The sequence below is a fragment of the Sipha flava genome, unplaced genomic scaffold, assembly GCF_003268045.1.
Source record: "Sipha flava isolate LNK unplaced genomic scaffold, YSA_version1 80_pilon_pilon, whole genome shotgun sequence".
Taxonomy (NCBI): Eukaryota; Metazoa; Arthropoda; class Insecta; order Hemiptera; family Aphididae; genus Sipha; species Sipha flava.
Window position 1 is genome coordinate 1,532,190 of NW_020273622.1, and position 144,179 is coordinate 1,676,368.

The window sequence follows — 144,179 nt, forward strand, 5'->3', positions numbered from 1 at the left end:
TTTTAAGTCATCTACGATTTTTAACTTCATTATTCTCGTATCAACGATAGTCGTTTATCAACGAAAGTCGTTTATCAACGACTTCTTTATACAATATGATTGATACGAATTTATATCAGTATATTGGCATTCAATTTCTATTATATATGAATACTAATCATTCTGCTGCTATGTAACAAGAAATTTATTTATTTTCTTTAAAAAAAAAAAAAATAAAATAAATTATTTTAAATTAAAAAATAATTATGAATTATATCAAAAACGTGCAACATAAGCCTTTTCTAAAACTACTTTGTTTATTTTATAAAATATATAACTTCACATACCTTCTTCATAAGAAAATATTTTTGTGATTTACAATAAATTTTATTTTTTTTAAAAAAATGAATAATCTCGATTATCTGGGAGAAATTGAAGCACCTTGTGAAAAAATCAAATGTCAAATTATGATAAATATAATGGAAGGAAAACAATTCTATAAAAGTAATATTAATACATATGTTGTTGTCGAAATTCCGTCTTATTTCCATAAGAAAACTGCAATCAGAAAAACAACAACTACACCATCTTATTTTAAAGTAACAATGAATTGCAATACATTATTTTACCCATTGTGTAATAACTGAACTTATAAATTATTGTAGAAATTTATAATTGATCTTCCACCATTATTATTGAATGATTTACTGTACTTGCAAATAATTATCACTGTAAGTAATTTTATTATATTTATATATACATGATTGTCTCTTTTTAACACTTTATGCACTTTTGAAGGTATATGAAACACATAATTTACTATTATTATCAAAAACTATTCTCGGTAGTACTAGTATAGGAATTTCTACAATTTGGTCAGAACCAGGTATTCGATAATTTATTTCCTATTATCCTCGTTATAATTATTTATTACAGATGTAACATATATGTTATTATAGATATTTATGTTATTTATTATTAATATTTTTTTGTTTTTATTTATTAGACAATTATATAATTTATGACTTTAAAAATTAAACTTTTAATAAAATAGTGTTCATCAAATCTTTTGATTTTAATGGACCATATTTAGATAACTTAAAAATATAAATTTATTTTTAACAGACCAATTGTTTCACAATAAATGGTTGATTTTGGTTAATCGTGAAAAAAATGACTTACGCATTAAAGGATATTTGAAATGTGATTTATTTATATTTCATGAAAGAAAATCCTTTGATAATCTAAGCCTGTTAAAATCATTGGACTCCATAGTTGAAGACAAGAGCATCGATAAAATGTTTGTAAATTATTATCAAATGAATAGTATGATATTGATGATCAATTTGTTCTGATAATTAGTTTGTTCAGTTGAGAAATATAAAAAAAAAAAAATTACAAAACGTTTTATTTAGGAATAATAAATTCTTCAATTATTATATTTTAAACTATGTATAAGTAATTAAAATATTTTTATTTTTCTTGAGCAAATTCTATTTTTTATTTTTAAGAAAAAATTAACAATACATTTGCATTGTATACATTTGCATACGAGTATATTATCATTGTACCATGTTTTATAGCTAAAATTTAAATAATTAATATTAAATTATAGCGATTAATCACAATTCTTTACAATAATTATTTTCTATAATAATTGATGAATGATGAGTAATAACATGATACTTTAACCTAAAATATTAGGTACTCTTTTGATTTTGTTCATTCTTCATACATTATCTTATATACAAAAATACTAGAATTCTGTTAGCAATGAATGGTTTTAAAAATACAAAGATAGATATTATTTATGTAATGAATCTATGATTTTTGCAAACGATTTCCGATAATTTTTATGAATTCTCAAACTAATTTAATTTATAAAACAAATTTAAATGCCCGTACGTTTACTATGATAACCAATTTTTTATCACTCAGTATTTTTTTAAAAAAAAGTTTTTAATAAAATATTTTTTTATAAATATTTAATTTATAATAGTTTGTTTAAATAAAATAAAAATTAAAAATATCTTTTTCCTATCTTGATATTAATTTTTTATTTAATAATTACTGATATTATCTATGCAGTAGGTACATATTTGCATTCATGTTATTTATTTTTATTCTATCTACGTATTAGAATTTAAAGACCATTCACTCACTTACTAATCACTACATCTTAAAAACGATAAAACTGAATATTTAACACAATAGTTCCTCTATTACCATTGATATGCTATAAGAAAGGATTTTTTGAAAATCATATTCTTAAAGGTCGAAAAAGTTTTTGGCTAGATATATTCTCACTTTTGTATAGGTTAGAAATATATTATTTAAGTAAAAATACTTTCCGAGCGAATTCTAATAATTAATTTAGTATAATACAAAATAAATAATATACTATGAAAATAATATATTTTAGTGATTTATTGATTCCAATTGGATACAAAAAGCCAACAAGTTATTTAGCGAAATACTCTATTAAAGTTTACAAAGGTGAAATGATACGTTACTTTGATGATGGTCCTAAATGGTTATCAATTTATTTTGGAATGTCACCCGAAGTATCTATAGTATCTTATTATTTATGGAACAATTGAATTGATTATATTTTAAACAGACAAGTATTTTACTGGACATGAACAGAAAAGAGTTAAATTGGAATAAGGAATTTTCAACAATAAATATATATCCTCCACTCAATCCTGTAATATTAATTACATTTGTTTTATCTGGAAAAATTGTGGCTAGCAGGATATTATCCATGCATAATTTGATCGGAAAAGGTGTGAAAAGACATTTTATTAATTTTCAAATTATAAAAATGAATATTTTCAATTAATATAATTTCAGATGGTATCCCAAGTTTTGGTCCAGCATTTTTACATTTTACGTTATTGGAAACTCAACAATATTTTGGCAGGATATTATTATCTGTACAAACAGAATTAGTACCACCCGAAACTGAAAATATTACAACATTGCATATTGAGAATATAGTTCCAATTCTTTATGAAGTAATAAGTTTACAAAATAAATTTGAACTAGGGTCACAATAAAACAGATTATTAGGATTATAATTATTTAATTTATTTGTTTAACTTTTTATGTATTACTATTTTGGTTTTAAATAACTAATCTAGAGTTAATAAATAATATAATAAATTAAGGACAGAAAAATAAAGCAAGAAAGAAGTACTACATTTATTTCATATCTTAGTAGTGAAAATATAAATTCAATTATCAGTAGTGACTTGACTTAGAAGGAGTGAAAGAGTATTTTTATAAATAATTATTTGAAAAACAAAAAAGGTGCTGGTTCTAAAAACACCGACCTAAAATATTTACGCAATTTTTTATACATATACAATTTACATCAAAATTAGTAACATATTTACAGGAAATTTATATAAAACTATGAAATAATAAAATTATCTTAGTATTTCTCAGTTATTATTTAGATTATAAAGAAATATTTTTAAATTACTTTTAGAAACAAATGTACCATAAAATAATAATAATTGGTTTAATTAGTCGTGTTAACCATATACACAAAAAACAAATTAAATTAAATGGCTTGACAATATCAATGGATTATGGTGAATATAATTTTTTATCGGAACATGAAAATAAAAGTGAGTAATTCGACTGATCTAGTGTTCATTTCACATAGGAAGGTAATACGGATTGTATAATATATGCATAAATGTAATTAGAAAAAATGTAAAATAGTCCAAAACAATTTAAATTTATTTAAAGCATAATTCTTTTAACGTGATATTTGTTATTTATTTTATTTTACAATATTAATAATATTACAATAATATTTTTTAAAAATAAATTACTTACAAATTAAAAAAAAGTATTAGGAATATCATTTTTTTTTAATTTGAACGATATTGTCAACTTGAATATTTTTCAAATGACTGATACTCTAAATCAGTGGTTCTCAAACTGTGGTACACGTACCCCTTGGGGGTACTCGAGATTTTTTAAGGGGTATGAATCTGGCCAACAAACATTAAAAATTAAATTATTTAAGTGGAAAAGGTGATTCAAGTTTGAAAGTTAATATAGAAACAAGTTAAATGTTGACAATGATTTAAAATTTTACTAAACTAAATTAGAACCCAATACTGATCAACTGTGCCAACAAAAACAAGCTAACCCTTTTCACTAATTTTTTTTGAAATAAACCTATTTTTGTTTCTGACATTTTTTGTGTATTAGTTTTTAATGAAATAAAAATGTAATTTTATAAATTTTTAATTTTTTTTATATTAATTTTAGTTTTTCTAACTAAGAAAGGGTATCCAAAAAAGTTTATTGACAGAAAGGGGTACAGTGTTTATAAAAGTTTGAGAATCTCTGCTCTAAATGTTATATACTATTAATTAACAATTTTCCAATAACTGATTAGAATTTATCAACTTACAAACACCAAATTACAAAGGGGTACACGTTGAAAAAGATTTTTATAAGTTATTAATCGAAGAAAATACAAAACCATGTCTGTTTTTAATTGTAAATTTACCAAGCATTGAATATTATGCAATGTATGCTAGTAATTTATTATCAACAACAATTAAAAATATGGTAATATATCTTATAAATGGTTAATGTAATATTTTGATGGATGGGCAATTGATAATTTTTTGTTCATACAGGAAACATGTATTTTTAAAAATACAAAGTATCTCAACTCTCAAAATTCTAATATTAATAAGATGAAAAATTTTCATAAAATGCTTATTACCTTATCCGCATACTGTCAACGATTTAAAAAATTATATGATGAAAATAAATCTATACAAAAACACATTCATTCTTCATGTGTTAATTATATGGTATTTTAAACATGTTTTTTAATGTTTATTGTATTTATTAATGTAGGTAGCTGTTTCTTATTATTTTACGATAATATTTTTTAAACATACTATTATATAAATTATTTGATCGTAATAACATTGTATGATTATGTTTGCAGAGATTATTTCAAAAAATGTGTTTAAATGAAATTAAAAAAATTAAAACCCTTAAGAATAATGATTCAGATGTTTTAAGTTTAATGAAAAAAATCAAACAAAAAATCAAAAGGCTATTATTTATGTTCCAAAATAATAAAGTAAATTTTTAAATTTACCCTGTTGCAATATATTAAAAAGACCTTTAATATTTGTTAGTATATTAATAAATTCTTATACTAAAACAAACGAATAGGTATATAAAACGGACTTTTTATAAATGTAGTAGGTACACTGTTATTAGCTATAGATAATGGTAATTAATGAAACTAACTGAATCAGTTCATCTATTAATTAAAAATAAAATGTATTGCAAGTCATTTGGGTTTAATTTAGATATTAAAAATTTAAAATTATTTTTATGGTAGTAGATGTTAATAAATCATTTGATCTTCGATTTTAAATTATAATTTTAGATGTTATATCAAAAATAAATAATCATTTTGATTAAGAATTTTTATTTTATATGCATTTTATTTTTTTAACGTGATATTTATGAAAATCATGTAATAAATATTAAGTTTTGATAATTATCTTTAAATTGTAAAAAAAATTATCTATTTTAGATACAATTTTGTATGAAAATATTTAACAATCGTTATTATATTTTCAAATGTAGTACCTGATAAAAAAATTGTTGTTGTGCACCTAAAAAATTTTACTTTATCTATTTTAGACCGAGTAAAGCTAGACTTCTAAATCTTAATATAAGTACCTCAATAACAATGTTGTAGGTTAAATGATCTAAGTAATATTGGTTTAAATGAAAATACTTTATTTATTTTATCATTAATATTGATAAATTAAAATGCGTTAAGCATCATATTTTATTAAATGGGCTTGACTCTTTTAATATAAAAATTCCAGTAACAGATAAAGAAAAATAATAAATAATTATTCTTCTTCTTCTTCTTCTTTTTGAGCTTTTACGGTTCTCGAAGGACTTTCGTTGCCTCTACTACATTCCTTTATTCCTACATTCCAATAAATAAAAGTTAATAAAAATAAATAAATAAATAAATATAAAAAATAGAAATTAATTAACATTATATTTTATAATACATTTTAAATATATATATTTCAGTCGTATTATGGTCCACCTAATCTTTTCTTAAATTTATGTGATGGTAAAAAAATTATATCAAAATGTCAAATTCAAACAAGACACTTTTTATATTCGATTATTCCAGAGTTTGAAGGAAAATATTGTGGACAGATTCAACCTTGGTTTTTGGTTAGTAAACTGAACTAACCTAACTCTGATATAGTTTATAATACAAATACACAATGCGTTAATATTTAATTATATGAAAAAGTTTACATTTATTTATAAATACCTGTATGTTTTATGAAATCATCATTACACAATTTAACTATATTACAGCGATCAACTGACAAAAACGATAATTTATTTGATGAAATTACGGAAACTATATTTTGGATAGGTCCATACAAGGATTTTAATTTAGGACTAATGAAAATGCCTGAACTTCTGATAAGTGAATGTAATGATCAACCTTGCTTGCAGTATAAATTTAAACAATACGACGAAACAGTATAATGTATTATTTATCGGTTTATTTATGTTTATTTACAATTTTGTTTCCGAATATATATTTAGTTGTTACAAATCAAAGCACATATAAGTCATGCGGCACTTTCTGAAAAGTATTATAAAAAATATGGCTGGGCAAATTTGATGGTACGAGTTATATTTGAAGGCCATTCATTGAATACAGAAGTATGGAAATACCTATAGTTTAATTTTATAATTTTTAACCGTTTCATGTCTTAAAGGTTAATATTATAACTAGAGATAAGATTTTGATGTAAATACATCTTTTTTTCTAATAACCCAATACATAGGTCCAAAAGAGAAAATGTGATTCAAGTAATACTGATTAATTTAATGTAGTTTTTATTTTATATATTTTTGCATTATGTGACAAATTTATCTTTATATGCATTTTTAGGGTATATGTTGCTGTTTTAAGGGAATTTTCAAGTTTTTAGAGCATTTTTCATAATTTATCTATAAATTCTAAAATATGAGAGTGGTATTTGATTATGTGTTTCGGCATTTGTTCGCTCAAAATTTGCATTTACTATATAATAAACTAATAAATACAAGCATATCAATCCATATACCTATTTTATCAAAAATAGAACAAAATTAATAAAGTCGAAGAAATTTTTTTATTTATAAGAGTCCAACAGCGATCGTAACAGCAAGTTATGAAATAAATTAATTTTTTTTTTTTTTTAACCACTTTTTTTTATATATTTAAGTAATTTACAATCTATACAACATTATGTACAATGGGTAAATTTGATAGTTAATATAATGTGAAATAAAAGAATTTAACATTTAAGGGCAGGCACTCAGCAGCACCACTCGACCGAGAACATTTTGATGTCGTGTTTTTTTTTTTTTTTAATTTTTTATTTTAATAGGTCTCTAGGCTACTGTCTTTTGAGTCTTCTATGTACATTGCCAGGAAGTGAGGTGGAAGAAAGTTGCTTTATTAATGGATTACTGTGAGAGTTTAAGTTGGAGTGAAATTTAGAGTAAAGTGCTTTTGCTAATTGATTAAGTGTAGGAATTTTTAGGTCTTTGTGAAGATTATTGTTTGTGAAATACCAAGGAGAAGATGTTATTAATCGTAGGCAGATAGATTGAAAAGCTTGAAGCGTGTTGGTGTTAGAGGGCTTTGCAGAGCCCCATAACTGTTTACCATATGTCCAAGCTGGTCGAATTATTGATTTGTATATAGTAAGTTTATTGGAAAGGGAAAGTTTGGATTTTAAGAGTGGTCTAAGGATATGAAGTCTAGAGTTAACAGTTTTGCATTTAAGTTTAATGTATGGACTCCAGGTTAAGGGTTTGTCGAGAGATAAATTAAATTAAAATAAGATGTCCCATAACCCAAGTCGAAAGTGTCATCAGTGGGTGGCTTCTTTCCCAAATTATGTAATTTCAAGTTATTTCTTCTCTCTTATCTTATTTATTATGTCTAGATATAAATTGTACATTTTCTTCGAAAAAAAAAATCAGAATAAATAAAATATAAAAAAAAATAAAAAAATGTAAATATTAAATAAATATAAGTATGTTTGGTAACATGATTATATAAATATATGATATACTCGTAATATAATTTTTAAACTACAATAAATACATTTTTTTACATATTTTTATAATTTTTAAAGCATTAATGTCCGAACTCTAATTATAACATTATAACTTACTGAAACATACGCGTATGTGTGAACATTGTTATGCATTATTTATTTATTAATTTTAAAATCACAATTATTTAGGTGATTAACTCAAATTTATCACCATCATGGAATGTATCAATTTCGTCCGAACCAATTAAATTTACTCAATATGGAGATGTTATTGAAAAATCTCCAATGTATGCAGTTATCCAACTATGTCACGTTAAAATAAAAACAGACGGATTGATTGAAGTAAGTTTAATATGAAATTAAATACTATTATCTTTTACTATTAATTATGTTTTTTGTTTTTATAGGATGTAATCGCCTTTGCTGTTATTAATTTGAAGGGAATAGAAATTACAACACGTTCAACATTAGATTGGATTGATATTGTTGACAGCTCGGAAGAAATTGCTAAAATATGTGTGGCTGTTGAAATTATTAAAGGATCAAATGAATTGACAAAAACCGTCAACGGTTTGAACGTTCCCCTATTGAATCATATCCAACCAAAGCTCCATAATTATCGGTTAGTTTTTAGTTTAAAAATCGAACACAAAATAATATATATTTATTACAAAAATGCTTTACAGACTAATTGTTTTGTTTTGGGGATTACGTGAATTCGAATTAGATCTATGTGAACCATATGTTCGAATGTTTTACTCCGGTACATTTATTGATTCCGATGTGATTAAAAATATAAGCTCCTTTCCGAATTTCCCGGATATAACGAATAAAAAATATGTTCTTAGCGTAGTAAGTTAAATGTAAGATAATTCATTTGACAGCATATAAACACATACTATTTAATAGGAATTACCTGATGATCCCAATCTTTTACCTTCAATATGTTTTCAACTTTATTCTAAAATAAAAAAAGAACACGTTCCACTTGGAATATGTGCTTCTCAAACCATGGATAACTTTTTTGTTCCTGAGATTTCAGAAACTGATCGAAATCTATTAAAAGGCGAATATCCTGTTCATTCTGGTAAAAAATAAATACTATTATACAATGTATTATTTCATTCTTTGGTTATATACTCGTTTTATATGTATCCATATCTTCACTAGTTTTCTAAAATTTCGAAACAAGTGATTGTTCTATTCTCATATTCACAACGTAAATATTTAAATATTAAAAATGTAAATTCACAACGTCGCTGTTATAAATATTTGAAAATTGATTCTTTTACTTGATTCCATCGTTTCCCCCTATGCTTATACTTATTGGCTTCACCCATATTATAATTTGGTAGTGGGCGTGGTGACCATGATGCACTTCTCTTTCATATTTCAATTCACTACTTAAGTCTGAAGACTTTAGAATGTACCCGAAAAATGAAATAATATTATATCGATCGATGAAAATTTTAAACGATCAATACCAATTCATTATTAGTTATTGTCATTATATAAATTATTGACATATGAAGATGAAGTCTTCTAAATTAAAGTGTGATTAACCTAATCTTTTTGGAAGAAAAGCGCAAATATGTATATTTTTTAATATTTATGGTTTCATTTATTTTAATACTTATTTTATTTTTATTTGTCTGCAAATAGTTTTGGATGTAGAAGAAGAAGATGATAGTAAAAAAAATGAAAAAATAAATAAAAAAATAACTAAAAAAATCACGTCTACCGTAATTAATGCATTTAAACTATTTTTATTTAACAATTATTAAATTTATTTTGTACAATTTTATTATTTTAGATGAAGTTTAAATTGAGCTATGATTTTTTAAGAAAAATAATTGAATTCATAACTCCATCAACTTTAAAAAAACTTTTATTATGGTTTTTTAAAAACTTAAAACTAGTTTTAACTGTATTGTACAACATAATAGTTTGGTTATGTCCATGTATCGATACAATTACTGTTTGGGCTTCAAACCAGTTTATACATTTCATTAGATATTTTGAAAAAAAGTATAATACACTACCAGATGACAACTTTGAAGAAGATGAAAATGATTTTAACTGGTGGACAAAATATTATGGATTTAAATACCAAAAGGTTCATTTTTCAATACACATTGTATTTTACTGTACTTTGTATTTTCTATTTAGTACTTAGTAATAATCTATAATTGAGTATTTATTCAATAATTTTACTAAACAAATAAAAATTTTTTAATATATTTCGATAATAAAAAGTTGATTAAGTCAGTAAAATTAAAACCAAATTTCACTCTTTGAAATTGAAAAATTTGAGAAACTAATAATGGTTATACAGCCTACCATCTACCGAAGAGTGGATTTAATTAGTACTTTTATCAAAATATATCTATGTGTCTATGATGTGTTATATATCTTATACCTACAAAGAATATTAAAACCCTATATTTGAAAATAACACATTACATAAAAAATGCCATATTTCTAAACAAATTTGTACCTAATATATATCAAGCTATAATTAGTTTTATAATTTTTTCTGTTAATATTAATTTATTTGAATATTTTAAATTTTATAATTTTTAATTTATACAATAAAAAACCAACTATTTTTAATAAAAGAAAAATAATATTATTTAATAACTATTTATTTGTAATTCTGTTGAAATTTTAATAAGTTTTAAATTATACATATATTTGTATATATTTTTAATTTTATGTATCCAACTTTTTTAATATTCAAAATATTTTATTAATTGATATTTTTGACTAAATTTCTGTTAATTTAATACAAATTAGATAAATCAACATTTTATTATTTTATTTAGGATTAGTATTTAAAAATAATGGTATCAACAGCTTTCATTTTTGTTTAAGATTTAAGTTGCTATAATTTAGTTTATTTCTACATAATTGTATTCAATAAATTATATTTGCGTTACAAATCTAAAAGTAATTAAGTGTAGGTCTAAAATACTAATTTTATAAATATTATGATTACAGAATAACATGCAGAAGAATAAACATAATATTATTAGTGCATTTTCGAAAATTCCATGTAAATTTCTTCCATTTTGTACGTGCTGCAGAGATCAATCTAATAAGATCTATCTTGCCAAACGTTATTCAAAAATAAAACCTTTAACAGTATAAATATTTTTGAAGTATATTATAAAAATGTATTTTAAAATTTTGTTATAATCTTTTTAGATCTATGATAAAGAATTAGAATTTATTCCTGAATTTGGTAAATTTGAAGACAATATAAGAAAATTCAAATTCTACGGCCTTAAAGGAGATCATAAAAAACCAAAAACTATTGCTATTTTAAAAGTAATGATTATCAATTTCAAAATTATTTTATTTTTCTTCGCAAAACTTTTATGAAATAGTAAACCGATTTAAATTGTCTATTAAATAAATTTGCATCAAATTTTGACTAGTTTATTTAAAACTTTCACTTACTTAATAATAAATTGATAGTTAAATAATATGATTTTGTCAATATTTATTTACTCGCAGGGGAATATACACTTATATCGCAACTCAGTTAGTAATGATGAACAAAGTGTTTCGAGATCAAAAGAATTTTACTTCTCCGGTAAAGAATCTCAATTTTGGCCACGATTAAAATTGAATGCCAAATGCAATATTATTGTACGCGTATACATCTTGAGAGCACATAATTTACATCCTAAAGACATAAATGGATTGTCAGACCCATACATAAAAATCTTATTTGGAGAGTGCTATAACATTTCGGATCAGAAGAATCGCATACCAAAATCATTAAATCCTTTATTTGGCAGGTAGGTAGATAAATTATATAAAATGTTTATCCAATAATATATTAAAACTGCCCACAAATTTACAATTGTAAATTATATTTTTATTCTTTGAATGATATTATAATTCAGAATCATAAGATAATTTATACAAATAGCATAGCTGCAACAGGATTATGCAACTTTTCCTTTTTTGACCCGACTAATTACAAGACGATTGCGCACCAAATTATATGTGTATATACTATGTATAGTAAGTATTATAATGTTACTTACAATAATGTACAATAATGTACAACATAAAATAATGTATGCAATACATATTTTCTATAATTTTCATATACATTCACTCTAACTTATTACCTATTAATTCACAATTTTCCGTCCCAATTATTACAGGCTTAGAATTGTCAACAAATTATTTTGTTGGCTTGGTTAAAAATTATTCTTTTTTTTTAAATTTGTGCTAAATGTATTTACAGAAATAGTCAATATTTGATTTTTTTATAAAGATTTTTTTTCTATACTACCATAGTAATTAATCGATTTTTTTTTTTTTTTTGTTAACATATAAATTGAATGTTGTTTTCTTACTATTTTCGTAAATTAATTTAATTAATTAAATATTCTATGTTGTACATACATTATTATACATAGCATATACACATATCATTTGATGCGCAATCCTATTCTGATTTTAACAGGTAAAAAGGGATCCGGGCATAATCGTGTTGAACATTTTTTGCGCAATCCTGGGTAATTAGTCATGTCAAAAAAGGAAAAAATACACAATCACACTGTAGCCAAATAGTATTGATAAAAATTCATACATTTTTAATACTAAAATTTTTTTACATTTTGTTAACAAAACAAAAGATGTTATGAAAAAGAAGTTTCCTTACCAGAATGTTCAATTTTAAAAATTAAAGTTATGGATTATGATAGATTTAAAAAAGATGAACTGATCGGAGAAACGATAATAGATATTGAAGCAAGATATTTTAGCAAACACAGAGCTCACTGCGGTCTACCAAAGCAATATAACAAGTAATTCTGAGATATATGTATAGTAATTTAACATTCCTATAGTAACCATATGTAAATTATAATGTAAAGTAAGTTTTAAAAAACATATAACAATTATAAAACAGTAAACACAATACATATTTATATATTAATCTATATATCTTATCATAATTATATTTATATAATTATGCTTAACAATAAATTCGTTATTTAAACTAACAAGAAGTTGATTATTGTATGATTAACGGTACAATATTCGTTAAAGAACGATTGAGCATATACCTGTTCCGACAACACTATTGAGCATAGAATATTTTACGTGACATTGTCACATTCGCAATCTCAAAATATTGTAACTTATATTCTTCACGTATTATTACATCAATTATTAAGATCCTAATGCCACACATAGTACGTTGTGTAATGTTATATATTTGTATATTGTACTTTATATTTTCTTAACGTGAATATAACAATAATTATTTTCTCGGAAAGAGGCAATGAATTAATCATAGTGAATTTTTACAAACATAAATTAATTGGAGAACCAAAAAAAAGATAATCTTTTGAGATGAAAGTATACCAATAATAAATGTTCAGCAATAATTTTCTCTGGGGTAGTTAAACGTAATGTGATTAAAGTTTCTGGGCAACACAATCACATTCAAATTTCAACTGAGAAAATAGAAACACAAATTTTGAGAGAAAATTAGTATTTATTTAGTTTAAAATTGAAATTGACAACATCGCAGAGTTTTTTATGCTTTTATGTGTAGGTTTCTTTTGGATTTTTATACCCTTTGATATGCCGACAAATTTGCTCAATCGTGTCGTAAAAAAGGCGTTTTATGTTCAATCGTTTTACAGCTACATTATTAGTGCCTAACAGTTTTTAAAAATAAAATGAGTAGTTTTCAAAATTGTATGAACCTATGAAGTTAATATAAATAGTTTTGTTTTGAATATTTAAATTATTAAAATTATTAATAATGTATCGGTGCATTAATAATTAATAATATAAAAAATTTATTTGTTTACATTAGAGATGGATATAACCGTTGGAGAGATTGTGAAAGCCCGTCACAAATTTTACATAAGCTTTGTTTGTTCCATACATTAAAACCTCCAATATACACCGAAAATAGCGTGATAATTGGTACTAAAATATTTAATAATGGCGGAAAAAATATAAAAGCTGATAGACAATCGTTGGCATTGAATGTATTAAACCATTGGCAAGATATGCCAGTTATTGGATATCATTTAGTGCCTGAACATGTAGAAACAAGAACATTATTTAATCCAAAAATACCTAATATACATCAAGTATAAAAAAAAAGTGAATGTTATAGTTTTTAATAATTTAATTTGTTTTTTTTTTTTTTTTTTTTGTAGGGTACATTAGAAATGTGGGTCGATATGTTTTCTAAAAATGATAATTTACCTGAAATAGTAGATGTGAAACCGCCGATTGTTGAAAATTATGAGCTTCGTGTAATAATTTGGTCGGTCACGGATGTAAAATTAATTGATGACGATTATTTTACAGGAGAAAAACATAGTGATATCTATATTAAAGGGTTAAATGTGTTTTAATAATTTATGTACACTGTACTATAATGTAATTAAATATTACAGATGGTTACCTAGTACAGAAAAACAATCGACAGATATTCATTATCGATCGTTAAACGGAGAGGGACTCTTCAATTGGCGATTTAAATTCTTATTTCTTTACAATAAAATAGAAAATATTATAGTTCAAAAGATAAAAAATATTTTTTCTATAGACGGTGAAGAACAAAAATTTTTACCTAGGCTCCATCTTCAAATTTGGGATAACGACCATTTATCTCCCGATTCTTACATAGGTAAAGTATATTATTTTCAATGTGAACCATGCTTCAATTTTTCAGTTTAAGGTTTTTTAACATTGGATTTGTGGAATATGCCTCGTGGCACAAAATCCTCATGGCGATGTACTACATCCGAGAAAGTACCACGAATAAATTTGTTTAAAGTAAAAAAAACACGTGGCTGGTGGCCGTTCATTTCCACGGAAAATAATATAAATTCAATTGTAGTTAGTATTCTGATAATTTTAGTCTATAATTTTTGTATAATTGTATTTTTTGTATCTCATATTAACTGTGTCATATACATAGGGTAAAGTAGATGCAGAAATACAAATAATGACGAAGTTAGAAGCAGATAAATCACCAGTAGGGTTCGGTAGAGATAAACCACAACCACTCTCAGTGCCAAAGTAATTTTCTCTAGATTCGTAGAATTATATAATATATAATTATTAATTAATAAATCTCCAATTAAATATTAATAGGAGACCTTCGATCAAATATTTAAAGTCCATTATGGAACCATTTAAATTTATGATTAGCAATGTATTTGTAGCCAACAAAACAAAATGTATATATATTGTGATTATTTTTTCCATATTATTATTTTTTATGTTATTTATTTATTCCATTCCCGGATACTTGGTAAAAAAATTAATGAACACGTGATAATAATTTTGTAAAAAAATATATATATATATTTATTTCTAAAAAGATAACAAACATGTGTTTTAATTGAATTCTTAAACATAATTAGCATTACACGGTTGTTGAATATAGTTAAGACAAAAACCACGATTACCCATGTCATTTGGCATTTCCACTGAGTTAGTATGGAAAGATAACCGAAATGGTCGTACACTACCTGTATAAAAAAATTATAGTTAAATAATAAACACAAATTTATATAATTTTACTAATTAAAATAATTTGTTATTAAAACCATATAATTTTCATAGAGTAGTCAATGTAGTTTTATTAAAAAACTTTTAAATACCTAGGTACTAAAATCAAAATTTTATATAAATTACTTTAATTCATACAAATTAAGATCAATAAAAATTTCGACACAACTTCAAAGAATTAACATGGATGCCATACCCCCCCCCCCCCAAGATAAACAGTAAAAAGTAAAACTTTCTCTGAGTTAAGCTCTAAAACCATGGTAATACCATAATATAAATTATTGTTATTTTAATATGAATTCCAAAATGTAATAAAATATAACATATTTAGTAATATTATTGGGAAAGAAAATGATCAATGAAAAATAATCCAAGACAATAATATAAGTATTATAATTTAAAAAAATTATATCTAAATGCTTCATGTACCTTATCATAGCTCAATAATTGAGCAAATTATTTTTAAAAACAAAGTCGCTTAACAAATTTATTCGTAAGTTATATATATATATATATATATATATTTATTTTGAAAATATTAATATCATAATAATTATATAAATATAATGTCTTACTAATTAACGTATTTGGAATCGTAGTATAATCTGTGTTTAAAGTACCACCACATAGTCTATCCACACATGTATTCGTGACTGATGTAACAGGTCCTTGCTTACTCGAAACACAAGGAATAATGAGGTAGTCAGAATTACAAGGACTCGACCCAACGCTACCAACGTTTGCTTGTACGGGGTTTTGACCCAATGTATTTCCAGTTAATGTGAACGCGTGACTTCTATTGTTCACTATATGCATTTCATGAAATTTAATTTTTATACCATTCATATTAATTAAACTAGTATAGTTACACTATTTGTATCTTAATTCTATAACTACTCACTTTGATCATCACAAGCTGAATATTGTACAGAGCAGAAATTACGCTCGGTCCTCAAGCATATTGTGTAATCCTGATTTGATAAATGAAGACCAGAAAATGATTCATAATTAAACGACTTCACCGTACCCGATATTCCAGTGTAATATTGTAAGCAACCAGTTTCAGCTAAGTAGAATACATTTAAAATTATACATTATTTAAATAAAATTAATATTGTTCGGTTTTTAAAAATAACCTTTTGTTGTAGAGTCACAAGGTATCTGACTAACTTTAATTTTCCAATTTCTTCTAAAAATTATACCACTCGTAACCATTGTCAATATAATTGGACTTGTACCCGTGCCAGCATCTACGTACACTAAATAATACATTTTTATGTACAATATTGAACACAAAATACATTTTATTAATATTAATTAAATCATAATTATTTTAGAGAGTAAAATAAACTGGAATAATTTGATAAGCTAATAATTTGCTTATTTTTTAAATGATTTATTATAACAGGTAACAAGAAGTAAAATTACTTCAATAATATTATCATATTGTAGGAAAAAATGTTCTTTATTAACTTAGATACATACTGTGACTACCCGTATTTAATCCACAAATTACTGGTACGGGATTTGAACCAGAAACAATAAATTGATCATTGTCACATTGGTGATTAACAGGTTCGGGACCCGTAATAGAAAAACGTTCAAAATCTAATCTAATAAAATATATTACAATAGATTAAACCATTTTTAAAAATGTTCTTGTCTTATTTCCATAATAGGTATACTCGTACTTGAATTGACAAATGTGAGGGGATGTTTTATGTATGGTCACTTGACATGTTCCGGTAGCATTTAGGCCGTCTGGATATCCTGCGTTTACAAAATAAGTACCATTTTCGCGGATAGTCTGGCCACATGTTGACAATGCTAATCATAATAAATAAATAATAATAGTTAAAAGTTTTAATAGTGATGATAAAAAATAATTCTTCTTACACAAACAGCAAACGCCATAAGAATTAGCACATGATCCAATAGGTACTCCTCGATTTTGATAGCACTCTGCAGATGTCATGCAGATTCCACTGTCTCCAGATGACGAGTAACAAGGTTCATTATCGAATTTGACGATTGTAAATAACGAAAGCACTGAATTCAACAAAATCATAAACTGAAATTTAATTACAGTTTTTAACTATAGAATTTTAACTTACATCGATTTTGCTTTTTTGAAGTAGACTGCAGCTTTGATCTTCTATATCGACTTTTAAAGTTTTCTATCTCCCTATTATCTACTGTCTGTAATATAATACAGATATTAAATATTTCAGTAGTAACCAAAAAAACAATTTAAAAATTGAAATCTACATAACTGAAATTTAATTTTATTATTTTTCAAAATATTTTACTTATTAATTTTAGAAAAAATACACATATAATCATATATGTTTATTAATTATACAACTATTGTATAGTTAACATCATTAAAATATAAAATATTTTATTAAGGAATTAATTTAAAAGATATTTATTTTTTTAATAAACTATAAAACAATACTATTTTGGAATTTTACTAAAAGGCTATATTTTGTAAAGATACACACAACAGTTACATAATTATATTCTTTCAAAATTCCCCCAACACTGATTATATGTATAATAATATTTTTGGCGGAGAATTCTACTTACAGTATTTGAAATTGGAGCATCAATCGAGATATCTAATAATGATGTGACAATTGATATAGCTAAAGTCATAAAGATGACTAAATTTAGTGTTGAATTCATAACGTCTTAAATTCACTGTAAAATTAAATTGTCCAAAAAAGTTGAGTAAATAAAAATGTGTAGAAATATTTTCTGTATTTTGAACACATTTTATCATACCTATTAACTACAAATGTTGAGTTCAAACTGGAGTTTGTCAATTTTATACGAAAAAAATAATTCTATAACGCTATTGTTTTATTTTGAATAACAACAATTTTAATTTTCTCTTCATAGAGACAATGTAAATGGATGAAATCGTCATGCATACATTAACATTATAAATCATTTTTGTTACGTTCTTATGATTTCTACTTTTATTTTGAAAACAATTTTCCGCTAAATGTTTTACGGATGTAGTTATGTAATCATTAACTTGTTTAATTGATGTTATTTGTTATTTTTTAAAACACATTAAAATTATTTTTATGTTTATCAGTAAGTAGATCTCCGACTCTGAGTTAGTATTGTTGTATAATTAAATTGGTTCATTTTTTATCTATTCATAAAAATGTATACTACTACTTGCATAGGGCATTATTTCATTAGCAAAAACAATATGCAATATATTTATAAGGAAAATAATAAACAATAAAACATAATTTAAACAATACATAATAAACAGATAACTTATAAATATTTAGACAACACAACAACAATAACAATTACACTATCCACTAACCATGAGTTTTCACAATTTTATTTCTATTTTCTTCAGCTAGTTGATACCGTCCGATTCTACAACATGTAATTTTCCTTGTACTTCTTCAAAACGTGTTCTGGGGCAATCTTCGACGATATGACTTATAGTTTATGCCTTGAAATTTTGTGCTTTACTTAAACCCAATTTATGTAGTAAGTATTGACATATACCTTTCTTCAGTCTAATCCGATTCAACATAATCCACAGAGATCTTGGGAGATCAAAAACTGGGTCTCTGGAGTAAGGGTCATTCACTAGATTAACATTCTTTACCCCTGAGGTACTCCGTCTATTTTTCCAAATATCCTATAATGAACTTACACAGACTGTTCCCGAACAGAATGTCTCGACTTCAGTCTAAAAGTTAAGCTATTCATGATATCGGAGTATATAGGTAGATGGAGATTATTTTTCTCTTTCTATAGTATTTTGTTATACTATAGTATACAAAAAAGTGTATAAAATACCTATAATCTACATAAATTAAACAGACAATTATTGTCCAATAAATCGATTAAAATGTAGTAATTTAGTTATAAATTAATAGAAATAAAATAATTGATATTAGCAAAGCGAAATTTTTTAGCTTTAAATATAATTTTGAATAAAAACATATATTTTAAATTTCGTTGATTTTTCTATGTGTTTTAAATAAATTGCCGACAACACAGTCTTACATGTACATTTACTGAATGTATCCTAAAATCTTAACACTTGGTTCATTAACATTTTTGTGGCACCGTCGAGTAACCGGCGTCACGCTACAGACTGATAAGACTCTGGCTGCAACACGAATGCTCATTTTTTCCTTTTTAACCCGACTAATTGCACCATGATTGCGCCCCGATCCCTTTTTACCTGTTAAAATCACAACACCATTGCGCACCAAATAATATGTGTATATACTATGTATAATAATTTATGTACAACATAAAAAAATGTATACAATAAATACTTTCTACATATAATTTTCATATACATATATATATATATGTACATGCACTCAAATTTATTAGGTACCTATTAATTCACAATTTCCTTTTCCAATTATTATAGACTTAGTACGTCAACAAATTATCATCGTTGGCTTGATTAAAAATTGTTTTTTTTTCTAAATTACATGTAGGTATCCTAAATTTATATACTTACATGGTCATTTGTCGATATTTTTATTATAATTATCATTAGCTCAATCAACATTTCATTTAAATTTTGGAAAAGTGCATTTTGTGAATTAATATTTTGAGTGAATGTATATTCAAATTATAGAAAGTATGTATTGTATTTGTTACCGGCAATATGAATAATTCGGTTTTTTGCAAAATGCCTAAGCATTAAATAAAATGCCAAAAATCACTCGGCAATATACATAATACGAGCTTTACCTAAGTATTATCATTGATTATAGATACTATCTATAATCAATGGTATTATATATAATGCCAAACGTGGAGTAGGAAATATGATAAAAACAAACAAAATTGGTCATCGCTTATTACCAACGACTTTACTTATCGTTTATCATAAATGTGCGTGCACGATTTAACGCAATGAAGATTTTTTTTTTTTTTTTGAAACTTTGCATTGACAATTAGTCTCGACATTTAAATACAGCTCGGGTTTATATAAGTAGCTCGGAATTTAAAATAAAAGAGATTGTTGAAATGATGGCCAGGGGAGATTTAGAAGAAAGTATGTAGTAATAATCGAGGGGAATGTTAAAGGAGTGATGCACGGAAAAAAAAGTAAGCGCTCCGCTGACAAGGTAGAACAGTGGAAGAGGATATGATTAATATTGCAAATGACTGGAGCATGAGCAAAAATACAGAAAGGTGAATCGTTAAGCAATAATTTAAATGCATGTGTAGGGATAAGAATGTGACCGAAGCGAAGGCGTGAAAATTAAACGATTATTTTGCGAGATAATTTTAATTTATAAAACCAAGGCTTGGAAAGAATAATATAATTTAGAGATCTATACCAAGTGGCAAAATGTTGTAGAAGATTATTATAAGAATCGGAACAAAGATGGTGGACACAAGATTTGAGTTTAGGACAAAAGTCAGACCAGGGAATAAGATTGAAGGGTGGAAGTTGGATTAACGATGTATTTTTAGCTAAAGAATTAGCAGTTTCATTATCAATAATACCTATGTGCCCTGGAATCCAGAGAAATTGGATTTCAAATCCCATTTCATTAAGAGAAGATAAATAAATTCTAATTTGAAGGATTAGAGAGTTAGGTACCTAGTGATTTGAATACATTAAACGAGAGAGATTGTAGACAAGTGAGAAAATCAGTAACAATTAGGAACTTGTTGGGTTGTAGGGTGGGGATGAGATTGAGTGATTCAACTATGGCAATACATACTGTTGTATAGGATGATGCTGTTGATGGAAGGTTGTTTGTAAAAGAGATGCGTAAATGTGGAATAATGAAAGAATAACGGGCAGATATCGGTGAAACCGAGACGTCAGTGTATATTAATATGAAAAGTGGAAACGTTTTGTGCATATATTCTTGAAAAATACCATAAACAAAGATAGGGGAAGAGGTTTTAATAAAATCTATTGAATGACTAAGGAAATTATTTTTGTAATGAATTTTAGGGAGGAAAGTTGGCTTCATAGAAGGGAAAACTATTAGAGTTAAGAATGTAATTACGACATGACATTGAGGAATGTGCGACAGAGACAAGGACTGGAACGGATTTGCTTACATAGCACCAAGCAAAAAATACATCTATAAAGTATTATACATATTGGGATAATATTTTGACAAGTCTTTGAGGAAAAACTTGCCAGCTAGCCATTTAGACCTAATATTTAGAGGTTGACAGACCACTTCGACTTCAAGATTAGGAAATGGAGTTGATTTAAGGGCACTGAGGATGGATCTGTTACATGAAATTTGTAATTTATTGAGTTTGGAACGATAAGATAGGGCAGACGAGCTAAAAAAAAAAGCTACCGTAATTTTTGATTTCATTTTTCCAGCTATCAATTGTACGAACTCAAACACAAATATAATTGTATAAACTTACTGAAATTTGTAACAAAAATTAATTTTTTTTAATACGTACACGTGCATATACTGTATATACACGTGCATATACTGTATATACACGTGTTTTTTAATTACACGTGTATATACACGTGTATGTTAATTACACGTACTTCGTGTACACGTGTATTTAAATTACACGTTTAAAATCACAGGCACTAGTACTTACATTTTTTTTCACATTTTAACAGACTTAGGACTGCCTATGATCTATTTAGACCACCGACATTTATATTTGTAAAATTCTAATAATTTATATTTTAATGGAAAACTGTAAAAAACATTTTTAATCATACCTGTAGTCTTAATTGACCATAAACAGTCCTAAGTCTGTTAAAATGGAAAGGAAAATATTAGTATAGTGTAGTACTTACCAAAAAATATTTAGGAACTAGTGTAATACCTAAAATAATTCTGGACCCAACTAATATAGTACCTATAAAAATCCGGGACCCCCAACTATTACACTACCTGCGATTAGCTCCTCATACTCAGAATCTAACTCGGATGCGCCGAAGAAAACAACATTGTACATTGCATTTTTTTGTTATTTAAATAAATTTCTAAGAAATACATACATATTATATACGCGCGGGCGTAATCTAATTAAAAAAATTGTATACCAGCAATTAAGACAATTCCAAGAAAAATAGAAACAGGCAGGTGTTTTGTAAAATATAGTAAAATATAATAAAAGACTCGTAATAGAATAAGGAGCGCATCAAAACGAGGTTATCTATCAACATATAAAAGTACTCTGAATTGGCACTAAATTCAGACATATCCAACCATTCAGTGTGGAAGCTCTGCTTGTTTTAATCATCATCAACTCTGTTGATTTTTATAAGTATTAAATAAATTATCAACTATACCAGAAAAAGTATTTTTTACAAGTATATTCATTGAAAATTGTCCCAGTCTTAACATTTAGTATTTAACATTAAGGTGGTACTGTTGAGTAACCACAGAATAGATACACCTTAATACCAATTAAATAAATGTAATCTCTTCTGTATGAGCCATTATTCATTTTTCCACAATAAGTTATAGATTCCAGATTTCATAAAGATCATCTATTTAACATTTAAAGAAGTAAATAAATATATATAGGTTGAAAAATATTATTCAATTAAATCTGTCATTAGTCAAGCGTTGCCAGGTGAGCAGTTAATTATATAGTCAAATAATTTATAACCGTTCAAAAATAATAAAAATATAGTTTATTTTTTATTTTTAAAATATTTAATACAAGTATTCATTACATAATTATTATTAAATTAATAATAGTTTATTCATTTTGATATTGAAAAAATGCTGTGTCCTCTCATCTTGTTATATGTTGAGCACATTGCTCCAATAGTGTATACAAATCCAATTATCAAACAACTTCCACCATATACTAAAAACTATAAAAAAATAATTGTAAAATAGATAAAAAAAACAACATTTCATTGCCCAAGTTTTAAGCAATAGATATTTTTAAAACAAAATATTCTAACACAATAATACCCCCATAACCTATAATCTTTCTAGGGGTAATACATTGCATGCATTAGTTTCCTTGAGTATAAAAAATTGGCTTTAATAACACATTGATAAAAGGTCAATGATTTGGCAGATGTGTTGTTAACACTAGTTTTATTTTTTGTATACTTAAAATTAAGTTATTTATTTATATTCAAATGCTAGCAATGGTCAAAATATGACTTTTATATTTATTTAATTATTATATATTGTAACTAGCATTGCTAGTTGTCATCTAAAATCAAATATTATTTCATTGTATGGAAGTTGAAGAATTTTAAGTTCAATTTTATAAAATTTCTGGTTCACAAGACTTTATATACATTAGTATTACAAGTATTTGTAATACATAATTAAATGAAAATTTATTTTAGAAATTAAAGGTTAACTTATATGTATTTTAAAAAATCCTATTTGTAAAACAAATTTATTAAAATTATTGGTATATTATAAATTAAAATATAATCTATTACGTAGAAATGAATTAATTTGTATAAGATTCTCCAATAGATATTTTAACTTTATTTTAAAGCAACTAATAATAATAATCTTACTTGTGTTCTAATGTTTAACATAAATCCTACTGGACTATTAACAATCACAGTCAAACACGTTTGTAATACGAGTGTAAAAAATGTGTTAATTCCAAACACTAATGCATAGCTGTCTGCAGGAATATTTTTAGCTACTTCACAACTAAAACAAATAAATACATTTTTATTAAGTTTTAAAATATACTTAAATATGTTCATCACCAAATACTTACTTTGCTACAGTAGCCATAATATGATAGAATGTTCCAAAAATTATATAGCCAACATATGCATGTGACAATAAACTTTCATGAGCCATTATCAACAATAAAATGCCTTGTCCTAAAGTAAGAATACCTACTAACCACCAACTTGACACTGTTATGATACCAATTAAATAAACACCCAATGTACCTAAAATAATTTAATTGATTATCCTTACTATCAATTAAAACTAAAAAATATAATTAAAATAAAACAAATAAGATACAATAATAAAAATTTTATACAACAAAATAATAAAAATAAATTAAAATTAAAAATCAGTACTAGTTAATACTCATAAAACAATATATAAATAACTAAATAGTTTATATATAGAAATAAATAAATAAAAACTTAGTCTGGAGTATTATTATATTTTTAAAGAATAACTGGTTTAAAATTAAAAATGCATTGTCTGGTATGTACACAACTATAAAATCGCGACTGAATATGAAAAAATATAATCGCAACTAATTTATCATAAAATATATACCACTAACAAATGTTTATTAAATTCATATTATATTTTGCACAACTAAAAAATAATTCTTTAAAATGTATTTTTTATTATTATAACTTGTCTGTTTTTACAAGTACAATAAATTAACTAATAATACACGAAAAAAAAAAAAAAGTATTTAATATTAGAATAGTTTTTAAATAAAAAGTAGATGCCATGTGTTTCAACTCTCGATCTAAGTAAATATAAATGTATACATCCTTGTATATTATTATGTTTTTAAATCTTTAAATTTTTATCAATTTGAATATTACTAAATATTTTAAAAATATAAATAATAACCATACATACTTATGATTGTATATGCAGCTTCCACAATTCCATTATCAGTAACTGGTAAATCAGTACCATTTTTATAAATTTCTTGCCATAATGATTGGGCATAAGACATAAACTAAATAAACATTTTTATTTTAAAGTAAAACTATTTAACAAAATAAAATAAATATATAATAATGTAAATTCAATTAATATTCAATAAACAAACTTAAATGTAGATAGATTAAACAATTTTCATATAGTAAAAATATTAGTCCTATTATATAAGCTTTTGTCTTTTAAAGTTAAAATTGTATAATGGTTTAAACTGTTTATTTACTGTATTAAAAACATTCTTACTACTTTTGAGTGAATAATAAACAATAAAATGTAGCAAAATATACTATCATACATTCCTAACCAAAATAAAATGAATAACTAATTAGGTATATTAAAATTAAATGATACAATTTATATGAAACTTTTAAACTAAAATGACAAGAATTTTTCTTTTAATCTTGAAATTCAATACTGAGAGACAAAGGAAGTATAGGAATGGGATATCAGTCAAATACTGGATTTATAATTATAATAGAAGTTTCATATAAATTTTATAGAAATTGTTTGTACTTGATAGTAAGAATTAATCATTGTAATTATGTAACTTTGCATATTTATAATAACAATACTATAAGAGAGACTAAAAAAAAAATTAATTTTGTGTCACTTATTTATTTAGTTAAACTTACTTAAATATGCTTAAATTTAATAATTTTTAATATAGTTTTTGCTAACAATAACTAAACTTTTTTAATTTGTATAGGTAGTAGTTTTATGATATAATAATATTTTAATCTTAAATATTTACTCATCATAATGATTTAGTTAAATATAAATAGTTTAGTTATTATGGATAATTTATTAAATATTGCCAAATAAATAACCAAAATCTATACTGTATATTACAACAAGGAAACAAGTTATATCATTAAACTTTTTTAGTAATTAAAAAACCAATGGTTTATTAAAACACCCAACCATATTTATTTCAAAAATCATAAATAGACATAACATCTAATAAAATTTAAATACATGTAACTCCAAAAACTTTCAGTATTTAAGTATCTTCAGAATATTTAATCAATAAAAGAAAAATTATAGAATGAAATTGAAAATAAAAATAATGGTAAGTAGTGGCAGTCTAAAATAGTACACAAGTCGGATATCTTTAACTTAATTATAAACACCTCATAGATAGTATTACCTAAGCAATTTTGCTTTCTATTATCTTATACAATTGAAATTTTACAATAAAACTTAGGTTTTTGTTACCTAATATTCAATTATAAATAATCAGTGTTTATAAAATAGTCAAACTAGTTTTTTTATAGATCTACCCAGTAAAAAAAAAGAATTAAGAAGAACGTTAGAATCATAGATGCTGTAATTACCATGTATCTGTCCTGCTGAAGATTTTACAAAACAAGTGTTTAACATTTGTATGAAAAGTCATGATGAAACAAACCAAACCTATAGATCATAATCATAAAGTAATACAAAAATTTTTAACTAGTTAAAAATTAATCCCACTGAAATTATGTGTTATTTCTTATAAATTATTCAACATTTGATAATTATAAAATTAATTCGAACCTGATAATAAAAGCATGTGCCTAAAGTCCACCAAATGGACCACTGAAGAACATAGCGATTGGTGAAAGCAGTGATGAAGTCGAACCATAGTCTTTGACACACAGTTTTAGATTTGGATACATTAACATCTACATAAATTATATATATTTATATATATAAAATAATTTTAAAAATGTAAATAATGCATTTAGTACATAGTTATTTGTAAACTACTAAGAAAACATGTATAGTCATTTCACCATGTTAATTTAACTCCGGAAACCATACTGCTGATTTTTATTAATATTAGTATTTCTAAAAATTAATGTGTAAATATATAAATACATACATTATATACATGCGTATCATATTAATTTAGTAAATTATTATATTTTATATATAGCATACTATAGAATGAAATATAACCCAAAATTATCAACATGTTTCTATTTTTATTTTTAATTAAATAATTATGAGGTATATATTATATTGAATGTTTTTAAACAATTTTAGGATAATGAAGGATTTATAAAATAAAGTAAATATTTGAATATATAATTATATAACAATGGTTTTCAAACTTTTATGACCACTGAACTCTTAGGAATTAGTTTGTGTTTTGTGAAACTCCAGTGTCCTTAACATCACCTTAATCCCAATGTTTTAATTATTTATTGAAAATCAATACACCAAAAAATATTTTAAAGATAGTTCAATACTATAGATTATTACAATTACTACTTTCAACACTCACATATATCTTGCGGAACCCTTAAGATTGTCATAAGGAACATATTTTGAGAATAGCTGTTATATAAAACTATAACTTATATTTAACATTTTTAATTACAATATTAAGACTTAATAAATGCTTTAATAATAAACAATCTCTATTAAATATATTAAATATGTTCACACAGTTATACAACATGAGTAACTTTTTAAATCTTTATATTTATTTAAAAATAAAAAGATAATATTTGATTTATATATTTTTAATTTATTAAATTCACTGTTATGCTTTATGATTGTATTTTTCCATTATTTATTGTTATTAATATTGTCAAGTTTTATCAGTTATATTATAATACTATAATTTATCTTAAATATAGATCACAAAAAAATTATAGATTGGCTTTTAAAATAATACATTTAACTACTTTAAATGTAATTCTATAAAATAAGACAAGCACTAAGCAAAATATATTAATAGGGTTATTTTGGTTAAACTAAAACATTTCTTAAATACCTGTATTATCTCGTATATAAGTATGTTCAGGACTTTGATGAAAATATAAACTACTTTTAATTGAAGGTAATCCAAATGCCCAAATTATCGATGTAGCTGCACCTGTAATGAAATATGTTGTCTCATAATTGAATTAATCACTTATATGATTAAATAAAAGTAATAAGACTCACCTACAAGTGTTAAATAATTTAATTGTTGTACTGTTAACACATGGTAGTCAATTAGTACTTGAGCAAGCAAAGCCGATACAAGTCGGCCTAGTAAACATGCCATTTTCATGTGACTAGAAACAATTTTATAATGTTTTTTATCTACTTTTGAGTAAATGTATGTATAATATGCTACTTCGCAAGCTATCATGTTGCCATAAAATACTTCCATTATCTAAACAGAAAAATATTATATATTACTAATGTATAATTAATATAAAATAAATCCCAAAAAATTATAATCAATATTCTACATTAAATAATGTAGTTTAGTAAAATAATCAATCCAAGAATTTAAATTTAAAACTATTATTGACACACTCCAAATCTTACAAATTTACTAATCTTACTAATATTATAAAACCATTGATTATATAAACTGAAACAATATGTAAATATATAAGATTATTTAAGACATTTATACAGAATCTTAATTAAATTAATTGTTATGACTTAAATTTAAGTATACAATAAAATGTCCAATGAATGAGAATATATATAAATTAAAAACTATAATTAATTATTTTTGATGAATAAGGATCCAAATGAAAAACAAATTGGAAAAAAATTACTCAAATTACAATGTAACAAATAATACTACATTGCATTTTAATAATAACAATTTTAGTGCAATAAGGAATCTATAATTTTTTAACTTAGATTGCAATTAATTTTAATAATTATAAGAAAGAATCTAATTAATTAACAATAAATCCTTAAAATCATATATTGAAAAATAAAAATTTAAATGCTATTACATTTATAAATTAAAAATGAATAAAGGGCTAAAGATACAAATAATTTAAAAAATAAAATTATATAATAATAAGAATTTTTGTTTTTAAATCTTATGTTTTATTTTTGTGGATATAATTTAAAGTATTTAATAATTTGTAATAAAAAATTTTAATATTCTGTAAAAATTTATTATTATATTTAATATTTGTAACTTATAAAATTTCCAAATGGATAGTTTATAAAATAATTAAATAACTGTAAAAATACTTTACAATATGTGTAATAACTTACCTACCTTCATCTCAGTCTTGGTTCGACAAAAAATCAACATTATTTGAACTGTGAAGTTTGAAAGAGCATTCAACACAACAATTGGTTTGTAACGTAAATAATCGGTAACCAAAAATATAATAACAGTAAGACCAAGACAAGTGTAAGTTGATACTGGAAATATTTCTTGCATTATCTATAACAATAAAAAATATTAATAAATTATTTTTAAATTAAACAAACTATTCATTATTTGAAATAAAACAAGTTAATTAAAATTGATAGTTTAATTTAAATTAAATGAATATACTTAAAGTAACTAGAAATATTTCTTAAATTATCTATAAACAATTAAGAAATTATAAACTCATAAATAACTAATATGTTGTTAATAAATTATACTTAAATATAATTATTAATAATTAGATATAAAACAAGTTAATAACAGTTAATTATTTCAAATGAATTAATACATTTAATCCAAAATTATTGTAATCTTAAAATTTCTAATCATATACTTACTAGAAATTGAATGTTATAAATAGAATTTTTAATTTATTATATTACAATTTGTTCAGTTAAATTAAGATAACATTACAATTTAAAAATAATTTTCAGTAAATTAAAAATTAATTATATTAATTAATAACATTTAATATTAGTTTTTATCAACTGGCACCTATAAAACAATTCAGGTATTAAAAAAAATTAACAAAAATCTTGGAAATGTATTAAATTTAGTATACTTACTTCTTTATCTGTAAAATTCATTGGTGGATTTGACAAATATTGTGTTATATAAGGATCTTCTGGGCGAAATTCTTTGAGAAATCCAAATACCGCAATCCATATTGACTGAATTAACCATTTTTCCATTTTTAATATTATGTTTGTTTGTTATACATAGGGATTTCCAAATTATCATAAAAACAACATGGATCGTTCAGGGTATAATTTAAATATATGACAATATAATATATAATACAATTTAAAATTATGAAAAAATACAATTTATTGCAGCATATTACAGAACTTGTATTAATAATATACTCAAGTAGGTACTCTTAAAAGATAAGATAAATATAATAAATGCGTAGATATATAATATTAATAATTATTTATTTATTATTTAGGAATAATATATAATATAATAAAAAATTAACACTGATAAGAGGATACTCTTTCAGAAGATCAAACCACTGAGGTTGACCTTAGGTTTTAGGTATTGATATTTTTAATTTTTATGACAACAGTAATTATAATTAGTTAATAATGTTCACCTACATATTTAAATATCATGTTTTTATATTTTAAATGCTCAATAAGTAATAACCATCATGAAATCAATTATAAAATTTGTTATTCTGATTAGAGATGTTAAATTTGTGAACGAATAAATCATTTTAACTATTCACTTTGATGAACTATTCTGAACTGTTTCAGTACCTGTAACTTAACAGTTCACAGTTCGAAAATAATTGGTAGCATTGTATAAATAAATTAGTTCACAAATTTCTTTAAAAATTCTCCGTGGTTCGTTGTTCGAAATCCTGTAAATGGTTGTTTACAATTAGATAAAAAATACTTAATTGCCCATAAGTAATATGAACTACTACTGAACAGTTCAGTTACTGATAGCATGATTAAAGATATAATATCTATATAAGATATCTATAATCGTGACTAATAATGATAAAATTAATAGTTCACTTGAACTATTCACTTGAATGAACTGTGGACTAATGAACTAAACTTTCCATCTCTAATGACTACCCCTCGCTACCCCGTAATGACGCTTATGGTAGTATAGGTACTATTAGCGTCTATTTGATAAGCTCGCAATAGTCATTTTATGTAAGTATATATGTTATACCAGTGTTTAAGTCAAAAAATTTAAATGTCCGAAATAAATTAAGTTTAAACAATTTCGTATAGTTCGTTATAGTATGAAAAACATAGACGGATATCAGGGGGGCTTGAGGGGCTTAGACCCCCCAAATATTTTAATAGCCCCCAAAACCGAAACTGTTAGAAATTTTATTCGTCGTTTTTATAATTTATTTATAATTATCTGTTCATTTTTTTTGAAAATCGTAAAATAAATAATAAAAAATTATTTACAATAGCATGAACAATACCAATTACATAGTTGGCTACTTGCGAAAAAAGTTTCAGTTCAATGAAAAAAATAAAAACTTGGTTAAGGACATTGTTGGTTCAAGATAGGTTCAGCAATCTTTCAACACTATATATAGAAAAAGATATATCGAAAAATATAAAAAGCGATGATATTTTGAGTATCTTTGCTAATACAAATAGTTATTTGTCATTAAAATAAAATATTAATTATTTTTAAATATACGTTATTTAGTGTTTTTTTAGTACAATTCAAACATATCTATATTTTTAATGGTAGTAAGTTTTACTTGTGTATTGGAAGGGGGTGTGGGGACGAAGCCCCTGCGGATTATTTTACATTGAATTATTATAGCCCCCCCAAAAATTCAACCAAATGTCCGCCTATGATGAGAAGTGATATAATAAATACCTTATTATTTTTAACATTTCATTGTATTTTATAATATTTTATGCACTTACAGCATCTTCATTTTAAATACATGATATCCACTTACAAGCATACAAAAACTAGTTAGTAGTTAGTTAGTTAATAATAAATAAAAAAATAGTAATTTTTAAATTTGTATAGTTATACATATTTTTAAAATCTTAGAGTATAATATTAAATAATTTAAAATAATAATTAATAATACAAATTTATTTGAAGTACTAACATTGATTTCGGGCAAAAATTAAAAATGTCAATTGAAAATAACACTGCGGGGTTGCGGTAAAATCGAGCATGTTGTGGTTTTTATAAATATCGTGCTGCGATATTTTACCGTGGCCGAATTACCGCTGTAGTGCGTGAACTCCCGTTACAATATGTATGTACAATTTTATCGTCATCACAATCCCACCACGGTTAGGCTGTGTGTAAGGACCTCAAACACTATATAATACAATATGAGGAATATCCGACGTTTGCCTGTATATTAAATGTTTATTTTATATACTTCCGAGACTAATCACAACATGAAACCAGTGCAGATTTCTTACGAGCAATCCGAATTCTCTCGTTTCTCGCGCACACGCATTAACCGCGTGTATCACCATTATGGTGTATACCAGTGTTTCCCAACCTTATTTTACTCAACGCCCCTTTTGCATTTTAAAAATCTCATACCACTCTCCTCCCAATCAATATTTTCAAAAGATTAACATTTTATTTTTTAATAAGCTATTTAATTAAAAAAAAATATCATTTAACATTTTAACGCTACAATTTAGTTCATTTTATATTTAAATACTTAATAATAATATGAATTATATAATATGATTTTGAAATTGTTAATATAAAATAATAATACAAAAAATACTTATGTGAATAATGACTGCTCTGAGGTTGATGGTTTCCCGCCAACGAAATTATATCTTGCTCAATAGAAGTTAGCATTAGTCTCCTCTTTCACATATGTATTTCTAATTTGTTTCTTAATTTGATTAAAAAATTGTTGAACCGCATTAAAGTTTTTTTCAACCAGGTATGTCGACAGATACAATAAGTACCCATAAGACAATAATAATTTTAAACTATTATTGTCACCTACCCAGGGGTGGATTGGCCTATCAGGAAATCGGGAATCATCTCGATGGGCCGGTCCTTGTTGGGCCGCTCTAGAATATTATATAATTACCAATAAAAAGTTTTATTTTTTAAAATAAATAAAAATCATTTAAAAAATGAATATATATTGAAAGATGCATTATGATCAAACTTCAGTTCAAGTTTTAACTGATTAATTATGTGACTTACCCAAAACTATTATAGCTATAATTATATTAAAGTTATTGTAGAGTTTACTAATTTAGGAGTGAAACTAAACAAAGTTTGAAATTAATGCATAATAAAGCATTTTTTTAGGATGGGGGAGGGGTAAAATAGTTTAATTTACGGTTCATGGGTCGGTTTGTTTCATATTTCCTGGGCCGAAAATAATTGCTAATCCGCCCCTGCACCTACCAAATACTTAAAATCTATAGTCCGATAAGATAATTATATAGATGTTAGATAAACGTCTAAAAATATTATACCTATATAATTCTATATATTACATTTGGTATTTTAAATGGGCATAGCCCATTCGGCTCCCGTTTTTTAAAAAGGTTAATTCCCAAACGGCTCTGGTTTTTTCTAAAGCATCTAAAGCATTTTGCTTTATATTGTTCATGGGAGCCGTTTGGGAAGCGACATTTTAAATTAGTTTTTATTCTACGCAGTTTTACATTTCATCGCAGTTATATACAGTACAAATGTAAATAATAAATGAGCGCCCCCTCAGAAAAACGCCCCCTTCGAAATAAAAAATGTCCACAAAGAGGCAGTATCGCCCACGTTGGGAATCACTGTGATATACACTTCGGGACTATAATTTAATAATTTGCGGTTATACAGCGAAACGATGAGCGAAAAGATACTTTAAGATCTTTAAGATCCAGTTATATATGTATTATAAACATGTAATAATGAATAAAATAATACACCAAAATCACATTTTTTTTAATATTGTGTAGGTTCTTATGTAATTTATTATTTTATAATTTTATCTGTCTATATCTAGATAATTGTTTATTATCAAAGCATATTACTGTCAATAATATAATACAGAAACTTGAGTTTTTTTTTCAGTTTCACATTGTGTGTTGCAACTATTATGAATTAATTCATACGTTCGATTTATGTTTAGCCTGTTCACAGAAGATTCACCATACAGCGAATTGATCACCGGACGTCAGCGAAATGATTTAATTATAATCCTATTTTGCACGTCTATAAATGGAATACAATCATGCATCTTACACCTTTGGAAAATAAAATTAATTATTTTAAAAATCTTACTTCCTGTTGGTGGTGCAGGACTAGTTGCCTATGCATTAGACATTACAGAAAATGTTATGTTGTATTACATTGCTTACACGTTCGAACTTATAATAATAACTTAATTATATATTATACATTATTAATAAGGAATAACCTACCTCTCGCAATAAGGTAATAATTATTTTAGAGATTTTATAAGTTATTTGTTTGTACGCGAAAGTGAAACATACCGGTATTGTGGTGTTTATTGAAAATCAATTCATAACTACCGGCTTATGATGATCGGAATGGAATTGCTCCAAGAAATCGATACTGAAAAAATTATTAAGTCATTTGCAAACAAAAAATGTTGCACAAAAGTTTTGTAGCTATAAAGTTATAATTAAAAAAAATACTGCCACACAATATGTATTTTTTTTTTTCTTAAACGAAGGATAAAGAAATATGAAATGGTATAAAATAAGTTGTTTTTTTTTTTGTGATTTCTGGCAATTTAATTTAAAATATATTTGGAGTAAAATTAATTATTTTTAAGATGTATTACAATTCTTATCAGATATAAAATTATAGTTGTAAAAGTTATAATATATAAGTTAAGATTTGATTTTTATGTTGTAAATATTTTTGTTTTTAAAGGTTTAACACTGAGGTTCAATATTTCTTCTTCTAAACAGAAGGTTTCTATAGAATAAATGTAAATAACTGTAGAGCCATATTAGGCAAATATTTAACAATAAGGACACTGTGCCAAGGGCCTATGATAGTGTAAATCTGGGTTTGATTACAGATAATGTCATTCAAGAGTTAACTCAGAAAATTCTTTAGGTGTTTGGTCACAAACTTTGGTGGGGATAAGGAAGATTAAGTTAGATTTATGAGTTAAATATTTAAATTACAAATTAAATTGTTTAACTTCTATTTTATATTGTGATACCACAAAAAAGTATTATACAATCGACTATCGAGAAATCGTAGTAGCAAGGTTATTGATGTTTTAAAGTTGAATGAAATGTTACAAAACTTCCATATCGTCATATTATTATTGTTATCAATTATAATACAAATAATATTCATATTTCATATCAATCAGCCATTTCGCGTGTTCAAGATAAACAATTTTTTTCCTACATAGAATTTGTAAAAATCTCAGAAAAAGATCAAGGGGGGTTACAACCCCCAAACCTCAGCATTAGTTGCGCCACTGTATTAATAAGTTCCTTAATCAATTCATTGGCAACCATTTTAAAATTATCTTCATTTAGATGTCGCAACTCATCCAAATGTTTTCATAAAATATATTTCAGAAGAGAGTAGGTTTGAATCCCTAAATCCCTTATAAGTTTAAGCCTGAAACTAGTCAAGTCCAATAATATCAATAAATGATCTAACAAAGTCAACAATAATTAAATTTCCACCAATTTCTTTTGCTATTTGTACCTCAAAAATATCATAACATATAATCCATCTATTTCATCTTGTCGATTCAATATCTTAAAAAATATTCAACCTAAAATATCAAAGAAAATCGATGCAACACAATAGTACATAAAAATAATTGTTTTTAAAATCACCTTCTCGAGTTAATTCAATTTAACTATTTTTAAATAAAGATATTTTTGACTACTCTTTTATCAAAGAATACTACAACAGAACAATTATAAATATAATATAATATAATATAATGTTTTTATTTTAAATTGCTTTGATTTAAAATACTCAATATAACATGTAATACATGTGTATAAAATGTATATCTGATCCTATATAAATATATAAATAAATATAATTTTTAATAATAAATTGTCATTGTTATTATAAAAGAATTACATTGCTTACTGTTATTAAATAATTATTAAACACAATTATAATTTAAAAGACTACAAATGAAAAAAATTAAAAAAAAAAACAGTGAAAAAAGTAGATATATTATTTAAAAAATTATTACAGATTTGCTTTTGAACACTTGGCCAGATCTAATTTTTCTCTCAATTTTTTACCTAAGTCACTATCAATTTGAGTAAAATGATAAACAGCTTTTTCCTGGAAACAAAATGTACAATAATGATTAAAAAAAACTAAAATTAAATTAATAATATAATACTTGAAGAAAATCAGCAGCATGTTTTAAGTTGTCAACTATGTTTTCAATCAATCTATTTTGTTCATCTTCAGGTAAAACTTTCCTATAAAGTAAGCCAGCCTGAGAATAATTATCATCATTACCTAAATCGTATCTGTAAAATTAAATTAAAGACATTTAGAAGTGACATTACTTTGTATGCACAATAATTAAAATATTTAAAAATATTATTATAATTTCATACTTTGCAACATCACCAGAAACACTGAATGTTGACATTTTATATTGAGATTGCTGTTCTGGACCAGAAAAACTATTGGGATAGTAGTTTGGTGCAGATCCTTGATTATCATAAGCTTGTGGTCCATCACGTTGATAATTAGTAACTTTTGAACGATATGGACAATTAACTGGCAACTGTAAATAATTTGCACCCAAACGATGACGATGTGTATCGCTATATGAAAACAAGCGTCCCTAAAATGAAAAAATAAAACATTTTTATACATGTTAAAAGCATATCCAAACAATATAATAACCTGAAGGAGTTTATCTGGACTAGGCTCAATACCAGGTACCATATGAGCTGGACTAAAAGCAATTTGTTCAATATCAGCAAAATAATTACTGGGGTTACGATTTAACACTAATTTTCCAACTGGTATTAGTGGAAAGTCAGCATGCGACCAAACTTTTGTAATATCAAAAGGATTGAATTTGTTAGAAGCAGCTTCTTCAAAAGTCATAACTTGTATATATAAAGTCCAACTAGGATGATTGCCATTTGCAATAGCATTAAAAAGATCACGATTCGAATAATCAGGATCATCAGCAGCAAGATCACGTGCTCTTTTAGTATCTAAATTTTTAATTCCTTGGTCAGTCTAAAGAAATTAATAAAGATTAATTATTAATTAAATAAAATATTAATTAAAAATGTTCATACTTTAAAATGAAATTTAACATAAACAGCTTCATTATTTGAATTAACCATTTTAAAAGTATGGGATCCATAACCATTCATATGACGATATCCATCAGGAATTCCACGATCTGAAAATAATATCATCACTTGGTGAAATGACTCGGGACGAAGAGTCAAAAAGTCCCAAAACATATTTGCATCCTAAAAATAAAATCATTGTTATTTAATTATGTCAAATACCAAGCATGTAAGATGCTAAAATTAATAACCTTTAAATGGGTGACTGGATTTCTTTTTTGTGTATGAATAAAACTTGGAAATAACATAGGATCTCTAATAAAAAATACTGGTGTATTATTTCCAACTAAATCCCAAACTCCATTTTCAGTATAAAATTTCACAGCAAAACCTCTTGGGTCTCTAAATAAATATAAAAATAATTAATTAATAATAGTAATTAATAATCAAAATAATTATGAAGATTGAAAAATGAGTAATAACCTTTTACAAAATTCATAAAAATATACTCAAAATAATTAGAATAATTTTCCATTAAAATAAAAAAAATTAGCAACTACCAAAAACATAATTCAAGCATGATCAATTATTTAAACATTTAAAATACCACAAAATAAATTAAATTTAATCTATTTTGTAAAATATTATACTTGTAAATAGTTACTTCACAAATAATAACTTAAGTAATCATACCTAACAGTATCAGCAGATCCACTCTCTCCACCAACAGTTGAAAATCTTAAAGCAACAGGAGTTTGTTTTCCAATACTCGAAAATAAATCAGCTTTACAATATTTTGTAATATCATGAGTTACTTCAAAGTACCCAAATGCACCTAAAATATATTTTAGCTTAAAAATATATAGTTAGAAAATTTATATGCTCCAGTTTAAAGATTTTAAACTAAGATTTTTTCCAGTATCAGTTGCTATTGTTACTAATAAAGTAGCAGTGAAAATTGAGTGATTGCTACTTCATATATTATGTCAATATCATAATTTGAGGATATTAATTATTTAGCAATAAAGTATTATAGCATTGACTGCTATTACAATATCATGTTCACTAACAACCCCATATGCAGGTGTGATAGACAAAAAGTAGCAATCACTGATATTTTAGTATTCGAGTAGCAATTTGAGACTGCTACTTTGAAATCATTGCAAAAAAATCAATGAGACTTCTATTTCATGCCATCACTACTATAGTTAGTTTAAGTAAAAAACACCTCCTCCTTTTGCATGTACAACTCGTTCTGGTATACGTTCTCGGTCAAAATGTGAAATTTCGTCCAAAAAAATATGATCTTGTATCACGAGTGGCCCATTTACTCCAGCTTGAATAGTATTATTATGATCATCTACTGGAGCTCCATTTCCAGTTCTAATGACACCAGTATTCTGAAATTATTGAGAAGAAGATTCATTAATTACTCCTGATTTATGAGTATAAATTAATTCATAAAATGGCATTAAATTAAAAAATTGTAAAACATTATTTTTTTATGTATCAGTAAAATAAATAACTATTGTACTTTTTATTTAAATTTAAATGTAAAATATTATCACCAAATTTAACTAAATCTAGAAGGTATAACATATCATTTTTTAACTACTTAATCTTAGTCTTCACTATATAAACACTTATTCTTATATGAACCACAAATAAGGTTTAGTATTAATATAATAATTTTAGTTTTAATTATAATTAATTATAATAATAATTAAATCTATGCATGGATATATATTACGCTAATTATACATTTGTATCTGTGTAATCTATTGTTTTATTCAATATTCTATATTAAAAACAATCACATATAAATTATAATACTTATAAGTGGTTATTTCTTTAAATAGTTTTTATTTAAATTTATTATTATTGTATAATATCATTAATAATTTTATGATTTCACATTTTCAGTTCTTGACTAATAGCCTGTAACTTGAACAGTTTAGTCAATTAATTGTTTTCAATTACTTGGGATAACAGATACTCAACAAAGTCAGAAATGTATTGAATTTATGTAGAATAATTTTTTTAACTTGAATTGGAAATTTGACAAGTGTATTACCCATGTTTTTTTTGACACAAAGAAAAAACTGAAAAATAACATAGGCTTAAAAATTATTTATTTATTAAAACATAGCAATATAAAATTTATTATTATATTTAATTATAATGTTTACAAGCAATATACACTGGTTTTTTAAAAATGTATATCATAATTTGAGCATTTATCTAAGATTAAAATCAGTTTATTTAAGTTTGAAGTGTGACATTAATGATTTCTTACATCAATGTTAATGAACTTATTAATTTTTTAGGTTTAATTTTTAAAAATAGTTTTAATAATTGTAATTTAAATTTAGTAATAATTACTTGTTTTCCAAGCATATTAAGAATTAATAATAATTTTAATAGAAATATTTATGAAGTAATCACAAAATATATATTTAATCTCTAGGAATTTTGACGTTTTTTAATAACTAAGGTCTGGGTTTATATGCAATAAAAATCTATAAAATATGCAAATTTATATCATATATTTGAAAAAAAAATGTAAATTATAACTTTTTATAAATTAATTAAATAATTTTGAGTAAAAAATATAAAAAAACATTTTTTTATGACATTTTGTCAAAATATATGCAATTAATATGCATTTTCATTAAATTATGCCAAAATATGCAAAAAAAAAATTTAACCCAAGAATCCACACATTTAGAAATCACGAAACGTTGACATTTATAAACAAAATTATTCTAGGAGAAATGTAAAAGAATATGCATTTACATATAAATCTGAGTCCTATTAATTATTAACAAATGTAAATTACATTGGTCATAATTGTCCAACACATAATTTGAAATTATTTAGGTATTTGTAAGCATATATCAAAATTAAAATGTACAATTATTATTTATTATAATTTTAAAACCGATAAGACAATAAAAGGTAAAATTACAATTACTCAAATACTTAAAGTGTTATGAAAGTTTATTATTCTTGTAAACATAAATTAAATAAGGTCTAAGTTAAAAGCTTAATTTTAAAAATATAGACAACTAATTAAAAACTTTTATTAATGCATTATAACTTACGTGATACTGAATTAACATTAAGTTATTAAAAACCAATAATATTAAAAGTTATGGTTCTTTAAAATATTTAAATTTTCAAATAATTCTATCCATGATTTAGCTGTGAGTCGATTATAAACATTGAAAATTAATTTTTATAACTCATAATTGTTATAATTATTTTATTTATACATTAACACAAACGCACTACTTAAAAAAAAAGTCTTTATGAATAAAAAACACGATTAATATACAGTAAAAGCCGCTTATTAGAAACACTTTTAGACCAAGGTAAAATGTGTCAATTAACCAATTGTTTATAATAAACGATTGGTTTTATTTCTTATGAAAAAAATATTTACTATAAAAAAAAATGTATATGCTAAACAAAATTTGAGTTTATCTTTTTCTGTTGTTTTACGTTGAGTAATTGATGATCATGGTTTCGTAAGAATAATGTTACTCAAAGCCTTTTTCATCTACACGGAGCAGGACTAATCTCCTGAGGACGCTTAGAACTTCTACAATTTCTTTACTTCATGGGGATGCCTCACTTTTTTCTTTTTCATCGTCAGTAACAGCATGTTAAATTGTTTGAGGATTCATAATCGCATTACAAATCTCTTCTTCTGTTGGAACCTCAGCAACATTGAGGTGTGAGTCCACATCGATACAATCTTCGTCACTTTTTCTGAATTCGACTGGTTTAGATTGAAACGATATAAGATAAAGTACATTTGTTATCGCCAATAACCGGAATTTTTCGACAAATATTTTTATTTTTATTTTTTTAATTATTAATAAGCCGCAACAACAAAGGTTATTGACTACAAACATTAATATTTTTTAACACAAGTATCGAGCATTAATAATAACATAATAATAGTAAAAAATAATGTATTTCATATATATCTAGATTATATTAGTTGGTATAATTTAGTTAATTTTAAATAATTAATTCAACGAATATTGTTGGCTCTTATTGTTTCAAATAACCGATGTGTTGTTTCAATAATCCGATTGATTTACAATGTTTTAATATACGGCTAATCCGTCTCTAGACATTTTGTTTCAATAACGAGATTGTATCAACTATCCATGTTTCTAATAAGCGGCTTCTACTATACTTTAGCTCATTATTTATAACAACAATTTAGGAGACAAGACTCTATTATTTACAGACTCGGTTCTACTCAACCACACAAAACTGATAAAATTGGACTGAGTTTTTAATGTAGCAGCATTTTTATCAAAGATTATCCTTAAGGTCTTTACTAAAGGCAAAAACAGTAAAAACAGCTATTACTTAATTAAATGTAATATAATAATACATAGTATAACTGTAAATACTTATATTGTATATTGTATGTACATTTATAATTAATTGACTATAATACATAAATATATATATTTAAAATAATCTTGATAAGTTTTTAAGCCATTTTGTTCACCTTGTTTCATCGTTGGTTTCAAATTTTTTGACGATATCCAACAAGATGAATAGAATATCTCAGTCCTATTGTCTTATTTAAGAACTTGAAGTATGTTCAAATATTTGAAGACATTAAGGCCCCTGTACTGGGCCTCATGCAAATTATGAATACAAGTTATTTTTCGAGGTTTTCAGTTGGATATATCGTAAAATAATATACATAATGAAATATAATTTTTTTATTATATATTTTAAGGTTAAAAATGTTTATCATTATTTAAATTTTTAAATTTCTAATTACCTACACGATTTATTTATGTAAATTTTGAATATAATTATAAAAACTCATTAACAATTACTTTAAACAGTTAAGTATGAGTATTTTTAGATTTAGAGCTTAATGGGGAATTAGCAGGTTTTACAATATTTTTAATACAAATATATTATTTTGTATTCATTTTATTATATTTAGTTATTAATGTTTTAAATATCAATAAACACAATATCACAAAATAGATAAAATAAATTCTAAAAATATCATTGATATAAAATATCTTATTAATCAGTGACAATACTAAGCATATTAAAACATTTATAAAAAACGATTAAATTGTAAGGAATATAAATGGCCCGAGGCTTTAGGTCAAGTATCTAAACTTGATTTACTAGAAATACTTTTACTCTAAGATATCATTTAAAATAATCAAGGTTGATTATTGACATATCATGACTAACAATCAATAAACACATTAAAAATTAAAATTAATAATGAATATATTTAAATAATTAGAATTATTAAAAATTAAAAATAACTAATAAGTATTAAAAAAATGAATTAAAAAATATTATCAAGTTTTAATTTTTAATGTTAAAATTGAGTTCAGCCACAAATTTGTAGCCATAAGGTATTTTCAAGGTTTTCTATAATTTCAATTCATTATTTATGAACGATTAATATGGGAACTGCAAACATACACAGTTAAAACAAAATAAACACTATAGAGGTCATTAAGCCACATAAATGGTCTAATTTTTAAGTAGATATAACAAAAGGACACAATGAGAAAATAAATATCAATACTCATTATTAAAAATAGTTGTGGAACTTAAGTTTAAAAACAATAATAAATTATAGGTAAAAAATAAATAGCTACCAATAAAATATGAGTATAAATATAAAATTTACTATTCTTTAGGTTAAAAGAAATTTTTTAATGGTTTATTAATGATATAATATATTATATAATGAATAGTTGTAAAATATATTAAAAAAATGTAATTCAATAGTTATAAATTAATACATATTTTGTAAAAGTTAACAAATCAATCAGGTAATAAATAAAATTAATTATTTAAAGTTTATATAACTCATTATAACTTAAAACGTCATTAGAACAAATATGATTTTTGTTTTATAACGTATTTGAAAATGAAATACATTATTATAATAATATTCTATTTTTTTTAATTTTTTTTTATGTATAATGTTCTATACTAATTCAAATACAATTATGAATGAATGTCTAAATATGGAATATGATACTGATATATGTGCATTTGTATCCATGGGAATGGATATACATTTTACTGGGTAATAATTTTTAATATACCTATTCATTATTTTATACTAATAAAACTAATGACTTTACTTATTTGAAGTCAATATTTTATACTTCAATATAATAAAGAGTTAAATGTTTACTGGAAGTGATATATCTAAGAAATCTAGTAAGGGGTTTTATTTTTGAAGTATACTTAAAATTACAAATAGACTACTTTTATTTATATTATTATTTTTATTGTAAAATAAGAGTATATTCTATATAAAACCAAACATATAAGACATATAAAACCCAGGTGCAGAGAACAAAAATAAGCTGAGAACCACATTCTTAACCGATTAGGTCAGATTAATTAAAACATTTTCAAAGTTAAAAAAAAAATATAATACTTTATTTATATTTTCTCCAGTTGTTTGTTTGATTATGTTTGATAAATTTGACTTTGACATTGAATTAAAAGATGTATACATAAATAGTTTAAAAATAGAAGTTAATTAATGCCTAACCTGGAGTACTTATTTATTATATGTGTATTTTATGCGTGGTTTCAAATTAAAAATGAATCATCAGGTATACATAAAGTTAATAAAATTGAGATTTAAAAAAATGTTACAAATATGTACATTGTTTTAAACTGAATTGAGGAAGGGACTGAATTATCAACATTGCTGTAAATAGGATTTAAAGGTAACTAATCCTACATAATTTCTTTGTTAATTTTACAAATTTTTTAATGATTTTAAACATGCAATATCTTAGTCAATAAATAATTAATCAAATCGGTATTTTTATTATTTCATTAATGTATTTTATATTTATACACTATGAGTGTAATAAAATTCTAAAATAAATGTAGTTTAAAATGATTTATAATATATTCTTTAGTATTTTTAGTGTTATTAAATCCTTACCGTATTCATTAGATATTCAATCTTAATATAAAATTACTAATTAGTTTTTTAGATAAATAGACTATATCATATTCAATATTAATAATATTTTAATATTTAAGAAATTGGGAAAGTCCATACTGTTTAAAAAATTAAATACATACAAGTATTGGTAAAAAATTAATGATTGATACAGATTTAATATTCAATTATTAATATAAATACATATTTAATTACTTAACAATAAACAAAAAATCTCTAGTATTCATAAATTATAATTTAAATAATATTTTTGCTATTGTTACATATATTATTTTATTTGTTGGTAAATTAAAAATAAATATATTAAATACATAAAATTTACTATAATTCAAAATAAAATATTTACTTTTTGTAATTTTTAATTTTTAAAGCTTAGTGATAATTAATATTTTATTTTTCTTACGCTCCATATGATTAACATTTATCAGAATAATAGTCAGACAATAAATTATAACACTAACTTCTTACATTGTATGCTAAAATTACTCTATTAACATTTGACACTTATGAAAATGCAAAATGTTGTTACCTACTACAATTTATTACCCACACAAAAAAAAATTTAGAATTTTAAATAAATATACAATACATTTAATTTTTGTTTTTATACTTAATTAAAATTTTGTAATTCAGACTATAATAAATAATTATTACTAAAATAAATAATATTAAGTTTTGGCTATTTAATCCAAACAGTTTAAAACTTAAAATTATTTATAAAATTATAAAATATAATTTATAACAATGATGCCAGTTAACTTCATAATTAAATGAAAACTTTTTTCAACAGATAGTTACCAATATATAACAAATGTATAGTTTTCATTTACTTACAAATGAAAAAATGTATTTAATTTTATATTTATTAATAAATAATATATATATATATTAAATATTTTTGTAAAATAATTTACCTTAACTGATTTTTTAAAATCTTCTAGCTGATTATCAGTTGGCTCTTTATTGTTTGACATTTCGATTTTATTTGGTTAAAAAGATTAAAAAAAAAATTTAAGTATTCGTAACGCGTAAACTGGTAGATGATTAAGCATACACAGCCATCAGCACACTGCAGTGTCCCAGACGTGAGAGGCCAGGCTATATAGTTTATGCGTTAATGCACTATACTTCGACATTAAGCATAGATACGTGTTTAATACGCATGTGTGTCCAACAACAACTTTTTTTTATATTATATGATTATATTATTGTTACGAATGTTCTTTGGCGTATGTTGTGCTCACGTTTTGCGGTGTCGTGTCGACAATCAGTCAACCGTCTAAATGTCTGATAACAATAAGATGATAAATCGAATGTCGATAACAAACAGTTAACGTTATATAAAAATTACGAATTACGATACTATCACCAGCAGTCGGCCAATGTACTAAAGGACATTAGTATACATGGTGCCTACATACCAATAGTTCAACATTACGACAGACCAAAACAGTAACGATAGGCTTCACCTTGGCTAAATTAATGTTTAGATTATAGTTGTTCTTATTATTATTCAAGGTTTTTTTTTTTAAATAGGTAAACAGTTAAGTGACGATTAGTATGGGTACCTAATTGTACTCATTGTATAAACTGGTCTCTATTCATTGTACCTACAATTTAATTAGTCTTTCATCAATCCAAATATTTCAATCTTAAAAGTAATATAAGACAAAAAATAATTTCAATTATTTAAAAAGATTGCAAACATTTTTTAAAATTTGCATTATTGATTATACCTACTAATACTACCTACTAATATTTGTAAGGTGGTATTTAAAAGCCGTCTCAATTTTTAAAATTCTTGGAATTCTTTTCAATGCGTTTAAGTAAAGATAAAATGTGTGGTCTGCATCTGATCAGGTGTGGCTGTAGTAATTACAATTTGCCACCAATACTTAATGAGGCAAATATTATTGTAATTGAATAAACATTAAGGTAATATATATGAGCAATTCATTGAATGGTATAGCTAAGCTAAGAATACATAATGTGTTCATACATAATTATTAATTTTTATAAAAAAAATAATACCTATATCGATATAAAATAACAACTAAATATAAATACGCAGCTAAGAAGGATTCAATATATGAAACATATTAGTTTTTACCATTGGTCATGTAATAGTATGTTATAAATAGTTCTGACGTATATATTATAAAATTCTACTACACCCAAAAGTTAATAAAATATACAATTACAGCTTATTATGAATATTGTACTTATTCAATTTTCATAATGTTATTGTTTGTTTAGTATGATTTATCAGAATTTAGAAAATATATATATATATATTTTTTATTTAAATTAATATCCAATGATTACTGGGCCTTACTGAGAAAAACTCGCGTTTTTATAAATCGCGTTAAATAAACATGTATTAAATACGTTATTTTTCAACTTTAAAAATTATCCAATTTCTACCAATTATTTGTGTAATGTAAAAAATGTTAAAAATAACTTAGTTTGGCCTGAATAAAAAATAAATAAAAAACCCAATAGGACTCCGAGATTAAATATTTGTCCTTCGTTGTTATTCCCTTCTCGGATAGGAATCGGTAGTCATTGACGAGAATGAGGATCAGTGGAGGGATACATTTTGAAAAAATCAAACCTTGTGTTGATCTTGATAAGTCACATTTATATACATTTGAAAATAATGTATTTAAAATTTGATTTCGGCTGAAATAATATTTGTATATATTAAAAATTTTAATCTGATATAATTATAGTGCGTAGGTAATATAAAGTTACATATGAATTATTACAGATTTCAAAATAACATTTAGTACTTTAAGTAGGTAGGTTTCTACTTATTTTTTTTAAAAAACAGTTAACAATGACTATATGTTAATGAATACAATGAAATAAATCAGCTATACTGTATTCTCGTGAAATAATTAGCTTAAATAATTGAATCGTTTATCGTTTATGTATGTAATGAATTAAACGTTTGTAAACATTAATTCACCGTGCAAAATCTCTTAAGTAAAATATCATTACATTCTTCGTGGTTCGCTTAATTCGAAATCTAATAATTTATCTATGATTTATGAATTAAACGATAAAACAAAATATACCTTAAAAATGTATGGAAATAAAGTAGTTAAAAACTAAAAATTGATTAACTGATAAAGTTTAATTAGCAAGTTCTTTGTAATAATTACCAACTCAAATAGGTTAAATAATATTTTTAAAATTAATACATTAGAGGCAGAATAGTTTAGTTTCTTTAGCTAACAGCTTCAAATGCCTCTAATTTCTGTTAAGAGTACTGTCAATCCGGGTGACTTGGAACGATTTAGACCATTTAACTACCGTAACACATTCATTATTTATATTAAATTCTGTAAAAAATCATGCAGTGTCACACACTTTCAAGGAATAGATTGAACAAAAAAATAAAGTTTTTAAGTAAATTAAGGTAAAAAAAAATAACAAATATATTAATAAATATTTAGCTGAATGATTGCAGAATATTGTTCAATAATTGGAAATTTATCAAAAATTCAAATACATACATTTTATGGTGAATATTAAGTACAAAAACCAGTTAGTAACTATTCATAAATCTAATAAGTACATAAACATCAGGTGAACACAAAGAACAAAAGTATGGAAAGATAATAAAAACAATTTAGTATACGTACCTCCTACTAATATTATTTGGTTTTGGAAAAAACGTTTAGTTTAATTAACTTTTTATAAAAACTTCATTGGATTTGAATTTTGAGTACATTGTGTCTAGAAATAGGTACTGTTCTTTCAAAACATTTAATCAATTATATATATTTGATTCCGTGGTCTTTTCTATATTAATATTATAGCTAAATTTGTTATTTTTAACGTTTTTTTCAATGTCACACCATAATCGTTACCGATGACTAAAAACGAAGTAAATAATTCAATTTTTGAAAAATGAGTCATAACACAAGTCGCTTGTTTGCTAGTTTATAAAACTTATAGTATACTCATCCAGGCCATCAGAGCCTTGTAGCCAGGTGGATAAACTAAGTCCATAGTGATATCTTGTATATTTTGGATGTATTTTTTTGTATTTACTAAATACCTATATAATATACTATTCTTAAATTTAGAAAAGGAAAATAAATAATGACAAATTATATAAAGAAATAACTCAACCGTACGTACGTTTAGAAACTTTTTTTTTGAATAATATAAATTTAAATTTAAATTAAATAGGGTATATATTTTTAATAAATAATTTATAATTTGTAATTTCAAATAATTTAATATATTTAGTCACAATGGACATGACGTGTTCATCGTGTTTGCTTACGTGTCACCGATGCAATACTGATAAAAAAAAACGTGATAGTAAATTTCATAGTGAGACATAATATATTTACGTATCCATTATACGGAAAACAATTATTGATTGTATAGCAATCAACATATGATTTGTTCAACTGAATTTTAAGGTTGCGCCCGTGACTACAAAACTATATGTAAAGGCTACTAATTACTTTTGTTATTTGTATTTGGAATCTTATAATATAATAAGACTGTTATAGTTTTATACAATAACATTAGTATAATACCGTCTTTTTTTCATACAAACTAACAATTCTATTCCGATTACAAATAATTTAATAGCGCATCAATATTTATTACAGTGATTTAGATAGTATCAACAAAAATATAATGCATATGTGAGGACTACAATATTATGTTTTTGTTATAACGTTGTTTTTTTGTAATTTTAAATATAACATTCTATACCGATTACCGATCACTTTGTAGGAATTACAAAACCCTATACATATGCATTTACTACAATTAATTTATTAGTTGTATTTACGTTCTACTATATTAAAATTAATAATATAGGCTGAAATGAATAATAAAAATATTTTATTTCTTTAAAAATGTATTTATAATAAATCACATCTTTGTTTAACATATTTTTAGTCTTGTTATTGTCGTTAATTGTGTTAATTATGACATTATTATCTATAATTTTGTTGTTTATTGGATAAATTTTTTGTCCATTTTTATTAATTTTAATCGTTTAATTTATAATATGATTATTTACATTATCCATTCATTTTTGTTTTGGAATTGTGTTATTTATATTTAAATATTCGATGAGTATTTTTGTAAATGAATTTTTTTGATTTTATCCTCGATATCTATAACATGGTTTTTATTAGATTATATGATACTATAGGAGGTTTATTATCGTTTTCTTTACAATAAATTATTCCGTTTTTACTAATAGGCAAAAGTATCATATCGTCAAAAGTATAAGTGTCAAAGCCAAATTTATTAGAGCTAATTCTTCATCTACCTACCAATAATTAAAGAATTTATTTAAGCCCAATATTTCTTAAATATTAGATATTGTGGTTGTATTATTATAACCGTCATTTAATGAATTACAAATAGCACAAATGCCGCAGTTATTTTCACCAGTGACATTTGCGTATACATATAATGTAAATATATATATATATATATATATATATATATATATATATATATTTATAATTGTAATTATTGAATACTGTATCATTATTATTATAATTTTTATTTGAAATATTTACTGATTTTTTTATCTGAATTAGTTGGTTTTGATTTCCGGATTATAAATATTATTTGTTGATGCTCATTGGATTTCTAATTGTAGATATGTTAATACTGTCTAAGTGACAAATAATTAAATCTAAATTAGAGTTTTAAAATTCTGAATATATGAGTTTATTTATTTATTTAAGTTACATATGTTTCATTGATTTTCATATTCATGTCGGGCGGTACTCCTTTCGCCCAAAAATGAAAAAACAATTTCCTCTTTTCGCCCAAAAATAATTGTATTCCTTTCGCCCATGGTTTCACGTTTTACATTTTGGAAACCACTGTCTCAAAATTAATAATTTTTAATAATAATTAATAATAATTTAATAAGTGTTAAAAATAAGTATTTAAAATAGTGTTATCGATGTAAAATAACTAATAAGTAATTTGATCAGGTTACTACTTAAATAAATAGTTTGTTTTGTTGTTGTAAAATAATACAAATATTCATATTAATCATGAATTTAAGTAATTATAACGTTTATTAAAGTGTTTTAAACTATATATTTCGATAGAAGAGTCGGCACCTTTATACACTTTTCTCGATTGACTATATTAATAACAATCAAAAACGTGATTTTATCGAATATCAAATATGATTTTTTTTAAATTATTAATTTTGAGAAAGTGGTTTCCAAAATGTAAAACGTGAAACCATGAGCGAAAAGAGGAAACTGTTTTTTTCATTTTTGGTCGAAAAGAGGATGTGGGCAAAAAGAGGAAGGTCATTTTTGGGTGAAAAGAGTTCCGCCCAAAATGTCATAGTGGCATCGAAACCAAACAATTCAGGTAGGAATGTGCTCATAAAACGATGAAACCTGACTACCAATCCATTATTGGATATAGAGCCTAATAATATTTACATTAAATAAATAATATTATTCGATAAACAAGATACGTGGATTAATTTCACGGGTATTATAGATACCAATGAGTCAGGACCGGACTGGGTTAGAAATTTCTACTGGAAAAAAAAAAAAAAACGGCCCACTTATATATACCAAAGTTATAAAAACAATTCTAAAAAAACGTATATTTTCATATAAAATTATTATACATTATTTTGAGAATTTGAACACTTAATATTATTATTAAAAATTAAAATACCATTTATTTAATTTTAGATGGTTACTAATGCAATCGCATTAAAAAATGTGTCTATGTCTATCGACACAATGAATCCCTAAACCAATAAACCTAAAAAAAAATTTCCCAACGAGTACCAGTGGCCCACCGGGAACTCCCGGTATCCCGCCGAATATACGTCAATAGAAAGCGGATAATTTATTGCGCGTAAATTGATCGCGAGCGACTTTTTTTATAGTATGACAATTTGTAGCGTCCAGTGGCGTAATTTGAGATTGGTTCTGGGGTGGGATTGGGATGTGGGTTTGTACCATTGTTCTAGAGGGGCTATGCCTCCTACACCTCCCATAACCATTAAATCTCATATATCTCAATATTATATTAATTTATTATTATTAAATGAGGCAAATGGTATAACGATGATTGTAAAAATGTTAATTTTTAATCATTAACTTTTCCTAACTTTGTACTTACAGATTGTTCCACAGAAATCATTGATGTATATTGATCTAATTTTTAATGTTTTTTCTAAGAAAATATCCCTGTGTTATTAATTTTTAAATTTATAGACATGGGTATGCCCAGTGACGTATTTAGATGGGGCTAGTAGGGGCGATCGCCCCGGGCGGCATCAGATTTTTATCACCCATTTTATGTTGATGAACAATAATATAATTTGGTTGTTTTTTTTTTTTATTTAAGATAATATTCTAAGATTGGAAATATCCATGGGAGGGGAGGGGGGACAAAAATTGTCGTCGAAAAACCTCTCCTTTAAAATGAAATAAGGGGGGTGGAAAAATGTTAGCACCCGAGCGCCAAATTTCTGAATACGTCTCTGGGTATGTCATGATAATAACATGGAAATAAGAAAAACATAAATGTATGAACATTTAGATTATTTCAAAAAATAGTTCAACTTTATTACCACAAGTTCTTTGCTAGGTTGGTCTTGATCTGAACATGGTTGGACTAGCTTTATAGCTCGGCCCGGGCAAAATAATTACGAACGGCCTCAATGGAACTTTATAAGTAGGTAGGTACCTGATCAAATTATTGTTTAGCTGAAAATGTATCTTCGTAACTCAAAAAACAATATTCACACAAGTACATTTGAATATTTTCAGATTTAATGTTATACCTTAAATAAATCTAGTTTACGCATAATGTATCTTATCTATAATATTGATATAATGACCTACCTATTAAAATAAATTTTACACCATAAAAAATGATTTGATTTAAATATGTTCATACATTTAATTTTAATTGAGTTAGAACAGTGGGGTCGGCAATTAATGTCTCTTTTATGCGGCCCACAGTAAATTTCAAAACTAGCAAATGTCATTGAATATCATATACATTTTTTATATTGTCTGGCTCTAGAACCATTTTTAATTTGTGAATGTAGCCCAAAGGTTCATTAAGATTGGAAACTAATAACAGACTTGTTATTGACTGAACGTCAAAACTATTAAAATGTTTTTGAATAAAAGTCTAATAAATCTTATAAAAATTATTACTATCGAAAAACAATTTCGTTAACGCATATCTTGCTTAACAATGTCTACCCATACCATAGTCTTAGAAAATTAATCTTCTAAGATCATAACCCATACCAACATTTTATTTCAATAATTGTTTGAACAAACGCGAACGGTACTTCGTATGATTAACATATTGTACACATCTTTTGTATTCAAATTTCCTACAATTTTTCTATTTATAAATATTCTGATGATATCATTGTTATCAATTGCCCTATCGCGACATTAAAAATGTTAAATTTTCAAAACTCCGAGTTACCTAATCCTGTGTCACCGCATCCATTAGTAATGTCATGTTACAAGACGATATTTTTTATTTTATTTTACGAATAGAAGATAGACGCATTAAATTAAAAACAAAAAATTCTAAGTAATTTTATTTAACCAAAATTACAGCAGCCCACCGGGGCATGCCCCGGTGACCCGGTGGCCTCGTCCAACCCTGGATCTGAACCACATTTTGACAGGTGGTTTTCTTAATCAGTTTCTTTAACTTTTTTTTGAAAAAACGAAATAAAGGCATTCGACTGTCTTTTCATTTTTGATTTAATAATTTAATATGAAATTTAGTAATATATTAAATTTACACTATCATACAATAGACACACATCCACAGTTAAAGAAAAAATTATATTATTTTATTCTTACTGAATGTAGAGCATATATCATGGAGAAAAGAAAACTTCAAGTACCTGATTTACTTGCAGAAATATTAGGTCCTGATCCAGCGAACTCATCAATAGGATCATCCAATTCCTATCGACAACACACCTCATCGACCAAATATAATCCTCAAATTTTTCTCTACATAACATACGATATCTAAATGTTCTCATTTCATCTATACATTCCAGAAACGATAATGTTAATGTTCTTCTTTGCTTTCTTTATTTTTTTTTTTTTATTTTGTACAATGTATAATCTATATGTATTAATACAAATCCATGTATATATTGTTACGTTCAATGACCACAGCAACCGCGGATTGTTATACTTAAAAATAAAAAAATATATTATTTTATTATAATATAAATAATAATAGACATTGATGTTGTACTGTTGCTCAACCAAGGCCGTAACTGGAAAAAAATTTCGGGGGGGGGGGGGTCTAAAATTATTATTTAATACAATTTATAGTTAATAAACTATTTCAGCGCTAAAATGTTTCTACTTTTGAAAATTTCGGGGGGGGGATCCGGACCCCTGGACCCCCCATTTATGGCCTTGTGCTCAACGTTTATAGTAATATAATATTCGAATAAATAATTATAGTTATAGTTAGTAATAGTTAATAACTTATACTAGGGACGGCTAAACGGTCGATCGCGGACGATTTCAGAGTCGATCATATTAGAATTTATTTTTAGGCCACGTGCACAAAAATTAATCGTGGAGGTTATGAACAAAATGTCAATAAGTTTCACCTGTAAAGTTTTTATCTTTAATTTTGGTTTATAAAAAAAATGTCCAAAAAAGTTGATCTCAAAGGTGAAGTATATTTTCAATAGACCATGGCCGAAAAAAGTTTGGCCGCCTCTGACTTATACTATTGAGTAGAATAATATAATGATACATTGTTTGTTGACGACGTCGATAAGCAATTTCCTGAGAAAATAAACTAAGTTTTGCTATAATGCTATAAATAGTCGAAAACAAGACCCCAAAATATATATATATATATACTATAATATAGTTATTATAGTAATAACATGTTAACCACTGTACTCATTCCATTAATATTAATGATTATAATAAGAAATTTTAGATTATATAATAAATAATTGATAAATAACATTACTATTTGTATTAGAAAAAATTTCAATGTTTCACGTTTTTATGAAATATTGCATGCTTTAAACATTAGACTTTAAACTTTAAACAAGAGTCGTAAATTGTAAATTTTATCAGTTTTATATTTTAACTACCTATGTGCTATACAATTTTCTTGTCATATATTGTAATGGTTGAGCTATCGTAGTTTTATATTAGTAAAATAAAAATAAATCTCAACATTGATTGAATTCTATTGATTATATATGAATTCTTATTTCTTATCTTAAAATCTTTTAAAGCTTAGTGCTTACAGAATTTAATCATAGTTATTCTAAAAAAAAGCGTCTGGGGGAGATATATTCCCATATCCCCCCCCCTCCATAATTACGCCACTGGTAGCATCCTAGAGATTTAAATAATCAAACAATTATTAAAACAAATATATTATAGTAATAAATATTGCAAACCATAATTAAAATTTAGCTGCCTAAAAAAATATTATGTAATATATATTATTTATATAATATATAATATTTTACTAACGATTTTTACTTTTTTTCTTTGTCTGCGGGCCGGATTTAACTGAACTTAAAATATTTTATTAATATAAATGGTTAGGTGGACCATTATTTCTAATTGCCCGTTTAGGTACTTTGAAACATATGAGAGATATTAAGACAGGTGAATCTATGTGGCCGTTCAATAGACCATTTAGGAATTTAATTCCAGCATTGCACCTACGCTCAGTTGGTGAGGATAAGTCAAGCAAACTAAAAACAGGGACATAATCATTAATAGAACAGTGTATATTGAGTGAGTAACTGACAAAGCGTAGGAACTTTCACTGAAGTGAGTCATTGACAGTATAAGGATTCTATACTACACTAGAAGAAGAGATATTAGTGGTTAAATGTAAATTTAATGCAGAATGATATGTGTATAAGCACAAGTGATTCATAAGATTTTTTAACATTTAACATGATCAATTCGTAATATACGACCTAGAACTTGGGTACCATTGAAATTATCTTCTGCCAATATTGTACTTCTTTAGTCTTCATAGCATACAAAACAAAATCCTTTTTGTTTTCCTGTGTCTTTATCACGTACTAAATTTAAGTTAGTAATTTCTTCATATCTAATAATAAAAATAATAGTAAAGTATGTGAATTTTGTTATAAATTTCCCTTAAAAGAATGAATTATATAACATTAATTTACTGAGAAAATATAGCCATAATGTCTCCTTCAGAAAGGTCATATGATAAACCGCCAACAAATATCCATGCACTTGATTTATACTCATCATGCCAAGAACTTTTAGGTAGACGTTGCAGTTCTTGTTCACTCAGTTTTTTTACATTTTTCATATTCCTAGAAAAATAAATCTCAAAGTAAAACTAAATAGATATTTAATAAATGTTAGCCCACTGGTGTCAATACCTTATATTTATCTATATCAGAAATATCTAAGATGAAAGTTGTATAAATAATACAATTATTCTAAGTAAATTTGTGAATATTTTTAGTTCTATACAGTGGTGTGTCCAGGATTTTGAAATGGGAAGAAGTTTTAAGAAGTAAGAGGGTAGGATTATTATAGGTTATTGTTAGGTTTAGAGTTTTGTAGCTCTAAAAAATTCTCAAATATGCACTAAAAAATGGCCAAATATGCACCTAAAAATAACCGTATAAGTGCTAAGATATGCTAAAAAAAAAAAAAAAATTAAGTACAAGAAATATGTGGTAAAATTAAATATTTATTTTATTAGAATTTATATTATAATGAACACTGTACAAGTAATCAAAATTATTTAATAAAATAACATTTATTATCGGACTCCTATAAATGGTCGATATGGGCTTATAGGATTATTTATACCTACTCAAAAATTATAAGTGGTAGTTTGTAGATAGCATATAATTTTTTTTTTCAATTGATTTAAATATATATATATATATATATATAGTTTTTAATTTTAAAATTGAAAGAATTGTCAAAATATGTAAAATAAGCATAACAATTTTAAAATAAGCAAAATCTATCAAATATACAAAAATATGCACACTCAAATTTTAGATCTAATATCATGGCACCAAGAAATGAATTTATTTCGCCATCTGCTATTTTTAACAATAATTAACAAAAGTATGCAAATGCTAGAAGTCTCTAAGCCTAGTTATTATAATATATTATACATTGTACAAAATAAAAAATTAAAAAAAATCTAGTCCAAAGTTTAATTTTCTGGTTTTAAATGTTAACAAGTTAAAACATTGTTAGGTGTAACTTTAATGTTTTAATGTAAATTTAGAAGCATCAAACCATTTAATCTATTCTTCAATGTTATTTTTCTAAGGTAAATTTTTAAAGTATTAACAAAGAAAGGTATTTTAATAGTTTATGAACAATCAAGAAAACATTTTCATCACACTGAAGAAAAGTTTCAATAGCATTTTCAGTTTTGAGATTTGTACAATATTTTTTGCATAATTTTAACTCTCCTATAGCTCCAAGTTTAATGTCACTATCAACAATATTTGTCCTAACTTAGTTTATTTAATTTTCTCTATCATTTAAAACCAATGAATTTAGTTTTTCTGGTAGAAAATAACAACATTTTGTTAACACATGACTACCACAAGCCTTTTGGTCATTCATTAGGAAGCTTTGTTCTCTACACCATCAAAAAATATAGTCTATTGAATAAAATGAAAGGTTTGAAGAACTGCCGGCAATCTAAATGGAAGCCATATTACATACATTGCTCTAGTACAGCGTTTCTTAAACTTTTTTTATCCGTGGAACCTTTTTAGATGTCCACATTTATCGTGGAACCCTTACTTTTTTTTAAAGCTATTTAATTTGAAAAATTTGTTAAAATAATAATAATTATACACATATATAATAATGATTTGATAATAATTACTTTAATTAAACTAAATATAAATTTAGTCTATTCCATATAGCTCATACATGGTTATTCAATATACAAAGATTTTTTTTCTATAATGCAAACATTTTTTCACTATTATTAATCTTTATTGGGACATTTTAAAATAATTTTCTTAACATTTTTTATAAAATTACTTAAGCTTCGCAGAACCTCAAGGTTCTATGGAACACAGTTTAAGAAACCCTGCTCTAGTATGTAGATCGTTTTTACAGAAATTTAACTCCTGGAATGTAGAATTTAATGGTACATTTTTTCCTCGCATTTTTTGTTTTTCAAGAAATTTAAGGGTATTATAGAAATTTTTTAATTCATTTTAATGATTTTATTCATTTTATCACTATTTATAGATACATTTCCGTTTTACTTGTTGAAAATAATTTTTTTATAATACATTTTTTGAAAACTGATAATTATAGTCATTTTGACATGTAAACTGCAAATATAATAGGCATAGGTGTGCGCACGGGTGCAGCGAATACTGCTTTTCGCTGCACCTGATAATTTATCTTGGATTTAGTGGGCTGGTAGATATTTATTTGAAAGGTATACATAGAATGAATAATTTTAAACATATTGAGTTTATAATTAAATTAAAATATAAATGTTCATCAATGTTATTCTAATGAAAAATGATATTATTTTATAAATATAAATCTAAAAATATATGGATATTATTGGGTAAATTCGACGTGCCTACACACTAAATTATACAGCATACAAATACAGACAGAACCACAATGACAATAGTGCATTAACCATTCAACCAGACGTGCAGCGATACGAAAACGAAATACGAGGTGTGATCAAAAAATACCGGGATTTTTTTCTTTTATTTATTTAAAAAAATACATTACAAATAATATTTCAAATATTAGTCTCCTTCAAAGTATTCACCGCCTGATGTTATACACTTGTCCCATCTCTTTTGCCTTTTTTTGAAGCAGTGTTGGAAGTCTTCAACTTTAAGTTGTTTGAGTTGATCTACCGCATTCTTTTTTATTGTCTCAATATCATCAAATCTTTGTCCTTTAAGATCAGTTTTAATTTTTGAAAATAAAAAAAAATCACAAGGGGCGAGGTCTGATGAGTAAGGGGGGCGAGGTACAACTGGAATTTGATTATCAGATAGAAATTCACGGATTGATAAGGCAGAATGAGCAGGCACGTTGTCGTGGTGTAACAACCACGATCGATTTTGGAACTGATCTGGACGTTTCTTACGGATTTTTCTCGTAATTTAATTAAAACTTCTTTGTAGTAAGTCTGATTTACCGTTTGACCAGTTGGAACAAATTCGTAATAAATAAGGCCTTTAATATCGAAAAAAGTAATCAACATGGTTTTCACGTTAGAACAAACTTGCCGAGCTTTTTTGGGTCTTGGTGAAGTTACTGATTTCCATTGTGATGACTGTCGTTTAGTTTCTATGTCATAACCATAGACCCAAGTTTCGTCACCAGTTATTACATTTTTAATGAACCCTGGGTCATTTTGTGTTCATTCTTTCAAACTTGGCAAACTTCAATTCGATGATTTTTTTGATCTTGAGACAACAATTTCGGGACCATTTTTCACAGACTGTCTCATGCCTAAATCTTCAGTCAAAATAGTTTGACATGATCCAAAAGAAATGTTACACTCACTAGAAAGTTCTCTTATCGTCATTCGTCGATCTGATCGAATAATTTTTCGTACTTTTGTCACCATTTCCAAACTTCTTGATGTTGAAGGTCGTTCAGCACGAGAGTCATCATTAATGTCTTCGCGATCCTCAATAAACCTTTTATGCCATTCAAATGTTTTAGACCTGCTCATCTCTTCATCTTTAAATGCTTTTTTAATCATTTCAAAAGTTTCAGTCGCTGATTTACCGAGTTTAACACAAAATTTAATGCAAACACGCTGCTCGAGTTTATTCGACATGACAAAAACGGCAGACACAATAAAAGTATCCGATTTCAATGAATTGTCGTTCATTACTAACAGTTAATATTAACTCGCGGCTTGAATAACGTAATTGAGTGTTATCTCTATTTTTATTTGATGTGTGTATATTCCCGATTCGATTATTTTTAGCGCATATATAATTTTAGTCCCGGTATTTTTTGATCACACCTCGTAGATGCCATAATAATAATATTAATAATAGTAATCAGTAATCACATAACCGAATCGACTATTATGTTTGTAATTGGATAACGATTTTTCACTGTTACTGCAGTCTGAGTAGTGTCATTTATTACATATGTGAAGTTAAATATATTTATAAAAGTATAAATGAATATACTAAATTTCATAAAAATATTATTACTTTTTATTTACAATTTACTATATTTCTTAAAACTATAATAGGTTAGTCATAGAGTGATGAATCTATATGGTGGGGGGGGATATACCATATAATGATTTGGGTACAAAAATGATTATATGAAGTTATAAAATATTAAATTTTTACACAGTGGGGCTAAAAAGAATTCGAGGGGAGGGGGATGCTATATAAAGGAAATAAGTGGGCTGCTTATTGTTATTTAGGGCCGGTTAAAAATGTATGCTGAACCCGACACAAGATCCTGCGCACGCCTATGATAATAGATAAGTACTAGAGCTCTGCAAAGGCCGGATTTTTATGGGCCCAGATAACTCATATACTAAGTGAACAACTGAGATCAGCTCATTCCGCTCTCCATATAGTAAATACTAGGTATTTATTTGTTTTTTCAACTTTTACTACAAACTTATATTAATATAATTACGTATTTCAGTGTTAATTTAATATTAAAAAATAATTTGTTTCATTTGAAATATTTAATCAGACACTTCTGTCAGGTAATCATTAATAGCTTTTGTTTTAAAATACTATGAATAGTTTTATGCACAAAAATTGTAATTGTAAAAGTGGTAAGATGTTAAATATGCAAATGAAAAATTATATTTATATTATTATAATAGATATTTTCATACACGAGCATCATGTATGTACGAGTTATTGCAATTGAAACTTAATACTGAATGTAATTTGTTTTAAATAAATGTTTGAAAACTATAGATTTATACACAATAAATTACTGTTTTAGTTTTGGATATTTGTAAAGTGAATAAAAATTTAAAAAAAACTGTAATGCATAAGTAAGATACAAGCAAGAATAGTTAACAAAAATGTTACGTCAATGGGTTCATTTTAATGGTAATTTAGTATTTATTTGAATTAGATATTATTTTAATATTTGTTAAAATACAATAAGCTAGTGATGGGAACTATTGAGAAAAAATAATCGAGTAACTCGATTATTATAAAAAAAATCGAATGAAAAATTAGTAATTACTATTTTTATATTTGCCAGTTTATACTTCAATCAAAACACCCGTCTGCACAATGACAAGTGGAGGATTTTATTATCTCGCGGCCCGCACCGTACCCGGTATATTCTACGAATATAAATAAAAATAATTATCTATACATTTTCTATACATATTCTATACCCAAGGGCGTAGCTAAGATTTGAATCAGGGGGAGGGGTCAAAAACATAAAGCGATTAGTGATAAACACGTAATTCAAATAATCTACAGATAGACCATTGGATAACACATAAAACGTCAAAACGATTACACGTGTAGATAACACTCAGTCCCACTAAACTATTTTTAGACTTATATCTTATTTAATTTTTGATTTTAATGTAAAACTTACAAATTTGGTATAAACAAATATAATTCAGTTTGTGGCGCAGGGGTGGGCAAATGCCCCCCTGTCCACCCTCGCTACGACAATGTCTATACCTATTCTGTTTCTGTACTATCTGGAATCGTTAAAGAAATGCTTTCTATTATTATTTTATTTATATCTATTATGAATAATAATTTTAAATTTTGATCACATGGATTATTTGTTATTTCGGTATACTTTAATTTTATTTGTATATTGCATGATACAACTTGTATCGTATATTTTTTATCGTTAATTGTGCATTTTATACGTTAAAATCGTATGTATTATGTATTGGCCTATAGCAAGCCTATAGTAGTGTGTTACAAAAATTAAATAATATAACTATCAATTTTCTCGGATAATTATAATACATATTAAAGATACAACTTAGTTTTTTTAAAAGTTTAAAATACGACCTGGCAGTAAGCAGCGTTCCACGGTGTGGGAGCATTTCAAAAAAAATGTTGACAAAATTAGAGTTTTCAAATTTGTAAAAAAGATTTAAAATTTTACGGAAATACAACTAACTTAGAAAGTAAATATAAAATAATTATTAATTTTTTTTATTGAATAGTAGTAAATTTAATAGGAGTTATAAAATTAAAGTGTTTAAAAATATCGTAATCATCCTGATATAAATAATATAATTTCTTATATTCCTTATATGTTCCTTTCTATTACATATGCACGTCCTAGTGGCGTGTTTAGGGGGTGGGCCCGGTAGGCATGTGCCCCCCCATATTCATATTAGTACTAGACTAGTGTAAGTCCGATAATCAATGAAAAATGAAAATATGATTTATAAATAGTTAGAAAAAAATTTGTGGCCCATCCACAACAAAAGTTCTGGACACGCCACTGCCACGTCCATGTAATTATATAATTAGTATATATTATTATATCGTTATTTATCTTATTTGTTTTTAAAAAGAGCACTTAAAACGGAAACATCCTACGGCACTTATTATTCCTGCTTCTACAACAGACGATCCTAATTCCGAATTTAATTCCATTGAGTCTATTAATAACTTATCAAATATTCAATCTTCTTCAACAAATTCTAATTCACAAACTGAATCTTCAACTTTAAATCAACCTTTAGTTAAACGTTCGCGTCAACTTAAATTATACGGTACAACAAAAAATAATGGACTAACTGTCGCAGAAAATAATGAAATTAACAAATGTCTAGTAAAAATGATTACCACCGATTATCAGCCCTTGTCAATAGTAGAAAATGTTGGCTTTTTAGAATATTCAAAATAATTGCAACCATTATACAGTCCCCCAAGTAGAAAATTATTGACTACAAAATTGTTGCCTGATCAACACAATGTAATTTATTTAAAGCTAAAATATATGCTGGAAAGCGTAAACTATGTATCAATCAATACAGATATGTGAACATCTACTAGGTTAGATATAACTAGATTCTACTAGATCGTACATTACTGTAACTTGCCATTTTATATTCAATGATTGTTTGTATTCGCCAGTTCTTGCTACTAAAGAAGTTATAGTTAGCCACACCGGAAAAAACATTGCTTCGGCACTTTCAAACATATTTAATGAGTGGAATATAACTAATAAAATTATAACAATAGTTTCGGACAGTGGTGCAAATATAAAACATGCTATAAATGATCATTTACAAAAATATCACCACCCATGTGTAGCACATACCCTAAATTTAAGTGTGAATGAAGCCATTAATCAAAATACAGAGTTTCTTAGGGTATTGAAAATATGTCGAGCTATAGTGAGTCATTTTAAACACAGTAATCTTGCAGTAGAAAAATTGAAAGAATTTCAAAAACAAATGAGCTTCCCCGAGTTGAAAGTGAAACAAGATGTAATCACTCGGTGGAACTCAAGTTTAACTATGATATAAAAACTCATCCAAATTAAAAATCCTTTATCTGCTGCAATGTCATCACTTCTACGAGCTCTAAATTACTTAACTGCAAACGAATGGGATATGATTACAGATTGTGCTTCAATTTTAAAACCATTCGAATATATGACGACCGAATTATCCGGAGAAAATTACCCAACTTTATCTTTAGTAATACCACTTATAAGAGGACTTCAACATACGGTTAGAAATAAAAGACCAGAAACTGATGCCGGTATTTTACTAAAAAATAGTTTAGTAGCTATTGTCACGAGGCCGTTAGGATCTCTAGAAAAAGATAAAATTGTCTCAAAATCAACTTTATTAGATCCTAAATTAAAAAAAACCGCATTTGGATTGACAGACAATGCCGATAATGCTAAGAAATGGTTAGTCGAATAGCTTACATCAATTATTTCTTTTAATAATGACGCTGGTGATAATAATATTAATATTATAAGCGAAACACCAGCTTCCTCAACTTTAACAGGATCCTCTTATTCTTTATGGGATCATTTTGATCAAAAAGTGACAGAAGTCAAAAGCGTCATATGTCCAAATGTTTCTGCAACATTAATGATGCATCAGTACTTAGAGTTACCTCATTTGCATCGAGGAAAAAATAGTAAGGATTTTTGGAAACAGCACAAGATAACATTGCCCGTATTATACAAACTTCAATTAAAATATCTCTGTATACCAGCGACTTCAGTTCCTTCTGAACGGATATTTTCGAAAGCCGGATTGCTAACAAATAATCGTTGAAATAGGCTGTCACCAAAAAATTTAAACTATTTCATATTTTTAAACATTAATTTAAATCTTATATCAATCACAATACCTACTTACGTTTAATTTTGATTTATCGTTATTTTAATTTCATATGCTTGATGGTTTGTTAAGATAAAGAATTGTCAGCATTTTTCATAATTTATTAATAATATATTTATTAATCTTACGATCTTTGCCATTTTAATAAAAAGACCTCTAGTCCAGACTGTGTCATAAGAAGATGATAAGTCAAGAAAAACTCCACCCGATTTTGCTTTTTGCTGGAAGCCGTTTTTCACGTGCATTGTAATCGAGAAGACTTGATCGCAACAATTTCTATTTTGTTTGAAACCAGCTTGTTCCAAGGATAAGGAATTCTCTACTATTGATTGCAAACAAGTCAAGAGTAGCCTATCCAAATGTTTATAAATTGTAGACAGTAATGATATTGGTCTATAATTGTTAGGATAAGAAGCATCTTTGTTTGGTTTCAGTACGGCAATTACTTTAGATTCAAGCCAGAGTTTCGGTATCTTACCAGAATTTCCAATCTCAGTGGTGAGTTTTATAATCCAGTTGATGAAGTTGGAACCAACATTTTTGGTTGACTCAGGCATTGCTTTATATATAAAAGCAAATATATTTATTTTATTTATATACTTATGATTTATTACCATTTGTTCGTTTTCATTTAATTGTGATTATATTTCTCAAAAATAATAGCTATATAATGTTATATGTTACGAAAATATTTATATTGTATTTAAATAACCTCAGTATTTGTTGAAAAAATCTAGAAAACCTTAGTCTACGTAAAAAAAAAATTGCCCCACTCTGCCCCCCCTCCCCGGAAAAGAATTCTAATGCCGTGCCCGTCTTATATTCCAAGATCTTATACTAGTTTTAGGTATCTTCGATGAAGCCACAAATAAGATTTATAGGATATGAATTAAAAATGTATTCACAAATTTTCGATAAACCTAAACAATTTCCTTGTAGATTTAATCAAATATATTTGTTTGCAGAATAAAGTTCAATTCACCCTAGTACAACACGACATGACACGACACGACATGGCACGGCACAACAAAAGTGTGTTCAATACACATACAACCGACAACAACCGAGAATAACAAACGGCAACGACCTAAGACGTGTAATTGTCTATATTAGTTTAACCCGATTGGTGTTGAATATAACACATTACTATTATAATAAGTAATACAATTTTTTGAAGAGTTCTAAAATGTTTCATCTTATAAAGATTTGGCCCTAATTGCATTATTGTTCGACGAAGAAGAAAATAGTGACCGTGTAGTGCAATGTTTCTCAAAAGGTGTTCCACGAAACCTTTGAGTTCCGTGGGACAATGCTAAGGGTTCCGTCAGATGTATGTGATTATTGAGAAACTTATTATATATTATATTTGGAAAAAATATTATTTTATATTATTAAAAAAAAATTGTGTTTTAAACTAATTTTAGTAAAGAGTAATCATTAACAATATTAACAGTATTATTAAAAACATTTTTTAAAGTAATGATTTTCCTTTTTTTTTTCTTGAAAAATTAGAGTTGAATTGATATTAAAGACATTAGGGTTCTGCGAAACACAAATTATTTTTTAATGGTTCCTTGATTATAAAAATTTGGGAACCGCTGGTTTAGTGAGCACATAACGTGCTATTTGGGTTCCAGTGGCACTGAGCTATATTTAGGGTCAGTACTCGAATTGTGAAAAATTAAGTAGAGGAGCTCAGTCCAACGATTTAAAAATTGCGTTTCACGTGCGCAATTATTTAACATAAAACCGTGGGGGGCTTTACCCCCACATCCCCTCCACCATATTTTGAATACTACTTTTCAGCTACACAAATATTTTAATTCCAAATATTAACATCGATAATATTAATAATAAACCATACAATGAATTAAATATACATTATATATATATATATATAAAGGATACTACCAAAACTGTCGTAAACTCGGATCAAAACTAAATAATTTTGATTGTGATGAATCTTCTTTAAATTGTTTATTCATGGTACTTACTAAAACCTGGCTTACTAGTAAATTTTCTGAGTCTGAACTAGGTCTCTATAATTACAACGTTTTTAGATATGGTAGATGTAGCTAAGCAAGTAATTGTACTCTTGGTGATGGAGTCCTCATTGACATTTGCAATAGTATTTTCTCCTACCTTATCTTAGTTGAAAAACTGAATGCCGAGTACGTCTCTATTGGTACTTTGAACTATATCATTTTTGGAGTCTACATACCTCCCCAATCTTCCCCTAATTCTTATAAATCATACATAAATACTGTTGAATCTTTGATAGCTAAATATCCTGAACACCCTTTTATTATCTGTGGAGACTATAATCTCCCTGAGATCTCTTAGAACATTGATATTAATGAATTCTTATTATTTCTTATTCCTCATTTCCTCGCGCGCTTTGTGTTCTAGAATCATTCGCTACAAGTGGCCTTTTCCAAGCCAATGATATACGTAATATCTCTAATACTATATTAGCTCTAATAAACACTTAAATAGCATTAATTTTATCTTAATCTGGATAAGAAATTACTTATCTCATCCAAACACTGCAATCATCATGAAAATAAAGCAATCGAATAATAATAATAATAAAGAATAAACTAAAAATGTTATATTATAATTTTTCATAAATCTGACCAATCAGTCTCGCATACATGACCAAATACTTATAATATCGTATATTCATATATTTACTATTATTACTACTATTATTTATTTAACTATTATTATTATAATACTTTATACATATATATTTGTTTTTAAGGGGATCTATAACGCTTATTAGGTTATTAACGATGACAATATAATATCTACATTATAGCTACTATTACATATCACAAATCATATAAAACAAAAAAAGCCCTCAATCAAAAAAAACATCGCCAATATTTTATTTTTTTATTTTAAATGAATTGGTTTAGTTAATAAATTATAATACTCCTTTTTACAACATATGTTTCTTTTTCTTGTTCTTAATATTGTATAAATACTTTTAGTTTGTAAATAACACTAGGCTAATAATCTTTGTAATTGAAGCTTTAATTAATTAAAAAAAAAAACTATTAAATTTGTACATCTATATTTAAATATTTGATACATGATTATATCAATTCTTATTATATTTTATTATCTGTTTCATCATAACTTAAACTTTCTTATCACATCTTTTTATTCCATAGCATTTTATGTTGTCCCAAACTTCAGATTTATTATTAAATATTTACCTTGATAATCAAAATACTCCCAACCATAGTTAATTAGTAAATAAGTACTTACATTTACACATGCGACTAACCTAATATTAAAATAAATGTTTACTGAACTTTTACGTAGTATATTTGTATACATGAATGCATTTTTATTTATTAATTACTTTTACATAATGTGATAAGTTTCTAAATTCAGTTGTTACCGTTTATTACGTGTGAATTGTTGTAACATGTTTTACTAATTATAAAATATTCAGATAGATAATAATTAATGTTTAAACAGACGTTATATATTACATGAACATTAATAATTGAGTGTTTTTAAGAAATTGAAATAGAGTTTTTGTGTGACAAGACTTTTTGAAATGCCGAAAAGAAAATATATTGCTTGCAATAAAGCATACAAAATATTATTTTCTATGAGAAAATTTAATATAGAAATCAAACTATAGAAAAAGTTTAATTGACATTACCAAATAGTAAGTTTGTGTTCCTATAAATTGTTTTTTGTCTTAACTGGATATTTAAATGTTGTGTTAAATGATATTGTATGATTTATGAAAATAATGATTTTTTTTATTATTTATATTTGAACATGATCATTTTCATATTATTGATATAATTTAATAATTTTCTAATAGGCACTCACAAACTCAAAATTATAATCAATGTTCATTTACCTTCTTCTTCTGGCTTTATCTACTCTGCAAAAGTTTTTGCGCCATCACAAATTCATGCCACTTCTCTTGATCATGAGTTATATTTCTCCAATCATTTACTCCTATCCTTTTTAAATCTTCTTCGACCACATCCATCTAACTTTTCCTTGGACGTCCTCGTGGTCTGTAACTCGTTGGTTTCTAAGACAGTACTATCTTTATTATTTTATCGTCACTTCCACGCTTAATGTACCCAAACCATTGAATTCTTTGTCATCTTATGTAATATTTAATTGTAGTCATTCCTATTTCTTCAATTAGTTCTTTGTTAAACATTCTCCTCAATAAAAAATTAGTAATTGTTCATTTACCAATCAAATAAATATTTTATTTATTTGCACAAACCTTAAAAATAAATCAATGGTATAAAAAAAAAACCGCTCTATCAAAGTATTAGTTAAATTTGTTCCAAATAAAAATTAAATTTGATGAAGGACTACAGCCAAAGTTCCAAACAAATTATATTGAATTGTATATTTATCTTATGATAATATTCTTAATGATCCTTAATGATCAATTTCAAATGTTGATATGATATTGAAATAACTTTTATATTAGATTAGGTTTAATACTTTTATTATTCAAATAATATTCTCAATGTTTATTTTTTTATTTTAATTTGGTTGTAAAATGCTTTTAGATTATAATACATTAATAATTGTATATTCATTATTATAATAATTTTTTTTATACAAAATATTTTAATAATCTTGAATTAAATAATTTTTATAAACAATTTGTATGACATACAAATATGCACCATATTTATAACTATAATCGTGCTTTTTTGTTTCTTTATATTCATTATTATTAGATTATGCCGTATAAATATACAAATGTCACCAATACTACCTATAATATATTTTTATTAATTAAATACCATTTTACTTGTTTATTCTAAATGTATAAGTTTGTTTTACAAAATTTAATTGCAATATGTTTGTAGAAGACAAAAATCATATTGTTAAAATGAAAGCCATTATTTTTTTGAGATATTCTTATAAATGTTAATTGAATTTAAAAGTAAATTTTTTAAGTATAAAGGTATTATATTATTTTTGATGGAAATGCATTTACTTGGAATTAGTTTTTAACTTCATAGTTAACCCTGAGTATATCATTTAATTCTAGTCTTTGCAATCATTGTCATGATATATTATGTATATTTTTAAATTAAGAACTTATCTTGACAACTACAAAATAAAACAAAATTTTAATTTATTTATAAAAATCTAAAATTTAAAAATTAAATAAGTTTACTATTTTTCAATGTTTAACTAATAATTTGTTCAATGCAAAGTTAAAGATATAACTGTAATTTAGTTGGCTATTGAAAATAGTATTTTTCCCATTTTATTATATTTTTTTATATGGTGTATTATGGTGTATTAAACTGGTTGAGCCAGAAAAAATATATTAGTGATTCTCTGTTAAATGTTGTCTGTAGGGTTGATTAAAATTTAGTTATAGTTAAATCATACTAATGTTCAGTGTCAGTTGGACAAGAAATATTTCTGAGCAATCTATGCATCGATGTTTGGTTAGTCCTAACTAATTGCTTTGTGTATTTTAGAAGCTTGTCGAAAATAGTATTTGAATATTTATCAATTACAAAATCTTTTTACTTTTTGAGAATAAATTACATATTTTGTCTATTCTTTATCTACAAATTTGGTAAATTAGTAGACTCATTTTCATTTAAACTATAATAAGCCATGTACGTAAGAAATAAATTTGATGTACTTTAATAAATTAAGATGTTTATGTAAAATATATTTTTTTTAGAAAGAGATGAAGTAACTACTATCCTCACTTGTTTAAATGAGTATAAATATTAACTAAAAATATATTACAAACTTAAGAAAAATAAAGAGTAAATTAAGAAACGAAGCATCCTAAAAAGTTTGATTTATCAATTATTGATGAAGACTTATTATTCTATTTCAGGTTTGTTTTTAATTTAATCATTATTTTAATTGTATTAATAATATATTTCCACTAATTTACTTATAAAATATTGATGCCAATATGCCATTATATAAATTCTGAACTTTTGTATTTATTGAGTAATTTATCTTATTTTTATTAATTTAAACATATAATTTAATTCATCTTAAATATTTTATTTTATAATGGCTTATACCTGTATAATTTGTATTACTAAATTTTATAAAACAATTTCTAGTTTATTATTATAACTAATTATTAATTGTTGTTTCAGTTAAATTAGTTTATAGTAAATTATTATATTAAGTAGATATAAAATGTCCTGAACATAATTTGGTTTCTATTCCTTAAAGTGATGGTATAACATTTTTTCTTTTTTTTTTCGTTTGTTAGGATTAATAGTTTCCAATTTATGAAATATAAATATTTTTAAATTGTTTCTGTTTATGTTAATCATGTATAAATATTATATGATAATGATTTATACTAAAATAATAATAAAAAGTTATTATATCTATACCTATCATGTATATAAATAGAGTTTAATTATAAATAAATTTAAACCAAAAAAAATGATATTAAAAATTTTTTTTATTAAATATAAATAATGAACAATGTTATCCCGTATATTAAGTAAATGTTATGCTATTTTATGTTTTACGTAAATTTTGTATGTTGTATCAGATGCATATCATTTAACTACTAAGTCTTCTCATGTTTCATTAGATAATTATATCATTATCACATTCTTTTCATTACCTAAAGATTACAATATTTATATGTTGGCGTTAAATAAAAATCCTGAAAATAAGTAAGTTAAAAAAAAAAAAAAAAATACTATTTGAAAAACTTTCTCTAAAATTCTCTACATTTAGTAATTTATTAAATAAAATTGTTTGCTACGGTTTAAAATGCTTAGAATAATTTTTAATTATACAATTATAAATAATTAGTTGCATGAATAATTTATAAATTATAACTTAGATAAAACCCAATAGCTAACTACATGTAAAATATATATGCAGTTAAAAATTTTATCAAAAAGTATAAATTTTATTAGAAATTGATAGTTTTTATTGCCTCAATAAAAAAAATAGTGCTATGAATACAAATTAAATTATACTAAGCAAATTATAGATTTGCACTAAATTAATTTTTATAATTTTACATAATATTTAATTGTTGAGTTGAAATACTTGTTTAAAGTCTTATAATTTGGTAGGTATTTTATATATTTTTATTTTTTGTTATAAATTATAGTTATGACAAATATTTTTCATTTTTAAAAACTAAATTTTCTTTAAAATTAATGTATCATGGTACCTAATTCATTTTAAAATATCAAAATTCCAATTTTATTTTTTTTACATTTTTAACACTAAATTAATGTAAATACCTCTAAGTTTTTGTAAAAATAGTAATTTCATGTTTAATGTTAATATTAAATTTTTCATACTTAATAAAATTTATTTTATTATTTATTCACTATTTTCGAATATTTTGATTCTTTTTTATTTAACATAATTATTAACCGTACATTTAATAAAAATTAAGTTATAAATATAAAAGCAGTCTTCAACCATAAAACTATTATCAGTTTTGGTTTTGCAATTTTTCATTTATTAATAATTTCATAATATTGTTATTTTTAACGAATCATAAGTATATTGTTCTCTGTAATTAAAATTTCTTTTTAAATACGTTTATTTTATAAAGTAATTTAAAAAATATTAATAGACAGAGGCCATTTATCCTATAGATAATCTAAAGTAAATTTTTGTCCGTGTTTTATGAACTTTTAGGATGATCAAAGGCTATACAAATGTTGTAGAATTTCAAAAAATTGCCCCGCTCTCTCCCCATACCACCTAACTACCTTCCCTGACTGTGGATCCCAGTGTAGCACAAAAATATATTTTCCCCCCACCTATACATTTCTGGGCGCGCCATTGCTTTTCTACGCATACATAAAATACAGGGGCCAAGTACCATACATAATTCAGGTTGGCCAACCTAAGCGTGCAACTTGAGAACATAGACTTCTCCCTTCTCCCCTCCGTTGCTTCACGTTCCATAGTTATTATATGTTCTAGATTCAATACGCCATCATTATAATTATAATGTGACGCCGTTTAATCACTTTTCTATTGATTCTCACACATTTTTATTATTACTTTTGGTTGAAAAAATGTTGATGATTTTGCTTATGCCCTGTATTTTTCCTAATTTTTCTACACAGTTAACAATTTGGTTAATGATTTTCAATTTTGATTTGACGGTAATGCCGAAAAATGTTCGATCTTATTTTAGGAAAATTTTTTTTTTTTTTTGGCAACTAAACGATCTAAACGTATAGCACAATTCATTCATAATGGTTGTACAGTTAATGACGAACATTTATAAATTCTTATGCGCCCTTATGATACTCGCTAAAAAGATCAACCATGACCGTTATTTGATGAAACCTAGTATTAACAAGTTCACTAGTGGCTTTCGGTATAACATATTCGTTTCGTGGTCATTGATCTGTAGGTGATAATTTCTGATTTTTCCGATCTATCTATCTTTCCTTCCGATTATGTACTCTACTGTTCCGCTACTTCCTACTTCCTGCGCTACGCGTCATAGAATTTTGTGATCACGTGACCGGCAGCGCCATCTTGCTTGATTTTGGTATTTTTGTTGGCTCCCTGTTGGTAATGCTCAGCTCGCTCAACTCAACTACAACACGGCAATGTAGCGAGCAACATAGCTGAACTAAAAAGGCTTTCCCCCAGTTTGCGTGACGTGTGGTTTTGTGTTGGTGTGTGTACGCGTGCGTGTGTGTTAAAGAGAGCGTTGTGTGTGTGTGTGTGTGTATGAGTGAGTGTTATGTATGTATGTGTGTGTGTGTGTGTGTGTGTGTGTTTATGTGCATGTATGTATTAAACGTCTTGCCCGTTAGGAGACGCATTGCATTATCCGCTGTTCGTATACGTTTATTTATATATTTTTACCGTTTCGTTCTTGTCATTTCCGAGATAATATACGGTGAAAATGAATCCATAATCGATTTGTACGCGCGTTAATTCGAAACATGTTCGTAGTGTGTAGTTATGAGTGCGTCGGTTTTTTCATTACTGCGGCGTAAACAACTTGGGACGGCTACCCCTACATTTTTATGCCTCTCCTCCATCGATAGATCGATCGACGATCGCATTGAAACGTGAGTGTTAATGTGTTTATTTCTCATCGGTGTTTGATGGTTTTCGTTTTTAAGTTTTTTATTTATCTTATGTTATAATTTGGTTTGTTATTGTTATTTTTGTCAGTTTTTGATTCCGTTTGTCGTAAAAACGTGATGACGGTGATAATGATAGCAGTCGAAAACATTCAGTTTATATTATAATTAGGTAGTGGCTTGTCTCAAATCGTTCGTTTACTGTTGTAGGTTATGTTTTCAGCTTCTGTTTTGCCATAGACAATTTATAATCAAAATCTTATCATACAAACTTTGGCTATGAATACCTATACCTTCGAATACGTTATTGAAAGTCAACTCGATGATATTATATGATTTGAATAATTTAACTTGCTATACATTTTAATTTATGTGTTAAGGTGCATTTGGATATTTGTTCAATTTTTTTACTTATTATATAGATAATAAACAATTGGGGTCAATTGTGAATAAAATAAATTTGGCTAGTAAGTAGGACACTTTTTTTGGTGGATAAATTTTTTTATTTATTTATATACATATTTTTTTTATATATTTTTATTGACTTATTGTACGAATAAATATCTGTAACTTCATTATAGCTTAAAAATATGTCCATATACTTTTGAAATCAAAATGTATAATTAATTACTTTATAACTTTTAATTTTAAATCTACTGCCTATTCAATCAAATACACTTCTGCTGGAATGTATATTTGTTATAGGTATCTAATCAGTGTTCTGATTTTATAGAATTTTTATCATTGTTAAAGAATACAGATTAAAATAGCATTAGAGACTCCAAAATTTAAGTTTTTTTAAACTTATTTTAAATATTTTAAATTTTTAATATTTTTTTTACTAATATGCAAAATATAATAATTTTTCATAAATATTGTTTTTATTCAATGAAAAACAGTATTAATTTAAGTATCTATAATAAGCAAAATTCGCAAAAAAAAATTTTATCACAAATTATTTAAATATTTAATAAAAAAGATAAATGATTATTTTAGGTTTATTTTATAAATGTAATAATTCATAAGAATATACATAATAATTTAAATTATAAAATAAACTGTAAGTAAAAAATAAATATTTTTGACTATGATTGCTATTTTGATGGTCATATTCTGCATATTTCTGTACTTTTCAATGCTATAAAGTTCAAAATCTGGTTATTATATATTATTTTTTTTATGTTTTTAGAATGTTTGTTAAATAACATTATATTTATTCACAATTTATGCCTAAAACCAGTAGATAAATAAATTTTAAATAGTTCTACATCTGATATTGATACATTGTGCCTGATTCATTATCAAATGATTATTAAAGAAATATTCTACTACTGATTATTAAAATTATATTTTTCATTTTAATGAAAGTATTGCAGATCGTTGCTATTTATTTTATTTGATTTTTTATAATTTATATTTAACTTCTGTAAGATGAAAAAAAATACAAATTTAACCAAATGACTAAACTTATTAATTTTTAATAAGTTAATTTTAAATTATTATTTTAAAATTTAATTTTAATTTAATTTTTAACTATTTAATTTTTACTGTAGACATGTATTTTACATATTTTGATAATTATAATTATATGCAAACATTTTCAGATTCATGTTCATTGAATTAAATACTTAAAAATGGCTGATACAGAAATTGAACAGTTGAAAGAAACTGATTTAAGTAAGACATTATTAGTTTATATTATTATTTATTATAATTAATTTTTAAATATTTATTTATAGTTATGGTTATAAAAAATTAATATATTTTGTCCATCTAGGTGTCAAATTAAATGGTAATATTTGTGGAGATAATGAACACCTCAAACAATCTAGTGAAGCACGTAAAACCAATAAACTAAATGATAAGAATGAACAGAACCATGATTTTAATATTAACACTGATAAAAGTTTTGTAAAAAATAGTAAATCTTCATCTAACTGTAGTAATGATGGTGAAGATGGTTATTGTGAAATAAATGATGAAGATAATGATAGTGAAGATGAAAATCACATAAATAACCAAGACTGTAAATCTGATAATAGGTTAATCGAAGATGATCAGACTTTTGATAGTGAAAATGCAACTACGAATAGTGATGATTTATGTGATGTAGAAAACAGTTGTAATGGTACCAAAGAAATTACTAGGAATAATAGTGAAGAACAAATGGAAGTTGAAGAACAAAAGACAGAAGATGAAGAACAAATGGATGATGAAGATGATGAAGAAGACAATAGAATAAATGATCAAAATGACACCGAAAATAGGTCAAATGAGATAAAAAAATCATTAGAAGACTCTAGAATAAATCTTGATAAATCTGTAACTATTGTTAAAGTTCCAGATCCAAAGCAATCTTCTAGTAATAGTAGCAAAAAAAAATTAAAAAGTTTTCCTGATATTACCTTAACTCCTCGTAGAAGTACAAGAAATATAAATAAACTCAAAAGCTTTAGTGATAAAGATGATGAAAAAAAAGATATAGAAACTGAAGATAGTGTTAAAATTTTACCTCTAAAATCACCAATGGTTACCAAACCTATTGTTGTTAATGATACTAAAAAATTAGTTGAAATTGCTACTGGAACAAAACAAAAAAGTAATAAAAAAGAACCTACCTTAGTTATAATTGATACAAATATGTTATCAGGAAGAAGTAGTTTACCTCTAGCTGTATCTGTGCAATCAAATATCCAAAATAATGCTATTAATGTTTCTCAGACTAGTAAAACAATTCAAAATTCTTTTAACCGTGTTCAACAGTCACAAGCTTCAATCAAGCCTTTTATATTATCTACTACACCAACTCCTGTTGTTGCTCCTCCAATTGTTCCGAAACCACCAATTATTTTACCTACTCTTACTGATGATATGTTTGTTGTTGAAGCACCATCTTTTATTGTACCATATGTTTATGAAAAGCCTCCCAAAAAACCATTAAAAGAATTTGTTGAAAAAATTGAAGACAAAATAAAGGATAATAAAGGTAATGGAGATGAAAATCAAGTTGAAGAAGATGTATCTTTAAATAAAAATGAAAATAATCAGAAAGAAAAAATAACTAATTCTGATACTATTGAAATGATGGATATTGATGAACCAGAAAATCTAGTATCTAGCGGTGAGAAAAATGAAAAAGATAGCTCTAAAAATATAGTAAATAAAGATGAACAAATGTTAGATGAATCAGACAGTAATAAAAAAGATAATTGTAAATCAAAAAATTTGTCTGAATCAATAGATTTTACTAAAAATGATAGTATTACTGATCTCACTGTTGACTCTGATGAAAAGAAAACTGATGTTAAAGAAAAACCAAAGATTCCAAGTCCTAATTACTTTGAGAATCCGCTAGGAAAATTTTTTATGCAAATAGGTGTTAACCTTGTACAAGAACATGTTCAACTAGATTTGTTACGTACTCAAAGAAGAAAAAGAGATCGTGAAGGTGATAAATGTCCCGAAGAAGTTCACATGGCAATTAGTTCTCTAATTAAAACTTTAGAGTTTAGTAAAGAGAACAATGATCCATTCCAATTTGGTTTAAAAAAGTGTGAATTGTGTAATTTTAAATCTGAATCAAGCTTAGTAATGGCACATCATTTAGAAACTCCTCATATGACAGCTAATTACTGCTACAGATGTAATTTTTGTACTTTCCAAGTACGTAGTCCTCATGAAATATTACAACACATGGATACACATACTATCAAAGGCCGTTTAGAGAGAGGTCCAGCGTTACATCAATGTCCAAGTTGTCCTTTTGAAGATAGCTATAAGGGTAAATTAACCAGACACTTGATTTCTTGTTCGAAAAAGTATCGCCCAGAAATTAATCAGGTATTTATTAGTATTAAATACAATAGTAAATTATTTTATTATAAAGTACATTTTATGCATTTTGAATTCAACTTATGTCTTAATTTTATTTAAGGCGCCTCCATTAGATTGGGAACCTCCTGCAAAAATACCTAGAGTATTGCGAAATAAACCATCAATGAGTCCTGGAAATGCAGTATACCAAGCAGCCATGTCTGGATTTAAACAATTCCCCAATCCTAATATGTTGCAATTGCAACAACAACAATATAACAAAATGGTTCTTGCATCTGGAGCTAGAGCTCGTGGTCGTTCTGTTTTACCTGGACAGCGATTTCCAGGAATGGTGCCTTCTTTTCCAACAACACTGCCAAATCAAACTTCTGGGGGTAAAATAATATATTGCTAAATTTAGATAACTAATATCATATTAAGTACTTAATAATTAAATTTTTTATAATGTATTAATAAATTAAAAAAAAAATAATAATTTTTGAACAAAATGACAATTTATGTATTCTGATCAAGCACTTTATTTTAAGTTGACATTATGTTTTGATTTTTGTTCCGTCATTCATACATACCACAAGAATCATAATTTTTGCTGGTGTTCTGAGGACAATTAAAATACACTACATAGACCCAACAATGTTTCAGGTTTTGGTACAGCTGCTAATATTGGAGTTTGAACACTTTAATGTAACTGTGAATTTATTAATGCATTAATTATTTCTTTATGATTTTAAAGCAGAAAAATTGCTTTGTGGGATACAAATCATTTAGTATACTTTTTAGTAGAGGCTCTTTTTTTTATATAAAAAAATATATATATATATATTACCTGTTATACATTTTTTATTTTTTGAAAGCTTATTTCATTAATTTGTAAATAAACAAATACATTTAAATAACGTTCAATACATTTATGATAGTGAAAATAAAAAAAACACTTAATTACAGTTAATATTCTTCTCTTTAAAACAAAACAAAAAAACCAGTATTTTTTATGAAATTACACTGAATAGTTGGATCCTCTGTAAGACATATTCATGCACATATTATAGGTGTATCTCATTTATATATTTATGCTTTTATTTTAAAGTGATTTATACTTATATATTTTATGTTTACTGGTTTATCAAAGCATCATTTTTAAAACAAATGAAAAAAAAATATTTATGGCTTAATAAAGTTGATTTTATCAAGTTAATTTTTTAATTATTGTTCCTTCTAAATTGAATATTGTGCTGTGTTGTGAAATCATAATGCATTGTTACAAAGCTTATTTTTTGTTTTTTTATTGGCTATTATTTAATATTTTGTTGACCTTTTGTTTATAGGAATTTTGCTTAAAAATACAAGTATTAAACCAATTAATCAATCAATGATTGTGCCTACACCTTATTCAATAAACAATCACACATATCAGGTAATCTTATTAAATAAGATATATTTAAAATATTATGATACATTTTTAAGTATTGAATTTTGTATTTCCTAATGTTAACCGTTTAAAGTGTTTATATAAAATATGAATTTCCTGTAGCTTTTGACATTTCATGGCCCTTATTCTTTGATTTAACATTCTCTTGTCACCAAATAAATAATTCTATCCAACCTTCTCTTTCTCATTCATATTCATGATATTTCTTACTGCCTCTGCAACATCTTTCTCGACAACATACTTGATTGATCTCAACAAGTTCTTTTCTCTATAAGTAATATATTTCTAAGCCACAAATAGTTTATTCATTCTTCATGCTATCCACTCAAGTGATTAAACTCATCCTTCTGATTATTCTAATTATTTTGTCTGTTCTTTTCTTGTTTCTTTAAGTAAATATTAGTTTATATTTGTATCTAGTTTTAATTTTTTAAATTTTTTTTTAGCAAAATTCAAACAGTAAATCTATTCAACAGCCAAGTATATCAATAACACCTCTTCCACGATCGTTTCCATCAAATAATACACAGTCTGCTTTTGTATCTACCTTATCTAAAAACAAGTCCCAACTATCAACTCAGTCATCATCCTCTTCAACTAATAGTAGCAATAAACCAACTTTTGTAATATGTGAAATATGTGATGGTTACATTAAAGACCTAGAACAATTACGTAATCATATGCAGTGGATTCATAAAGTGAAAATTCATCCAAAAATGATCTACAATCGACCACCACTTAACTGTCAGAAATGTCAGTTTAGATTTTTTACTGATCAAGGTCTTGAAAGGCATTTACTAGGATCACATGGTTTGGTGACATCTAGTATGCAAGAGGCGGCTAATAAAGGAAAAGATGGTGGAAGGTAAGATTTTTATTTTATTTTTCAAGTTTAAAGGTTTTTTTTACTAATATTAATTTTAAATTTTTTTGAATTAGATGCCCAGTTTGTGGTCGAGTGTATCAATGGAAATTATTAAATCATGTAAGCCGTGATCACTCCATGTCATTGAAGCCAGCACATTTATCATACAAGTGTACTGTGTGCACTGCAACATTTGGCATGTATAAACAATTTGAGAATCATGTGTATTCAGCCCATAGCAATGTAGCCAAAAACTCAAGCAAGAAAACTCTTGCAAATCAACCTGTAGCTTCATCATCTTCATCAGCTTCTATAACAACTACACCAAAGGTATATTTACAATAAGTCAATATTTAATTAATATTAAATTAATATTATTACAAATTAGTGAGTTATTATATTATTATCAAAGTATAATAGTATTTTATGTATTATTAATACTCTATTTTACCATTATTTAGCCATTAAAAATAAATGATGAAATTACTATTATACCTCAACCACCTAAGATACAAAATTTATCTGTTAAAAGCAGTAATAGTAATAAACCAGTTACTGGAAAACAAAGTTCAACTCCAACTACAGCAAAGGCCAAAGTAAGAAAATTTTAAATTCAATACAATTATAAAATTGTCATATTAAAAATAGTGTATTGGATCTATAGTTTTGGTATTTTTAATTTTTTTACTTCTATTAATTTTATTTCAAAATTTTTCTAAAAATAAATGGTTAATTTGATAGATAATTCTATATAAAAAAAAGACTTATTTCATGTAGTCCTAGTTTCTTATGTACAATAAATATATCTTAAGTAAAATGGTACATATTTTATTTATTTTTTCTCCATAATTGTAAAATTCCAATACCTTTGTTAATATCATTAATGTGTATATAATTTTGCTTATAGGTGTAAGTGATAATAATTATGAAGCGGTTTGATTTTAAGTTTTGAAGAACATGGGAGATATCAGGGTTGTTATCTGCTTACCCAGTTTAGTTAACTCATAATATTTATAATTTGATATGTGTATTCTCAGGTCATTAAAATGGCGGATAGTACAAATTTATTTGAATTTAATAATTCGCCTATTTTAATTTTTATAAATATGAATATTATTGCTGTTGTTTCAAAATTGTGTTCTGTAATAATTACGACAGTGTATAGACCTACATTTAATTATATTTTACTCAAATTAAATTTATAAATATACAATTTGTTATAAATATTACTTATTAGAAATAATTTTATATTAACGTTATTCCCCAGAATATTATGTAAATCTATATCCATGACTGTAAATAACAATATGTTTATTTTCTCAGTGGAGGTGTATCTATTATTTTTGTATATCAATCAATTACACAAATTTGTTTAAGTTGTTTTTCATCCTTTATTAATTTTATTATTATTATTATTATTATTTTTTTTTACTTTGCCCAAAGCACTTGTACTGTTTATATAACACACACACACACACACACATATATATATATGTGTGTGTGTGTGTGTGTGTGTGTGTTTATAAATCCCGTATTAAACACTTAATTCTAACAATTAAATATTAGTTTAGATCAGTGTATATGAGCCAGTGGCTTATTTGTGTACCATATATTGGATGTACATTTAAAATATAGAATAAGCCTATATTTCTGTACTCTTTGTAATTTTATTTCTTATATTCAGACTAATCAGACTGTGATTTAATAACAAATTATTTAAGTTATTAATTAACTTATATTTATATATATTTAAATTAGGGGATTTATATTTTATTTCCAATAAATGTCTGAAATAGCGTGAAAACAATGTTAATATTTGTTGACAAAATAATAGTTATTTAATCGGTTAGTGAAAAAAAAATTTCTTTCTACTATCACACTTTAAGTTATGCGAATTTTAAATATAATGAATTTGAGGTGCAAATATTTATTTCATAATTTTAGATTATAGAAAAAAACAATTTATAATGCAATCCCACGTATCCAATCGTTTGTTTGACTAAGCATCTATGTGTGTAACTTCATTATGTCCTATAATGACATCTCAATGAGTGTGTGATAATGCCAGTCCGTAGATTCCTCATATATGCTCTACTAGGGATGGTTAACTAAATTGTATAAGTTGTTTTGTCATTTTAAAAATTGTTTTAAATAATATATTGGTTATTACTGAGTTTTATTTTATATTAATGTAACTATTTATTACTACAATTGTGTAATATCAATAAAGTAAAATATTTTTTCTTTTTTTTTTTTTTTGGGAAGGGAGACAGCAAATTTTATGTTGTGTCTGGTGGCAATTTTTGTTAATACAAGCCTAGAAATTACCCACAACTATTATACCAATCTATTGCTGTGTTATTTATTATCTTACAATGAAATTAAAGTAATCAAAAGCTAAAAGTAAAAATGTTATTATAATTTTAAAAAATGGAAACTAAGACTATTTAGTATGGAAGTTTTTGAAACGTGGTTTATGACAGACTGAGCTGCTTCGGACAACTCGGAAAAAGTATGTAGTATCTTTTCTTATCCATTTTGAATAACATAGATGACGTCTTTTTCGGTTAGCTCTTCCTTTTTTTTCCAACATCGTGTATTTTTGGGAAAACATTGGCATGTGATAATGAAAAATATTTAGGTTTTGGATTGGACAAAATTTCACTAAGTACAGATAAACGATAATCGTATAATAATACGTTATGTCCAACATGATATTCATAATATAAATAAAATTAATTCATCAACAACATTTGTATTATATGTATACGAACGGATTTTTTTCCTGTAAATAACAGCTGATTTAGGTTTGCCGATCAATTCCACTTATAAAGCGGTTATAATTTATAGGTTCAGGTTTTAATTGTCCTTTACTGTTTGTTTTTGTGCCTTCTACACACAGAGCTATTCAAAAGAATCTACTGATGCAATTCACTAAACTAGTCTACGTTGAGTCATTATCATGATTACAGTTATCTTTTAGAATCACTCTCAATACCAATATTGCAGTAAAATGATGACGATAAAATATGCTCTTCGTCTATGGTCACACAAAACAAACTACAGATATCGATCACAAGTAGGTAAGTTATGAGTAGCCTTGTGTATGGACCCGAGTTATCAATACGTTAGTAACTGATTAGTAATTTCAATCACATAACAGTTTTTTTTGAATAGCTCTGTGTGTAAAATGCATAAGAATTAAATTATTTTTAAATTCAATGGAAAGATAAGTAAACTTTTATCTTTCCACTTTCCAATCATAAAGGCTTTCGCACACGCTAGTTTTATTGCCAGAATTCTAGTTACAGAGCTGCCAGTTATAACCAGAGGCGTGTAAACACGCAACAGAGTTACTGCCAGAGTGGAATTTTGTGTTCTGGCAAACTAATGTCAGAGTACCTTATCCACTGTGTAAATGCTTCAAAATCGTATCTTGTTTATCTGGTTGTCGGCTAACCATATTTATAACTCTAGAACATAGTTTCACACATACATGATAACTGATAGTTTGATATTACATAAACAGATAAATAAAAAGGTATTTAAAAACTAAAAATCTTACCAGATGCTATATAACGCAAAGTTATTGCTAAACGTTCCCCAGCAGAAACAGCATTTCTCATACATGTATTTTGTTTTGCAATAAATGGACCAACACTACTCAATAAATAATCAAAATCAGATGATGACTTACGTAAAAAATTTTTGTACATTGCATGTTCAGCACTTTTTAATTCTAAATTAATTTTTTCATAAAATCCAGATTTTGGCCTTTTTAAAAAAAAATGTTTGTCCACTCAGTTCATTTATTTTTCCTTTTACATACCAGTATAAAACGATTTTTTTCAGTTAATTTGGAGGCTAAATGAAAACTATTGTAGAAATTGTCTATATATAATGCATGGCCGATATTAAATTTTTCGCACATTATAACCATATTAGTTGCATGGCATTTTCCTCCCAAGTCATCAAGTACACATACATGAACGGCAAACTTTAATATCTATCCATGAGGTTCCGTAAGCGGTAATCGGTCAAAATATCTAAGGACAAAATATCAAAATTTATCCGTTTTTCTAAAAATTAGTATCAAATTATTTAAATAACTTGTTAATAGCAATAATATCACAGTTACTATCGATTATGACCGTTATGGTTATTGTTAAATTGAGATATCATTCCGTTTTGACTTCCGGTTTTAACTGTTGGGTTTGATAAATTGCCTAGTAGCAGTAAATTGAACGAATATTTAAACGGTAATAAGTCGCAAACGGGTTACTGAAATTAAATTCTGTAAACGTTAAAATTATTTTTTTCAGTATATTTATAAATTTTCGCTATCGAAAATAGGTATTGCCATTTGAAAAACAAAAGTTGGTAGTGTTTTATCAAATAAGGGATAAAGTTAAAATTATAAAAATTGTAACACAGTGTAAAATAGTAAAACCCAGAAAGTATTTTAAAATTCCTAATACTTCCCGAGATATTAACTGGTTCACGATAAAAAAAATCACCCTATATTTTGTGATATTATAACGATCAACGTAATTTATTATACTTTTAGTTATATACAACGTATATAGGTTGAATTAATTTTATAAGCTAATTTTCATAATTTAATATTTAAGCTAATATTTTCAGAAAATTTAGGTTTTTTTATGATTAAATAATTTGATATTTGAGTTAGTTGTATTAGAAAGTAATGTACTAATTTTCGGAAGAACGAATAAATTTTGTCCGTGGATATTTTGACCGTTGGATATTTTGGTTTGGATTTTTTGTCTTTAGATATTTTGACTTAGATTCCCGTAGGCATGTATAATTTAATTCTATATTTATGGCGCTTATTTTAAATGTACTGACGAAACTGAAGACGGCCTCTCCATAACACCATATACTCATCAATAGAGAGTTCTTTTATAATAGGATAATACATGGTATTCATTTTGTTATTAAAATATGTAATTAAAGGTCTAATTTTATAAAAGCGATCATCAGATTGGTTTTGATTGTTAGTATCAATATTTGGTACAAAATAAAAACATCTTAATAAATTTAAAAATTTATCACGACTTATATAATTTGAAAAACAAAAAAAGTTGAAAATGTGATGTGTTTTTCAATAGTCATTTACATAGGCGGATAATGGTAGGGGGGCTTAATCCTCCTCTGAACATAATCAAACCATACCAGACGTCAAACTAATTGTAAATTTTTTATTTTATTTCGTAGGTATGCGAGAATGGTCTAGAATATTTACGGACTATCATTATTGGGAAAACCCATATTTTGTAGGGAATAAAGGAGATTAAGGAATAGATTTATACAGTAAAAATAAAAAAATTAGTAGCTATTTAATATTTTAATGTTCCTATTACCTATATATAATTGGTACCTCAACTAGAATAAAGTAAGAGTAGCCACTAGTTAGTAGGTTGAAGCGTTTAAAAAATATCTGTTCACGATAATGGATAAGACAAAAATGTTAAACCCTCCCACGGAAATGACCAAATATCCACCTATGGTAATTTAATCTGTTGATTTTTATCGTACAAGAGTGAATTTGGCAATAAATGTAAACATTTCGTCTTTATTTGTTGGTTTCCATTCTGAAATACGAGAATGTGGTGTACTACCAATACGTAAAAATTATACTTGAGCATAATTATTCTTTTCATTGACCAATAGTTTTATAAAATTGTCATCCAAAAGCATGAAAAAATAATCTATAGGATGAAGTTTGCTTTCTATCGGAACCAACAATTCGTTATTTTTTTTTATATGAAAGGAAAATAAAACATTTCAATGTCTTCCATCGCTATTATTAATATTCATTGTTGATGGAGTATTTATACTTTATAAATTATTAACTATCTCATTATCACTTTCAAACTCATCTGACACTTGTTCATTATTTTTAAGTTCATATTCGCTACCATAATAGGAAAAATTATAATTTCCATCTCACATCAGAGTCCACAAGCATCTGCTTAATTTGTTGATTATTTTGATTCATATTATATATTCGTTTTGATTGAGATGGCTTGGATTTATTCAATATATTATCCATATTCATATAAGTGATACGAAATAAATTTAAAAAAAAATTGTTAAGAAATAAAATAAATTTTATGTAAATCAACAATTTATAAAAACAACACAGTATAAATACGTACTTGTTTCATCGATGATTGACGATTGAAAAATGATAACTACAATAATGCATTTCGTGAAAATATCGTTAGGAAATATTCCAAAATTGATTAAAATATATTATGGACTATGAATTGAAATATCAATGTGCGACTTGTATACATATATTATATAGTTATATTATATATAGCACTGACTGAAAATGAGTTATTTAATTGTAACGCTGACAAAATTCAGTGTACTGTAAAATACTGTGTATGTATATAAATATAAAATATAATATTTTTGTTAATTATCTTAAATCGTGGTGAACTTAAACACGATCTTAGCGCTGCATATGAATTGCGTCCCAAAGATATTTAACGAGAATTGCGTTCCAACGTAAAAACATTATTTTCCTTCCCATTTCATACAGACTTAGGACTGTCGATAGCAAATTATGACTATCGGTGGTTTAAAAAAATTAATTTTTATCGTTGTTATGCAATTATATGTAAGTAAAATGAAATGTAAAGGTTTAAATTATAGGAATATAATATAATAATTAAAATAAACAGTAGTAAAGAAAGTTATAATTAAAAAATTAAAAAACTGATATATAATCAGAAAATTGCTGTACTTTTTCATCTTCGGGTGAAATTGATACAATATTATCCGTAAACAATCCTTCACTTCATCTGATTTTATAAATGGAAGACCAAAAAAATATTTTAAAAAAATACTGATATCTGAATTTTTTTTTGTATTCTTGACTTAAACCAACCGTTTGTATTTTCCTCCACCAACTTTGACCTAAATGAAACTTGCATCCTTTCATTTAAATTAACGGCCAAATTAAAATTATAATATGCATTAAAGCACGTTCATCGTACATGTAATCGTTTATACGAACTCGGACGCAATTCATGTAGTAAATTAGATAAGGCCGGACGCAATTCGTGAACTCGCTTATCAATTTTTTTATTTCGGGACGCGATTCATGAGTAGCCGATCTAAGATCTTTAGATCTTTTCAGGTTCTTCAACATCTAATCTCTATATTTTTAAGACCATGGACTTTACGTATATATTAATGTTAGAATAATTGTTATCACTAAAATTAGCACTGTATTATCATAAAACATTTTGACATGTGGTTGTCAAACAATCCCCGGCTAAATCGTCGCTATGATCATGTTCATCGCATGAAAACAAACACATTCCGCCATTTTGAATTTGTTTCGTACATGAGACGCTGTTGTGTTCTATCTGTGACTCGTATGGATGAGTTGTGTTTTAACACTAGACATAGTATTTACCAGTTTAATAATAATATTCGTATAAAACAATGCGTTAATATTTAATGCTGACTAACATTTTTAATTCTTTGTGGTTATTATCGAATCGTCAAGCTGTCGTCCAACACAGTATCAGAAATGGCGTTGAGCACTAGCCAACCGGTACAAAATAATGTGCAATCTTCTCCGGGCACCGGGTGGCCTAGGCGCACTGCACCAGTTAAGTCATCAACGTGCCCGTCCTTAAATAGACACATTAATTTGTAAGTATTCATTTTAACTAGAAAAGTGGAATACTTCGTTTTTTTGTTGCAATATTTGTTATTATTATTTCACAGTAATTTTATTTACCCATTGTTGAAATTAATAGTATAGTTTTACATACAACAATTTATTGTTATTAATTTTTAATATCTGTAGCAGAATCATCCTATCAAACATAATTTCCATGAATTGTTCAATATAACTTTTTATCAAGTTTTAAATAGTAATGGTATAATTCAATACAGTAGAACCTTGATTAACCGTGCTCATAGTTCTAAAAATTTGTATATATCTAAAGTTAAGTTATTGGCATAGTAAATAGTAAGCAATATATTCTTCTTAGCTCAAAGATGATTAATATTATTAATTTAATAAACATTGTGTAGACTTTATTGTAAATAGATTTATGGTAGTAATTGTTATTCTTAGAACTTCTACAAGTAGGAAAATGTTGATTTCCTTGATGCCGTAGATTCAAAAAAAAAATTTAAAGTTAAACTATTTAAGTTTTAAACTGCAATAACCAAAGAATGATTATTTAATTTGTCATGCTTTGATAATTTTAAAACATAACAAAATGCTTTTATATAATATAAAATGTAATATTAAATAAATAAAAAATAAATTAGAATTTGATAAATAAAGAATTTCCATTAACATAGGGTTACTATACGTCCTGGTTTGGTGGCATAGTATTGGATTTTAATATGGCGTCCTGGTGTCCCAATTATGTGTTTTGGGGCAGTCAATTGTCCTGGAGTAAGATTTCAATAATGTACATTTGTATTTTATTAAACTCTAGATTGAAAATCTATTTATCATTATTTCCTTGATTAAGTAACAATTATTTTGTCAACTACAATATTCGTATTTCCATTCCCTCACAATAGTTCTAGGTATTGCTAGACAAATCAATCATTATTTAACATTTTGTCACTTGTAGTGAACTAATCTCTATCAGGGGTTCAAACCCCCCCGAAATTTTTAAATTAGGTATATATTTATAATATAACAAAAACTAACGAAACACGTCTTTATATATAAGTGTATAATTGTACAACTATAGTTTATTTTAAGTATTTGTAAATTTCCCTCTAGTTATTACACGTTATCTGTTTTAGAAAATGACAAATGATGTACTTATACATTATTATTATTATTATACCTATATATTATGTTATATGTATTTTCAGTTCATGTATTAAAAATATTTTAAACCCCCTCCCGAAAATTGATCCTGGATACGTGCCTGATCTTTATAATGTGTTTTTTCAGACTTTTTATATTGAGAGGGTTATTGTAAATTTTAGGTAAGGAGGCATGTAGTATGTGGTATGTCATAGAAGTAAATAATTTATAAATAAATACATTTTTGTAATAATTATATCTGTCAAAAAAATCAATAAAAATGTATGTCAATAAGAAAAAATTAAAATTAAATTAGTCATCAAAGTTCTACTGTAATTCAAATTTTTTTTATAATTAACACATTCTTATTTGTTTATATTATGAACATATAGTTTATATAAACTTATCTTAAATATATCTTAAGTATATCTTACATGGTGAAGACTACACCTTGTTTGTTTTTATTAAACATGTTTAATGACCACTTATTATTATATTTGTTGACCATAATAGTATAAAACTAAATTATACCTTATTGTTTTATTATATTTTAATTTTTGTTAATTTTTTATTGTTTTGTTTATAGTCATGTATATGACTTAAAGTTGTGCTGATTAGCGAATTGAGTGCATAGGACCTAACTAGCTTTGGTTAGTGGCATAGTGTAGTCTCTTGTAGAACAGTATATTGACATTTTGAATTTAATAACTGAATATTTATTGTTATAAAAATTAACAGTTTATCATTTTTCATATTATTTATTAATATTAATTTTGTTTTATCATTTTTTAAGACTATTGTAATAACAAGTCTTGATATTGTTGTGTGCCCTTCAGTTCAACTGTTGTGGTGTTGAATAATGTGAAGGATGTATTAAATAATAACTCAACTTTAACCTTAATAACTGCTCATTACAATATAAGTTTAAAGTATTAGTTGTAAAATAATTTTAAATCCAAACATTTAATTTATTAAGTTTATTGATATGAAGATGCTACAATTGGACTAATACATATTAAACACATATTGGTTTGCTCTTGACTACCTTATATATATACCCTGTTTGTGTTCACTTGACGGATATGGTTTGAGTTATGTTTTAAGTAACTTATACATTTGATATTTGTATCTAGTTCGAAAAGTATATGGATTTCTAATTTTGATTACCTATTCTATATTTGAATGGTTGGCTTCTCAATTATCTTTCGCATGACTACCCTTCACATGTCTTTTATATTTAATGATGTTAACTTGTTGTTACTTATATTTGCATGTTAATATTTGACATGCATCCTAGTGTATTGATCATTGCAATTATAATACCTAATATCTATATGTGGTGTTTATAATAAGAGTTACTCTAATGCTCTTTACATTATTTATGTGGTCTCTCCCCGTGTTGTGATATTCGTAAAGGCCTACATTTATGTATGTCTGTAACAATATTTTATATTTTAAGATTTATTATAACTAGACATGCCTTTACAAAATAATGTATATATTGACTGGTTATTGAATTTTTTTATATAAATTGTTAACTGATTTTTCAATAGTTAAGAACTTAATATATGCATATGTTATTACATTATTTATATTGCTTTTAAGTATTTAAAATACAGTAGAAACTCCATCAACTGTCATTCTCAGTTATCCATCATTGCTATTGCTATCGCGATAAACTTGTTGCAGCGACTATCAGGTGTATATAATTTTTTTCTAATATCCAAAATATGCAATAAATACGACGTGAATGAACAGAATTAATTATTTTTAATTTAATTTAATCATTGACTTAAGAGTATTGCGGTTTTAAGGCTACATAATATACAAAATATTACAGTTATAAAGAAAAACTTCTTATTAATTATAATAAGAAAAAAACTCAAGTGTAAATAAAAAAACCAACAAAAATAACAGATTATTTTGTTTAAAATTATTAGTTTCTGTCTAGTAGTGTTTAATATGGTATATAATATATAGTGTATATGTATATTATTTTTTCTGAAAATCCAAGTTGTAAAATATATACGTTTATTGCTGATGTGACAGTTAATTGAGTTTCTACCGTATATTTTTACTTAGTTATTAAAAATAAAATATAAATGTAAATATTTTAAAACAAATAAAGTACATGTGTATTCAATTTTTGAATTTATTATACTTTGTTATTATACTACAGATTATATTATAAAAAATAATGTTGTGTTAATATTTATTTTAAATTACTAAGTGGACTAAGTGGCCGGGTTGAACTAGTTTACTTGTTCCATAGTGTTATTTTGTTAGAATCTTGGTAATGAACAGTTCTTTCTAGGTAGAAAAGTTGTCCCTCCTCTCCCCCAATCTTTGGTTTGGAAATTATCTACAATTATTAAATTAAAATACTATCCATAGATTTATTAAATCTGGAGATTTCAAGCTTTTCTTTCTCTATTAAAAAAAAAAAAAAAAAAACTATCAAAACAACTTACTTTATTTTGAACATTTGAATTTTCTATTGAAATTTCTATTGTACATACTAATGCACTAATATTATTTTTATTTTAGGTATCCTCTTTCAAATTATAAATTTGGTACAAAAGAACCTTTATTTGAAAAAGATCCATCTGTACCAGCAAGATTTCAACGAATGCGTGATGAATTTGAAAAAATTGGCATGCGCCGTAGTGTAGAAGGTGTTTTAATTGTTCATAAACATGGATTACCTCATGTATTACTGTTGCAATTGGGCACAACATTTTTTAAACTGTAAGTTAAAATAAATGTATTATTATATTTTAAATTTATAATTAATTGGAAGTCTGGGTGTTAATAGCTACAAATTCCTTCAAATATGCATTTTATATTTATTTGTTTAATGAAAATAGTAGTTGGAATATATTTGATTAAGGGAATAATTAATAATTAATTTGAATAATTAATAACACTCTAAAATTTATATTTAATTTATAAATTTCATAATTATGACATATTTACTTTAATAGTATCAATTATAATTGTAGTTTAAATTTTTTATCAGGCCAGGTGGAGAACTAAACCCTGCAGAAGATGAAGTTGAAGGGCTCAAACGATTACTAACTGAAGTAATTATATTGATTAATATGACTGAATTCAAATTATTTATACTTAAAATTAATTAAAAATACTTTTTCTATTTGTATTTTCAATTGTATTTTTCCAGACTCTTGGTAGACAGGATGGTGTTCAACCAGAATGGACTGTTGAAGACACAATTGGAAACTGGTGGAGACCTAACTTTGAACCTCCAACATATCCGTATATACCACCTCACATAACTAAACCTAAAGAACATAAAAGACTTTTCTTAGTTCAGTTACCTGATAAAGGTAAGGTAAAATATTAGGAATCCAAAGTTCAATATTTGTGAGTACAACTATAGTTATTAAAACTAATTAACTATATTAATTAGTATTTCTAAGGCTAAAATAACTAAAAGGTTTATTATTTTTATTTTCCCAAAAGGTTTTATTTCTAAAAAAATTTGTTTTAGGTCATAATTATCATTAACATGCTCTGAAGTTAAATTTATACATTTGTTATTTATAACTTACGTGTATGTTACATCACTTAAGATGTGTATTAAATTACATTATATTATTTTATATTTCACAGTTTGCAATGGCAACATGATTTGCTGGTTCAGAAAGGATCATCCTGGTTGATTGTAAAACTTCACATACAAGAAATGTATTTTTTTTTATAAAAATTGTCTAGGAAAAATTCATGATAGGGTTTCCTTATATGATTATTGTTCTAATCACTGTGGTGTATACTACAGATTTTAAATTGGCTTAAACAATATACGAAGAAAGGGTTTTATTAATTTTAAGACTAATTCATTTTAGTAAATGATTATTTGCAGTTTCTGATTGAGATATATCCATTGTACATGTTATTTCTATTCTGTTTATATTATTGAAATACATTAAAACACTTAAAGTTAATTCTTTAATTCTCAAGGATTTAAATTTTTTCTTGAAATACAGAGTGTCAAATAATTAACATTTAATTATAAATATTTGTTGTTCGTTTGTATTTAAATTATAATGAAAACTATTTTTATTAAATTATAATCAAAAAGAAAATAATTTGTGTTATAAATATTAATATTCTTCAAAAACATATCACTTTGCTTTAAATGTAAACAAATATTTTATTTAATGCTCTTCCATTATGATAAATAAATTCTGTATTGACACCCTGTAATTTTTTTTTGTATACTTATTTAATTGTTGGTGGGTTAACTTGGTTTGAGAATTTGTTAACATTCTTCTGGTTATATGAATATTAAACATTTGCAAAGAAAATTTTCCATTTCTGAACTTTTTATAATCAATGTCTAAGAGATTTTGATATACTAATTTGATGTTTTTGTTTATTATTAGTAAGTTATACCAAATTAAAACTTTTAATAGAAACTTAATGATTGAATTTAAAATTTTACTAAATAATCATAGTATTTTTTTATTTTTTATATACATCAAATGTATAAAATGGCAATTTAATCAAACTAATATTTTAAATTAAAAATAATTGTTCTATAACTTAAATTTGTATTAAATATAAGACTTAGTCAGAATGATTTTTTAATTTTATAAGATAATGTTTCAATAGTAATTTTGACAATTATCTTGAACCTATCATTTTGATTATATAAAACAGGAAATTTATATTATTACTAATAAACATAAACACTAAGTTTTAGTATTGTTAACTTCTCGGGCCCCGAGAAGTTAAGAGTATGTCACATTATTATGTATAGATAGAATATTCCATTTAGAACGTTAAGAAAGCATGTTATTAGTTTCTGATGAAAAAAAATACTAACGATTTTATTATTATTGTGTATCTCGTTTTGACATTTTGTCTTAGAAGTTAACTTATTATTTTTGTTTCAATTAAACTATTTATATAATGTTCTAATTTCCCTTTACGAACTATATGTTAAAAATGATAAATAATTAATAAGTAAAGAGTAGTGTTTAAACAAAAATTAATATGTATAAATATTGATGTACTAATAATTTATTGGGGGTTTATTTTGTCATTACATTATTTAACATATCTAATTATGTATTTAACATTTGTAATGTTTTAAATGAAATTATTACGTTTAAGATTATTTACCTAAATAAATTATTTTTCAATTTAAATTAAATAGTATTTTTTTCAAAGTTATATATGATCGTCAAAATATTGATAAAATGAAAACATTTATATTTTTTTATCTACCCAATGTGGGCATGTATGTTTGTTAAAATACCATAAGCAAGTATATTAATTTAGTAAATTGATTGGCAGTTTAAATAATGTATTATTTCCAATGTTATATTATTTTTAAGCATTTCATTTTATTATTTCAAAAATTTCCATTTTAACATACAATTTAAGTTCTGTTGTACAAAGTTGTCACTCAATATTCACTAATTATCCTTAATGTTATTATGTACATTTGTTCTGATTACAACTGTTTTTAAAAAACATTAAAAATCAATGTATATTGTTATGTATAGGTATAATTTGTTTATTCATATTAAAGTGTACAATTTATATTAAATCAATTGATTTGTTTGTGAATTCAACAAGATAATATAATAAAACTTTCTGTTTTTAAATGATATGATAATTTAATTGTTCTTTAGCATTGTTTGCTGTGCCGAAAAATTACAAATTGGTGGCAGCCCCTTTGTTTGAGCTGTTTGATAACTCACAAGGATATGGATCAATTATTTCCTCATTGCCTCAAGCTCTTGGAAGGTAAAATTTCTAAATTACATTCACAATTTTGTTTTTATTAAACTCTTTTATATTTATTTTTCAGATTCAACTTCATTTATATGTAATTTAGAACTTAGCTATAGGATATTTTAAACATTTGCTGCCCATCAATTGTTGAACAGATTTTTCTCCGATTCAATGTAATTGTAAAGTAGATTAATTTTGAGTAAATAGTATAGAATTGAGAAATTGTCTGACCATTTGAAATAATTACATACTATCGTCATCATATTATAAAATATTATAATTTACATATATATATATATATATATATGTATATATACACACACTCAACTTATATTTTAAATTTTTGTTGTGGGTTTGTAAGTGATTTATTAAATTTCCATTTTTGTAAATTACCTATCAACTCATTAATTACAGTTAGATACTGTATGTGAGTATTTATTTAAAAATGTTCTTAATTTTATTTTCATTGTTTGGTTTAATAACACCTTCAATTAGATTTTTTGTACTGTGTAATATTTTATTGAATATTCTCTGGTACTTTTAATACTATAATTAGTATTACACCACAAAAATGAAATATGGAATAGACACTAGAATATTAATTGTTTTTTTTTTTTTAATTTTCTAAATTAGTATGTATAAAGCTAATATTTCTATTAATCTTATAGTTTCCAATTTTGTAATTAATTTTTTGTGATTAAATGCCTTTTTTGACAAATTTATTTATTGTTTAAAGACATTTTAAGACTCAATTTAAACATATAATTCTTACACTTACTTTTCTTAATTACTTTAAATTATGATACCTAAATACCACCGTAGTAATAAAATAATATTTATAACCAAAACTATATTTTTGCATTAAACAACAGTTAAATTAGCTATCCATATAGTTTTTGATCTGGGTAGTTTTTAAGGAGTTAAATATTGGCAATTCATCATATATATGCGTGAATATCACTAGTATGTGTAATTACCCCTCTCTGATTCTGTTATGCCGCGTCGGGCTGTGCCGCTAATCACCGTTCTGCTAATCACAGAGGTGGTAGAACCAGTTTTTCTTACTGAAGAAGCTCATAAACACATAGATATTTTATTACATTATTGCTTGCCTACGTCATTAACCATAATAAATTAAAAAATTTAATTACTTTTTATGTTTTAAAAAAAATTTAAGACCCGCGAATCAATTATTACTGTTAATACATTTTTTTAAAATTGTTATTAATTTTGCTTCTAAATCTGTCCAGAACTTGTTATTCCTCTCAATTTCGAATTACTTATATTAAAACTATAATATAATTACTACTTTATATCTTCAGTTGTACCATAAATGATATAAAAATAAGATACTACTATTTGTGATATTTTCATTTTCATCTATTTACAAAATACTTATAGGACCCAAACGCAGAATTTGTCTGCATAAAGATATAATATTTGCCTGGTTTCTCTGCATGCATCTCAACGCAGTTTAAGAATATTAACTAAAAAAATTGAGAAAGTTGTTTTAAAGTAAACTTCATGAGGAAAACAAGTATGTTTGTAAGAGTCTTATCCAAACATTGGGTACGTCAGTATAATTGGTAAAATATATAGGTATATTTTGATAGAAAAATTAGTCTGGACCAAATCTCTTTGATTAAATCTTTTCCTAATTAGTCATAGAAACAGATTTTAATGAGCCTACTATTAAATGTTTATAATGATATAAATATTAAATAGCAATAACAAATGTCTTGAATCATTATTTTTATTTCTTAAACAAAAAATGACAACAAACCAACATAATACTAAATCTATTTTTTATATAAATAATATTGGTTTGTTTTATAACATTGTTATAAAGGATATATTATTATTTTGTTACAGAAAATAGTAACAATACAAATTTTTCAAATTATTCATTAATATAAACAAATACAAATTTTGTTACACTAATGAGTGATAAAATTAAATTGCAATTTCTATATTTTTTAGGAAACCAAAAAATCTAAATGATTATCATATAACTAAACTAATTAAGTTTTAAATAACTTCTTGTATTTTCAATGTTATTTTAATAAACAAATCTTAAAAAAAACTGTTAGATTTGATATAAACTTTTACAAACACCTACTCCATCCATCGTCATTAGTGTAACAAATTTTCATTTATTAAGTGTAAAAAAAAATAGCTTTGATAATTGATCAATTTAAATGAGGTTAAATAACTATAATACAATGTTTCTCAATTAAAATTAGTTAATGATTTATGTTTTACATATATATTTTATCTTTTTTTTTTTACATATAAATAACAAATTCATTTTTAAATAAATCTATTGTACTCATTCACAGTCTCGCACTTAATTAATTTAGAAGACTATTTAAAATGAAGTAGTATTAATAATATTTACTGCAATTAATTTTTAATATAATACTAAATAATAAATATTAATGTTCAAGTTGCAACTTTCCCAATCATAACAAATAGTTAAGACTAAATCTATAATAACTATTTTCTAATATGTCAAAAATAAAAAACATATTCTAACAATTTAATATATGTAAGAGGTATTAGATATTTTTGAATAACATTTAATTACATAAAATACAACTTTATAGTAATGCAAAAGTAGTTAATTATGATATATAATAATAAAAATATATAATTCATTAATTTTTAAGATCTACAAGCAATAATCAATTAAAATATAAAAAATTGTTAACTTTTTTGTTGATAAAATAAATAATAATTTAGTATTTTTTTTTCATACATTTTATACTTAAATTATAAATTTTAATTTATAGTTCTAGTTAAATAACATACATTTTGTTCATTTGTGCAAAATATAAAAAAAGTCTGGAATGAAATTAGTCTTATTGAGAGAGCTTTCAGTTACATAGTATAGACTCATTGAATATTTTATTTCTAACAAATTATGTGAAGTACTTAAAAGAAATAATTGTAAATAATTAATTTTATCTTAAAAATAAACTTTTACCGAACCATTTTATTATAACACTAATTAATTAATGAGTATAACATTCTTATTACTTTAATACTGATATTAATGATTGGTTACTGGACTTATCTGCAGTCTAAAAATATACTTATTTAGTTTAAATTATTATAAATTATGGAATCAAATTTAATTTAAATAAATGGTAATACTAATATTTAAACATATGTATAATTTGAGCTTAAAGTTCAATCATTTTACTCATTAAATATTTCAAAATTTAGGTTATACTAAATTTACTATAAGTTTTACTTTATATAATAATTTTTAAAACACAAATCATTCCTAGGGATATATAAATTGGAATAACATTTTTAATTTAAACAAAGTCAAAAGAATTATATAAGTTGAGTACTCTGTTAAAATTATAAATATGAACAATTAAAACAAGATATTGTTATTGCAAAAATTATATAAAATATTTTTGAGTAGAACTACTCATAAGCTAATTTAGTTTCTAAAAAAAAAAAAAAAATACAACACATAAGATAGGCACTTAAATTATATATAATTATTAAAATTAAAAAAAAATATATTTTAATGGTGTAATGTATTAGGAATTGTCTTTTTTTTTTTTTTTTAAACAAATAAAAATAGTATTAAAAACCTAAAATTAATTAACAGCTATTAATATAGGCGCTGCATCAAATCAATACTAAGTTATTTATATTTAATGACTCGTGTTACATGATACTTATTATTACATAATATTTTCTCTTACATATAATTACATCTAATTAAAATATGTGTAAGGGATAATGCTAATTTTACTAAGAAGTCTTGATTAAAAAAATATTGTATACCATAAACAAAATTGTAAAAATTATAAACTAATTTACATGGAAAATGGTACTGCTGGTAGTAACTGAGTAAACACCAGCCGTATTCAATCACAGCCAAATTAGTATGTCTAATATATTCTAGTACAATTAATTATTAGTTAATAGTAGACACCACTTTAAACATACCGTCTGTTTCTACAGTAGGGGTAACCATTTCATCCACCACCTCAATTGTTGTTATTTTGTTAGAAATAGAAGTAGGAGATTTTTTTGTTGAAGTATCATATGGCACATAAATACGTAGTACGTCAGGTTGAGGACTAACGCATGTAACATCTGATCCGGCATCATAATTTTGTATACTTTGCGGAGACACAGTTGTGGTAGCTGCTGAAGTTACACTAGTATCTAGTAATGAACGCCTAGAACCATCTCCAACAATTGAACTTACATCATCCATACTATTTTTACCATTTGTGGTTATTGAACCTAGAAAATTATCATAAAAAATGCATTATAAATATAAACTAAAATAATTCTTATCAACGATCAATATTACAATATGATTTATTTGTTAGTGATTAGTTTTTGATTTAATCTTTTATTAGTAAGAGTATACAATTTTTAGTTACTTAAAGAACAAATTTAAAAACAGATTTTTTAATTTGTCTTACCTTGTATAAGACCAATGAAATTACAATAATAATTAGTAATTTTTTTCACTTATTAACATGATTATTGACTACAACTGGCAAACATATCTACTAATTAAAACAAATTATTGTGCAAATATAATTTATATAAAAGTTTAATTTCTTCAGAAGTCTATAAATTATATGAATATATTGCACATAAACAAAATTGTATTACCTTAAAACTATTGTTCAAATTAACTACTAAGAGGATTAAATATGATAGTCAATAATAAGTACACAACACACTTAGAACACAACTGATAATTGAAAAATACTATTTTTCATAAAACGGTGAGAAAATAAAAATCAAGAGTAGTGATTTATTCATACATTTATAGGAAATGGATATCACCAAGAACCCACAGAATAGGTATAGAAAACTTATATGTTGTATATTTTTATTAATTAACAACAAATAACAGTAACATTTTTGTCTCAACATAAATATGACTTTTTACTTCAGATTTTGGATTTCTTCATTTGTAGGTATAATATAAATACTTTAAAGCTATTGGTGAACATAATTTTCAAATGTATTCTAAGGAACAACAAAATTCTGAAATTTTTCAGATTATTTAAAATAAATAAACTTTAATTGAATAAGGCTAAAAAAATATTGTATACAAAATTTATTTCAATATAAAGTATAATAATTTTAAACTAAAAATAACAAATACTATATGTAGTATTTAACAAAATATATATAATTTTCAAAATAAAATGATAAAAAAAATAACTTAAAAATGTCTATAACTAAATAACTATATCACAACATATTGATGTCATTTTATATAGAATGTTTAATAAATAGATAAATAAAAATTTGCAAGGCAGTAGTTTTTTTTTCTCTAAATATATTATAATTAAGATAATAAATGCATAAATTATATTATGAATGTGCTTTAAAATGAGATAGAAGACTAGTTTCTATAGCCACCAATTTAATTTATCATCAGGCATGTGTTCACAATCTAGTCCACTCACCTTGGCATTGAGAATCCTGATCGGGTGAACTACTAATTCGGTCATTGTTTATGGGTTTTCTAATTTTTTCCACTCCATTAATTTGAGGCTAAAAAATAAATGGTTTATTTATACATACATTTTTTCAAGTTTTCAAAATATATTTTAGAATAGAAAGAAATATTATCTTGTAATGAATATGGATAATATATTATTAAATTTATAACTATAGAATATTATTAGAGTTGAATACTAATACAAGGAAGAAAAAATAATGATTTTCAATTATAAGCTATAACTAATAATATTGATTCTTAGCTTTAATTTACTTCTTTTTGTGTACTCAAAAATTAAAATATTAAAGTAAAAGGTTATTAATTTTATTTATATACTAACAAATATTATAATATACAAATAGTTTAAATATAAAAAAAAAAAAAAAACCAAAATAAATTATTAGTCTGAAGTATTAATATATTTGTAAACTAAGACCGATTTCAAATTCAAAATTCAAAACTAATCGCACTTTACAAAATAATAATACTTTAGACTAATAATTTATTTATTTCTACAAAAAAACACATAAAAAAAAATTGGTTTAATATAAACAAAATGTTAATAATATTAACCATTTCATAATTTTATTTTATAGTTTATTATTTTATTCTTCTTCTTCTCTCGTCTTTCTTTCAACTATAGGGATCGAAAACCTTTGTCCTAAACCTCCACTTGTCTTGATTTTCTACATCTCACCTACATCAACAATTCTCATATCATTCTCAATCTTACCAACCATCATTTTTTTTTTAATTTAACTATCTTCCTCTTTTCTTTTCATCATTCATTTTTATAACCACTCTTACTGCTTTTGTTTCCTCTCCTCTCAATACATGCTCAAACGATATCAGTCAATTTTATCTCATCTGGTTATATCACATAATCGTTCCTTATTCTATTATCTTTTTTACTTCACTCATCTATCAAAGCATTCTCATTTCTGCAACACTCATACATTGTTCTATTCTCCTATCAATCACCCAACACTCTGAACCATATAGCACTTTTCGTTTCACCACAATCCATAAAATTTAACTTTCAAGCTAATTGGAATTCACTTAATACATAAAATACCCGACATTTTTCTCCATTTCATCTAACCGCACTTAATCCTAGTTATACATCCATGCAAAGGCCCCTGTCTTTTTGTACAAATGATCCTAAATATTTATAGTTTTCAACTTCACCTATAACAACACCGCTAATATTTTACTATTTTTTTAAATATTATAGTTTGATTAATTGTTATATATTAAAAACTGTAATATTTTCTATTTAAAATTATCAAAAAATAATAAAAACACTATATGCCTTTTTAAAATTTTATTTTATCAATAATAATATTATAGAATTACTTTTATACTATTAAAAAATTTTAATTTGACCTTTTTATTTATAATAATTGCTTTTTTAATTACCTTCCTAAGTGGGATATCATCAGGATTAAATATTCCTAGTTCTCTTTTCAACTGTTCATTTGGAGATGGTGGTCCAGCATTATCAAGTTTATTTTTCTTCAACTCGGTAAGACATTCTTGAAGTTTTTCAATAGTATGATCTGCTGAATGCTGATAATTTTGTTCTAATTTCACCTAAATAATAATCACATTTAATTTAACTTTTGAGAAATAGATTTAAAAATAATATACAGATTTAATAAATTATTGATAATTATGAAAACGATAGTATTTTTATGCATATTAATAAATTATATGCATAATATTAAATATTTAACTATAAAATAATAGACATATAATTAAATTAAATTAAATACTTATAAATTTTCTATAAAATAAAATAATTAATTAGTCAATGTATAAATAAAATAATTATAAACTGATTTAACTCAGTTAATTGATTCAATCCAAAAAATATTGTTAACAAATATTTAAGTTACAATGTCAAAATTAAAATTAACATAAATACATACCCTATTATTCTAAAAATATAAGGGGTTTTTGTTATTTGAAACTTGCAAACATATTTTAGATCAAACATGATATAATGGATAACTTGTAACTTACTTGTAAAAAATTAAGTATATCATCCATTCCTAAAGTATACAGTTGTTTACGATGTAATTTTAGTAAGCAATACGCCATAGCAGATAATATTTTGTCACCTTCCAATAAAAATATATCCCATACTCTCAATGTTAATTTAAATGGTATCTAAGCATAAAATGAAATGCATAATTAATTATTTATAGGATATAATAACATTATTTATTATAAATTTTACTAGTAAACTTACTCTATCCAAAAAACATTGAAAAAACCATTTTAGAGTGTATAATCCAGTTTCAACTCCATTTTTATCCAAATGTCTTTTCAATTTTGGTAATAGTTTATTCATTACTTTATCATGATGATCTTGAAATCTTATTAATTTAGGAAAGCCTGGGATAAAAAAACCTAAGATATTTAAAAAAAAAAAAGTTAGTTAAAATATTTTAATAAGTATGTATAGAAATTTTAAATTCTAGAATTATCATAATTTAACTTACCATGCATATTATACTTGTTATCAGAAATTAGAGTAGATAAAGCCCAGAAAGCTTCGTCTTCAGTTAAATACATTAATAATAAAGCAGCAATTTGTGACATCCCTTGAGTATAACCAATATCTAAATTATAAATACTATAGGCCGATAGAATGTTGAATAATTCTCGTTGTTTAAGATTGTACCGTTTACGAAAATTAATGTGTTCTCGGTATGTACGATTCACATCTAGGTCAATTTGTCTGACATCAGGTGAATGCTCCCATGCTAACTCACACATATGCTAAATAAAAATGATACATAATTTTAAGTAACAAAGTTAAAATTGAATTATACATTATTTATTGATGTTAAAAGGAAAAAACTAATAATTAACATGCAACATTCTAAACAAATTAGCTCCAGATAATCTAATTCTACATAGCAATATATATAAGTGTAAGTGATAGTTTTATTCAATAAATTATCTCTTCATTATAATATTTCTGTTGTGAATATTAATAATTGTATGGTAAATAACAGTGGTATATTTACGTTGAGGGGGTCCATCCGACACGGACCCTCTTTATAAGCCCCATAAATACCTACAATTTATTTATTTTTTTAATTCTTATTATTTTTGTCTATAAATTAGAAAAATTAAAATAAATAATGTTTGAGTATACAAAATCTGATATTTTAATAGAATTTATCAATTTTATTGGTATAGAAATACCCAAAAAAACACACAGCAAGAAAACCAGCAATTAGAGCGAATCCTTAAGTCTCTTCTGTAGAAGATTATTATAGAGTGACAGTCTTTATGCTATTTATTGACAATTTTATTAACTAACAACTCGATTTTTAAATGAACCCAGTTTTTGAAGGGATAACTTTTGATTTAACTATGTTAGTATAAAAATTGGAATTAAATATTATGAGAATATTTTATAGTGTTTGAATGTTTATTTAGTTCCACATTTATAGATATAGAAGGGTTATCATTTAAAAATTTGGTTGAGTATTATTTACCATCAGTTGAATATTATGCTTCTGTTAAATTAAAAATACGGAAAATGAAAATAGCCAGTCAAGATGTTAACATCAAAAGTGGATTAGTAGTGCTTTTCAGTTGCCCAAAATCTGATTTTCCTACTATATATTTTTGAATTTTGAATAGTGTCAACAACAACACCTGAAAGATATTTTTCAACCTTGAAAACATATCTCTGATCAACAATGATTGAAGTAATCCTTTGATTATTTTGGATATATTTAATATCTAATGTATAAAAATATAACTTTTAACAGTATTTTTAATTTTATTATTATGTAGACGAGACTAAATGGACTAGCAATGATGTATATATATATATTGGGATATAAATTAAGATGTTGATAAAATCATTAATAAATTGGCATTAAGTCCTAAAAAATTGGATTTAGTTTCATAAATGTTGTTTCATATATTAAAAAATAAATAAGTATAAATATCAAAACGGTTTTATGTTAATGCATTGTAATAAATTTAATTTATTTAAAGTGTTATGCTAGGGAGTAAGGGGGAGAGGGTAGAGTCACCTACTTAAATATGTTTGTAAAATTAAATGGACCCCTCCCCATGAAAAATTCCTAAATATACTACTGATCTACCATAATAATATTTATCAAGAATATACATTTTAAAAAATAATAATGTTAATAGTACAAAAATTATAAAAAAGTTTTCAAAAGTTACTAAAAATTATTAAGTAGAAAATCAATAGTTTATGATTAATAACCTAAAAATACAGATCTTACAAATAAAAAGCAAATTATTTCAGATAAAAAATGGTAATATATAACTATTATTTTTTAATTTGATGTTTTTTTTACAACTGTTAAATTATAAAAAAAATAATAATATCAATATGAAAATTAGATTTGAAATAATTTCACGTAACTTATATGAATTATAATATTATAAATAATTATTAAATAGATAATTACTTTATATTTATTTTTCTGATCATCAGTAAGTTGATCAACATGTAATAGTTTTGCCCACACCTTACCACGCAATGAATTTGGAATGCCTTTGTATACACGTTTTTTGAGCTTTTCAGAAGACACACTGTCCCAGTTGTATATCATTTTTAGCCATTTTTGTTCTCTGATTCTTTCGATTTTGATTTCTTGAGGATCTTCTTTTTTCAATTTGGTCACATCACTGAAAATAAAAAAAATGAGAAAAATAAATTTCAACTAACAAACAATGTACATCAAATGGAAAACAGAATGATTACTCACCTTATGAAACCAAACCTGTCAAGCTTGTGGTAGTCATTGAAGGCTGGATCATCAACAGGGTCTATAATAGTTCCATCTCCAGGCCCATTCCTGTACAAATCAACTATTCTTTCTCTCTCCTCGTATACCTTATCGGCTATCTCGTCCTCATTCATTACACTGAAAAATGTTTCTCATGGCCGTTTTGCACTGTCCGACTATTATCGTCCGCGGGATCTTGATTATTCTGTAGTCTGTTCAACAAAAACAAGAGTGTTGTACCAATTAACATTTCTCCGTTCAGCAATAATATTGGCATATAACATCGAGGCAAAACGATTAAATTTATACTTGTTAATTTGGGTATACCTAGAAACCTAACTCAGATGTCAGCATTTTGGTATGTAGGCCATCATGCATCAGACGAAAAAAAACGACCGAAATTCAATCACGCAAACGCTTATATAAGTGACGATTATCACGAAGTCTAAACCAAACGCTCAAGTGTCAACCGCGATACCTACCGTACTAAATAAATTTTATTATCCAATTCTTCTCTCTGCATGTATGTATGTGTGTGTAGTGAATTAAAATATATGATAATGGTATAATAATATCAGTAGAATAATGATCGGTAAATTATAATTACAACGATAATAATAATAATAATAATAATAATAATAGGTATATTGTGATGTATATTATATTGTGTACGAAATTTCAATTGAATTTTGTTGTTCAATTTATTATGTTTACTAAATAACCGAATGACCGGTTCTATGTTCATATTTGTACAACGCACGAACGATTTCGTTGCCAACTGCTAATCGCTAAATACTGATATTAATGATATTACACACGTACATGAAAAAGCAGGGGAATACCGCCGAATTGCCGACACCAACGACAATAGAAGACGTGCACCCCTCGAAATAAATAAAAAGGCCGCTCAGCAATCCCTACCGGAATCAACGAGGTAAATTAAATTTCTGTAATTTGTCTAAGCTAGCGCTAGGACAAACAGTTTTTAAATTTCTTATTCTAATTCATTGACGTGTTGTTTCTCGATTATTGTACCCACCTTATACACGCTTTTTATCTCGTAATACTTATTGAATCTAACTGACCAGTTACTAACAACGAGTCGGTATTTCCTATTTATTTATATCCTCGATTGATGATTGTTGGTGTCTGTGATATTCTTTAGGCCTTAACACTTAGAATAATGACTTGCAATAAAAAATCGCATTTTGGAGCAGCATTGTTGAATTTGCATAGCGGTTATACAGATTCACTACCCGGCAGAGAAGAACAAATCAATTGTTTGAAGTCTTTCTTGGAAAAACACACAAAAGATCATGTTTCTGCTTCCATGTATGTATCTGGTCCTCCGGGTACTGGAAAAACAGTGTCATTGCATTCATTGTTTGTTAGCGATTTAGTCATTAACAATTTCAATGTAGTATATGTGAACTGTAGTATGATAAAATCTGCTAATTGTGTTTATGCTAAGATTGCAGAAATATTGAAACTCGGCTGCCGTGTTCAGAGAGAATGCATATTAACTATTGAACAATATTTAAAAACCAAACACAAATCAATTCTTTTAGTGTTGGACGAAATTGATCAATTGTCTTCAAAGAATCAATCTATATTATATAAATTATTTGAATGGCCAACTATTCCTCAATCTAAACTGATAGTCATTGGTATTGCTAATTCCTTAGATCTGACTGATAGATTGTTACCGATGTTAAAAACTAAAATATCATTACAACCATTATTACTCAATTTTCCGCCTTATACAAAAACTGAATTGTTCAATATCATAACCCACAGATTAGAAAATGCAGGAGTTGCACAAGTATTTCCTAGTAATGCCATTCAGTTGTTGGCTGCAAAAATTGCTTCTTTTCGAGGTGATGTTCGTTGTGCGTTAGATGTTACTAGACAAGTTATAGAAATAGCAGATGAAAAAACTGATAAAAAAATAGAATTGAATGATGTGATAGCTGTGTTAAATAATGTATATTCTACTTCAGGAGCACTTGATATTAATGATGAAAATTCTGAAAAATTACCTTTACTACAAGAATTAGTAGTATGTGCATTACTACTTTTGTTATCTTCAAGTAAAAAAAGTCAAGTTATTACTATTGGGAGACTATTTGATGTCTTCAAAACAATTTGTTCAAAAAGGAATATTCAAGTCCGAGATCTTAGTGAATTCATTACTATGTGTTCATTAATAGAAACAAGAGGAATAATTAAGATACAAGGACAGAGTATGAATAGATTATCTAAAGTAATATTACTTTGGGATAAAAATGAAGTAGATGATGTACTACATGACAAACAGCTTTTGGTCGATATTTTAAATGATAAATATATTTTGATGTAATTATTTTTTTAAATTAAATTGTATTAATTCATTTATTGCACTCAATTTAACATTAATTTGATAAGCATGCCATATATCTAGATATATATATATATATAAATAACAAATATATTAAACTGTGATTGTATAGTTAAATAGCTGTATATTTTTAAATAAAATGTAAGTTTATTTTTGATTCATAAGTATAAATTTGTTTTTTCTTAAGTTATTATTTTTTTAGTTTTATTCCATTTCCTAATCTTATTTATGCAATATGTTTTAGGATTGTGTGCATTTACATTTATATTACATTTGTTGCTGTACAATTATTTCTAAAATTCAAAGTATTAAGTTGAGTACTATGTATTCAAATGTATTTTTTGGAATTTAATAAAAATCTAAAGCCTTTATTTTTTCATTAAAATTTCATTGTAATTTATACATATTTTAAATATTATTTAATTTAAATATATATATTATTTATTTAATTTTAAAAATGATTATACCACTGGTAATATTTCTATTCTTAATTTTTATTAAATATCAACTAACTTAGATATTTTATAAGATGAATTGCTCCTAAATATAAGAATATAATTCTGTTAGATGACGCCTATAAATAAACTTCTTCAATATTCTTAATAATATTTTATTAAAAAAAGTTTAAATGTATAAATAATTATTTATTTATACAGCCTCAAAAAGTCAATGGCTTTTTTTTTTTTTGAGGTCTACAGTATTGATTTTACAAAAATATATGTACTTTATTGTGTATATAAATGTATAATATATAAATAGTAAATTTATGAGACATCCTCTATTTGTAAATTATTTTTTTTTAAGAACAGTGATATTGTAAAATGACAAATAAATATTTTAAAATATATATATATTAAAAATGATAATATTGTAGATCTATATTTGGTTTTAGGAAAGTAGGACTATGTAAAAACCAAAACTTTTTTATTACATCTCAACTAACTAACTAATAACTGTCCTTTCATTTTCTTATACATTTCTGTTATTACAAGTGTATAATCCAGGCGCGTAAACAAGGGTGAGTTTTAGGGGTTTAAACCCCCTCTTGAAATTCAGAAAAATTATTAAATATGTTTATATATAGTAAAAGTGGTATATATAATACATAATTATAAAAATGTATAACCTACAATCCCTCTCAAAATATTTTTTTGTGTATGCCCCTGGCATTATTCTTTCATTGAACCAAGTATACATAACTTCATTCTGTATGTTTGATATTTTTATAGTATTTTGTAAATTAAACAATTAGTATAGAAAGCATATAAATTGAAATAATAATTGAATACACAATATAAATTATATTTAAAACTGTTACTATGAACTACTAGTTTATTTTCTTATTTAGTATACAATTTATAATTTTACTATGTAAACTTTTTTTTTTTCAGCAAAATGACACTATACAAGCGATATGTTTCTCCAGTTAGCCCAGCGGTTTATCCACATCTCACTTTATTATTACTCAGCATTGGTGTATTTTTTACTGCATGGTTTTTTGTCTATGAAGTAACTGGTACAAAGTATACCAGAAATTTGAAAAAAGAACTGACAATCTCTTTTGTTGCTGCCTTATTTACGGGTTTTGGTCTATTGTTCCTATTACTATGGGTTGGAATATATGTGTAATGATTTATTACTTGTTTTTTTTTTTCTTTAATATTTTTAATTAAAGATATTATTTAGAGTTATTAAATGCCATTTAAATAACCAAATATTTATTACCCATACAACATGGATAAATAATTAATTTTAATTGTCATGAATATCTAACTATATAAATATATGTATCATACTTATTAAAAAAAATTTTACAAGTCATCAATAGAAACTATATACAAATAATATTACATTCAAATTAAATGTTTTGATAAACTGTTTTTATTCATAAAAAAAAATGTTTAAAATAAATAAATTTTATATTTATCAAACATTTTGTTTACAAGGTTGTAATTGTATTATTTATTTATGTTTAGGTGAATATTTTTAATTTTTTTGAAAAATATTTCCGATTCCTAATTTATTTACAGAATTCATATGTGTTTAAGAAAATGAAAATTTCAAATTGAAAATATTTCGAGTTAATTAAGAAAAATATTTGTATAAAAATGCAATTATTGATTGATTGATTGCATCCATTATTGATCTTATTTATTAAATACATTTACCCGTGGCAGATATTAATCCAGGGATATAAGAATGTTTGAAAAAATTATAAATCAAAGTCATAAAAAATATATTGGTTTATTTTCTCTATGATAAATATTACACATAATAAATAAGTTATTATAGCATAATATATAACGATAGTATTACAATTATATTATAAGAATACTTTAACATTAATTTATAAGTAGAAAATTATAATGATCTAACTAAAAATATAATAAGTTCTTGAGTTTTTCAGTGACTTGAACTATTATCATACTCTTTGCGGTTATTTATCAAATGAATAGATAAAATAAGTTGTTGAAATTTAATACAATTGATAATATTTTTGGTATAATACATTAATGCAGATAGATGGTTTAATTAAAAGTTGTTCTCTTTGGCTTTAAAGTTTGTTTTATTTAATCTTCTGTTACTTCGTTAGACGCATAATTTGTGTAATAATGTATATAGAAATACTAGGACAGAATTTGAAATAAAATAATATTCATTGAATAAATCAAAAAATTAAAATATTGATATTTAATGTACCTACATTGTAATGGTAAAAACTATTAGTTATACATTAAGAAAATAAAATCTGAATGATAATATACTATATGCGACTAACAAAAATTTAGCATATTCTTTATTTTAATTATATTTTATAACAGAAATATACTGTTACAATACAAATAATAGAATATAAATAGGCTACATATTAAATTGTCTTACCCTATCTTATAAAATGTAGAAATTAAATATATTCTGTAAATGTAATGTATATAATATAAACATATTTTTCTTTTTTTAAATTAAGCCACTAATCCAGCCTTATGTCTGCATCGTTGCATTAAAGCTCTTAACATAAATTGTTTACGGGATAGGGATCGTACTTGTTTCAGAAAAACTTCTAGATCAATCACACCTCTTCGTAATGCTTCTCCCATATAATAAATTGCATCTTCAGTTGCAGCTTCTTCAGCAAATGCATTTAATATTCTATTAATAATAAAATAAAAATAATATATTACAAAAGATATAATTTTATATAAAAATAATAAATGGTTATTAAGATACTAAACATGCATTGTATATAAATTGTAAATATTATTAAAATGTTGTCAGCTGTTTAAAATTTAATTTAATAGCATGATTATACATTTTTTTAGAGATTTTAATTAGTCTAATAATAGTTCAAGATTTAAAGATTAAAATTACATAAAACTTATAAAAAATAAAAATTAATAAATACATCATAATACTCTTACTGTTTATAAAGTGGTGCAGTTGTTGTAACAGCATCATCAATATCAATATTATCTTCTTTCGACAGCTTAGAAATAGCCATTTCAAGTTCTAATTCTTTATCACGTAATACTTGAATGTTTTGCTCTAATTCAGCCTACAATAAAGTATTTGGATAAATAAAACATGAATTTTAATATTAAGATAAAAATTACTTTTAGTTTACCTTTTCTTTGTTAAGACTAGTTAGAATAGAGTCTAATTTGGTTTTTCCCAAAGTTAATTCACGTTGAGACTGTTGCAGTATATCTAATTCATCTTTATTCTGGGCCATTTGTTCATTAAAACGTCTCCTTACTTTATCTTCAATCGCAGATAATAGAGAAGCTTTAATGTGTTCTTCAGTTATAGTGCCACCATCGCTAACATTACTCTTAAGACAAAAAAAAAAAATGACATACATTGTAATAAATTAACTTTTGAGATAAATTTTTTTTATTGAATATAAAAGAAAAAAATTACCCCAGGTGTAGTATTAGGTGAACTGCTAGCAGCCGATGGGTAAGGAGGATATTCTGGTCTAATTGGTGCAGGTTGTTGAGGGTAAGCACAATTTTGAGTTGGATATGGTGGAGAATAAGGTGAAAAATTTGATGTATTTGATGAACCCGTTGGATATGATGGAGTTGGAAATTGATTATTATACAAGGGATAAGGAGTGTTAGAGCTTCCATGAAAAGTTGAAGGATTTGAAGTAGTAGCAGCTTGTGTAGGTATTGAAGGATATGGGTGCATTACATTTGAGCCAGTTCCACCATAAGCTAAATATATTAAAATTTATATTATACCATTATAATGAAAATAACTTAAATTTTTTTTTCATGAAAAAATTTGTTCCACGACAAAAATATGATATTGTTCAGCGGTTATTAACCTTTTATAGATCACAGACCCCGATGAAGGATGTTTAAAAATTGCAAACCATTATCAAATTTTTTTTTATATAATTTTTTATTTTTTTATAAAACATCTCATTATTAAAACAAAAATTATAGTAATTATTTTTATCACGCTTAATTTTTCAAGTAATTTAAATTTAATTATTTTAGTTATTATTATTTTTTTTAAATATTTTTAAAATTTAATTTTTATTAAATTTATGGGTTGGTGTTATACTTGAGACACACGTTTTTTACCATTGTATAAAGATTAGATCTATCTATTATTTAATAAAAAATACATGAAAAAAAAAATTATAATAATCCAACAATATTGTAATAATGCACTCATGTCACATATTGACGTATTATATGTGTTAATGCTACTGTGGACCGCAACAAGAGTATCACGGACCACAGGTTAAGAACCGTTGATATAATTAATAAAATAAATATAATATAAAATTTACGCATTGGTGAGGGATATCCAGGATTTACTGGTTGTTCAGTTTGACGAACAGAATAAACAGGAGGTGTTTCCGAAAATGTAATAGTCATAATTCCAATTAAATCAAGGAGATTGGACGTAGTCTGAAAAAGTACAATTATGTTATTAAAATTTGTTACAGATTAAATATTTTAATATATTACTGGAGTCCAATTGTGTAAATATGGTAGATAAATTTTCCCATTGTGATCAACATACATTGACATTTTAATTCGCATTTCCGTAGTAGGTTTCACATAACAAATTGGAGCATTATTTGGATGTGTATCCATAAGCCAGATACAAATGGGAATGTGATAAGTGGTACCTAAAGTAAAATATAAATGAAAAATACTTGTTTTTAAAATATCTATTAACTTAAATTACCTTTAAATGTCACTGGGATAGTACCACTCAAATTAACTAGTTTTTTTTCAATTCTGTTTGAAAATACTGTTAAAGTAACAAAATAATGAAGAAAAAAAATTAAAACAAACAAGAATATTAATAATATGTTTAAAATAACTTACGAAAAGTTTCAAAGTTACAAATTAATCCATGATAAAAATTTAATGTTTTTACAATTTCTTTCTTTGTTTGTTCAGGAAATTTATACTGAAATTAAATTAAAAACATTAACAAATCAACAAAGTACAAAGCATAAAAGTATAATTTAAATATTGCATCATTATACTTTGGAATTTAAATTTAAATTTAATTTGTAATTTTTGAGCTGCCATTATGTTTAAATATTTGAAATAAATTTTTATAAAAAAATATATAAGCCTTAAAATTGAATAGCTATTGAATTTCGGAAGTATATACACAAATAAAGTAATATAGTATTTAATTAATTTATCACGTTTATATATTAAAACACACTAAAGACATTTATTTTCTTTTAATAATATTAATTATAAATTAAAATAATATATTCAATGAACACTATATAATAGTACCATTTTCTAAACTATTAAGTTTTATATTAGACAAAAAAAATTATGGAAATCATTTATGTAACCAAAATTTAATTAGCATTAGTAATTATTTTTTAATATACATATTAAAAAAGTGATTTAACTCAAGCTAAGATATTATTTACGAAAAAAATAACAAATATATAAATATCATATAAATATCATCAGATATATAAATAATAAATTTATAAATCATAATTAATCAAAATATTGTGTTTTATAATATAGAAAATTTATATTTCCAAAGATACACTTTAAGTTTGGCTACTTTTTATCTTACCATAGTCAAATAGGATTTTATGCGACTTTCTTCAACTCTAATCATTTTGAAATGTTATTAATATATATATATATATATATATATATCTTTAATTCCTATAACATATAAAAATAACATAACAACATTTAATGAAAAAATAATACAATACACTTACTAAAATTAATCAGTAATAAAAAAGTTCTAAATAAAAACTAATATTAAAAATAAAAAATAAAATAAAGTATAATAAACACTGCATTGGAAAATTAAAATTTCTACTTATGTACAACTAATTTTAATTAAAAACAGTCTAGAATGGTAGATGGTAGATTATTTTTCCTATGAAACAAAGATAAGATAATTCATTATTTATTGTCCTAGTTTCATAATTCATAAATTAGTGTAAATCTATGTACAGATAAATAATTTCTCTAACAAAAATATTATTATTATACAAGCGAATTCATAAGTTCATATTAATTTCTAAATAATATTTCTTTATTGGTTAAATAGCTATTACATAATTTTCAATTGAACAATGTAACTTACATATAAATATATGGTCTACACTGAAATCGTGTTTGTAATTTTAATAATTACACAGTGTCTTTAAAATAACCTCTCAACAAATATAATAGAACATAATAGAATATAATTGTCAAACATATAAATTACAATACAACGCAATTAAACACATTAGAAAATGAAAAATAAAGGAAAATGAAAAAATGAAAACGTATATTATCAAACATTCATCAAAAGTCAAGAAATACAAGCCTTATGATGAACAAAAAAATTGAATGATAAAAATGAACAATGTGTTATTGATAGATAAGGAATAACCATTTATCACAGTGATGTTAACTTCATACTCATACTAAAGATTAAATCATTTGAATTATTGAATGACTAATTTGATGTCGGTTTTTAGTCTTGAGAATTTGAACGATGAGTCACTGATAACTATAAACTGTGTTATTGTGTACACATGAATACCGAAAAAGTTAATACATTTGTTTGAATAACCTTATAATACCTTTAACAGATATCATATTTTCCGAGACGACTCCTCCCTAATTGTATCAAATGATAAGAAAAAAATTTGAATTTTGTATAAGGTTTCAACGTGGATTTTTTCCATTAACGAGAAGTAAGGAATTCAGGGATGAATCCATGAATTTTTCACGGGGGGGGGGGAGAGGTAACAAAGCCATATTTAAAATAAATAGAATGCATGTATGGTAAGTTGTAGCTTTAGGAACAAAATTAGATTTTATAACAATAAAGGAATAAAATAACATAATATGGTATTACAAATTAGTATACAGTAGTATACTATTTTAATAATAAAGAGTCAAGTTTTTCTTAAGAAAATCTTTTAATTATATTTTTTATGTTATTTTATTTGTCAATATTTATATTCTTATGGATATTGTATAAGCGCAAACTAATAAATTATTAATAAAAAAAAAAAATTTATGGTATTTTGCTATGTATGAAAAAGATTTTTTTTGGAGATCTGAGGAGGCACTTCCTTTGATCCACGTCTGAGAGGTTCATATTTCTTCAAAAAGTATTGTTTTACTATAAAACGCATAACTATGTGACAGTCTGATAAGATTTATTTTTTAACAATATCCTATTCAACAATCATCTTTACCCTCCTCTATAAAATCTAACTAATACTCATCTGGTTATACATTTAACAAACTTAGGGAGCTGATAAACATTATAATCTAAATAAAATTTAAAAAAACATTAAATATATAAATATTAATAAAATCATCCACTCTGAAAAATCTTACATTTTTTACAAATGTACAGTTAAAAAATTAAAACTACTTGTTGTGTTACTATTAGGTGGCTACTTATTTTAAATAAATAAGCCATATTTTTGGGGGGATTTTAACTTCCTAAATGTTTATGGTAAAAATTAACTTAGTCATACAGATTATTTATTTTCTGTCGTAATGAAAATAATATATTATTTTGGATAAAAATTAATAAAATGTAATGTTAAATTAATTAATTTTAATATATCTGATAATATATTGAATTTTTTAGTTAACTCGTATTAAATTTCATAATCATTGTTTCTAAAATTAATAATAAATTGTATATCTTAGAACATAATTTTTTATAGTTATCTTTCTAATTAATTAAAAGTATTCTGTTAATTTTAGGAAAAATGAGAATAATTATATCTAACAATTAAAATCATAATTTTATTTATTCTTCATCTACACAAAATTATACAAATAAATAATTATTATGATTTGATTATCCAAAGAAAAACTAGAATTTTTCTATAGATTATTTAATACAAAAAAATTAAATAATTTGTACATGTAAAATTAGAAGCTTTATTGATTACAAATTATACACAAAAAATAAAACACAATTTACATCAAGTTTTGAATATAAATATATAATATACTAAACTTATGGTTTACATTCATAATGGTATGTATCTAAAGATCTTAGATCCCTCCAAGTAGGTGGATATGCATTAACCAAACGATTGCCACATGCTTTACAAACGGAATTAAATAATGTCATGTAACTGTTGAGCCAAGTCTGAAAATAAACATTATTAATAAAGTAATGACTATATTTGTTATATTAAGTTAGTATATATAATATAGTTACCATGAAAGATCGAACTGAAAGATCAGGCAAAGTTGGTGAAGAGAAATGTAACATAGCTGCATTAGCATGATCAGTTATCTTACGAAAAACATGATATCTTGATTCTTGCCAAAGTTCTTGTTGTAAATTATTTGGATTTATAGGCTCATTAAATCCTTTAACAATCACCCATTCAATCATAACACCTTTAAATGATATTATAGCTTGTAAAACTCTACTTAAACCAACCTAAAGAAGAAAAATCACAAATCAATCAATTTGTATTTATAATTTTAAATTAATTATATGAAAATACAAAAATTAATAATACCAAAAATTACAAGCAATCAAACATTTACTATTTTCAATAGTAAAATATCGAAAATATATTTATTTTGTTTTTAAGATAATTTATATGGTATGATGAAACATATTTTTATATATTTAATTCATTATAGCAGTAGTTCCAAAACTGTGTTCTGCAGAGCCCTTAGAACTCTGCAATTGTTTCTCGAGAGCTCTATTCCACTTTATAAAAAAAATTGAATAATATAACAGTTATTAATTGTTATTTAAGATAAAATATATATATATATATATATATTTTAAGAAGACTCCAAAGCAATTATAATTAACCTATGGGAGTATACATACAATATTAAAATCTTAATAAAAAAATATAATTGTTTAATTTTAGATAATATGCATTCCCTTCCAAGTATTATCTGGTCAGGAATATTGTATTTAAATGTTATATTAAATATTTATTATATTATTTTGAGTTTTCTCCTACCTATAAGGCCGTATTAACGTATAGGCACTATAGGCACTTAAGATTTACATATGTCACTATATATGGCTATGATTTCTTAGTAATATTTTGTTTTTTTTTTATTATTATTATAAATTAATATATACAACTAGTACAACTGTACACATTTGCATAAGTAAAATATTATGTATAAGAATTTACAGGCAAAAATAATTTACTTTTAATTTAATTTAATTATACTAATTATATATTGTTTTCTCGGTGTTTTTGGTTATCATATTTTGTATATTAATTATTAGGAAAAATAAATTATTTTCATTATCAGCACTTGCAATTGAACACAAATTGCTCCAAGAAATTGAATCATTTGCAAACAAAAAGAGTTTTATAACTATGAAGTAATATTTATGTACAGTTTACTCTCGATTATCCGCTGTCTTCCACGGAATCGTCTACATACCTATATGTATACAAAAAAATATATACGTATTGTATATTGGCTAATTTTTCTAAATCTCTTACTGGAGCAGAGAATATTGACGAAGAAAACATTAATGAGTGGATAAATTGTGATGCCAATGATCCAGGATTTGAGTGTCTTAGTGATGAACAAATAGTAAGTGGAGCATTAGGTACAATTTCAGAAAGTGAAGGTGAAGAAGAAGAAAAACGATGAAGTAAATGAAGTAAAACAAGTGAGCTATGAAGCAGCTCTAAAACATATAGACGGGATTATTAAATATCTAGAAGAACGAGACGATACAACTCTGTGTGACAAAATGTTATTAAAAAAACTTCAATCACAAGTTAAAAAGAAGAGTTTTCAAACAAAGAAACAACAACTTGTGATTTATTTTTTTGCACATAAATAATTTATAATTTTTATTAATTTTTCATTATACATATACATACATTCATTGTACATACATGTGTATCTTTTTTAATAATACATATGTAATAATAATTTTCAATTTCAATTTCCAATTTAGTTTTTATTATAAAATTTAATTTTGCGGATTATCCGCAGAATTCGTTTATCCGTGGATGTCCTGCCACCCTATTCCACGGATAATCGGGAGTAAACTGTAATATACTATAAAATTATTATTTATTTATTTTTTAGGGTCACATATTTTTTAGGTTTTACACTTAATTACAATGGTTACAGAATTATGCAAAATAATATAAAAAAAAATGTTGGTTTTTACGGTATTTGAAAATTTTATTTAATAATAATATTAATTGAAATAAAAAAAAAAAAATTAATTTAATATAAAATATTTATTATATATATATATTATATTTATTATTTTTTATTTATTTATTTTTAATTAATTAAAATTAATCATATAAAAAATAAGTTATAATATAAAAGTTTAGATTTGATTCTTATATTGTAAATATTTTTGTTTTTAAAAGCTTAACATTGAGACACAACATTTTCTCCACCAAAGTTTTCTTAACCAATAGTGGACACTGCACGGTCGAATTAGTACTAAAAGCATTGTGCCTTAGAGCTAGGGCTTATGATAGTATTAAACTAGGTCTGTCTATTTACATAATATGTGTAATATGCTTTATAGAACATAGGCAAATAAAACTTAATATTAAATATTTCTCAGAGCTTCATGAAAAGATAATGCTTAAAAAAAGGCTTGAATTCAGCTGAAAAAGTTTGGGAATCACTGCATTATAGTATAATTATATAATGGCTATATACTTATACTATAGATTAATTGTGTAAACAGTTATTTCTAAAATTTTAATTTAATATTCTTATTTTTAGAACAGTATTAAAGGCCAAAAGACAAAAGATATGAAATTAAATTTGTAAAATATTTAAACATGTAATTGAAAAGAAATAATTACCAATAAAACCACATTAGATGCACATGGTCTTGTTATTGTAATATTCATATCAGGAAACATTCTATCAATATTAGTTAACAATCCATCAACAGCTCTAAAATCAGTTAATAAATCAGTTTGAGTTACATATTAATCACATTTTTTAGATACAATAAAAATGTAGCTATGTAAAATATTTACTGAGGTGAAATATTATGCATACTGGACTGTTGACGCTTTTTTTTATTTGTACTGGAATTGTAATACGATTTTTTTAATGAATTTTGACTTAAAATTTGTATTGCGTTGGAACTAAATTTATGTACCTATTACAAAATGGAATTATTAATGAATTATTTAAAAATATATGATTATTTTTTAATACTTTATCAAGCCATTTATGAGAAGACACCAGAGGAGTGTATAATGCTTGTCTATCAGATGTACTTTCTTGTGTTAAAAATGAGGTATTATACAGTAGCATAGCACCCGGAGGGCTGGATAATGATCCAACAACTTGTTCAAGATCTCTAATAACAAAATTTATAGAATTATTCAGTTCAAAGTAAATTTTAGTTATCAATTACTATAAATAATACCTCATGTGAAGTCCAAGTTTTCCAACCATTTCATTCATAGAATACATATAACGATTATCTTTTGAATCAGTTTGTGTACCATCATCTTTAACTCCTTCGCTAATTTCAATAATAAGTTGCATTAATTCCAACCTTAAAGTTCTGACAGTATTTAAGGCAACTTGCATAGGATTCAATTCCATTTTTAATTTATAAATTAAATAGAATATAAATAGTAGAATATATTGAAATAATATTTTGTTTTATTTTTAAAAAAATTGTTCTACCGGCTACAATATTTGTATTTTATATAGTAATACATGCAGCGTGAAAACAATTAATTTAATTTATAAAACTATAAGCCTAGCACTTTTCATATATTACTTTTGTTAACATCAACATAGAAAACAGAACTATGTTCTATTATATAGAATTATATATTATATACTGAAAGTACAAAACTACATAATAAACTAAATAGTATAAATATCTTAATCAAAATAACAACCATGGATATAAATTATAGGTGTTTATGTGATAGAAATTGATAATAAAACAGGTCCCATAGATTGCCCTATATTGGCATCAGTGTTAACCTGAAAAAAAAATGAAACTTTTATATTACAAAATTAACAATTAGAATGGGAAATATGATGCAGTTAAATTAATCGATTTTCCTAATTCAGTTCAGTTTATTGAATCGATTCAGTGACTCACTTCGAACCATTTAAATATAATTTTAATTGAATTGCAATTATTATTATACTGATAATAATACTAACCGATTTAGGTTGTTTGTTTGTTTTAACCACGATTTAAAATTTATTTTGTAGTAGATTTTTAATCGTGGTATCAACTGAAAATCAATAATTACTATTATTACAATTATTATCAAATTTTTTAACAATTAATTTTAAATGTATAGCATAAACTTATAAATGTAGGCCCAATAGCATATTTTAGTATTGCCCCTAAGGTATGTCCAATCTATGGGTGATGGAGACACAGAATCTATATCGTAAGTTACGATTATAATTTTATATTTAATTTTATTAAATGTTAATATAATATATTTTATTTTCAATTTTAATTATTTTCACATATATATATATACAAAAAAATAAATAATGTTTCCTCTCGACACAAAAAGTGTGGCCAACCATCTGTCGACAAAACTGATTGTTCCCATTCATTCATGAATTACTTATTCTTATATCATATATTATATTAAAATAAAATATAAATACAAAATTTGACTTTGGGGCAGAATATATTTATCAACAATTATAACCCTTATACCATAAAAAAAGATTAAATAAGTTGGGCAATCATAATTCATCAAGTCTATGATATTTATAGATTTACTGTGATAGGTTACTCAGTTTCTGGTTTTATTACTATAACAATTTGTTTACTTTTATAATGTAAATGAAATTTAAAAATAAAACCGGAAACTAGGAATTTTAATGTTTCAAGTAAATTGCCAATTAATTTAACATCAATTTTACTCAACAATTTCAAAAATTTCCAAAACTGACAAAACTAAAAAAATATCATTTATTTCCTTTTTTTTTTTGTAAGTTCCTCATTATCAAACTTACTAATGTAGGGATCCCAGATTTATTTTTTAAAAATACGGGACATTTTAAATCATACCAAATTTTGAAATTCTGATGTTAATTGGTGGAGGGAGGAGGTGACTTACGTTAGCAATTTTCCTTATAGTTACTAAATATACTATAAAATAAAGTTGAAAACTATATTTGATACTTCAAACAAATATAAATTTTAATTAAAATTAAAAACAAATAATTAGGTGGCTACTATTTTTTTTAGAATCAAATATTATTAATTATCATTTGATTTAGATATTATAGTTTATCAATAATAGAAAATTTAAAAAACTTAATGGAACTCGCGTCGTATGCTATCTACATGTATTCGGCTGCAAATCTTCCATTTCTAATGTCTCTTCTGATGTTCCTCAGGGAGGACATTTATCCCCGGTATTGTTTTCGCTATATATTAATGGCATAAAGGGGGTTGTCAAAAACTGTGAGTTATGTTTGTCGATGACGTACAATTTTTTAGTAAAATTGAAAATGTATCTAACTGCTCTGCGCTCCAGAATGATCTTAACAACCTGGTCTCGTAGTGTAATAGTATTGGTCTTCAGTTTAATGTAAATAAATGTCATTGTATGTCATTTTTAAAACATCGCTCCTCTATTAATTATACATACACAATCAACGGTTCTAGCGTAACCCCTGTTAGTAGTAAGAAAGACTTGGGTGTTATTTTTAATGTAGATCTTAACTTTCACTCCCATATAGAAACGATATGTTGCAAAGCTATTAAAACGCTTGAATTCATAATACGTATATCAAAATAATTCAATCTATTGTTTTCACTGAAATCTTTATATTGTTCTTTGGTCCGATCCCTTATAGAATATGCATCTTTCTTATGGGATCCTTATACAGTAACGGACTCCTGTCAATTAAAATGTATTCAGAAAAGATTCTTATCTTGTGCAGATTATATATTAAAACAGTTTTCAGAATACTCGTTATAAGTATTCAAAATACTTTATTGAATACTTTCAAAAAATGTATTTAAAAAGTATTTTGAATACCATCCAAGTCTGCACACTACAAATTATGGGAGAAATAATCCTTTATATCGCATGATGAGATTAGTCAATGAGAGCGCCATTTATTAAGACTAGTAAAATTAGGTGTCCTACTAAATACTTACCATTATACTTAATTAATTATTGTATTACTATGTTGTCTAAATCTATGTGTGTAATTTGTATTAATTATTTAAATTGTAAATTGTATACTGTGAAACGGTTGTATAGGGCTCTGTCCATTAATAAATAAATATAAATAAATGTATCTACCACAATTGTTTATTGGAGTGAATGCCCACCACTCTTCCATCATCTGCTGTTCCAATAAATTAGTAGCACCATGTGTTTTTATGCTATATTTTACTTTGACATGTTTCTACGTAGACTATAGATTGGATATTGGCCCCTGTTTCTGGATCAATGAAGTGGAACTGGTGGTTTACAGTTTTATGTACATAGCCATGGTCACTTAAATTGCTGTAAGCCCTCCATTCGTACGAGTTGATGTTTATAATTATATGGTTATATCTGCAATATCAGTCTTCGTACAAAGTAGATATCACCCGAAAGGTGGATAACATAACGCGATCAAAGTACTGGGAGAAAGTATACAACGCGAATTCCAATTTAATTTTTAAAATAAGGTATATTTGAAATAGACTATACAAAATACGAGACTAAAGTGTTATGCTTATACTAGTGTCGAGACACTTTATTCAAATACAGGACGTATGGGATCCCTATACTAATGGTAAGTTAGTAAAATTAAAACACAGCTTTTCAAGTGAGCAATAAATCATCTGTCTATAAATACATAACACCAGATGCAAATAATAGCAATACTATAATGCAACTACAGTTTTTATGGTTAATGTTATATCATTATATAAATAATAGATTTATACTACATAAATTATAAAGGAATTGTAATTTTGGATTTATAAAAATACAATTAATCAGATTCAAGGATCTTGTATTTATTAATAGATGAAATAAACATAAAACTGTAGATTACATTTTAAACACAACTACTTGGTTTTTAGGTATATTGTTCTTAATAATTAATAAAATAAACATTTTAGATTATATTGAAAATTATTTTAGTAAAAATGTTTCTATTACATTTTATGGAATTAATCTGTAATGATTACTTAATCACACATTATTATAAAATTGCTAATATTTATGGCCAAGAAGGTTTTTCTCCATCCTTTACCATTCCACCATATAATGCGCTTTTATCCCTAAATAATGTCATCCTTTCCGTTTCTTTGTCATCTAAAAATTTGCCAAAAAGAGCACCAACTGATAGTGGGATAGCTACTATGAAATAGTCCCAGGTTAAACCAAATAATGCATGTTTGGCTGCCATTATAGAATAAACCTAAAAATAAATTATTATTTTAAAAATTAAAAATGACAATAATACAAATAAATTTTAATACAACGTAGTAAGATTAAAGGAACCTTATAATAAAATATAATATTACATTTTTTTCTTCAACAAATTATCATTTGTAATGCTTTAAGACATATATGCTTTTAAAGTATACTTTATATTTACAATACTAATAATGCTATCTAATATCTTCATTGAATTATTTCTAATACATTATATTATTATGGAAATTAATTATTAAACAACTTTAACCATATAGTAATTCATAATTACTAATTATAACAAATGTATTAAAAATGTTTCATAAAATAAGATAAAAATAAATTTTCTAAAATTATATGCAAAAACTTTTAATGATAATATAATATCTACAATTGACAACAAAAGTAAGAATTAAAAATAATTGAAATTATCTAAGAAAAATATACTATCGTATATTTCAAGGAAAACAATTATTGGGACTAATATACCACAATATTAAATAAAAAATGTCAGATATTATGTTTATTAAATTATTAATACATTATAATTTATTAAACATACCAACACATTTCGTTTAAATAGAGCCCAAAAGTATTGTAAGTACCCACTGAAATAAAGTACTGAGCTTACATAAAACTACATAAATCTAACAGATATTAATTTCTATAGGTTACAGCCAAAATTATATTGGATCTTACTTTAAGCTTTTGTGTTCTGTGTTTTTTTCCAGTTTAATGTATGGGTGTAATCGGCGTAAATAGTAGAAAACGAAATTATGGGAAATGTTGCAGAAATAAAATTACGTTTTATGTGATACCATGCACGATTTAATGCCATTTACCTGGAAATCGTTTATTGGTTAAATTATTTCAATACAATTAAAAAATTATAGATATTACTTTACAAACAATTATAGTGTTTTAAAGGCTTACACAATATTTTGAAACTTACTTTAGCTTATAGTATTACAACAGTGCTGTCCCGTTTTATCATAGAGTAATTACTCTATGCGTTATATCGACCTTGGATAATCAGAGTCGGGTGCAGTTGTCCGAAAAATGATAAGGACCGGAATCGAAAGACGGCGACATAAAATGTGTTGCCAACATAAAATTTCTAAAAATAATTTTTTAATTATAGGATATAAAAATATAATAAATATTACCTTATAATAATCAATAAATACCAAACTTCCTTCAGAATTAAGTTGCATACATTTGTTAACCCTACACTGCACGATATTTTTTTTCCTTCAAAAAAAATAATGTGAGTTTTGTGTGTACTTCACTAAACTAGGAAAAATAAAAAAAAACTTTTTTAAGTTTTAGTTTTGCTGAAATTTCGAAATTTTAAATTGTTCCATATATGGAACATTGTGCATACATATATGAGTATTTTATTCATAACATTTTTGTTAACTACAGATATAATTTTTTGAAGTACATTATTTGATTTGCTATATTGATATTTTTTATTTATTAAAAAATTATAAAAAACTTTTAACACTATATTATAAAAGTAGCAGGTAAATAATATAAAAATATTTATCATTGTGGACAATGATAATCATAAAAACAGTCATTTGTTTTATTTAAACATAAGTATACTGTGCACTTTCGACACATAATTGATGTTTTTATGCCACAACCATTATTTTTGCAACGTTCTCTCTTGTCGTTTATTTTTGGAAGATGTGCAATCATGTCCAACCGTACGTTTCTTGGTGGCTTATATGTTTAATATCCTAGAAAAAATAATAATACTTGTTTATTTATATTTAATAATATAAACAAATTCGACTTATTACCTCGTTTTTTTTTTCGCTTTGTTCCGGTTCTTTTCGTTTCCTCCCTCTGGTTGGTGTTAGTTGTTCTCCAATTTTGCACAATGATACGGCTATTTCTTGACGAAAATCTTTTAGTGGCATATACTTTTCATCACTGTTAACTTTTTTGTATAAAATACACGCGTTAACCATCGCAACATCAAAGAATTGATAAAACATTTTAAAATACCATTTTTTAGATCTCATTCCGACTCTATATCGGGCGATATGGGCATCCAATAAATCTACACCACCCATATGTTTATTGTAAACATATTAAAAATATTATAAAGATAAAAATTATTCGAATGATTTTTTTACAATTCTTCGATTAAAAAATTATTCGACTAATTTAGAAACAATATTATTCGAATAAAAATGTATTCCAATAATTTGGAAACAATATTATTGGAATCATTTGTGACCTTAATATTATTTGAATAATTTTTAAACATAGTTATCCTATCCTAGTATATGTAGTAGTAGTTAGTACTAATTACTAAATATATATTGTAAAATAATGATTATAATTCTTCTAGTTTGTCTACATGTATTTAGTATGTACCTTAATAGTAATTAATTATCAATATTGAATTTGTTATTATTATATCTAGTTTAGTCCAGTTTCTGTTCTATATTGTATAGTCTCAGATATTTTGGTATTATGTACTAACTATGTATGTTCAATGTTGTATTTCATATTTATAAGTTCAAATATATAGAGCTCTATAAAAAAATACAAAGACACTAGATAGATATGGACATGTAGCTATAAAAATTATCTGTTTGAATTTATGATATCTTATATTAATTGTGTTTGAAAATTAGTCCAATAATAATTTATTCGAATAATTGTGAAAAAATCATTCGAATAATAAGTTATTCGAATAAAATGTTATCTAAATAAAATTTTATTCAAATAACGCCCAACTCTGGAGACGAGCCTGAAATCCGAATATCTGAATTATCCGGATGTCCTAATATTCAATTCCGGATTTGAATAAAAAAAAATCATCCGGATTTGCCGAAGTATCCGAACTATCCGGATTTATGAATTTGCTTTTGAAGCGAAACTTCTTTACTGAATATATGACAAAAATATTTAGTAATGTGACCGACTGATCAGAATAAAACAACTGAATGACACACTAATAAGACACATAACCTAACTTGTATATCTGCTATGCAACGGTCAGTATACAACCCAACAAATCTTTTCTTTTCTAATCCCAACTTAGCGGGTATGGAAATTAGAGACCTCTGATCTAGGGGGTTCTGAGTTTTTATGGTCATAAAGTAATTTCTCCCATTCGGGAACAAAAGCCCCCCCTTCATTTTGAGTTGGTCATAACTCAGTGAGGTTAAAATTTAATGACCCCGGACCAATTGGGAACCGTTCCGGAGATGCGGGACTACAGGTTTCCGCTTTAGTGAACGGGGCATCTCCCCATTTTGGCTTTTTGCTTTTTTTCTGTATTTCAGTCCAGGAGGTCACTAGGACCCACCCCACCGATGGGAATCGCGGGTTTTTGAATTCTCCCCTCCCTTGCTAACCTTAATGGAAGAGATCAATTGCCATTGGTGTTAAGTGGAGACTTTAATGTAAACTTTGCTTCAAAATTTGAACGTTTATTGAATAAAATTATCTGAAGATTAGTTGAATTTATACAACAATACAATATAATTAAATTTATGTAAATATAAAAATGAATAATTTAAGAGCGAAATTGATTTGAATAATACGGATAGTCTGGATAATCCATGAAATCTGATTATGCCCATCACTAATTTAGAATAATATAAATAATTTAACTAATTTTTTTATACTACTGTTTCTACTGTTGATCTCAATTGAATTTGTGGTTTTATAAGTTCCCATGTCGAATTTTGTAAAAATTCAACCCTTTTTATTTTTGTATTTTCGGTGTGATTAGCTTTATAATTACTTAGTGCATTTATATCAGCCACGTTCAAAAGATTATAAAATACAAACATTGGCTAACGCTTTGTTTTACGTGCTACATTGCCATTTTTACATTATTTTTATCAACTAAATCAATTCCAATTTTTGTTCTATTATAGAATGCAATTATATCTGGTTTTTCTTTTACCACCTGTTTCTTCATCTATTTCATCGTCATGGTGTATAGATGAAATTAATTCTCAGATGATTATTTGAAGGTAGAAAATTAAATGCCTTAACTAGAAACTTATCATTTTAATATAATGAATGATTAAAAAATATGTCCATTTTTCGATTTTTTTTAAGAAATCTAAGAAAATTAAAAAGTGACTTGTAACTTTAAACAATTATTATTTAAATTTTCCTAGGTTGTGTTAAATTGCACAGAAATTAACTAACAAAAGAAAGAAAAATATCTTTGTTGTGAAAGTATAATACGTAAGTCGCAATAATTATATCAATATCGCAAGAAAACATTGACTGCAAAAATGAGTATAGTACTGTAGAAAGAATAAGTATATAAGGAAATTGAACCAGTCGTCAATCTATTCATGATATATTTTACGCATATATAAAAGAACGTTGCAAAACACATTATAATTGCTTGGGTATTTAACAGATGCCGAACGTTATTTTCATAATCAGTTATTATATAGAGCATTTCTCTTGTGTCTATAGATTTTATATGACTATATATCCAATACATTATAAATGTATACCCAGCCATTGATTGTAAAAATATAAGCATAATGTTAATAATCAATGTTGAGACCAGATAAATACTTTTTTATCTAGATCAAAATAAAGATATTGTACAAAAATCTATCTAGATCAGGGGCGGATCCAGAGGGGGGCGAATGGAGCGATCGCCCCCCCCCCCCCCGTTCACCGTAGCAAACTAGTTTTTGACGTAATTACTTCAAGGGTAAATAGAGAAAACTATTTTTTTTTTTATACCAAACTTATACTGGTACTATGTTATCACTTATATTTATTATTTGGTGATATACATCACCAAATAATAATCATAGTAATAGACTATTATCATGATGTTTAATATTCGTAACAAAGTTTTGTGTTTGTCGGTGTTTCTGAAACGTGATAACAAATGACGACCAACGTTAAAATCGTTCGGCACCTCAATAATCAACAAATTTATAATTTATAAACTATTGTTATAAGACATATTAGAATAACTAAAAAAAATTATTTTTATTATTATTACAGTAGAACCTCGATTATCTGGGGCAATGGCGGGGAAGAGTCACACGGAAAAATGAAAAACACGGTTAATCGAGATTTTTTATTCAACGAATTATGAAAAAATTTATAATTTTATGTCCATATTAAGTGCGTACGATATTATTTTGTCAATGACTGTTTTTGAAACGGTTATAGCAAATGCTAAAAATAAACTAAATAATATGAAACAAATTCGATAGACTTGAAAATTTCCCCTTATGTATTAGTTATAACGTGATTAGATAAATATGATTGTTGAAGAACTTCTATTAGACTCTATTAATTTTAAATAACTCATATTTACCTGTGACATATTTTTATCGCTGAGAAGTTCGTTTACGTTTTTCGATAATCTGTACATAATATAAAAATACGTTCGTCCGACCTAATTAAAATTTTCAGACGAACAATTTCGAGGGACGATAATTTTGGAAGACTGATCACGGTTAATCGGGATCACGGATAATCGAAACACTGTAAATCGGGGTTCAACTGTATATAATTTTTTTTTTTAAAACTTTTTTTATTTAAATAAATAACCTATATCAAAATTAATATTTTTAATTTTATCTATATAAATATCTATATCATGTGTGTCCGTTAAAAATCGCTCCCCCCACGTTATCTCGGTCGGGATTCGCCCTTGATCTAGATAGAGATAATAATAAGCTCAACTAAAATTATCTTCATAAAAGATAAAAGATAATCATAATTTATCTAGATAAAAAACAATTAAATTTTTTAAAAACAATGATTTTAAATTAAATTTACAAATAACAACAAAAAAATTATCAAACCTATCAAGAGTAAAACATTTTGTATTTGTTTGAGGCATTTGAAATGTGTCTCGATTTTAAAGCGTTTTATTTGTTTGGAGTAAACAATATAGGTAACAATTTGCTAATATAGATTTATTTCTGAAACTCATTCAAGCGTTGACGCTTTTCGTGGTAACAATAATTTGATTAGGTACCTACTTATTCTATTTATTATTGTACTTATTGTTCATTGAGGCCGTTTGAAATTATTTTGTCCGGGCCGAGCTATAGAGCTAGTTCAACCCTGGCCGCGGACATCATTTTCAATAGATATGTAATTATATATTTGCCCCCAAATAAATTTCCAAATTATGCCCATGCTATAATCATTATTCATTCAGTTTTAAATTAAAATACTAAGTTATCAGTACATTATATATATATTCATAATTCATCAATAAGGATAGATGTCCATTACTAATACTTATTTATTATATAATAATTATTAGAAAATTAAAAAATATACTTTTATATGGTGTGGATAATTTTCAGTTAAATAAATCTGACCTTGTATGCATTTTGAACAAAGTAGTATTTGTTGAATCATTTTTGCCTGTAAAAGACATGGCCAAAAAACGATTCATATTTTACAAACGTAACTCAGTAAATACTAGATACGGACAATAGCGTCATGACGGAATGACGAATGATTATTGGTAGTAGATGGAAACGGGCTTACAAATGGGTGACGTTTAGCGCATCACGATATTTTACAATTTATTAATATAAAATTAACGAAAAGAAAATTGTTCTACTTAAAGCATCAAAAGAGTTATTTATAAGAAAATTTTAATAGTTTCTACCAAAAATCAGTAGATGATGACGAAAATTACTGCTAATTGTTATTCATTATATAAAAAGCAATTATTGTCATTGTTATGTACGGTTATTTTTAAGTTAGTGAATGTTCAAAATGTTTTATTATATTTTCAATTATAATAATTTTAACTATAAATATTCATTATTGAATATTTTTATCACAGCTACACAGATTATGCGCGGAAAAATCTTGGAGGCTCCGAAGGACTCAAAATCAGTGGCGGATTACGCATTTTTTCGCCATGGGGCAGTTTTTTTGGCGCCCCCCCCCTCCCCCACTACTCTACTAGACAACAAAATATTTTAACTTTAACTCGACAGCTCGCCAAACTTTTGACTGCAGTTGTGACCTATATGGATACTTTTTCTTAAAAATGTTTTCAAAAAATTTTTTTATTAACTTAAAATAAACGAAAATACAGTCAACTCATTGGTTCATAAGGCGCCCTTTTAGACCTGGCGCCCTGGGGCAGCTGCCCCGTGTTGCCCCGTGTGTAGATCCGCCACAGCTCAAAATATTAATTAAATATTATACATAAAAAATATCTAGTAAATAAACAGTAGATAACTAAGTATTCATCTTAAAGATACCAAAAATATAAATAAATAGATAACATTTATATTTATACCTATATAAAATAATAAATAATTATTTAGATAAGTATCAATTCTGTCAATAATCAATGATCTATAATCAATAAAATTATGTGTCTGTATGTAGTAAAAGTAGCGCCAGTGTTTTTCGGGAACAATGATGTATCCTTAGATATGCTAATTGAAAACTACAGGACCTATTAAAATCTATAAGAAAAGTATGTTGCCCTGACCATATGTCCCATTTTTCCTCTCTAGACACCGGTACTAAGTAAAAGTAAATTAATCTCATAATTACAATAAAGCAGTACAAGAAATTACATAATTTGCATCTTAAAAATAATATAACATGCTTCATTTTTTCCTTTCGTCTATAACAACCAAACACGATTAAACAAAATACGTAATAATACAATATAAAACTCAATACAAGTGAAATAGAAATTGACATTATGTAATGTTATACAATATACATTACAACTGTAATGAAACATGTTATTGTCTACACGCGGAACAAATCTGATAAGTATAAAAATCAATCAATATAGTAGTATATAGATAAATTATATTATTTTTATTACTATAGTATAGTAATCATTATACTGCAAGCTAAATATTGATCATAATGCATAAGTCGTATCCAGTGCCACATTTATGAAGGAGGGGAAGTGGGTAGGTCTGCTCCAGGTGCTGTTGGTATCAGAGCGTTCTTAAGTTAACGAAAAATAACCTTTGTAGGGGTGCTATATTTATATTAGGTCTGGGTGTCAAATTTCCTAAATTCCACTCTGTCAGTACCGTACCAAGCAAATATTGCATCCAGGGTAAAACTTCAAAATGCGCCCTATTATATTTTTAATTTAAAAATATTAGAATTATTAAATATTATTTTCAATAACTGCTTCAATTAATATAAAAGAGGTTGCAGTTTTTGTAAACTGTTAATTGGTGAAGCAATAATATTAAATTAACATATTTAAGTTACATATTAATTTATAAATACCCGAGTAAAAAAATGTAAAACTTTGTTTCAATCTAAGCCAACATGATGTTATTGTATGATATATTATCTATCATACTGATAATGTAAAAAGCATTTTTGTATATTTTTAAAATTGAACAGAGACTTTTTTATTCAATTACCTATAAAGATTACTAATTTAATTTTTAATTATCTACCCGTATAAAATAAATAAAATTATTTTATTTTACTTTTTTTGATTATATTTTCGAACGAATTCATAGGAATAATGTTTATTCAATGCTAGATACTTTATATACCAACCTATGACTTAAGTATTATAATTCAATATACATTATATGGAATCTATAATAGGTAGATACTTTTGAGTTTACATAATTTTTATTCATTTTAATTTATATTTTAAACTGTATTTTAACTTGGTCGGTTCTACAAAACCTTATACCCTTTCACTATATTTATAATTTGTTCGTTGTGTAAATGAAAAAGTGATGATAACGCGCACTCTTAAACATTTTCCTTTAAATGAAAAATGCATTGTTTTTATAATGATGTGTATTTTCCTGTATCTATATATATATATACGATTTCACTCAAAAAGATTGCTTCCTACATCTTAATTAATGAAATAAAAGATATCCTGTCTAAAGAATTACATGTTTTCTCAGATTTTTTTGGTAAAATGTTGATAAAATAGTTTAAATTGGTTTCACAAAAAGTCTTGAAAATTGATTACAAAATTTCTCACACGTATAACATATACTTACTGATTAATGAAAACAATTTAACTTAATTTCCAAAAAATTGTGTAAAAGAGTTTGAATATAAAATTTAGACAAAACAATAAGAAATTATGAAAATCAGTAACGTATTTGTAATTAAAAATGCATTAAACTTTCAATTTTTCATAAAATTTTCTTTATAGCCCAAAATAAATTTAACCAAAAAGCAGCAGAAATATTTTATTGTTATTTATTTAATTGAAATCGATTATAATTTTAATAAATTTCAGATACAGGATATTAATTAATTGATTTTATTCTATAATTTATAATTTATAATTTACTAAATACTGATTAGTAATTTTAAAGATATTTTATAGTTTCGAAATATTATAATGGAATGTGTAGGGACTTGAAATTTTCAATTTTCCTAATTTAAAAATTAGGAAAATCGATAATTAATAAAATTGGACATACTACAATTTCAATGTAATTTAATTACCTATCTAAATGCCACATTTTTGTTTTGAAAAAAATAGAATACTAAGAATTTGAATTCAATCATCTTATTAAGAAATGTTCATCTATCATATCAACCAACATAAGTAATATAAAATGATTTACTTACCTCTTTCCTTCAGAATCGTTTTTTCGAGATTCATGGTAAATTACTTTTAACCATTTTATTTGGAATTTTTTTCCTTTTATTTGTGATTTAGCAATGGTTTCTATTTTTTTATGTAAATAAAAAATAAAATATAATAAATAAATATTATTATATTATAATTATATTATTTATATTATTATTATAAATAATAATAATAATATTTCTATAATAAATAAATATCTGGTTTTTATAAAATCTATATAGGTAATAGTCATATAATGAACCACATATTTCTCGAAATATAATAAACATTTTATTCCAGTTAATGTTGTTGAATATCTTTCTTTTTTTTTAATTCTTAAATTGGTTAAATGATTTCGATAGCCTCCACTTTTCCCTATCCTTCACAGCTACTTTCAGCTCCTTATAATTTGTTTTACCTATGACTTTTATGATCTATTTCATAAATGGTGTTCTTGGTTTATCTCTTCTAGCTTTTCGTTCATCTTTCATTCTATTATTGTTGCTATCCATTCATTGTTTCTCATTATATGTCCGATAATTTATTATAGAATATCTTTTACAAGTTTAATTTCAAAGTACGAAACTTTTTTCAATCAATATACATAGTAAATAATATAATTCTTGTTGGTTTATTTTTGAGTACTTTTCCATTTTTTATTTTATCTGGTTTATTATTGTTGTTAGCATTTTTGAGACATGTGTTTATAAATTTAATATACTAAATTGTTCACAAGAAACTCTACCTAAATAAATATTTAAAAAAATTCTAAATTTTTGTATAAAATATTATATAGTAGAAATTGTATTAAAAACATATCAATAATGAAGAAGCTATTAAAAGAGTTGAATTAATTATCGCAAATAATTTGACGTTTTTTTTTATTTCAACAGAATAATGTATCTATTATTTAACATACATTATTTTTAAATTATAATAATAAAGTGGGGAAAGTATTTTTTATAAATACATATATATATAAAGCCAATATAATGGTGCATATACGACCTTAACTCTTCAGTTGTTTGAGGCGTTCACTGAGTTGGACGTGGACTCGATTTGACAGTGCAGTACGGAAAGTAGTACGCGGTAAGTAAACATTCAACATAATTTATTAGTTAGAAAATTTTTTATACTTAATATGTTCAATATGTTTATAAAGTATACAATATGAATATAGTAGTAGATACATAATATTTTATTTTTTGCAAATGTCTGATGAATTGCGAATTTTTTTTATACTTTTCTTATGATTTTAATGTTTAAATCTAAGAATTTTTAGTTCACTCAAATATATATTTTAAAAATAAATATTTAAAAAAATTAAAGTTTATATTTCAGAATTGTATATAATTTTTGTTGCAATATGATGAAAATACTACCAGGTAATGGCATAAGTTTTGTCATTCGGATTAAATAAAATTTTTAAGCTCTCAGGTTATAATTGTATATTAATTGTTATATTATAAATATAAATAAAAATATGCATTTATATATGTATATATATATATATATATAGATACGTGTATATACACTTTATATTATATAGGCTATAAATAGATATTATAATGAAATATACAGGATATTTCAAGATTAACGAAATCATTTTTCTTGATCAGTATGTACTGTCGAGAAAAAAATTTATAGTTTGAAGTTATTGCACTATTTGAACTTAACAAAGTTTTAACTATTTTTATTACAATTTTCTACAGTTTTTACTTTTTTAAATATCAATTTTTTATAGTTTTCTTGCGACTCTACTCAGTTCATTTCAATTTCAAGTATAAATATTGACTACAATAGTTGTTAGTTCATCTCAACATTTTTAAAAAATTTAATTTTATTAATATGTGTAATATTTTTTATATAATCGCTTTGTATGATTTTTTTTTTTTAGACGATTTTTATTTAATCATTATATTTGGTGGAAATAAAATTTTTATTATTAAATTATACTTATATAATAATATTTATGTTACAGTGGCGTATATAGGGGGGGGCCCCCTAGGCCTGGGCCCATAGTGAAATTTCAGATTCAATTAAAACATTTAATGCATTTTGCTAAATTATATATTTATATGATACCATGGCCCGTACCAACTATTATTATTGTTGTTCTATGCTAGTATATTGTTTTTAAGTAATAATATTCATATTACTAACTGACACCATGGTTCTCCAGAAGTGTATTTTAGAATTAGTTTGTTTATTCCATATCTTGATGAGCTGTCTATGTCATTAACTAACAGTTTAACAAACATAAAAATGTTCTTTTAAGTCTTCAACATATTGTACCATTTTATGTGATTAATTCTAACTATACTGATGTATCAGATGTTATTACCTTTTACCAAACTGATTTCAAAGAGAGTTATAATCCGAGACTATGGAGAAGTAAATGGAAACTTTTTTGTTTAAATTCATATAATAGCATTCAAAAAAATGCTATTGAAGGTTTAAAAAAATGTAATAAAGATGAATTTTCAACAAAATATGTTCTGTTGAAAATATTATGTGCTATACCTGTTACTACTGCATCTGTCGAAAGGAGTTTTTCTAAACTAGGTTGACTTAAAACATTTTTGAGAAATCAATAAGGCAACATTAGATGTTGGGTCTTTGCGTTGATGACGATTCATCTTAATATACCTCTAAATTTTGAAGAAATTGTTAATATTTTTATTAAAATAAACAGAAAAAAGAATTTTACATAATATTAGGTCAAAAACATTTTAAATCTACCTACTGTAGAAAAATGATTAATTTATTATGTATCTTGTTTAATAATAAATATATATAAATAAATTTAAATTCCTACATTTGTATCATTTATGTCATAATTAAAACCACCCGTTTCCTAAAAAATTGTTAGTTGTAGCTATGGTGGAGTTAAATTGGTCCATAGTGAAAATAATTCCTATTTACGGCACTGCTATGTTAAATGGTTATCACAAGATGCATAGGTTATATTATTTTCCATAAAGTTATATTATAATTTATAAATAAAGTAACGACTTTATTAAAGGGTGTTTACGGATCTCGAACCTCCTTTAAGGAAAAAAAAGTTCAAAAGTCAAATTATTTGCTATGAAGGCACTGAGATAAAAACATAAATTTATATCATGTGGTTGTAAATAACTCTTAATTTGTATTTATAGTAATAATAGAATAATATACTTATTAATTTAAACCTCATATTTATTTTTTAATTATTATAATATCATTTATTTTTTAGGAAAACTTTAAAACCTCCCCCCCAAAAGAATTTGAAAATTCGCAACTGAATCTTTCCATTTATAGAAATAAAGAATATATAGAATATATAGAATAATTATAACCTACAAGAATTTTAATTTATAAAGATTAAATGGCAAGACGTTTTTATTTTATAAGTTAAACAATATATATATAAGAATGGAACTTTAATTTTAATTTTTAAATTTTTTTTTTTATAGAAATAATCATCAAAAAAATTGTAAATTATAAAAATGATTTTTTAATATTTAGCAGAAATGGAGCAGAATTTAAGCATAGATACATTGATGGTAGCAAAAGAAGAACTTCGAGAAGATGAGGCTACACGGAATAATGCTTTAGTTCAAATGCGATTGTGGTTGAAGCAAAATAATAAAATCATATACTCTCGCAGTGGTAAATATTATATATTTATATGTTATAATTTATAATTCAATGGTGGATCCAGGAGGATTTGGGATTTAACCCCCCAAAATCCGGAAAAATATGTATTAAAAATCAATAGTTTTCATTATCAGGGGAAAATATTTTTCAACCTCCCCCCCCCCCTCTGAGAAAATCCTGGATCCGCACTGTAATAATTATATCAATTTTATCAACTATTATGAATATACATTTAATTTATTCCTGGTCCATGCGCAAGTGGGGTTTGGTGGTTCTAACCCCTCAATTCAGAATCTTTTAACATACATTTTTACTAAAAATATACCTAGTCCTCATTGTATAAAAGTTAAATTTACTTGAAAATGTATGCATAGTTGTCTATTTTTGTTTTAATTTTTAGTTTATTTAATTTATTAATTTATTAATTAATTTTTTTATTTTTATTTTATAACCGTTTTAATTTTCTCCATTTGACGCCTTTCTGACAAGTTGGCTATTCAAACTATTCAGACATTTATTGACACCATAATCTAACATAACATTATAGTTTTGAACCCCCTCCCTATTGGACGATTCTTTCGCACAGGCCTAATTTATTCATTCTGGTAAATAATATTATGTATCAGCTTACCATTTGTCGTAAATGTTGCATGTTCACTGAAAAATGGTTTAATTAAATTGCATTGTAACTATCAGTAATTATTTTAAAGTGAATTCTCAATATTAATTTAATTTCTAAGTTGAAGTCAGGAAAATATTTTAACAATATTCACCAGTAATTTTTCATTATTTACAAAGTAATTGGTCATTACTTAACATGACTATTTAAAAGTTAGAGTTTATTATAATAAAATATAATAAAAATAACACTAATAATATGATAATAACAAATAACTGAAATAATCATTAAATATTATACAATAGGTATTTATTAAAATACAAGTTATATATTGGATAAGCATAAAATATAATAAATAAAGTGATGTAATGATAGGGAGTAAATATCCTAGCCTAAAATTCTAAATTCAAGTGGTTAAATATTTATAATTTTTAGTATACATAAATTTACGTACTATAATAGTATAGTATTTATATTCCATATTTATCAATAGTCAAAAGTAAAAGCAGATTATTCAACCAATTAAGACAATATTATAAAAATATACAATAAAACATTTATGTATCACGTTTTAGCATTTTTTATAAATACTAGTATTTACTAATTATAATCAATGGTTTTAGGTAGGTAACTGAACTACATATTTTTTTTTCTTTATTTAAATTTAATATCTATATAAAAAACTCTAAAAATAAGCTTAAATAATTTTGACCTCTAAAAATAATTGTGTGCATTATAATTAAAAATCATATTTGACACTCTCTCTCGATACAAAAACAAAACATGTATTATGTACAATAATGTATAATATGTGTACATTGTACATTGTATATAGTTAAAAATTACGTATCGATAGGTATGTTATAAATCATAACTTATGATGTTACAAAAGGAATATTGTAGTACCAATTATAACCAGGACTGGTGAGAACTTTTAAGGGCTCCATGGCTAATTAGTTCCAAGTTCCCTTTACTTACAGTCGTAGATCAAGTCATATCGCCAAGACAAACATACTATTTTTACATACTTTAGTACAATAAAAATATTCAAATTTATATTTTATGCTACGGCGAATGAGATTATAAAATAATTTTGTATAAAAGACTGAAACGATTGGCCTTTTCAGAGCTACGGGCCCCTGAGCTATAGTAACCCTCCCTGCTCCACAATTTCGCCGGTCCTGTTTATAAGCTACTATAAAATACCATTAAAATCATAAATGATTTTAATTCTTATGACTAATAAGTAATATAATTACAAATTGGCTAGTTAATATTTATACAAAGAATACTAATCTTTAAAGTTTACTTACCAGTATATAGAAAACAGCCAATAATAAAAAAAAAAAAATTGTCACGGACAAATTATATTATTTTAAAAATCGTGAATCTGAACCATCCAGGGCATCACTCAATTTCATACAAAAAAATGCGTTCAAATCGGCCCAGGCGTTTAGGAGATCAGTGATAAACACACGTACAGTAGAATTATATACATAAATACAATATACAATATTATACCGCACTGTTCCGCAGTAATAAACTAATCCACCTAATCTCTTACTCATTATCGTTTTTTGGAGAGCAATGATGTATTGATTTTTAATTTAAAAGATCACTAGTCAGTATCATTCAACCTAGAAGTTTCATCCACTTTTTTTTAAAAAATTGAGAAAATCAAAGAATCCAACATATCTTTTTTCTCGGTATATTAACAATTGTATCTTTATAACCAAACATGGGCATGAATATGAATTGTTATAGTAGGGGAGCAAAAATTGTAAACATAGCATACAGGGCCGTCCCATGGTTTTTCGGGGCCAGGGGCAAATTAATTTGGGTGCCGTTCAACCATAATAATAAGATATGATAAACAAAATACTCGCTGAGAATAACAAAATTCTTGTAAATGTATTTTTCGAAATCTTATTTAAATTCGTGTACGGCATTACATATTTCCATAATAAAATTGAATATTATTCATATTATTTATAATTTAATCGCTCAATGTAAGTGGACAAGTCGCTACATGCTCACACGCGCATGACTTTAATAACCGACACGCAGCGTGTAAAATTGCTCAATGTAATTGAGGCTTTATTATTAATTATTATTTTTTCTATTGTACTTATTTAAAATCAAGCCTATGTGAACTGGTATATTTTCGTGGACACTTGAGCATCCTCAGATTTTTCATGGAAGTTGCGTCCTTCCCTAGTACCTAACGCCAACTTATATATTTAATTAGTTTTTTGTCAATAATAATGGTTAGTTATATTTTATATAGTTAGTGTATAAACGGATATAGTTTTAAATTAGGTACCTATCAGTACACACTTACCTATTACACATCTCAAGGTAAAATGTTTTGCAATATTGTAATGCCATTATTTGGTAATTAAGGTCCTTATTTACTAATGATTTATGTTAAAATTTTAAAATTTTGATAAATAGTTTGAGACTTAGATGACTAATATTTTTAACGACTAATTTAATTTTAAATAAATATATACATCATCGTACTAAAACTGTTATATTTTTAATTATAAATAAGTATTGATATATTTATTGTATTTATATAATATTATATATATATATATATATATGTTACGGTCAAAGTGTATAATCGGGCATTGTAGTACAATGACTAATATCAATGGACAAAGTGAACAGTTATACACTTTGCCCGGGCATTGTACAGAATGACCAAAGCACAGAGGACAATCACAATCAATTAATTGAAAATGTATAAAACAATTTTTGTTACCTTAATAATTTACAATAATTTATTAAATGAATTCTTCTAATACCTCGTTGTATTTTACTTCACTTAAAAATATATAATTCAAATTTTTTTTACTCAAAAGAATATTAAATTTTTCATAAAATTTTAAATCGGCCATTTTAAATATTAAAAAAATAAAAGTTTTAAGAAAATTCAAAATAGTAATATGTGTAATAAAACAGCCGTTAAATGGTATAATTTAAACTAATCTGAAATATAATAATATATTATATTTCCAATTTTAAATGTCTGTACACAATGCCCGGCTAGGTATTGTATTAAAATGACCCAAATGTACCATGTACCAAAATTAAAAGCAGATTCTGCTTTGCTCAAGTATGACGGGCATTATACACAATGCCCGAATTATACACTTTGATCGTAGCATATATAAATATATATTATTATATTATTAATATAATATTATAAATATAAATATTATTTTAATCAGTAAAATGAGTGTTTGAGTGGACATCCCTAAAATGTGATGTCCATATATCCGTTTTTTTCAAATTTGTATTACATATTTTGAACCCACAGACACAATGACAGAAAACAATAGCTTCTATAGATAATAAAATATTTTCTTAATATCTTATACCTTTTTGAAGAGCGAGTATTATATATTAAAATAATTCCAAATACAATTTATTGTTCAATAAGACATTACTTTTTTGTTTGTCTATAGCGGGCCTCACACGATCAGTAATACTGCCAGTAAAAATATTGACAGTAGGTATATCGATATCCGATTTTTTCATCAGTCATCAGTATTGTTTTTTCATACTGACAGTACATCAGTACTTACCTCACATGATCAATAATATTGTCAGTATCTGAAATACTGTCAGTATTACTAATCGTGTGAGCTCACTTACACTTTTAAGTATGTAGGTCTATAATCTAAAGGATTATAAGCAGTGCTCGAATTGGGAAAAATTTAATAGAAGAGCCCAGTTCAACATTTTAAAAACTGCATTCCACGTGCGCAATTATTTAACACATACCCGTGGGGGGCTTCGTCCCTCACCACAACTCCTCCATCGGTAAACTTACATATATTTTGAATACCACTTTTCAGCTAAACAAGTATTTAAATTCCAAATATATTTTGATAGCAATACCAACATCCTACATGTTACAATAGAAAATAAAAATAAAATACTAATTAACATAATTGTAGGTGATCAGGCAGTCTCATGACTCAAATAATATAATCATATATTTGGTTTTTGTTTTTATCTATTTTTACTCTTTAGTGCGAGCCACGGCCTTTTAGAAAATTAGTCTAAGGTCGTGGTGTGGGCATTTATTTTTTTCCGAAATGACAATATCGTCGATCACCAATATTAATAATAAACCGTACAATGTATAAAGTATAATACATCAAATTCACAAACATTGTTATTTATATATTTCCAGAAATAATGACCTTGTCCCTTATCATAACCACCAAATAATCTTTAATTATAAAAATGGTTTTGATATTATAAATCGTAATATTCGTTTTCAAATTGACGTAAATTGAAATTCACATGAAAATTATTTTGGACATCAATTAGGATGAACGTGGCGTCCCCCTCGTTCCAAAGAAAAAATATAATTGGGGTACGCGAAAAAAAAATAGTAGAGGAGCTCCGTCCTCCTCCACAATTCGAGCACTGATTATAAGAAATTAAATAAAATCAATATCAAAATTGTATTAACTTTTAATTTTAAGATGACAGTTTTCTATTGAGATTTCTACGAGCTAAAAAATTCAGTTTACCTTTAGCTCAAGAAGCTTTAGAACGGTATTTATTATTACGACAAACATTTGGTCGCCAATTTGGTTTTTATCAATTTGACACTACATGTCCAAGACTTGAAGAACTTCTGAAATTGGGGTAATTAAAAATAATTTCGAGATTGGAAGTTATAAACTATAGAAAATGAACTAAAATTAATATTTTTACGATTTATAGATATATATTTGCAGTCCCAAAACGTGACAAAAACGGTAGACGAATTATCATAACAAGACCAGGTAAAATGATTTATAAAAAATTAATAGCAAAAAAAATTCATAATTTTTATTTACATTTAAAAAGTTGTCTTATATGTTAATACTATGATTTTTATCTTATTTGTTTATGCTTTAGCATAGTTCTTCTTAATTGGAGCTAATGAGATCTTAACATCAGTAATTCATGGTCATATATTTATTTACTTTTAAGTAATTTCAGCATTTTTTTTTAAATAGCTTGATTAAATAGGAACTAAAAATTATTATAGGAGTCTTTAATCCATCAAAATGGTGCAATACAGAAATGACTAGGATGCATGCTATTACATATGAAACATTGTTGGAAGACCAGGAAAACCAAATTCGTGGTTTTGTACACTACACAGATGCTGCTGGTATGTGTTTACAACAATTGACATTATTTACACCAAGAGAAGCAATTCGAATTGTTAAAAATGGAGAGGTAAATTTGGAATAAATAAATTCAAATTTTTAATAAGTAAAATTATTTTATTTGTTCACAAATCATATTTTATTAAATTATAATAAAATAAATAGTAAATCACTATGCAATTTTAATCCTATATTGAATCATTCCTTAATTTCTTTAAATTATAATTGGCTTCAGTATTTAACTTCTTGTATAACTATACAAATAATAATAATAATAATAATAATTTGTTAAATAAAATATAAATATTTTATAAAAATGTTTAGCAAACAATTCCAATGCGACACAAAGAAATATATGGAGTAAATGTACCATTGAGTTTAAAATTTGCATTAGATTTTGGATTGTCTTTGATATCTGAAAAAATTAGAAGTCGTGTAAAAGTAATAATATTGATCAATATAATATTAAAAATAATTACTCTGTATAGCATGAACATTGTTTTTTTCATTTCAGATATTCAATTCAATAAAGGAGAGCCATGCATATATTGATCAGTCACTGTTGCCTAAAGAATATGGTGGAGAGATGGAAATGTCAAAAATGATAGGTAAATTAATTTTTAATAACACCATAATTTTACAGTCAACATTTTATTTATTTAAACAAATGATAGATTTATGGAAACAAGAGTTATTAGAAAAACGAGAACAAATTCTTAAGAGTGAAAAAATGTCAGTTAATGAGGATATGTTTAGTGAAGGGGCAAGACAAGGACGAGTATCAGCGTTGACAAACCAAAGTCACCATCATATGGTTGGTAGTTTTCGTCAACTAACTGTAGATTAGTTTTCATAATTTTGAACATCACTATATAGTTATTTGAACTTTAATTTTATGCAGAATTTTAACATTAAAATGTTATATCTTAATGCCAAATCTCTGAAAACAAAAAAAATGTTATTGGATTATTTAATGTAATTACAAATATATTAGTTAATCAATAAAAGAACATTTGTAATTAAAACAATGATAAATCTTACTTAAGAAATTGAAATTTATTATGCATTGAATGTATTAGGTAGATAATATAATATTTAATACCAAAATTACAATTTATGATGGCTAATAAAAAAATTAGGTTTACATATATTTTTAGTAGAAGAAAAATAATTTGATTGCAACTTCTATACTTTTTTTTTAAAATATAACTTACATTTTATAATACAAATCACAAACATACCAGTCTTTTATAGTATAAGTATATATACATATGTATATGAAAAATATATATACCAATATTTTCAATTGAATATTTATGAATGTAATCCATACACATGTATATATTAAAATTAATAACACATTACATACCAGATTCCAAATTATTGTATTTTGTCCTACAATTAAATGTATATATTTGTAGACAAATAATCTGAAACAAAAAATATATAATTTCATGCCCATAAACATAATTTCTATGATTTTGTATTATGATCATTAACAAAATCATAGAAATTTACACATGGCATGCAATCAATTATCAAACTTGAGTTTAATAATTTTTCTACGTATATTTAATATTGGACAAGGTATTAGTATTCATTGAATATTCTAAAAATAATAAAAGTTTAAATTTAAATCAGAATTTAATGTTATGTGAAAATATAATAAGACATCTTAAATCACGAAACTAAAAAAATGAATTTAAATGACAAGAAGTTAATATGTCATAGATAAACACCTTTAGTTTTTAAGAAAAAATGTATTTTAATTTTAATGTTAGTGGAAATAATAAAATATTCAAGTTGAAAAATGTAAAAAAATTTATAATTGAATAAAAATTATTATTTTTAAATAATTGTATACTAGTTATATTGTAAGTATTCCTGTATACATATAACATATTCACTTACTATTGTTTTAAAGGTATATATGATGGTAAATCTGTTAAGGGTGCACGGCGCTTGGGTACAATATGAATGGACTCATTTGATTCATCATTAGATATGGTTATCTCAAAGTATCTAGGTTCATTAATTTCAACATCAACAATGTTTTTGTCTTCACTTTGAAAATGAGGGTATAGACATTGTTGACCATGTGGACACTTATTCTTGGATTCAAAAATTGGACATAGATTCAAGTGTTTTTTAGGACACTTAAATTATGTTGAAAAATAACTCTATGAATATTTCCTCAAATCATGTGTTATAAAAATAAAAGCAAACATACACTTTTTCTTAAAATATAATGCACATTTAACTTACTTTTTTGCCAAGAGTACAGTAACCATGAAGAAAATTTTTACAAATAGGCAAATTTTTATCTCTATATTCATGCAAATATGGACAATTTAATTGAACACAAACACTATTTAAATAGTGTTTACAAAATGGAATTTTTTCTTCAACAATATTGTGTGACAATGTACATTTTTCTTTAGAACATTTTCCTTTTAAGTAACTGTAAAAATAAAAAAGTTTATACAGAAAAATCATTTAAAAATTTATTTTTATAAGCCAACTTTGTGCACAATGTAATAAATTTTTTATAATGGCGTTTATCACATTTTCCTTGATCCAGTTTTGAACAGACCCCAAAACGATTGAAAACTAAACAAAGTTGTTTGGTGAACATTTTTTTGTTTCTGAAAATAAATATTAATAGTAAATATATATAAATAAATAATTAATATAAAAAGTATACTTACTTAAGGGTTTTATTGTTTGTTAAGCTGACATTTTGAATTTTATTTTTATTATTTAAAGTTTTTAAACTTTGTGGTATTTTATTATTAGACAAAGTACATAAATTAGATGTATTTAAATCTGAGGATTTAGTTTTTACCAAATTACAATTATTATTTGTTTTTGACCTAAAAATAATTATTAATCAGTAAAGAATAAATATATTTTTAAGTTTAAAAACCAACCTAAGTTGTGGATTTATATATGAATACATTGAATATGATCTCTTTCCATTTCTTTTAATATCAACAGTTTTATGAACAGTTCTTTTGAAAAACAATATATTTTGTTGTTCGTTATTGGTGATAACGTTTTT

The 144,179-nt window shown here is 25.1% G+C and overlaps 15 protein-coding genes across 29 annotated transcripts in view; 6 read left to right on the forward strand and 9 right to left on the reverse strand.

Moving 5' to 3' along the window:
* The first annotated feature begins 383 nt into the window (after positions 1–383).
* On the forward strand, positions 384–6,576 carry LOC112693124. The gene is made up of 9 exons (XM_025568047.1): positions 384–483; positions 1,105–1,279; positions 2,402–2,543; positions 2,600–2,686; positions 2,808–2,996; positions 3,473–3,614; positions 4,400–4,575; positions 6,088–6,237; positions 6,388–6,576. Exons 1-9 carry the CDS (start codon positions 384–386, stop codon positions 6,562–6,564), a joined length of 1,338 nt encoding a protein of 445 aa, XP_025423832.1. The 3' UTR covers positions 6,565–6,576.
* Positions 6,577–6,579: 3 nt separating this feature from the next.
* Positions 6,580–15,538, forward strand: LOC112693125 (otoferlin-like). The gene is made up of 15 exons (XM_025568048.1): positions 6,580–6,744; positions 8,325–8,477; positions 8,543–8,757; positions 10,149–10,251; positions 11,136–11,279; positions 11,343–11,465; positions 11,655–11,941; positions 12,794–12,964; positions 13,987–14,269; positions 14,339–14,523; positions 14,582–14,814; positions 14,866–15,026; positions 15,109–15,209; positions 15,285–15,444; positions 15,515–15,538. The coding sequence occupies exons 1-15, from the start codon at positions 6,703–6,705 to the stop codon at positions 15,536–15,538; spliced, it is 2,385 nt and encodes a 794-aa protein (XP_025423833.1). The 5' UTR covers positions 6,580–6,702.
* LOC112693075 lies at positions 15,532–18,491 on the reverse strand. The gene is made up of 9 exons (XM_025567974.1): positions 18,294–18,491; positions 17,819–17,903; positions 17,601–17,753; positions 17,396–17,531; positions 17,190–17,317; positions 16,841–16,963; positions 16,606–16,770; positions 16,280–16,510; positions 15,532–15,664 (listed from the first exon to the last, which is right to left on the reverse strand). Exons 1-9 carry the CDS (start codon positions 18,390–18,392, stop codon positions 15,543–15,545), a joined length of 1,242 nt encoding a protein of 413 aa, XP_025423759.1. The 5' UTR covers positions 18,393–18,491; the 3' UTR covers positions 15,532–15,542.
* A 4,899-nt stretch (positions 18,492–23,390) lies between these two features.
* Positions 23,391–30,280, reverse strand: LOC112693040 (thiamine transporter 1-like). Its single transcript, XM_025567923.1, has 9 exons — positions 30,089–30,280; positions 29,364–29,534; positions 28,292–28,505; positions 28,119–28,220; positions 26,891–27,018; positions 25,271–25,373; positions 24,429–24,609; positions 24,217–24,358; positions 23,391–23,544 (listed from the first exon to the last, which is right to left on the reverse strand). Exons 1-9 carry the CDS (start codon positions 30,212–30,214, stop codon positions 23,431–23,433), a joined length of 1,281 nt encoding a protein of 426 aa, XP_025423708.1. The 5' UTR covers positions 30,215–30,280; the 3' UTR covers positions 23,391–23,430.
* Positions 30,281–36,176: 5,896 nt separating this feature from the next.
* On the reverse strand, positions 36,177–45,637 carry LOC112693042 (catalase). The gene is made up of 9 exons (XM_025567924.1): positions 45,224–45,637; positions 38,529–38,700; positions 37,994–38,135; positions 37,552–37,702; positions 37,304–37,483; positions 36,897–37,241; positions 36,602–36,834; positions 36,379–36,511; positions 36,177–36,317 (listed from the first exon to the last, which is right to left on the reverse strand). Exons 1-9 carry the CDS (start codon positions 45,281–45,283, stop codon positions 36,219–36,221), a joined length of 1,515 nt encoding a protein of 504 aa, XP_025423709.1. The 5' UTR covers positions 45,284–45,637; the 3' UTR covers positions 36,177–36,218.
* Positions 45,638–55,279: 9,642 nt separating this feature from the next.
* LOC112693126 (RNA-binding motif protein, X-linked 2) lies at positions 55,280–60,469 on the reverse strand. Its single transcript, XM_025568050.1, is given in 3 exon segments — positions 55,280–55,451; positions 55,534–55,686; positions 60,433–60,469. Coding segments are annotated over 3 exon segments (339 nt in total). The 5' UTR covers positions 60,447–60,469.
* Positions 60,470–67,191: 6,722 nt separating this feature from the next.
* On the forward strand, positions 67,192–80,119 carry LOC112693018 (MOG interacting and ectopic P-granules protein 1). 4 transcript variants are annotated; one of them, XM_025567888.1, is made up of 10 exons: positions 67,192–67,389; positions 69,415–69,576; positions 74,401–74,473; positions 74,574–76,636; positions 76,731–77,004; positions 77,956–78,044; positions 78,506–78,924; positions 78,999–79,254; positions 79,386–79,520; positions 79,832–80,119. In XM_025567888.1, the coding sequence occupies exons 3-10, from the start codon at positions 74,431–74,433 to the stop codon at positions 79,835–79,837; spliced, it is 3,285 nt and encodes a 1,094-aa protein (XP_025423673.1). In that variant the 5' UTR covers positions 67,192–67,389; positions 69,415–69,576; positions 74,401–74,430; the 3' UTR covers positions 79,838–80,119. The 4 variants fall into 4 exon arrangements, with proteins under 4 accessions (XP_025423673.1, XP_025423674.1, XP_025423672.1 ...); XM_025567889.1 differs by lacking the exon at positions 69,415–69,576; XM_025567887.1 differs by lacking the exons at positions 67,192–67,389; positions 69,415–69,576 and adding an exon at positions 72,269–72,781.
* A 6,150-nt stretch (positions 80,120–86,269) lies between these two features.
* LOC112693087 (cleavage and polyadenylation specificity factor subunit 5) lies at positions 86,270–93,736 on the forward strand. Of its 3 annotated transcripts, XM_025567987.1 has the most exons (6): positions 86,273–86,619; positions 90,296–90,496; positions 90,768–90,831; positions 90,930–91,095; positions 93,412–93,526; positions 93,591–93,736. In XM_025567987.1, exons 1-6 carry the CDS (start codon positions 86,495–86,497, stop codon positions 93,610–93,612), a joined length of 693 nt encoding a protein of 230 aa, XP_025423772.1. In that variant the 5' UTR covers positions 86,273–86,494; the 3' UTR covers positions 93,613–93,736. The 3 variants fall into 3 exon arrangements, with proteins under 3 accessions (XP_025423774.1, XP_025423773.1, XP_025423772.1); XM_025567989.1 differs by lacking the exons at positions 93,412–93,526; positions 93,591–93,736 and adding an exon at positions 91,382–91,751 and having other exon boundaries at positions 86,270–86,619; positions 90,930–91,132; XM_025567988.1 differs by lacking the exons at positions 93,412–93,526; positions 93,591–93,736 and adding an exon at positions 91,382–91,749 and having other exon boundaries at positions 86,270–86,619.
* Positions 93,737–97,106: 3,370 nt separating this feature from the next.
* Positions 97,107–104,330, reverse strand: LOC112693084 (USP6 N-terminal-like protein). Of its 2 annotated transcripts, none has more exons than XM_025567985.1 (9): positions 104,290–104,330; positions 103,787–104,019; positions 103,487–103,706; positions 101,522–101,801; positions 101,269–101,429; positions 101,040–101,186; positions 100,434–100,607; positions 98,980–99,067; positions 97,107–97,789 (listed from the first exon to the last, which is right to left on the reverse strand). In XM_025567985.1, the coding sequence occupies exons 2-9, from the start codon at positions 103,939–103,941 to the stop codon at positions 97,455–97,457; spliced, it is 1,560 nt and encodes a 519-aa protein (XP_025423770.1). In that variant the 5' UTR covers positions 103,942–104,019; positions 104,290–104,330; the 3' UTR covers positions 97,107–97,454. The 2 variants fall into 2 exon arrangements, with proteins under 2 accessions (XP_025423770.1, XP_025423769.1); XM_025567984.1 differs by lacking the exon at positions 104,290–104,330 and adding an exon at positions 104,135–104,283.
* Positions 104,331–104,455: 125 nt separating this feature from the next.
* LOC112693035 (transmembrane protein 258) lies at positions 104,456–107,823 on the forward strand. Of its 2 annotated transcripts, none has more exons than XM_025567915.1 (2): positions 104,456–104,741; positions 104,973–106,206. In XM_025567915.1, the coding sequence occupies exon 2, from the start codon at positions 104,991–104,993 to the stop codon at positions 106,164–106,166; it is 1,176 nt and encodes a 391-aa protein (XP_025423700.1). In that variant the 5' UTR covers positions 104,456–104,741; positions 104,973–104,990; the 3' UTR covers positions 106,167–106,206. The 2 variants fall into 2 exon arrangements, with proteins under 2 accessions (XP_025423700.1, XP_025423701.1); XM_025567916.1 differs by lacking the exon at positions 104,973–106,206 and adding an exon at positions 107,576–107,823 and having other exon boundaries at positions 104,535–104,741.
* A 1,115-nt stretch (positions 107,824–108,938) lies between these two features.
* LOC112693039 (tumor susceptibility gene 101 protein) lies at positions 108,939–112,307 on the reverse strand. Its single transcript, XM_025567922.1, has 9 exons — positions 112,263–112,307; positions 111,536–111,620; positions 111,393–111,458; positions 111,170–111,333; positions 110,989–111,109; positions 110,103–110,401; positions 109,807–110,013; positions 109,604–109,737; positions 108,939–109,334 (listed from the first exon to the last, which is right to left on the reverse strand). Exons 1-9 carry the CDS (start codon positions 112,305–112,307, stop codon positions 109,148–109,150), a joined length of 1,308 nt encoding a protein of 435 aa, XP_025423707.1. The 3' UTR covers positions 108,939–109,147.
* A 2,273-nt stretch (positions 112,308–114,580) lies between these two features.
* On the reverse strand, positions 114,581–118,341 carry LOC112693028 (mediator of RNA polymerase II transcription subunit 27). Its single transcript, XM_025567902.1, has 6 exons — positions 118,089–118,341; positions 117,875–118,019; positions 117,691–117,815; positions 117,511–117,604; positions 114,891–115,118; positions 114,581–114,818 (listed from the first exon to the last, which is right to left on the reverse strand). The coding sequence occupies exons 1-6, from the start codon at positions 118,268–118,270 to the stop codon at positions 114,684–114,686; spliced, it is 909 nt and encodes a 302-aa protein (XP_025423687.1). The 5' UTR covers positions 118,271–118,341; the 3' UTR covers positions 114,581–114,683.
* A 616-nt stretch (positions 118,342–118,957) lies between these two features.
* On the forward strand, positions 118,958–142,039 carry LOC112693029 (alpha-tocopherol transfer protein-like). Of its 5 annotated transcripts, XM_025567908.1 has the most exons (8): positions 118,958–119,085; positions 135,185–135,328; positions 140,441–140,606; positions 140,685–140,746; positions 140,995–141,188; positions 141,443–141,559; positions 141,633–141,726; positions 141,793–142,039. In XM_025567908.1, exons 1-8 carry the CDS (start codon positions 119,046–119,048, stop codon positions 141,963–141,965), a joined length of 990 nt encoding a protein of 329 aa, XP_025423693.1. In that variant the 5' UTR covers positions 118,958–119,045; the 3' UTR covers positions 141,966–142,039. The 5 variants fall into 5 exon arrangements, with proteins under 5 accessions (XP_025423693.1, XP_025423689.1, XP_025423690.1 ...); XM_025567904.1 differs by having other exon boundaries at positions 141,633–142,039; XM_025567905.1 differs by having other exon boundaries at positions 135,188–135,328; positions 141,633–142,039.
* Positions 121,714–123,143, reverse strand: LOC112693030. 3 transcript variants are annotated; one of them, XM_025567909.1, is made up of 3 exons: positions 123,035–123,143; positions 122,782–122,924; positions 121,714–122,086 (listed from the first exon to the last, which is right to left on the reverse strand). In XM_025567909.1, exon 3 carries the CDS (start codon positions 122,072–122,074, stop codon positions 121,886–121,888), a length of 189 nt encoding a protein of 62 aa, XP_025423694.1. In that variant the 5' UTR covers positions 122,075–122,086; positions 122,782–122,924; positions 123,035–123,143; the 3' UTR covers positions 121,714–121,885. The 3 variants fall into 3 exon arrangements, with proteins under 3 accessions (XP_025423694.1, XP_025423695.1, XP_025423696.1); XM_025567910.1 differs by having other exon boundaries at positions 122,983–123,079; XM_025567911.1 differs by lacking the exons at positions 122,782–122,924; positions 123,035–123,143 and adding an exon at positions 122,925–123,012.
* A 470-nt stretch (positions 142,040–142,509) lies between the features above and the next one.
* Positions 142,510–144,179, reverse strand: part of LOC112693079 (myb-like protein D) — a 3,407-nt gene continuing 1,737 nt past the window's right edge. Inside the window, exons 2-7 of one of the 2 annotated variants that reach the window (XM_025567979.1) lie at positions 144,049–144,179; positions 143,827–143,991; positions 143,641–143,763; positions 143,384–143,579; positions 143,030–143,274; positions 142,510–142,548 (exon numbers count right to left, since the gene is read on the reverse strand). The exon at positions 144,049–144,179 is cut by the window's right edge and continues 1,187 nt beyond it. In XM_025567979.1, the coding sequence (XP_025423764.1) occupies position 142,548; positions 143,030–143,274; positions 143,384–143,579; positions 143,641–143,763; positions 143,827–143,991; positions 144,049–144,179 (861 nt within the window). In that variant the 3' untranslated portion in view covers positions 142,510–142,547. Of the gene's footprint in view, positions 142,549–142,901; positions 143,275–143,383; positions 143,580–143,640; positions 143,764–143,826; positions 143,992–144,048 lie in introns of those variants that run through there. The other variant, XM_025567978.1, reaches the window with a different exon arrangement.

Bases quoted from the DNA above. Each gene is read 5' to 3' on its own strand.
- LOC112693075 (XM_025567974.1), bottom strand. From the start codon at position 18,392: ATGAATTCAACACTAAATTTAGTCATCTTTATGACTTTAGCTATATCA. The intron at 17,532-17,600 runs GTAAGAAGAATT...TATTATGATTAG, and splicing joins TTATGGCGTTTGCTGTTTGT to CATTGTCAACATGTGGCCAG. The intron at 16,511-16,605 runs GTGAGTAGTTAT...AAATGCATATAG, and splicing joins TTCAGCTTGTGATGATCAAA to TGAACAATAGAAGTCACGCG.
- LOC112693040 (XM_025567923.1), bottom strand. From the start codon at position 30,214: ATGGAAAAATGGTTAATTCAGTCAATATGGATTGCGGTATTTGGATTT. The intron at 27,019-28,118 runs GTATTTAAGAAA...TAATTTATGTAG, and splicing joins TTATATACGAGATAATACAG to ATGTTAATGTATCCAAATCT. The intron at 23,545-24,216 runs GTAAGATTATTA...ATTTTTTTATAG, and splicing joins TGTTAAACATTAGAACACAA to TTTTTAGTATATGGTGGAAG.
- LOC112693035 (XM_025567915.1), top strand. From the start codon at position 104,991: ATGACTTGCAATAAAAAATCGCATTTTGGAGCAGCATTGTTGAATTTG.
- LOC112693018 (XM_025567888.1), top strand. From the start codon at position 74,431: ATGGCTGATACAGAAATTGAACAGTTGAAAGAAACTGATTTAA. The intron at 76,637-76,730 runs GTATTTATTAGT...ATTTTATTTAAG, and splicing joins ATCGCCCAGAAATTAATCAG to GCGCCTCCATTAGATTGGGA. The intron at 78,045-78,505 runs GTAATCTTATTA...ATTTTTTTTTAG, and splicing joins TAAACAATCACACATATCAG to CAAAATTCAAACAGTAAATC.
- LOC112693124 (XM_025568047.1), top strand. From the start codon at position 384: ATGAATAATCTCGATTATCTGGGAGAAATTGAAGCACCTTGTGAAAAA. The intron at 1,280-2,401 runs GTTTGTAAATTA...AATATATTTTAG, and splicing joins GACAAGAGCATCGATAAAAT to TGATTTATTGATTCCAATTG. The intron at 4,576-6,087 runs GTAATATATCTT...TATATATTTCAG, and splicing joins CAACAACAATTAAAAATATG to TCGTATTATGGTCCACCTAA.
- LOC112693029 (XM_025567904.1), top strand. From the start codon at position 119,046: ATGTCCAATCTATGGGTGATGGAGACACAGAATCTATATC. The intron at 119,086-135,184 runs GTAAGTTACGAT...TTTAATATTTAG, and splicing joins GGAGACACAGAATCTATATC to CAGAAATGGAGCAGAATTTA. The intron at 141,560-141,632 runs GTAATAATATTG...TTTTCATTTCAG, and splicing joins AAATTAGAAGTCGTGTAAAA to ATATTCAATTCAATAAAGGA.
- LOC112693039 (XM_025567922.1), bottom strand. From the start codon at position 112,307: ATGATTAGAGTTGAAGAAAGTCGCATAAAATCCTATTTGACTATG. The intron at 110,402-110,988 runs GTAAATTTTATA...TAATATATTTAG, and splicing joins TGGATATCCCTCACCAATGC to CTTATGGTGGAACTGGCTCA. The intron at 109,335-109,603 runs GTAAGAGTATTA...TATTATTAATAG, and splicing joins ACTGCACCACTTTATAAACA to AATATTAAATGCATTTGCTG.
- LOC112693030 (XM_025567909.1), bottom strand. From the start codon at position 122,074: ATGGCAGCCAAACATGCATTATTTGGTTTAACCTGGGACTATTTCATA.
- LOC112693087 (XM_025567987.1), top strand. From the start codon at position 86,495: ATGGCGTTGAGCACTAGCCAACCGGTACAAAATAATGTGCAATCTTCT. The intron at 90,497-90,767 runs GTAAGTTAAAAT...ATTTTTTATCAG, and splicing joins GGCACAACATTTTTTAAACT to GCCAGGTGGAGAACTAAACC. The intron at 93,527-93,590 runs GTAAAATTTCTA...TTTATTTTTCAG, and splicing joins TTGCCTCAAGCTCTTGGAAG to ATTCAACTTCATTTATATGT.
- LOC112693042 (XM_025567924.1), bottom strand. From the start codon at position 45,283: ATGTCAAACAATAAAGAGCCAACTGATAATCAGCTAGAAGATTTTAAA. The intron at 37,242-37,303 runs GTATGAACATTT...TAATTTCTTTAG, and splicing joins ATGTTAAATTTCATTTTAAA to ACTGACCAAGGAATTAAAAA. The intron at 36,512-36,601 runs GTATGAAATTAT...TTAATTTTACAG, and splicing joins GTTTCTGGTGATGTTGCAAA to ATACGATTTAGGTAATGATG.
- LOC112693084 (XM_025567985.1), bottom strand. From the start codon at position 103,941: ATGAATGAGGACGAGATAGCCGATAAGGTATACGAGGAGAGAGAAAGA. The intron at 101,187-101,268 runs GTAAGTTTACTA...TTTTATGCTTAG, and splicing joins TTCAATGTTTTTTGGATAGA to ATACCATTTAAATTAACATT. The intron at 99,068-100,433 runs GTAATTAAAAAA...TTTATTTTTTAG, and splicing joins ATGATATCCCACTTAGGAAG to CCTCAAATTAATGGAGTGGA.
- LOC112693028 (XM_025567902.1), bottom strand. From the start codon at position 118,270: ATGGAATTGAATCCTATGCAAGTTGCCTTAAATACTGTCAGAACTTTA. The intron at 118,020-118,088 runs GTATTATTTATA...TTTTGTTATTAG, and splicing joins AAACTTGGACTTCACATGAG to AGATCTTGAACAAGTTGTTG. The intron at 114,819-114,890 runs GTAACTATATTA...GTTTATTTTCAG, and splicing joins TTTCAGTTCGATCTTTCATG to ACTTGGCTCAACAGTTACAT.
- LOC112693125 (XM_025568048.1), top strand. From the start codon at position 6,703: ATGGTACGAGTTATATTTGAAGGCCATTCATTGAATACAGAA. The intron at 11,280-11,342 runs GTATAAATATTT...TAATCTTTTTAG, and splicing joins CAAAAATAAAACCTTTAACA to ATCTATGATAAAGAATTAGA. The intron at 11,942-12,793 runs GTAGGTAGATAA...ACAAAACAAAAG, and splicing joins TTAAATCCTTTATTTGGCAG to ATGTTATGAAAAAGAAGTTT.